The 140,942-nt window shown below is 47.0% G+C and overlaps 1 protein-coding gene across 2 annotated transcripts; it reads right to left on the reverse strand.

Moving 5' to 3' along the window:
• Positions 1–439: 439 nt before the first annotated feature.
• Positions 440–77,699, reverse strand: CCL1 (C-C motif chemokine ligand 1). Of its 2 annotated transcripts, XR_012426403.1 has the most exons (4): positions 77,508–77,699; positions 20,629–20,749; positions 1,905–2,016; positions 749–773 (listed from the first exon to the last, which is right to left on the reverse strand). XR_012426403.1 is itself a non-coding variant. In XM_005583426.4 (3 exons), exons 1-3 carry the CDS (start codon positions 3,275–3,277, stop codon positions 671–673), a joined length of 291 nt encoding a protein of 96 aa, XP_005583483.2. In that variant the 5' UTR covers positions 3,278–3,349; the 3' UTR covers positions 440–670. The 2 variants fall into 2 exon arrangements, 1 of the variants encoding a protein (XP_005583483.2); XM_005583426.4 differs by lacking the exons at positions 20,629–20,749; positions 77,508–77,699 and adding an exon at positions 3,202–3,349 and having other exon boundaries at positions 440–773.
• Between the last annotated feature and the right edge of the window lie 63,243 nt (positions 77,700–140,942).

Below are 140,942 nucleotides of genomic sequence, written 5' to 3' on the forward strand. Positions count from 1 at the left end.
TCTATGTCTATCTGGGACCTTACCTGTTGTGTTGGACTCGTGTGTTGGTGCGTGTGTGTGTATGTGTGCGCCTGTGTGTGTGTGTGTGTGTGTATTTTTCTCTTCATAGGGAGAAGTGCCTTACTTGTTGTGTTGGACTCGTGTGTTGGTACATGTGTGTGTGTGCCTGTGTGTGTGTGTATGTGTATGTGTGTATTTTTCTCTTCTTACGGAGAAAGGTCTTGCACCCAGCTGTGAACCCCAACTTTCTGTTCCACTGTACCCCTCTTGGCAGCCAAATCTAGAGGCAGAGAATCTGCACCACCACCCCGAGTCAAAGCTTACCCCCCAGGACAAAGGCAGTCACTGAGAGGTACTGAGTCACTTATTAGCTCAGTTCCTCTGGCACCAGGTACAACATGTCTCCCTCCTCCTGCCCCATCCTTCTGCCCCTGGCTTCTACCTCTCAACGCCAACCAAGTTTTCACTCTGAAATCCAAGAGACACAGAGGGCTGGGGGTTGATCATTCTATAATTTAAATGTAGAAAGTGCAACAACATAGCTTATCAAGACCAAGCAGATCCTCTGTGACCCAGCAAAAGCGGGGCAGAAGGAATGGTATAGGACTGGGGATTTCCAGGACAGGTGAAGCTACGTGGTTTCCAGAGCCCATAATGGAAAGAAATCTGCTCATTTTCTTTTTGGCAGGCAGTGGCTCAGCTTTTTAATGTGATTCTGAACCCATCTAGCCTGGTTCAAGGCGCAGGCCTCGTTGCCTCTCTTCAGCTTGAATCTGTGAACAGAGAATAAGAGAGAAGGCTGAACCACCCAAGCCACCACTGGGTGAGCACCACACAAGCCCCATCTCTTCCGGCTGCCAGGTCCCCTAAGCTGCTCTTGCTGGGCCTTGGGCTCCCCTCTGTAAATGAAGTTGCTGTACAGGATGTGTGGTTTGCACGGTGGGGAACAGCCAAAGCACCAGGAGCTTATGAATTGAGCTTCCTGGACCCCTCTCCTGGTTTCAATTTGGTGTATCAGGGTGGGGCTGAAGAGCCTGAAAACATTCTGATGATTAGGTGGGATGAGAAATTCCCATCCTAGAATAGCTCTCTGCTCCAACTTTAATGTTTTTGTGTCCATCTGGGGCCTTACTTGTTGCGTTGGACTCGTGTGTTGGTGCGTGTGTGTGTGTGCCTGTGTGTGTGTGTGTGTGTGTGTGTATTTTTCTCTTCTGATCTGTCTACTTCCTAAACTGGACTATTGTCCAATCTATAGACCAATTCTGTCTCTTACTATCTGGTTGATCTTAGACAAATATCTCTACCTTCCTGAACCTCACTTTTCATGATAACAAAAATATGTACCCCAAGAGGATCGACAGAGAGAATATACACAAAAAAGACTTAAAATACTGACTGGTATGTGAAAGCTACCCCAGTTATGTTTGTAAAGACCCTGTGATGCAGCTATGTTTATGCCCCTTCACGGATAAGAAATACAGAAGGATACGCAGATAATTAGGTACAAAGGAGTTACCTCTCCATGGTCATCCAAGACTATGGGTTCCAAATCTAGAGGCAGGAACTAATCCTGGTTCCCTTGCTCTTCCTAGTGCACAATAACCCCTTGTGCTTTTGTTAAACAATTCCTTCCTCTTAGCGCATAATGCTGGGATGTAATACTTGGCACCTTGGAGTTTCAGGAAACACAAGTCACTGCAGGAGCACAGATGCGTCCTTCCTCACACCTGCTAGGAAGCTCCGTGCTCCCTCTAGCGCCCAAGCGCGGTTTGCACCCAGATGCTGGCAACTCTGGGTTTAGAAACCTTATTCTGGTAAAATACTGTCATCTAGTGTCTACTCTTCTAATTCCAGGCTGGCGGGGTTCTGTTCTCTAGGGAGAGATTGAGCAGGTGATCACTTACATTAAGCCCTCATTGGAGCAGCTGGAGCTGGTATTTCTGTAACACTGGATTGCCCGCAGGGAAATCTCTTTCTCCACAAATAAGAAGCAACATCTGGAGAAGGGTACCTGCACTGGAAGAGGAACACAAATGATGGTTTGTATCCATTTCTCAAACTCTCACCTGTAGCACACTTTTTAAAAAACAAGCAAAAAAACACCTCCCGGGACAAGCCCTGGTTTGGGGACCACATCCGGAGGGTGCCGGCATGGCTCTGTCTCATCAGCCACCTCGTTCTGGGGCTAGGTAAAGAGTCAGAAGATTGGGGTTCAGATCAGAGCTCCCCGCACCCCAGCTGAATGGCCTTGAGGAAGATGTGCCTTCACCGCAGCCCTAGACTTCCCATCTGTAAAATAAGACTTTTTGGAGCCTGGTTTCTAAAGGCTCATCCGGTTTTGGTATTTCACCACATATGCATGGTTCTACCCCAGTACTCATGTCCAAGGGTCCTGGGCCCCACACCCTGGGGACCTGGTCAGTCTGATGCAGGACACGGTGGTCCACAGTTCACAGACCTGATCTGGGGAAGATTAGGAATCGTTTGAGGACTCCAAGCTGATGAGATGACAAGGGAAGAGCTCCCAGGAACTAGCTAGCTGCCCTACTCAATCTCTTGAATCCCCTCCTGCCCTGGTCCTCGGCTCTTTCCCAGCCCCCAACCCCCACTCTGTTCATTTGTGCATTCTCCTCCCACACCACACCCCGCAAGAGACCTGCATTCCAACCCCAGCTTCTTCCTCCTAGTTTTTCTGTTTGCAACCCCTTTCATGCCTCTTACTAGGTTGCTACTCTCCAAACAGCCTTGGAGAGCGGACATAATCAACTCCATTTCACTGACAGAGAAAGCAGAGTTTGAGAGCTAAAGTGACTTGCCCAAGAGTAGCCAACTGTTAGAGCCCAGTCTTGCCTTCAGACTCTGCTTTGTGTCTGTCACGCTGTGGAAGCTACACCCAGGCCCTCCCCTGGACCTCGGGCCTCCCCGCTTTAACCAAGTAACCTCACAGGCTCCCTCCCTTGGGTCTGGATGAAGCAGAGCCTCCTTGTACTGAAGCTGGCAGTTCAGTTCTCTGTGTTTGCCCCAACTCATGGTTCTACTGGCTCTCACCCCCAGCCCGTCCAAGTTCACCATTCCTCCTCTTTAGATAGGAAGAGGGGAGACTGAGTTGATGAGTTCAAGGAGGCCTGCTCCAACCCCAGAGTGGCTGACCATGTTTCTGCCCTCCCTAGAGAGACACAAAGTGATGCCTGCCACACTCACTGCTCTTGCTGTCCACGTCTTGCGGCCACATCCCAGCTAGCAGCAAGCACACCAGGGCCGTGGTGATGATCTGCATGTCTTCTGGTCTGGCTCTGGCCTTCCTGGAGCAGCTTTGATGAGCCTGGTGAAGCTAAGAGCTCACCACTGTGCCATCCTGAGATGCCGAGGGCTTTTATTGTTTGAAAAAACTCCACCCAAAACTCCAGGCCATGGTGGGAGCCACAAGTGGGAAGCCATAGGGACAGGGAACAGTTGCTCACACCCAGTGACCATGTGGTAAACTCCTTTCCCCACCTCTCCTGGGTGTTATTTGTGGTGATGGATTGATAGGTTGCATTGGGAACTTCCCCAAGTGTGGGAGCAGATAAGAATCTTGAAAAAGTGCGTGGGAACTGCCCTGGTTGAGTGGGAAGCAAAGAAAAGTAAGTGAGAGGAAGTGGCCTGTGTGTGGCTTATCCAACCCTACGTCATTCCATCCAGGCATGTACTGCTGCTTCAGGGTAGAAGAGTTGGGACCTGAGCAGAGATACACCTGCATTTGAATCCCAGTTCTGCAGAGGAGGGATTACATAAACTTACCAAAATGCATATTCACACAAAATGCAAATAGCAATGCATGTCTCAAGGATGTGCGATAAGAATTAAATAACATTCTCTATGTCAAGTGACTGGCCTAGATATTGGCCATTTCTCTTTTTTTCTGTTTTTTTTTTTTTTTTCCAATCCTCAACACTTTTCAACAGCTTATTCTGTTCTAAGTCCTTGGTTAGCCCCAGGGAAGGCAGTTATCAATGAGGAGCACTGCCTGACCTCGAGCCACTTCTCTTCAACTCACAGATAAACAAGTGAAAGGCACCCAGTGTAAGCACAGAGATAGATGCGTTATATCGGGGTTACAGAGAGGACTGAGAGCTGCTCACTGGCATCTGAGAGTCCTGCCAGGGAAATTTTCCCTTTTTGTTTTTTTTCTAGAGTCCCACTCTGTCGCCCAGGCTGGAGTGCAGTGGTTCAAACACACTGCAGCCTCAAACTCCTGGGCTCAAGCGATCCTCCCGCCTCAGCCAAGGAATTTTCCCTTTTTTTTTTTTTTTCTAGAGTCTCATTCTGTTGCCCAGGCTGGAGTGCAGTGGCGCAAACTCACTGCAGCCTCAAACTCCTGGGCTCAAGCGATCCTCCTGCCTCAGCCTCACAAGTAGGTGGAACTATAGGTGTGCACTACCTCGCCCAGATAATTCTTTTCTTAATTTTGTATTTGCATAGAGATGGAGTCTCATTGTGTTCCCCAGGCTGGTCTTGAACTCCTAGGTTCAAGCAATCCTTCTGCTTCAGCCTCCCAAAGCACTGGGATTACAGGTGTGAGCCACCACCCCAGCCAGGAGAATGTTCTTTAAGCAACATCTCCTGTGTACTGATGTGGAGAGGGGAATGCCAAGTAGAGGCAGGGTTTTGTATGAGGACAACAAGGCATAAGGGAGCACACTTCATTTCAAATCATCAGGAAAAGCAGAAGTGTAGGGTCCAAGGAGAGTGACAGGAGTGAGAGAGTGGTTGCAGAGAGATGTGGATGTACATTACAGAGAAGACTGGGTCATGAAGATGTATGCAGTGCTTGGAATAAAGAACACATAGTAGGTGCTCAAGAAAAAGTAGCTGAGCCAAATCTAGGCATTGAAATCATGAGGCCTGTGTGCATCATATAGAGTGACAGCTAGACTGATCTACTCTGATTGTGCACTCTTCAGCTCAAAAACCCGCAGTGGCTCCACACTGTCTGTATGCCTCAGTGGATGCCAGCACATTCGGTTAACTGCAATTCCTGACTGCAAATAACTGCCACTTGCTGTACTATCTCTGGGATTTTGCTCCTGCTGTAACCTCCACCTGCAGAGCCCACCTCTCTATCTCCCTCTGTGAACATCCTACCCATTGCAAATGTCATTGTCTCCACAAAGGCACTTCTGTCATATCTAGCAGATAGGATCTCAGCCTCTTGTGAGAACCCTCATGGCTGGATCGCCATATAATTCCTGCAACACTTTCCTTTAGTCCACCCTCCAAACATGGGAATGTCCAAGTTGAAAGGGCTCTTTCAGACTATCTACAACAATGGCTCTTAAAGTTTTCTGGGAGAGCTTTTGCACAAATCTGAATATTTTAGTCCCATTTCAGAATCAGAATCAGAACACATGTGTCTGTACATGTTGGAAACAAAAAATTTCCAGGTAATTTTCTCAGACACCAGAAGATAAGAATCACATATCTCGTATGATCACTTCATATTATGATGAAACGAGAGGAAAGTAACTTGTCCAAGGTCATGCTGACCTCAGGGACAATGGAACTTGAGCCCTGGTCTTTTCATCTTCATGTGCAACTGCCTCTGAGAATACACTTTTTGCACAGTCCACAACTAACTTCCTCTGCTCAGACCGACCAAGTACCATTTATCCTTTCCACTGCTTCCTGCCACCTGAAAAGCGGTTGAAACCACAAACTACTGTTGTCTCTATCCTATTCTCTTTGTCGTTAGAGATGAATAAATACCATGTGCTATTCATCCTACTATGCACTATGCATCCATCTTTTTCTTTCCACTTTTAATTTAAGTTCCGGGGCACATGTGCAGGGTGTACCATTTTCTTTATCCAGTCTATCATTGATGGACATTCGGGTTAATTCCATGTCTTTGCTATTGTGAAGGTGCATGTGCCTGTATCTTTATAATAGAATGATTTATATTCCTTTGAGTATATACCCAGGAGTGGGATTGCTGGGTCGAATGGTCTTTCTACAAGAGATGAGTACTTTTTTCTGCCTTTACCATAGGGTGTCAGGAGAGAGAGAAGACACAAGCGGGTGGTCAATCAGCCTAATGTAACTGCAGGTCCTTTAGATGCAGGAAACAGACAGGGGAAAATGTGGCCACCTTGGAAATTCTTTGCTCTTCCCCTCCTCCTGGGGTTGCCGGCCAGCCCAATCAAGAAGGGAAACAGGGCTGCCCTCTCCACCACTCGCTTCCCCTCCCCCCGCCTCACTGTGGCCACAGTCAGACCTGCACAGGCAAAAAGAGAACAGCAAGATTTAGTCATGCTTTTCCTTTCCAGGCTCCCTCAGCACATGGAAGGAACTGGCTGGAGGCTCTTATCACACAGGAGCGTAATGTTTCTCATGGGTGTCTCTTCCACCCCAACGTGACTGCCAAGGGCACAGACTTCTCTAGGCTCTAGCACAAAGACTAGGACCAAGTAATAACTCAATTAAATAGTTGTGTAACTGAGCAAGCTGGGACAGATGGCATAGGATGGACTGATGTATAAGAGATGCTCTCAGAATAAACACTGAACAAGTTATTCATATGAACACATTTCTTCGTTAGAAATTTGAAAATCAGAACTGCCTGGAGATAGGTTTTCTTAGTCATCTTTTACGAAATAAGTACCAAATAAAAGAGGATAGGTAGAGACCAGATAGAGTTCGGCCCACGCAGCTGCCTCTTAAGACATCTCTTCCAGCAGCGCCCAGTGGAGTCCAAAGGTGTCCAGGAGTGTTCCAGCCCCCTTTCCTCCTCCTGGATGGCCCGAGTGGCCTGGGGCTTGGCCCTGCCTGCTCGCCTTGCAGTTACAGTTCAGCCTGATCCTTGCAGATCAGGGCACAGAAACCAACAAGGGAGAAGTCATTTACCCAGCCCACTCCTCACAGCAGGTACCTCATGCTAGTGTAATTTCCTGGTAGTTCACACTCCTTCCTCTCTAGAAGTTTCCAGAGAGCAGGAGTCTCTCTGCCACCGTCAGCATTTCATGCTGCAGCATTTAACACCGCACTCTGTGCATCACACAAGCACAGAAATACTGGTCTTGCTTTGTCCAGCTCTGGGGTCAAGTCTTCTGGGTTCCCTCACTTAGGGAGGAAGCAAGCTATAGAGGAAATGCAGGATAGTCAGACACAACTGGGTCAGATCTCGGCTCCACCACTTGACCCTAGGCAAGTAATTTACACTTTCTGAGCCTTTGCTCTCTCATTGTAAGCTCCACAGCTAACCGGACTTGGCACAGCTCTCCTCATTGTTTTTAAGATAAACTCTCCAGGCTGAGGCAGGAGAATCGCTTGACCCCTGGAGGCCGAGGTTGCAGTGAGCCAAGATCACACCACTGCACTCCAGCTTGGGCAACAGAATAACAGTCCAGTCTCAATAAAATAAAATAATGAAAATAAATAAACAAACTTCCCAAACCTCAAACACATTTATTTGAGGTTATCCGAAGGATCGAGTGAGATTTAAGAGGAGGGAAGGGAGAGGAAAATAAAAAGTTGGATCATTCAAAATCATCATGGAGCACCTAATATGTACCAGACACGGGGGATACCACAGCGGGACAAGACAAACAATACAGGCCCTGGTATTGGGAATTGTGCTAAGTCGAGGTTAGTGCTTCAAGGAGACAGACAATGTCCTGTGAGCTGCAGAGTGTGCAGAAATGCTCACCACAGGGCCAGACACATAGTAGATGCTCAATGAAACTGTGTCCTTTTCCCCTCCATCCTGGACCACTCTCAGCATCAGCGCATGAATCCAGGCAGTGCCACCCTCTCTCCCACTGGGGCCCATTTCCTGGTCTCTTTCCCTTCTCATCTGGTGCTGCTTGACACTCACACCAAGGCTTGTGTCATTGCCCACCTAAGCAGGGTGTCCTCTTGGGTCTTCAAGTCTGCACCAGACCCCCTACCTCCTGCAAGCACAAGTTCAAATCCACAGCAAGGACCTGAGCACCCAAACACCTCGGGATTCAAAGCCCTTTCTCATGTTTTCCAGCACCTCATTACACTCTGCCCACATTCCCTTTCCCCCTATTTTTCCCCTGACATTTAGCACTTTTTTTTTAAAGGAGCCCTCTGCTATTTACATCTCAGAAACAACATGAAGGAGGCATGGAGAACCCCTCATAGCAACAGAAAAACCAAGGGATGCCCCAAAGGATGTCACAGGCACCCAGCTTTTCAATGTGCTGCTGACTCCGACACCAACATGGTCCACCATGCTCAGGGTGACATGCAACTGTCTTGGTTGGTCTCAGAGGGCCCTGCACAGCACAGTCAGCAGACTTGCAGCAACAGAGTCCCACTTGCTGTCTGCACATACACTGGGATTTACTGCCCCTTCTGCCTGGAGTACTCTTTCCTGCTTTATGTGCCTAACTTCTTGCAGGCTGTCCAACGCGGAGCTCCCCGAGTGAACCCAGCCCACTCCTCACAGCAGGTACCTCACGCTAGTGTAATTTCCTGGTGGTTCACACTCCTTCCTCTCTAGAAGTTTCCAGAGAGCAGGAGTCTCTCTGCCACCGTCAGCATTTCATGCTGCAGCATTTAACACCGCACTCTGTGCAGTAACTATTAGCAGGAGAAGACAGAAGGAGAGATTTTAACATCACTATGGCTGAGCTCATGTCACAGAGGAGAAATGAAGACCCTGGAGGTTAGTAGACAGACAGGAGTTCACACAGGTTGCCTGGATTGGAATCAGGATAACAAGCTCTGGCCCAAATCCTATGCTTGGTTATACCACACTGTGTAGTAGAAGACTGCAATTGCCATTTGTGCTAATGGGCACCATTTGACACAGTGACAGGTTGCAGTTCAACAGTGTATTCATTCATTCATTCATTCATTCATTCATTCAGCAAGCAAGCAAGCAAGCAAGCAAGCAAGCAAGCATCTTTCAGCTGGGCCTACAAGGATAAAGGCAGGATTTGTCGGGCGGGGAGAAGAAACAGGGGCCAGCATGGTGAGTAGGGGTTACGAGGGTGGGGTCTGAAGCCAGAATGCCCTGTTGCCTAGTCCCAGCTTCCCTGAACACTATTTGCATAACTTCTTTGAGTTACTTAACCACTGAACCTCATCTATAAACAGAGATAATAATAGCATCTGCTTATAGGCTTGTTGTGAAAATTAAATATAAAGTACTTAGAATAGTGCCTGACATATTTCTCTGGGAAAATGGGAACAGTGACATCACTATATGAAAATGTGTAGGCTGCTGTCTTCAGAGCTTGGGGGTGTGTGAGGCTGCATGGCAAGGGGTGGCTAGAAATGAAGGGTGAGGAGGGCTGGGCCCAGTTGTGCAAGATCCTGTTTACTGAGCTTTGTCTTGATCCTGTTGGCAATAGAGGGCCTGAGCTAATCTTTTGCTCAGGACAGGGTGGCCCAATTTGTGGTGAGGGCTGAGGGCTGGTGCCAAAGGCTAGAACATATTGAAAGGAGGCAACCAGGTTGGGGAGGCTGGGAAAGAGCTCTGGTGAGAGATGAGGAGGGTCGAGGTTGCGTATGGGAGCATGTGAAAATCAGGGTATGAGCTGGCTCTGCCACCTGCTCTCTGTTGGATTTGGGCAAGTTCCTCTGTCTGAGCCTCAATTTCCTCACCCCAAAAGTGGGAAGGTTGGCCTAATTCAGCAACTCTTGTCCTTGAAATGGGATTCTTATATGGATCATTCGGGAAGCTTTGGTCAAAAAGACACATGCTTGTCTGCTCTAGATCCCCATATTCTAAATGCAGGGCAGACTTTTCCAAATGAAAACGCTTCTCATGTAATCCAATCCTACCATTTCTCTACCTCGTCAAAAGCCCCTAACCTGGATGGCCACTGGGACTCTCTCTAGCCTGGCATTTACTGACTCTCAGGATCTCCAAGCAAGGGCAGACTCCTGCCCACCAGTCATGCTCAAAGCGTCACCCTTGCCCATCCCTGCTGGGACCGGCAGTCGGATCTGGCCTGTTAACAGCAAACAGTCACGCAGAGGGGGCCTGCTCGGGAGGTTACCAGAAATGCCCCTTCCCCTTCTGACGAGGCTCAAAGGCAGTGAAACCTAATGGGACTGAACCTGGCCTTTGAGGTATTTAGGTCCCTCACCCACTCTAAGAACCACACTTGCAATCCTTCCATCTGACACTTAGCAAGCACTTTAAACTTAGAATGTGTTGTGAACTCCGCATCGTGGTTCTTGAGATATTTGATGCTGTATCAAAAATATTCACCTTGCAATGTCTCTGTGAGTATCCAAGGGGTCCCCGGGGTCAGGCATAAGCCATGCACAGCTTGGTGCTCCGGGGTACACTAGATGAACGTGCCCTTCCATCTTCTCCCTCCTGGTCCCCACTCCCATAGAGCAGGAACAGCCCTTAGGAAGACCTGGGGTAGACCAGGTCATATTACTGATAAGTAGCTTGAGGCTGAGAAAGAAAAAGCAAATCGTCATGTCGGGACTTGGTAACAGGGCCCTGGAGACAGTCCTGCCTCTTAATTCCCAGGCCAGGCTCTTTCTCTTGTGATTTGCTGGCCATGTGCTGCTATCTGGAGGGCTCGCTGTGGACAGAGAGAAGGTGAGGATGCTGAAGTTCTACAGGATTCCCCCAGCCCACCTGGAGGCCAGAACACAGTGCCTTTGCAGGGAGGAGGGGGGGGAAGCCCCTGCATTTTCACCCCACAGAGCAAGGATGCAGTGGCAGGAAGTGGCAGCAATGACTTCAAAATATGCCCACTAAAACCAACAAGGCCACCCATCATTGAGGTGACACACCCACAAACTACTGGGAAAGTCCCCCAAGGAGTCCTTCCCTTTCTGGGGTGGCAGGTGGAACCGCCTGGGACATCCCATGGCCCACAGCCCATTTCCCAATGCATCGTAAGCCCACATCCCTGGGATTCCAGCTGTCCATGTCTCTCAGGCCTGGCCCACTTCATAAGAAACCCCCGTCACCTGGTCTGGCCTCCTGGGCTCTGGAGTGAACTCAACTGACCACAGATCCCGCAGTAAGCTCAAACTGCTCACCCTCAGCAACCAAAGCTGAGCCTCAGGCACGCTGTCCAGCACCTGCCCTCCTGGCCTTCTCCTCCATCCTCTGAGGGCGTGCTATCCAGACATCTACATTTTAATCCAGGTTGCCACTCACTGGTACCTGGTCAATTCTGCTCATCATCCTAAACTTCTGAGTCATCATCTGTTAAACTGGGTTAACAATGCCTCTGTCTCAGGAATGTCATAAGGACTAAATATGGAACTACCTGCAAAGGCTTCTAACACAGAGCCTGGCTCAGAGGTCGTGATTTCTCTGTGTTCTGTGTTTCCTCCCTCCCTGCTTGGTTTGCCTGAGGCATCTTTATAGCTGCTCTCAAGAGCTGATTCTAAGTCAGTCAGGTCCTGTTTCTCAGCTGTGACTGGCTAGCATTGCTTCCTTGGAAGAGCGTGAGTTTCAGGAGCCAAGTTTACAAGGGAGCACCTGAAGTCAGGACTGCTGCCTGCCAGATGCAACTAGACTCTGCAGTCTGTGTCCCACTCACCCTATGACCCTAGCCAAGACAGGTGACATAGTTTACATGGTTCAGTGCAAAATGAAAATGATGACTCTCTTCTTCAAATCTAAGAATTTCAAGACAGCACAAGTAAGATGCCATGAAACCAGGCAGGTGTCTATTGCGTTACTCTCTGGAGTCCCCTCTGCCCTGGCTTGCAGAACTTTCCAGAATCCTACTGTTATGGTTTTACTGGCCTGTTAAAGTCCTTGACATAAAGATACATCCTAAACGAGGCAGAAAGATGCATTTCACTTCCCCCTAAAATAGCTCCAAGTGGCACATCAACCCTCAAGTCATACAGCACCCCCAGCTACTCTCCCCTGCTCCCCAGCACAATCAAAGGCCAGAGTTGCTGTCAGATCTAAGGTGGTGCACAAGGGATTGTGGAGAAGGGGCAGATATGAAGAACATGAAGGCATTCATTCTGCTGATCTGGATTCCTTCTCGGCCACTGTTTCCAGCCAGAACTAATCTCAACTAAAGACTCCTCATACCACCCAGATATGGCGTGATTCAGTAATGGGGTGTGTTGGGTGCCCAGCACAGTGTCTTGCATAATAAGTAAGAGCCTCAATTAAAGGAATCTGTCACCAGTGTCCTCTGAAACCTCTTCTAGCCACTTTCAATGAATGGGTCCTCTGATATCCAACTGTGACAAAGCAGGCAGATGGCTCTGAACACCCCACACCTCATCTCCTAGGCCCTCTTGTACATGGCCATAAATAGCACTGGAGAAAGAAAAAGGAAATAGGGACCTGACTTTTGTCCTGGCTCTCCCACCCTTGGCCTCTTTCTACATCAGTGTCTTCATCCACAAGAGGTGGATTTTAGTCTTTTTCTAGCTTAGGTGACCAGAGGTTGTGAGCCTCACAGAAGACAATGAGTGGATGGAAGGGGTGTTTGGCTGAGCAGAAGGTTATCAACACTACCATCCTTCTACCACGACTGCCTCTCACTCACCTTCCTTCCCAGCCAAGCGATTGAAATAATTCATGTCACTCTCTCTCCAGTTTCTCACCTCTCACTTTTTCAACATGTTGCAAACTGGCCTCTGCCCCCTGCTACATCACCAAAACTGCAATGACCCGAGTCACCAGTCAACCGCCTGTTGCAAATCCAAGGCCCCCCTGGCTGTCATCTCGCCTGACCTCTCAGCACCCTTGATCTGTTCACTGTTCCTTCCCGAAACATCCCTCGCCGTGGCTTTCATGACCCTCCTGGTTTTCCTTCAACCTGTACAGCTGTTACTCTGAGACTGGTGAGGGGCTTCTCATCCTCTGTCCACTTCTTAATCTTGACGTTCCCCTACACCTCTGTAGCATTAAGATAGTTAATAGCTAATATTTACTAACTGCTTCCTATGTGCTAGGTAGTTCTCTAAGCACTTCACATGTGTTAACGTGTCAAATCTTCTAAAGCCCTGGAAGTAGATGTTATCATTATCCCCCACTTTGCAGATGAGAAAACTGAGGCCCAGAGTTGTCTGAGATTACTTAACTGGTCATCAGGGAGGTGATATTTAAACACAAGCTGTCTGCCTCCAGACCCCGTGTTCTGAACCTGTCCTCCACACTGCCTCTCAGCAGACTTGTCCCTGAATGCTGTCCAAACATTTTAGCTTAGCCTGCAAGGTTCCTCCTAATCTGGTCACAACCTGTACCACCTATAACGTCATATACAGAGGATGTCCCCTAGGCTGAATTTCACAGCCTTCCACCTGACACACCCTGCTCTTTGCCTATGCTTCTCCTCTCTCTCTGGGGGAATAAACTTCTCTTTATCAGCTAATGAGCTTCCACTCTTCTGAGAACACCTCGTTCACAATTGCCTCCTCTGTCAGAGGCCTTCTCCACCTCCTCCCAACTCTCCCTCTTCTCTGAGTCACTTTGCTCCTCTCTCTGTGGTTATACATATTGCTTTATATGTAATTCATTCATTCCCATGCCTGCCGTCTTGGCCAGGCTCTGAGCTCCCTGCCTAACACAATGCATGGATGTAATAAGCATTGGCGAATGCTGAATGAACATGTAAATGAACGAATGAGCTGGCCCACATCTACACAGCACCTGAGACTTTCACCTGGCCTACTCCATGTTTCAACAAACTGAGCCAAAAACAAAACGCAAAAACCCTAAGTCTTTACACCCACATCTATTCAGGCTATTACATGCACGCGGCGACACATGCGTGCACACATTCCCCCCTGAGCCTTCATTCACTTCCTGGCTTAGCTCTTCCTTAGGCTGCTGTCTCAGCCTTCCAGCCATTCTCCACATCTGCACAGGCTTCCAGGCATCTGAAAATCCTGCCTTTTCTACAATATGTCATCTCAATTCTGCAAGGACTGAGTTTTCCATTCTTCCATAGTATCCAGGGCATTTCACGGGGCCTAACAGTTACAATCTTACCACAAAGTCGTGTACCATGTCAGACAAGACAGTCTCCAAGCAGAAATCAGTGGCTACCAGTCATAATAATAGTCCTTTGTATGTTCACAGTGACTTGTGGCTTCCTTAGCTCCTTAGATCCGTTTGTAACTTTGAGCCTTACAACCAGGTATGGAATAGTAATATAAATCTACCTTATAAATAAGGAAATCAAGGCTCATACAAATTAATCACACACACACACGCACACACACACCCTTCTATCCAAATGCCCTGGGCAAAGTATTGGGCTGAGTGTTTAATAGGTAGTTAGTGATGGTTCACTGTGTCTTCTCTTTCCCCAATAGGTTTGCAGTCTCCTATTGGAGAACACATCAGACTCCTCATGATTCTGTTAATATATAGTTTTATCTCCCCAACTACAGCCCTTCAAGCCCAAAGACTGCTTGGCCCACACTGAAGCAGGTCCATACCAGATGAACATGGGATGGGTCAAAGCCATGCAATAAGATAGGTGTCTTTCAAAGGCCTGCAAAGGAGCATTTCTTTTTAGCATCCACATAAGTATTTCCCAGGGCAACCCTCTGCCAACATCTCCCCTGTGTAAACAAGTAAGCAGGTGAATGCATTCTGGCTTTACTAATTCAGGTACATAAACAGAAAGGCAAGATGAATTTAAGACTATTATTAAGTAAATGTGGTTCCCTTACTTTCAACCGTATATAATTCTTTCTAACAGTATTATTGGGTTGAAGGTACTTAGAAGATATGCTTTAATGGAGGTTTTTATCAGGATTTGTAATTAGCCGAGCAATTGTGAGCACTTTAAAGTACTTGGAAGCAGATTAAACCCATTAAAGAGAACAACCACTCAAAAACACAAAAGCAGTATCCGTTTACAAGCCGGCAATTGCTATGCCAATTAGAAATGCATATACTCAAGCAGCTACTGTAAATCTTACTCCTGATGCGGTATTTGACATCCCTCCCAGCAAGAAACACTCATTCATTAAGTAAACAAATATTTAAAGGATGCCTACTCCGTACTGGGCACTGTTCTATGTCCCAGTAACTGAGACACACAAAACACTTGTTTTTGTAGAGCTGACACCTTGCGAGAAAGGCATCATTTTCATGCAAGCTAATATGTGAACAAGATAATTTCAAATAGGATAAGTTGATGAAGGAAACATAACAAAAGGATATAACTAGAGGAGGGATTATAGAGTTTGCATTTGAACTGAGACCTGAATGACAAGAAGATGTGAAAAATGAAGAGGTGAATATTCCAAGCAGAGAGAATTGCAAACATGAGGCCTCATACATCTTTGCTTATGCTACCCTCTGAATAAGACAAAGATTTAGGTAAAGGCAGTTGACTGGGGAGGTGCAGGGAAAATTAGTAAGGGGGTAGGGGAGCAAAACAGGGAAGGGACGCACTTAGTAAAGACTGTGTTATCAAGCCAGCCCCTTTGAGGTTGAAGTCTGAGAGGAAGGCCAGGGACCAACTCATGTAAAGCCTGGTAGACCATGGTGTATTAGAAAGTCCATCTTGGCAGGGCATAGTGGCTCATGCCTGTAATTCCAGGCTTTACATGAGAGGCCAAGGCAGGCGGATGGCTTGAGGTCAGGAGTTCAAGACCAGCCTGGCCAACATGGCAAAACCCTGCCTCTACTAAAAATATAAAAATTAGCCAGACATGGTGGCATACGCCTGTAGTCCCAGCTAGTCTGGAGACTGGGGCAGGAGAATCACTTGAACCCAGGAGGCAAAGGTTTCAGTGAGCAGAGATGGCACCGCTACACTCCAACCTGGGCGACAGAGCAAGACTCTGTCTCAAAAAAAAAAAAAAAAGAAAAGAAAGTGTTTGTGTATTAGAAAGCCAATTATGAAATGTAGTCAGGGATAGGGATAGGAACTGACTTCTTTTTTTAGTAAGACTTCTCTCTCAGCTGTGAGGAGAACAGATTTTCTGAGGACAATAAGAACCAGTCAGGAGGCAATAGCAGAGAGCCAGGCAAGGGAGGGCAAGGGCTCCGGCTAGCCCGGGGTCAGTGCAAAGTGGATGGATCCAAGTATGACATAAAGGTAGAGCAGGACTGACTGGTGGGTTAGATGTGAGGGACCAAGGGAAAGAAGGATGCAGCCTTGGCTCGGGTGTGCCAGTACAGAGATAAGAGGATGACAAGAGAAACCAGTTTCATCTCGCCGGTCTCCAGGATGGGCTCTGCCACTCTCTGACTGCGTACTCAGGCCAGCTACTCTCCCAGACTGGGCTTCAATGTTCTCATTTGGAAAATAAGAGAGTAGAACTAATCAACTTCTTAGGATCCTTTCAATGCTAATATGCTATAATTCTAAAAAAAAAAAAATCAGTTTTTGAAGTTTTAGTTATTTTTAATATATCCATAAACCCGTGTAAACCACCGTTCAAAATAAAAGCAAGGATCTTAACAATAAGCTACATCCACCATATTTTCCCTCTATACTGCTTTCCCTGACTCCCCCAACCTAAGGAAACCAAGACCCCAAACCCCCTTTACTTTCTCTCTTCCATAAATTTGACCAATGTGTGCCGTGTGTTTCTAAAATGTATACCTATATATTTTACCTTAGTTATTTTTACTTTATAAAAAGGGTATCACACTGTTTGTTTATCACACTGTTTATAGGGACTTATTTGTTGAATAGTATTTTGTTAATATCTAGGACATCTGTATCATTACTCTGCAGTTCATTTGTTTTAAATACCATATTATATTCCATTGGATAAGCATTCTATTGTTTATCTATTCACTCTCTTTTGATGGGCATTTGAGTCTTTTCCAGAATTTTGTCATTGTAAATAGTTCTGAATATTCTTATACGTGACCATTTTTATATATGCGAGACTTCCATTAGGTATATATGAAAAGTGGAATTTCTTGGTCGGAATATTCACTGTCATCAGAAAGTTATATCTGTCAGCCATAAGTGTTCCCTCTTCTGTGAAATGTCTATTCCTAGTTTTTGCCCTTTTTCTTTTGGGTATTCGTATTTTTCTTATCAATCGCATTGGCCTGCTTCCTGCCTGTAGAATATTATCGCTCAAGATCATTTTATGTCCTCAAAAATCCGTCTTTTTTAATCTAGGCTGGCAGCACTTTCAGCAATGTAACTCTCTCAAAAACCCTTTTTGAAATGTCAGTAGCCAAATCCACAACTCATTTTGAGACATGTCTTGCTCTCCCTCTAGATGTAGTTTCAAGTACTTTGACATCATCAGGCTTTAGGAGACCTTTCCATGAGCCATTTGGTCTAACAGAGAGGTTATACATATTGCTTTATATGCCTGCCGTGTTGGCCAGATGTATTCCTATCAGAGGTCTTAACAAAGGCAGTGACAGTTGTGCCCTGGATTTGGTCTTGGTCTTGGTCTCCAGGCTGAGTGTTCAAAGCCAAACCTTTGTTTTGTTTTGTGCCTTAAAGCTATGTCCTATTTTGAGAATATTTTTAAACCACAGAGGTTGGAAGTGAGAGGTTATTGCATCTTTCAACACTGTTAGCCCTAGAATTTCTAGACTTTCTATGTTCTCTTTCAATTCCGCTTGCAAATGAGCCTGCCCTTTGCTGACGTCATTTCTTTCTTGTAGTACCTCGTGAAATGCAGCTAGTAAAAACTAACTCACACTAGCCAATTCTGTCTCAAAACCTCTTCTTCCAAAGCTGCAAATTCAGTAGGTTTATTTTCTGCCTTCCAAGTTATCATATGTGACAGTTTTACCAAATGTCTCACTACAGCATTCCATAGGTTGCCATTTCTCTAGCCCCTATAATAATTTCTCTGTTGTCTGCCACCCAGCTCCAAAGTCAAAACTGTACATCTTATCCTTTGGTTAGAGCAATTTTCCTCTTCTGGGTATTAATTTCTGTATTGGCCAGCTTTTGCTGCAGCAACAAGCAACCCCAAAATATTTGTGGCTGATAACAAATATCAGCCACAAAATATTTGTGGCTGTTTCTCTTTTTGGCTCTCAAGTCTGCAGGCCAACTGCAGCCCTTCTTCAAGCTATGGGTCAGGTCAGTCTTTGTCACATGTCTTCCCAATTCCAGGGTCCAGGCTAAAGGAACAGCTCTTGCTCAGGACAGGGCATTCTACTGGCAGAGGGTCCAAGAAAAAGAGGATTCAAAGCTTCTGCTGGGATCTGGCATGTCATATCTGCTAACATTCTATTTGGTCAAGGGAGGTACATGGCCAACCTCAAAGTCAATGGTGTGAATAAATACATTCTAAACCCTTTTAAACGAGAATGTAGCCTCCTGCAGATTTGAAGGAGCTCTTGATGTGTTCTTATATTAATCCTGTTGGTATGTGTATTGCAACATAATCTCCCATTTGTAATTTGCTTTTAAGTTGTCTCCTTAAAAAGTATGTTAATACTTTTATTGAAAAGATATATAAGTTTAACAAATTGTAGTAGCTCCACTATCCTGACAACCATTTTCATTTTTATTGACCTTCTAGTCCCTGTACACATTAAACAAACTCCACCAATACTATCATGAGTAACTCAATGCAATTATCAGTTTCTACACCATGCAATGCTACCCTAAGAACTGCCACAAATTTTAAGTCCAGAACACAAAGAAACAGAAACTTAGCAAGATAATTATTTACAAGTACAGTGTAGAAAACTGAAAAATGTTTCAACAGTTTTAAAAAATGCTTTCTTTCAGGCAGAATCCAGAGACTACAGTAAGCGGGGAACAGCAGACAGTCTCCAGATCTCAGAAAGAGGAACTTAAGCAAAAACGAAACAGAAAAAAAGAAAAAAGAAAAAAGAAAAACTGTTCTTTCGAAACCTTCCAGCCACCTCAAAGTGAGACCCGTAAGCAAACAGGTATACTTGAGAAGTCTCTAATTCTCATTAGTTGACTTTCAGTAATCGATGTTGGCCCCATGCAGCTGTTTTAAATCACTAACACAAACATTACTGTCTTTGGTATTCTTGCAGTGTTTTCATTTATGAGAAAACCTGCAGAAGAAACTGCTTGAACCAGAGCAAAGTACAAGGAAACAGGTTACTACATAATCAGAAGGCTCTAAGAAAGGTGGCAGCAGGTCATATAATTACCTCCTTGTGGATAAAATCCCTGTCCTCAAACTAGGCAACCTACTACCTGTACTTCTTCCTTAGGAACCAATTTTTTCTTGCTGGTCTACTTCGTAAATGCCCCTTTAAAATAACCTGTTAAATTAAGCCATCTTTTTTGAGTTTTTTTTTTTTTTAATTCAAACCAATTAGAATTGTCTCACAGATGCTTTTAAAAAGTTATTGGCCATATGATGTTTATCAAAACCACAATGCATTTGCTTAAAATCAAACTTCAAATAAGTTAGGAAGGGGCAAAAGTAATTCAATTACATTAGAAGATGCAAAGCAGTAGTCTAGACCTCAGCCCACCATATATTGTTGGAGCATATATTTCATTTATAGCATTTAATCGTCAAAAGTCAAACATCAAATCTCATAAAATCTCCAGCCTTTCTTGATCAATTAGAAAAGGAGGTGACACAATGTAAATCCTGCTTGCTACTTATCGACTGCAGTGAATTAACACCCTGCCTGTCCCCTTTAGATGCCATGTGTTTTCTAGTCATAGTCAGCTCCTCCTGGGTCGCTGATGGTATTTCAGCTTTTCAGTTTTTGACCACTGAATTATAGTAAATGGAAGCAAATTCTGATCATGATTTTTGTCAACATTATAAACAAGCTTTTAGAAACCATCACGCTCTCTGCAATGGTACTTTTATGTATTTTTACAAAATGTACCCATTCTCCTTAATTTGATCCACTTACTCTGCCTGACTATTAAGGATGTAGAATGAACACTTATGTAATTAATGAAACATGTAAATTCACTTTTCTCCAGGCCTTAGTTAATTAGTTAGAAAAAGATAAGTTTCCAACTGCAGAGTAGTAGTAATACCTACAGTGGAGACACATGTCAGAAAATCACTGTGCATGAATGACTGTACTCGCTTCACGTTCTGCAGGCGAGTTATGCATGTTGTCAGTTTAACTAAGATTATGCCAAAGAGAATTTCTTGAACATTCTCACTTTTCTTTGGCATATACCGAAAGGCAACAAATGTAGAGGTTTTTTTCCCAATGTTTACCCAATTTGGAACAAAGACCAATTATCAATGTATGTGCCCTACCATACGTCTGGGAATAAATAAAAAAGCACAAATATGGTCCAGGATACATCACGTTGGTTGGGCCCACCCAAGGGAGAGTTTGATGTTTCCTCTAATGTAAAGTTCCTGTTGTCAATGGCACTGCACTAGATATTAACATTCAAGATACATGAAAATATTTGTGAGGTAGTAACCTTTTCCACACCTCCACACTTTGTCCCTTTTCCCTCTTCTCCCACAATAAAATAAATAGCAGACACTTTAAACAGGGAGCTTTTAGCCTCGCTTGGCTGCAAGGCCCAAGATAGAATATGGTTTGGCTATTGGAAGAAAGCTGAAACATGGACCTTCACAGGTATTAAAACTCAAGGTAACCTTTCTAGCATTTTGCTTCTATTTTATTTAAAGCAACAAACTGTAGATTTCCCATCTGACAGTTTCAAGTAATTCCCCCTTTGTGAATAAAGGACCACTTCAAGTTTGGGTAGCAAAGTTGAGAGCTTAGTGACTTACCAGGGAGCAAGGGTAGAGTGCGGAGCCCATGTCTCCTTTTCCAGGCTGGTGGCGAAACTGCCCAAATCAACAAGCAATGAGGCAGTGCTCACAGCATTCTCCAAGGCCATCCAAAACCAAACTGGGAATGAATGATAACAAACATGACTTTCTTTCAGCTTAGAAAGTGCTCTTCAATTTGCATTTACCTTTACCCGTCAGAACCTCACCTTGGACATGGATATCAGGATGTAAGTCAGTGAACCCACTGACAATTCCAAAGGGACCTAGTCCCCGATTAAGATTTCCTGAGGAGTCTTACTTTCTCCACTCTTTGAGATTTTTGCTTAATTTCAAATTTCTGAAATATACCATATGTGAAAATGTTAAATGTTAAATCACTGCATCTATTGTACTACACTTGAACAAAGAACATTAACAACTGATAAACTGTAAATACAAAAGAATGTCAAAATTAATTATTGTGATCTAGTTAAAAACAAACAAAAAAAATCATCTAGTTAAAAACAAACAAAATAATGTAGCAAGCCTACTCCTCAGTCAAGTTGTCATTTTAGGAAAGAAAACTCAATTTTAATACACAAGTATCAGTCTTTTCTTTTATAGTCAAAACTCTTCTGTCTTAAGACACAAGATTAAATCATCATCCTCAGCAAACTAACACAGGAACAGAAAACCAAACACCGCATGTTCTCACTCATAAGTGGGAGCTGAATAATGAGGACACATGGACACACAGAGGGGAACATCACACACCTGTGTGGGGAGAAAGGGGAGGGAGAGCATTAGGACAAGTATCTAATGCATGCGGGGCTTAAAACCTAGATGACGGGTTGCTAGGTGCAGCAAACCACCATGACACATGTATACCTATGTAACAAACCTGAACGTTCAGCACATGTACACCAGAACTTAAAGTATAAATAAATAAATAAATAATTTAAAAAGTTTTAAAACTAAAAAAAACCCTATTCTCTAAGATTTAAAAAATATTTCTATTAATATTTTCTATTAAAAATATTAAAGACTTGTTAAACATTTAACCATGTGGGATTGATTTTTATATATCATACAATGTAAGGATCCAATTTAATTTATTTGATAGGGATTGCCATTTTTCCAGGCCTAATTTTTGAATAGTCTTTCCTTCCCCATTAATCTGACACACAAATCATATCATATAACATAGCTTTATACATATGTGCTTTTGTTCCTGGACTTTTGTATATCATTTTATTGGTCAGCGTGTGTATTGCTGCACTGATGTATGACTCATAACAAGTTGTGGTATCTGGTAATGTGAATCCCCTTTGGGATTTTTTTGTTTTAACTGAAAGTGTCTGTCTTTTATTTTATTTATTTATTTATTTATTTATTTATTCTTTTTGAGATGGAGTTTTGCTCTTTTTCCCCAGGCTGGCATGCAGAGGCGCAATCTCGGCTCACTGCAACCTCTGCCTTCCAGGTTCAAGCGATTCTCCTGCCTCAGCCTCCCAAGTAGCCAGGGTTACAAGCATCTGACACCATGCCAGTCTAATTTTTGTATTTTTAGTAGCGGTTTCACCATGTTGACCAGGCTGGTCTCAAACTCCTGACCTCGTGATCTGCCCCCCTTGACCTCCCAAAGTGCTGGGATTACAGGCGTGAGCCACCACACCTGGCCCCTTTTATTCTTCTTTAAAATTTTTTAGCCATTTCATCAAGTTCCAGGAAACACTCCGTTGGGCACCAAGCTATGCTATTACTATATACTGGCTTATTAAACCCCAACAGTTACCCAGTGAAGGTCAGTATTGTTCTCCCCATACTATAGATGAGGTGCACAGAATGGACTGGCTCCGCAGCTTCAAAGTAGTAGCTCCAAGATTCAAACCCAGGCATGTCTGACTTGAGAGCCCCTGTCATGCCCACATCACACAGTTTGGGTTGGCAGGTACCCAGCTAGGAGATGCTGAATCAATCCTGCCCTCTGGGCCCCACAGAGAGGGGAGGTTGTCGAAGGTCTCATGGAACAGCTGGTGTTTCCTGTCATCGTTCTGCATGCCTCCCTGTCCCCAGTTCAGCGATGCAGCACCGGGGGTGGGAGGGGGACACCTGAGCCCACAGAACCTGGTAGGTCTGCAGAGTCACTAGCAGTGCATGTCTGTCACTTTGCTGAGGATTCCTAGTGACAGCAGAAACAATGCAGGCTACGTTTGAGTCAGCTCACTTTCGCTAATTAAAGAAAACAACAGCAAGCAGAGGCCTGACATCTGGAGACAGTTCATAGTCCAAGAAAAGGCAGTTACTTGGTCTCCACAGTAGAGGAGTCTCTCTCTCTCTCTTTCTCTCTCTCTCTTTACTCCTCACCTCCTGCACCTTAGGATTGGAGAGGTGAGTAGACGTGACAGCGAACGTTACCAGCATCTGGATTGTCCCTTTCATGGTCATTATATCCTTCAGTTCTTGAAAGAGAAGAATATCATCTTATTACTCCCCTTACACATAATGAAACAAAGATGGTTAAATGACTGGCCAAGTGATTCCATTTCTCTATCCCCTTAGTAGAGGGCATCGTATTAAGGCAGCTGATTTGCAAAGTTAACATGAGCAATGAGAGCTTGTAGTTAGAGCAGTGGCTCTCAGTACTGTGCCAGCAGCTTCTGCATTAGCTGGGAACTTGTTAGAAAGGCCAATTCTTGGGCCCTACTGAGTCTTAAAGTTTTGGGATGAGGCCCAGTGATCTCTTTAACAAGTCCTCCACCCTGAGTGATTCTGATGCTTCTCACATTTGACAGCCACTGATAGAGGGGATATTCCCCAGCACCTGACAGAGCAAATTCTCGATCAATCGTAACTATTTGGGCCAGAGCTCAAAGTGCTCATTCATGAAAACCCAGTCTCAGCCTCCGGCTCTACTGACTCCAGAAAACTGTTTCCATCAAGTGTCATCTTAATTCCTAGGAGTAAGACGGCTTTCTGGGAAGATTTGCCCAAGGTCAGACGTTGGTGTATTCGTAGAGATTACCTGGAGATATTCCACTTTAGGGCGTGAAAGAATAACAGGGCTGAGGTTCAGGCGTGTGAAACAGTGTGGTTCCTGTGTAATCTTATTTAAGACCCTTGGAGGTTGAGTCTGAGAGTCTCGCCAATTCAAACGTGCATGTGACATTATTATATATGCACACGTCTATACATACAGCCTCTCATTCATACATAGGGATTAAGGCTCCATTATCCACAAGTGGGTTAGATCTCTACTGAAGTTAATAGGTTGGTTTAGGTTTGATTTAACTTTTATTTGACAGAGAGCCTTTGGAATTGAAAATCATCACGATAAAACATTAGAGTAATTGGAAAAAAAATTAATAATGGTCCTATCAATTTCAAAGAACTACTTGTTTCTCACTTTCCATTATTTAGCTTTTTCTACACAAATCTTCATATCATCTCAATCATCATGAATGCCAAATTTTGTGTCTTCTTTTTTCACTGAATATCATAAACATTTCTTGTGATGCCCCTTAGTTTTCATAACTGCCATTGTGATGACAGAAAAATATTTCATCAAGCTGAAGTTATATGTCTCCATATATAGATATTTAACTGGTTATTTAGGTGTTTGATATGTAGATATTTATTATAGATATTTAGCTTGTTATTTATAAACAACACTTTGTGACTACTTTTCTGCAAGTCCTATTTTCTGCTTATGATGGTTTCCTTTAGATTAGCTTCCTAGAAGTGGAATTACAGGAAGAGAGGGCATGACACACCTCCGACTACAGGAACATACAGAAAAAAAAAAAAAAAAAAACATTAGTTAACTCCGTTGGTAGCAGTAGGAATATACCTGATTTACAAAATGTAGTCTTTAGCCCCGAGTGTTGTTCTCCCGCTTTTTGACAATTAAATGAGAATGCAATTGTCTTCCAAGTTATTGGTTTAATTTTTCTTTCTGTAAATCCCAGCTCTCTTCTTTTTCCTAAAGACACAGCTGATCAAACTGGGCTTCGAAGAGAATTTATTTCAATTAGTTTGTACCTATCTTCACATGCGTTTCTGGATACATATGTGTATCTGGGTTTATGACCATCTCTCTCCATGTGTACCTATAAACATGTGTATGGAAGAACACGTATGTTGTAGAGTGTATTTACCTGAGGTTCCACTGCAGATGCTGTTTCTGAGCATGCATTGGTTGGAATATGTTTATGTGTATGTGCAAATATCTACAGCTAAGTGAGACTGTGGATACAATACAACTAATGAAGTCAAACACAGACTACTTGTGACTTAACACAATTCTTCCAACTGCACTTTCTTGTTGACTGTCACCTTCTTGCATAGCTCCATTAACATAGGGAAAAAACTAATGAATTGCAAGTAACAGTGAAGCATCCAGCGGAATTGAGGTCATTTGATCAGAAAAGCGGAAGGAGGAAACTGGCTTCCTTCCTTCCTTCCTTCCTTCCTACCTTCCTTCCTTCCTACCTTCCTTCCTTCCTTCCTTCCTTCCTTCCTACCTTCCTTCCTTCCTTTTTTCTTCCTTTTTTCCTTCTTTCTTTCTTTTGTAAGACAGGGTCTCTCTCTGCCCAGGCTGGAGTGCATTGGCACAATCACAGCTCACTGCAGCCTTGACCTCCTGGACTCAAGCAATCCTCCCACCTCAGCTTGTTGAGTAGCTGAGACTACAGGTGTGCCACCATGACCAGGTAATTTAAAAAATTTTTTGTAAAGATGGGGTCTCTCTATATTGCTAGACTTGTCTCAAATTCCTGGGCTTAAGCGATCCTCCTGCCTCGGTCTCTTAAAGTGTTGAGATTACGGGCATAAGCCACTACACCCAGTCCTGGTTCTTCTTTTCATGCAGAGAATAGATATGTCCTCAGTGGACTTGACATCCAAAAAACCACTTGTCAGGTTAATGACACTGGGCAAGCCACATTACATCTCCCCCAACCCCAGTCCTGACCCTGTGTTCTCTGAGTCTAAACTGGTGGTCAGAAGGAAGGATGCTCATGAAAGCTAAATAAGATAGTGCCCATGGCCACAGCTCCTGGCCCGCAAAAGGTGCTCAGAAGCCATGGCCTCCCACAGGAAAGGGAGCCTTTTGTAAGACCCTGAAAGAGACAATGAAGGCTCCTAAGCTTAAGGGTTGCAAAAGTCTTTGCAAAATTCTGCCCTGCCCAGCGCTAAAGCCTCATACACTGTTGCTGGGTATGTGCTGTGTGAGGGTAGACCAAACTCTCTGTGCCATGGGGATCTTGGGGAGCTAGTTAAAAAATCCACATGGGAGGTGGGAGGGAGTTAGAAATCACTGGGACAAATCTGCACACTTCAAGCTTTTAAAAATCCAACAGAACTGCTCTCCTCCTTATACCTTTATCCAAGCAACTCTTGGAGGGAACCACAAACTATGACCCAGGCAAGGGGCAGAGACTGAGGATGGGTGGGCCGCCTACTCACGCCCTCCCTGTACTCTGACAGGGGCTCCTAGGGCAGTGTCACACTCTGAAAGCCCCCTAGCTGAAAGTCACGCAACTAGATGGCCCCTGAGTCTCTTTCAGCATTGCCTGCCATTTGAAGGAAGGCATTCTAAGTCATGGTCTCCAAGCAGTATAGCAACAGGGCCAACTAATATTTATTCAGAGCTTTCTACATCCCAGGTTCCATGCTTCGCTTTTTAGATCCTTTCTTTCACTTTATCCTCGCGTATTCTCCGGGAGGAAGATCGTGATAGTATTTTGACAGCACCTTGGCTGCTATCTTATTTCCATCATGGCCTTTGTTACCCAGCCCTGCCAATACCTGTCTCAGGGCTACCTCCCGTACTAACCAGGAGCTCTTGGAAACAGAGCGCTGGCTCACTGATAAGCTTCTGTGCAGCTTTGCCTGTGGAATGAACAGCCCAACCTAGACCTCCAAGGAGCTGAACAGCCCTCCCTAGCACTGCTGGGCTCCAGGCATTTGTAAAGGGCCCTCAGTTCTGAGAACCTCTCAGGCCTCTGAAGACTCATTCTTCCTCCCTCCCACATATGGTAGCTCTCTTCCATCTCTGGGAAATCCCAGGGCAGCACCTATTGGGCTCAAAGTGGGTGTTCAGTGGACAAATTTCTTCCCCCGCCAAAACTGCATGGGAGGGAAGGGACATTTAAACTCTCTTAACTGTAAGGACCCCCTATCTGTCCCTCCCTCTGCTTTAGGACTTAATATCACATAGGAGGGTTTGGTTAAGAGCCTGGGCACTGGAGTCAGCTTGACATAAATTCAAACTTGCTGATGACGTGATTTGGAGCAAATTTCTTAACCTCTCTGAACCTCTAAGAGAAAACAATTACTAACTCATCATGACCACATCGTGACGTGAGAGTCAAATAAGATAATGCATGGAAAGGGCTTTGAACAGTGTCTGGCTCACAGTAAATGCTCAGAGAGAGCTTGGAAAGAAACCCCATCCTGCCTCAGAGGCTCAGAGCAGCAAGTAAGAAACAGCCAGGTGGCCAGAGTGGAACAGGGAGCAGCTAAACTTGGTGAGAGATAGGAGCAGAAGACTGCCCAATTCATGAGAAGCCCAATGCCCAGTCAGTGGGAGCAGGGGAGGGGACAGTGACTCACACAGTGACTCACTCAAAGAATCTGCCCCACCGCCACCACCTGCAGACAAAAAAAGAAAATCTACACAAATATTATTAGCCACAGGAAGCAGCAGAGTTTAGGCAGAAAGGCCTTTTGGTGGTAGAAACACATGGACAATGTGCTAGCAAAGCGGAAAAGGAGTGCCAGGCAGGCAGGAAGGAGAAAGGAGATTAAAAGTCAGGCTGGCTGCAGAACAGAGAGGAAGTCATTGGTAACAGCTTCTCCAGGCCCCACAGCTCCAGCAAGCGAGGTCGAGGAGGCTAAAAAGATAAACTCCCAGGGACCTAGGAAGGTGCCTGCTTCACTCCAGCAAAATGTCCCCTTTGCTTTAATCCAAGATCTTTTTGCCATGCTCTGAGGCCTGCCAAGAGAAGAGGGACATTTAGCTGGACTGAGCCCCTACTCTGTGCCCAGGACCAGGCTACAATAAGCTTTACCTCCTATCTCTCTTGCCTCCAAGAACCCAATAGTGCAGTGGGTAGCACCCCCCAGGCACAGCTGAGAAGCCTGTCACTAGATACAGGCCAGAGTGGGGATTTAAACCCAGACTAATGGCAGGCACGCTTAGCTCCGTGCTTCTCCTTTCAGGCAGGTAAAGCACCATGCTGAGGCACTGGGGTTGCCAGCAGCGACTTCCACCAATTATGTGTGACCTTGGCAACTCACTTGTCTCTTTGGGCCTCAGTTTCCATGGCTATAAACCATCACCTACTGCATATGGTGTTGAGAGGATTGAAGGAGCTAGAGCTGAGCCTGGCGCAGAGCTGACACTCAATTTGTGCCACCTGTGGAGCTTGTATTCGTCTCAAGAAAAGCCACGTCTCAGGAGAACAGAAGAAAACATGCCGTCCCCAGCCCACATTGGTGGTAGTGGAGAGAGCACTGGGCTTGGAGTTCAGAGACCTGAATGGGAGCCCAGTTCAACACCTTCCCAGGGCTGTGATCTTGGATAAGTCACTGGACTCCTCCAAACCTTGGTGTGCTCATCTCTACAGTGAGGATAATGGCTGGGAATCATAACTGTGATCCTAGCACTTTGGAAGGCTGAGGTGGTAGGATTGCTTGAGGCCAGGAGTTTGAGATCAGCCTGGGCAACAAGCAAGAGTCTATCTCTACAAAAAAAAAAAATTAAAAATTAGCTGAGTGTAGTGGCACATGCCTGTAGTCCTAGCTACTCAGGAGGCTGAGGCAGGAGAATCACTTGAGCCTGAGAGTTCAAGGCTGGAGTGAGCTAGGATCACACCATTGCACTGGAGCCTGGTATCACAGCAAGATCCTGTCTCAAAATAATAAAATAAAAAAATAAAATAAAATAAAATAAAATAAAATAAAATAAAATAAAGACGGGCTAGGCTCATGCCTGTAATCCCGGCAATTTGGGAGGCCAAAGCAGAAGGATCAGTTGAGGCCAGGAATTTGAGACCAGCCTGGCCAACATGGAGAAACCCCATCTCTACAAAAAAACACAAAAATTAACTGGGCGTGGTGGTGCACACCTGTGATCCCAGCTACTCAGGAGGCTGAGGCACGAGAATCGCTTGAACCCAAGAGGCAGAGGTTGCAGTGAGCCAAAATTGCACCATTACGCTCCAGCCTGGGCAAGAGAGAGACTCCATCTCACAAATAAATACATAAATAAAATAAAACAAAATAAGGATAATGACCCTCCTAACGGCACAGGATCATGGTGGAGGGACATCATGGAGATGACAGCACCTAGCAGGGATCAGCGGGGAGCAGAGACCAGGAGGCAAGGACTGGCCTTTCCCTGTGGTGGCAGGGACTGATCCACTGGTGGCCAGTGACAGGGAGAGGGGAAGGAGCATGGGAGAAGCTGCAGATGTCCAGAAAGATCCAAACCTCTACTGCAAAGTCAAGGCAGACATTTTCCCAGCCCCGGGGAGGGAACCTGATATGCATGAAGCAAAGGTGAACGGGCAGGCTATCAGGCTGGGGTCTCTGTCCTTTTCTTTGTCACCCTCTGTTCAAGGCAGCCACTAGGGAGCTGACTGGCCACAGGGACTTTCTTGCCATGTAACCCTGGGGCAAGCCGCTCACCCACTTTGTTCCTTCTCTTTTTGGTGTCCACGCTTGGAGACAGTGATGCTCACCAAGCTCCTGTGTGGGCAGGATGACAACGAGGAGGAATAAACCACTCAGAAGGAAAGAGATGGAAGATCGCATCGAGAGGTGCCCAGTGGGGCATTCTACAATATCTCCCTGCTGAGGGGTGGAGGTAAGGGCACATCACAGGAAGGTGTGACTGAGGAGGACCAAACCACAGAGATGAAAATTAGCAACAAGGCTGGGAAGGGAAACCCTTGTGGGTAAAGCTTTGCCTTCACCTCAGCAGCATACAAGGGGAGGCAGAGCTGCTATAGGGCAAAGTGGGTGTGGGTGGTGGCTCCTCGGCCCCCTGCCCTCTCCCAGCTTCCATTCATTCTGCGTGAAACTGGAATGGAATTGGAGAGCATGAAAGATTTGGGATAATAGACCATTTGTGTCTTTCCTAGCTGTATGGCTATAAGCAATACATCACCTTCTTGAGTTTTCATTTTCTCATCTCTGAGATGGAAAGGTGATATCTACCTTACTGGGTAGGTGGGAGGAGAAAATACAACTGTAAGAATAGTAACTACTGTTACATGCTGGACTGCATGCAATGCCATTAAACTTTCATGACAGCTCTGTCCAATGAACGTTTTCATATCCATTTACAGAGAAGGAGACAGACTCAGAGAAGTTAAGCGATTTGCCTACGACAAACAGCTGATAAACAGCAGGATTGTCAGGCCCAAGTTTTATCAGACTCCATCCACATGTTAGAGCCTGGCGTAAAGTAATTGATAAATAATGATTCATTTGCCCCTCCAAAATCCTTTCCCTGGTTCCTACTCCATTCCCAGAGGCTGCCTGTGACTGGGCTCACTCCTTGCTCTTGGTCCAGGACTGTGGTTTCTGGTGCAGGCTGCCAGTGAAGAAGTCTAGGCCTGTGATCCACTTACTCCTGATATCACCTCTCCCTGGACAATGGCTCCTCAATCTGACCCCACATGCTGATGACAGATACTTAGGGAGATGATCTAGCAGGAGGAGGTCTAGTGATACAGGATGCGTTCATATCTGTGATCTTGAACCCAGGCTGCCTTCATGTAGCTTCCTCTGTCTGCTGCTGTACAGAGGTGAGAGATCATGAACCCAAAAAAGAGACAGTTGAAGGTGTGGAACCCAATGGCGCATCAAGAGTTCACTGCAAGGATCACTCGTGACCTAATCCTCCCCTGAAGAAAGCAAGCAGCTACTGGTCTTTACCCTTGAAGTCTCTCTGCTTTCCCTGACAGGATATTGCAAGAACGCTTTGGGATGGAGGGACAAAGGGTGATGGGATTTCACCAAGCCCCTACTATCTGCCAGGGGTTACAATAGGAGCTTGACATGAATCTTTTCATTGAGGTGCTCGGCAGTCCTGAAGGACAGGCATGGTATATTCTTAAAAGAAAGCACCCAGGCTCAAAGAATTTTGTCAAAGTGCCAAAAGCCACCTAGCTGGTGAGGGTCGTCAAGGCCCATCTGACTTCATGTCCACACTTTTTCCTTTCCACAGTGGCTCCAGGGGATCTGCCTGGTTACCATGGGAGGCCAGGGTGTCAGAGCAGCCATGCCAGGATAGGTGAACCTCGTTTGGCGATGTTCTTCATTGTAGACCTTCCTGCCATCTTGAGCCCCAACATGACTGTATCCACAGATCACCTATCTGACATGTTTGCTGAGCACTCGCTCATTACGCCCAAGGTCCTGTTCTAGAAGCTGGGCAAGGTTGTAACATGAAGACTGAGAGTCTGTCTTCAGAGAATTTAGCAGAGAAGAAAGATCCAAGGAAAACGGGACCATAGTGCCAGGGTGGTACAACTGAAATGCCTTGGGCAGTTGAGGGGACAGACAGATCGCCACCTGTCTGGTGGGAAGGGAATAGCCAAAGAGGTACAGGTCAAGCCAAGCATCTGATTGAGAGCTTAGTGTTCAGAGTTGGAAGGGATCTCAAAGGTTTTCTGACCCAACTTCTCATTTTCTAGATGAGAAAATGGAGGCCCAGAGGGAGGGGTCATTTACATAAAACCACGTGACATATGGTCAGCCTGAAAGCCAGGTGAGGACCAGGTTCCCTGACTCAGCACTACCTTAGTTCCTCATATGCCCCCAAGCAAGGCTGACAGGTGATCTAGCAAGTGGACCCCAGTGCAAATCTGCTGCCATAACCGTAAGAACTAAGCATGCTAAACATGTGAGACTTCTATATCAGCTAAAATTGGATTCAGCTGCACAAAGAAACCCAAAACAATCCTAGCTTAAGCATCAGAGGAGTTTTTTAATCTCTCAGGTAAAAGTCCAGAGGCCTGAGGTCCAGGCTGGTTCCGCAAAGTTGTTAAGGACCCAGGCTCCTCCTAGCAGCTTCTCTCTGCCCCCAGTGTATGGCCCCCACCCAACAACCCAAGCTGAGGGCACCTGCACTCCAGGCAGCAGGGCAAGATGAGGAGGAGAAGCAATGGCTTTCAACTAGGGTTGCTGAAGGCCATCACAGGACACATCGCTTTCCAGCCTGGAAGTTAGAGCCTTGTCGAATGGGAAGCTGGGAAATGTGGCTTTTATTCTGGATGGCCATGAGCCCAGTCAAATTTATGTTACAATCGAAGAAAGGAAGAATGGCTATTTGCCTTTGGTTTTCACTTCTAAGTTTGCTTTCTGTATCCTGCCTCTTTCAACCTCTCCTTCCCCAGGTCTAGATACCCTGTGTAGTCCCTTCCTTGGTACTCATTGCCTTATCAACAGTTTGAGGTGTGGGCACCTCCCTCCCCCACTCCAGCACCTTCTCCAGCCCAGAAACAATTGCATTCTCTGGTCTGCCACAGAGGCCACTTGGAATGGGCAGGGCCACTGCAGGGCTTGGGGACCAGGAGTCTGAGTTCTAATTGACATAGCTTGTCAGTCACTCTGTGCCCTTCACCTAATTACACCCTCTCTCTGAGCCAGGAGAGACAGAGTGTGTGCATTTCATATCCACAGAAAGACAAAATGAAATGAAAGGGAAAGCATCCCAAAATACACCCTACAGATAGGCTGGTAAGTAAGATATACTGTAACATCTTTGAACACTCAAGAAACCTTTTATAATGACAAAATATTGGAAGCAAACTAAATAGCCATTAACTGAAAACTGGTTACTTATATGTTAGCTCTATATAATAGAATATTTTGCAACTATTTAGAAAAATAAAGCCACTTTATGTGTGGTGTACTTATATAGAACAATATCCAAAATACATAAAGCACTAATGGAAAAGGATGGAACCACATGCATGGTATATAACCTTTGAGTGAAATCATATTCACTCAAATGTACATATTCCCATGTGTGTGTAAACTTCCTCTGGAAAGATACATGAGAAAGTGTCTCTAAGAAGAGGAACTGGTGTCAGGGGGACAAAGAGAGACTTGCTTTTCAGTATATGAAATTTTTGAACTGTACACCAGGAAGCATCTACAGTAAAAGATAAGAAAGGAAAGGGAAACATCGAGTAGTAAGTATTTAATCTTTGACCCAGAGACAATTTTCTTCTAGACCTTACATGTCCCTTTAGAAAAAGCAAGACACTGGGTAAACCAGCTGAACCCCCACCTGGTTCAGTTCTATCCAACGTCATTGTCACCACTGCCTTGAGTCACAGGCCCAGCCCTCCCTGGAGTCTATGACCCTTCCCCTTCTGACGTGGCCCTTGGAGGAAGAGATTTCAGTGCTAAGAAAGAGAAAAGAACCTGACAAGGAGGTTTGGGGTTTTGCTATGTTGAGTTTCTCTCAGGGAACCCCTGCCTGCCCAGCCCACTGTTCCTCTTATGGGGTGAAGGGGATTGAGCAGGGTGCTTGTATTGCAAGGGACAGAAAATTCCTAAGTTGAACTAGCCTAAACCACTGACCTAGTTGATTGGCCCATATAGCCCAATTTATCGGCTCATTGCAATAGAAAGCTCAAGAAAGGGGTAGAACTGAATCTGGGGGGCACTGGAACATGGACCTCACAGCCTGTCAGAGCCGCCCTGCCCCCAAATGTCTAATGTCCTCTTCATGTGGCCTTGATTCTTTCCTCCAATGGGAGCCTTCACACCAGCAGCTCTGGGCTCATGGCCAAAAGCTCAGGCACTAGAGAAAAAAAGAGTCACTTTCTCCCATCTCCAGTTAGAAAACCCTCAGGGAATGACAGTCACTGTCCTGGCAGGAGTCAGATACCCACTTCTGCACCAATCAGCGTGACTAGAGGAGCAGGCTTCCATTTCAGGTCCAGCAAGAGCACATCTCCACATCCTTCCCAGCTTAGAGGAAGTGTCACTTCCTCCAGGAAGCCTTCCCAAATGCTCCCGATTAAACCTTCATTGCACTGTTTTCTCCCTCACTGAACTTGTCTGAGCTCTGGTTTCACTCATGTGTGTGTGATTATTTATTTGATTAGTATCTGTCTCCTCCACTAAATGCAAGCTCCTTGAGAGCAAGAATCAGTCTGGATTTGCCCTCCTTGAATCCACAGCCCTTCGCATGGGTCTGGCACACAGTGGCAGACAGTGGAAATAGAGGGTTTGAAAAACATAATGATGAATATGCTGTGGCTGCTTTAGACCTGACTGCATTTCCATGTTGATTGTGGCAGCCCTTATTTTCTCCTTAGAAAACAAGCCCCCTGAAGCTCTTCTGGCAAAATCCATCCTCCCACAAACAGGCTTGGGCCTGGTACCTAGTTATTTGTTCAACAGGTATGGATTGAACACCACTATGTGCCATATGTTTTTCTGGGGTGGGATACATCAATGAGGGACATAGAGAGAAATTCCTTCCTGGTTTGGGGAGACTGAAAGGGGACAAACGAATTCAGGAAGGTTGGAGAGAGGGATGTAATTTGGAAGTGGATAGTCAGGGAAGGCCTCACCAGAAAGTGACATGTAAGCAATTTCTTTGTTTTGTTTTAAGACAGAGTCTCACTCTGTTGCCCAGGCTGAATGGAGTGCAGTGGCACCATCTCGGCTCACTGCAACTTCTGCCTCCTGGGTTCAAGCAATTCTCCTGCCTCAGCCTCCCAAGTAGCTGGGATTACAGGCATGCACGACCGTGCTCGGCTGATTTTTGTATTTTTAGGAGAAATGGGGTTTCTCCATGTTGGCCAGGCTGGTCTCGAGCTCCTGACCTCAAGTGATCTACTTGCCTCAGTCTCCCAAAGTGCTGGGATTACAGGCTTGAGTCACCACACCCAGCCAACATGTAAGCAGTTTTGAAGACAATTAAGGGAGTTAACCAAGCAGCCATCCAGGGTAGAAGAGGTCCAGGAGAAAAAACAGCCAATGCAAAGCCCCTGGGGCAGATGTACTCCTGAAAGAACAAGAAGGAGGCCAGCATGCCTGGAGGGAATGAGAGGAAGAGTCCAGGGTTAACATCAAGGACCAGTTATCTGTAGAGGCTAAGATGCCATTGTAAGGACTCTGGCTTTGACTCTAAGTCAGTTAACCCCTGGAGAAGTTTTCAACAAAGGACTGACATGATCTAAATCGTGTCTTACCAGGAGTCCTCTGGCTGTTGAGGGGTAAAGGACAGAAGCAAGGAGACCAGTTAGGAGATGGCATAAGCCAAATGAGAGATGATAATGCCTTGAGCCAACATGTGAGAGGGTTGGATATATTGTGATATCAGAGTCCAAAGGATTTGTAGGTGCACTGGAGTTGTCAATACAGAAATAGAAGATTCAAGGGTAACTCCAAGGATGTTTTTTAGCTAAACAACTCAAAAAATGAACTTACCATGAACTGAAATAAGTAAGAATACAGGAGGAACAGATTTGATGAAGGGTGAGGAGAATGGCAAGGGGTTATCAGTTTGGTTTTGGCCATGCTATGCTCATAATTCCTCTTAGATATCCAAGGGAAAATACTAAGCTTGATATACAGGTAGATGAGGGTAACTGGAGTTTGTGAGCAATAATGTTTGAGAGCCATTAGGTTTAACCACATGAAAATATCAACATTCAACCATTTTGACCTACAAAATGGTAACCTCTTATAGTTTAACCTATAGATGGTTATTAAAGCCATAGCATTGGGCCTGATCAACAAGGATTGGACATAGGTGAAGAAGACATAAGGTCTATTGACTGAGACCTGGCGTACTCCATTGTTAAAATGTCAGGAAGATGAGGAGAATCCAAGAAAAGACACTGAGAAGGAACCACGGCAGGGTGACAGAAAAACCAGGAGGATTTGGTGACCTGGAAGTCAAGGGGAGAAAATATTTCAGAAAGGAAAGAGTGATCAACACAGTCAAATGCTTTGCATAACTCAAGGAGAATGAAAATTGAGAATTGACCACTGGTTTTAGCATTGGTCACTGGGGGACTGGATAAAAATTATCTAAGTGGATTCAAGAAAAAATGGAAGAAAAAAATTGGAGGCAGCAAATATAGACAACCACTTACAGCTTACTTTTTTTATATATACCTGAAAGGACTGTTCTATTTGACTCTTTGAAGATAGGTAAAGGACTGAGAATAGAATATTTGCAATTACACAATGTAGAGTAAAATTCTAATAATTAACTCCCAATTCCTCCTTCCCAGCAACTAGTGAATCTCTTAACTAAGGAAATTATTTCTATGTGTTGAGCCCATTCAGGACCTGCTGAAACTTGACTCAAGCTATTCTGATCCCATACTACTCTGGGATGTGAAGATCCACTTCCACATATCAATATGTTTAATATTAATTACAAAGAACTATCAGACTCTCAGTGTGCATTTGTTCAGTTTTAATTTTAAGCAGAGTCTTACTACCTGTATTTTTCAAGAGGGTTGCTGTCTCCAGGATGCCTGCAAAACACCTGCCTCTGGTTGCTATTATCTAGAAAGGCTTCACTCTCTGGCCCTATGGCTTCCTCTGGGAGCCTATTAATGACACCAAGATATGAACTCAGGTCTTCAGACTTCAAGCACCATGGCCTTTCCACTGTACAACACTGGCTTTTGATGCTTTATCTGAGATCTTTGGGGAGATAGCACCTGCAATTTAATTGATTTTTTTATACAGTTCTCTGTGCACCAACCCTGACTCCCCTCGAGAGTCTACAGATAAATCATAGCAGATAGAAGGTCAAAATGAAATTTTTACAACCATAAAAATTGGGAATTATTTAAACCATCTTATCTCAGAAGAACCCAGGACTGAATCACCCCAAACACACGTGGTCCACAAGAATCTGTTCAATCCCAAGATCTAGTAAGGGCTGACAATTTGGGCAAATAAATTTATACTGTCAGCGGTAGAATGTCCAGGCTGATAAAGTACACATGTCTTCAGTATCAGAGCTATTTGTTGGCTTGAGTTTTTTTAAAGGTCATTGTTGAAAGGGTAGCCCCCTGTGGGAAAGAATGCATGAGAATTGTGTTGAATTTTTAAAGCCTGTGACATTTAGGCATTAAATGATATTTGAAACCACTCTCTGTCTGTCTTTATATTTGTCCCTTTCTCTCTTCTCTCTCTCTTCCCCCCACCCCCAGGTAATTTGTAGGAAAAAAAGAGAGTATTTAAATAATATATGTTTTCTTATTATGCAAGATATTAAACTTTAAAAATTACACATAATCTTGAGATGTAAAAAATTCACTTTGTAGCTGTCCTTGAAGGGTTTGTTGCTTTGTGATCCAGGCTGAGAGACAGTTCTAACTCAACCCATTTACAGAGATTAAACAATTTGCCTCCCTTGAGACCTGCCATGGATTTCCCTCTGTGCTTTAGCTCTCCTCCATTCCTTGGATGCAGGCTCCTCTCCTGCACTCCCACCTCCAATGATATTAACCATATGGAGGCTAAAGTGCATCTGCCAACGTGAACAACTTTGAATTGGTCTTCATTAGCATGATTATCAGCATCCCCTTAACACAGTAATCACTGAACACTAATTGCTTTCCAGGTGTGTAAAGTTCAGTGCTTACATGCATTGTCTCATTAAATCTTATGACAAACACAAGTTGTAGTTATAATTATAATTCTCCCCATTTTACAGAGAAGGGCACTGTGGCTCAGAAAGTAAGTTAATTAAGATCATCTACCCAGGAAATGGCAAGGTGAAAATTTCAGCTTAGATTTGTTGGCCCTCCAGAGTCGATTTTTGTAATTACTATGCAGCACAGCTTTAAAAGTTAAGATTATCACCAAATTACTCAATCTTATCCAAGACATTTTTAAATTCTCTCCCATGGGATAGCACACTATGAGCATTTACTTTCTGATCTCAGTAGAATGCAGAGAAGGTTAAACTATTCCCTCCCTGAGACAGCATAATGCAGTGGAAAGAGCTCAGACAAGGATGTATTTCCCAGGTCCACCCTGACTTGTTAAGGGCTCTGAGTTTGGGCTTCCATGTAGCCTCTTGGTACCCACATTCATATCTGTAAACTAAACATAATAACACCTGGTGTCTTAGCTAAGCTACTTTGGGTTATGAGTAGCAGAAATAGAAGTCGATTCAAGTTTTCACTTAGCATAGTGTTTAGCAAATAGTTGATGCACCATAAATAAGTGGTAAATGAATGAACGAGTATCTTAAGAAAGTAGGAAGGGTATCAGAAGAATCCTGGGGCATCACATGGTATCTAAATAAACCTGGAAATCAAAGCTTCAGAAAGATCAGAAACCACAGGCATCTCTGGCGATCCCAAGAGAAGTTTGTGACCAATGAGTACAGAGACCAGGTCCACCAGTTCCTCCTGCCACACCTCTGCCCCAGCCCTGGCAATGCTGGAGAAGTAGCCTGATGTTCACGTGTGTGCATATGAATGGGTGTCTTTGACAGGTTGAGTCCCCATAGAATGTGTTACATGAGATACTAAAGAGACGGAAAATAGAGGTGGCTTTTCAGGTTCCATTTCCAGTCAAGATTCATAACAAGCACGGATGCTTAACCTGCCCCCCAAGATCAACTCCAGAGGAACACAAAGGAGTTAGCAAGGGAAAACTGAAAACCAGTAGGAACTCTAGGGGTATGGTGCTATTTTGAATTGGAGGGTAGGTGATGGTTTGGCCTGGGCGGGACGTATCCCAGCACAGCAGCGGAAGTATAAAACAGAGGGGGAAACATTAGGAATTCTATTCTTTCTTACCCCCAGTCACAGCCTTGGGAAAAATCTGTGGAGACTAAATCTTATGCCCTCATTATCGTCAGAAGTAGAATCAGAGCTGTGTAGAAGTCCTGTGCTAAAGGGAGGCTGAGGAAAGCAGGCGGAGTGACTGACTTGGGCTGTTACTTCCTCTCCCGTCCTATCTGATCTTCTGGGGCTGTGAAATTACAGTCTAAAGAGTGGAGCCTCTCTATGGGTGACAAAGGGTGAAGACTGACCTGAGAGGTGTCTTGGTAAGTGTTTTCTCATGCCTGGGGTTCCCCACCTTAAGGCTCACCTCACCCTACTTCCCGAGTTCACTGGAAGTGAGGTAGATAGGATCTGGCATCTCACCACCAACACTGCCAAAAGGAGTAACCAATACTCTCAGGGAAAATGAGCTCACAAGTCAAAACAACAGGGCAGTTGAGGAGAACAAACATTTCAATAGGAAATAGTCATGTTTCTGGGTCCAGAGGCCAGGCTGGGTGGGGGACCAGGATCCCAACTCTGTGACAGTGGGAGAAAAGGGGACTGGAACTGTTCCTGAGCAAATACCTCATGACAGGTACCATGTGGGCTTCTCTGTACACCATCTTGCTTAATCTCACCTCTGTCCTTCGAGATAGGACTTGTCACTACCATGTCACAAGTGAGAAGCTGAGGCTCGGAGCAGTCAAATGGCTTCTTAAAGGACACCCCATTTGCAAATAGCATGACGGATTTTCACCTAGACCTAAGCTCTGGAGTCAGACCATCTAGATTTAAGTCACTTCCTAATTGCATGAACTTGACCAGATCATTTAACTTCTCTGACCTCAACTTCCTCTTCTGCAAAACAGGGCTAAAAATTGTACCTAACTCATCAGATTGTCGTGAGGATGCAATGAATTTAGAATAGCTCCTGACAGTTATATGATACTCAGTAAATATTGGTTGTTATTTTAATTATTTCCAGGTGTGTACCTGTACCTTTTAACATTCAGTCCTTTTGGTAAAATGTAATCATCTTCTCTCTTCTTGTTTAAGTAGCAACCAATTGAGATTGTTACACATTTGCTTCTTAAATAAAGTCCACCTACATGGTCTAGAAGGGAAGAAATGGGGTGAGTTCTGAGATCAAGCCCTACTTTTTAACAGAGAGCTCAAAATGAGGGAGTATGTCCTGCTTTGGAAAAGAGATTTCTCTGAGCACCCAGAAAGGACACAGGTATTACCATAGAAAGGATTCTATCCCAAAATCTAAACTTATCCAGAAGGAATCAAAAGCAAAGGCTAAAATATTAAACATTAGGGAATGCTTTCTTAACTAATTAAACACCAATACAGTGGAATATTATGAAACTCTCAAAACTTACCTGTACACATAAGCCATTAAACACACACACACCCATACTTGTGAAATGGTTAAATGCAAAAAATACAGCACAAAACAGTGGGTAGACTATGATTCAATTCTGGAAAAATATGACTATCTGTGTAGATACAGAGAGAAAATTACAAGGGAAGTGTGCTAACATGCAGGGAATGGAGATCACTTTTTTGAGACTTTCCTTGAAGTTATAGTCCTTTCAAAAGAAATGCAGAATATTGAGGAATACAACTATGTTGTACATTTATGTTTAAAAATACTCACACCAGTCCGAATCTAATTTATTTTTCTTTTGCAGGAAGTTAATATAAAACATATATGGTCTTATCTTAATGTATCCTAACTATATAAAAGCACACAAAGTCACCTCCACACAAATCCACACCCATAGAAACTTACAGAAGGACAAGCGATTCGTAAGCATCACCACGGGAAGCTGTTTCCAATCAAAGACCCAGAAAGGATTGATAGGAGAGAGGACCTACTATGTGCCTAGCACTTTACAACAAATTTCCTGTAGGAATTTCCATATTAACCCTTCAAAGTACTTAGCATTATCCCCACTTGCAGATGACGAAGTGAGGCTCAGAGATATGAAGTGACTTGCCAGGCATCACACAGCTCTTGGGTGTGGCTTCCACCTCGCCACACTCTGATAGGCACCAGTGTTGGGCACAGTCAGATACAAAGTCAGTGATTTTGGAGCTTTTCTCAACTGGCCTCAACACCCCCTAACTGCCTCTCTGCAAAGCAGCCCACTCTTACCAGAAGAGTGGCTTCTTCCTCTGCCCTCCCGCTGCGGAACCCTGCCCTTTCTCATCTTTGTATCCCAGGGGCTGGCCCCGGCCTTGTCATGGGGGGACACCTAGGGAAAGATGGGCAAAGAGACAAGAACTTCCAGGTCTCCTCTGACAGTTCCCCTGCAACACGGAGAGCGTGAGCTAGCACAAAGGTCCCCTTCCAAATGCTGGCCATCACACATCTGTGGGGGAGATGTCGTTGTGGCCACAAACTCCGTCATCTGTGATCAGTGACGGATGACTGATATGAGTGGAAATTTTGAATAAAGGAACATGATCGTGCCAGAGAAGATATGAGAAATAAACCTGGCAAAAGTGGGGCCTCTTCTGCAGAGCAGGCTCTTGCTTGTGCCAGGACCTGGCACATAACATGGTCACATGAAGCATTGAATAAACATTTGTTAAATGGATGGATGGATTATGATTATCCTGTGAATCCACACAAATTTGGTAGTACCACAGGTATTTCAAAATCGATGTGCCCCAATCTGAATTCATCATCTCGGCAACATCCCCTTTTCTCTCACGGTCCATTGGTTATCCGAGCAGGACATAGCTGCCAGCCTTGACTCCTCCCTGTCCCCCACTCTGCCCCAAACCCCTGTCACCAAGGCCTGGCAAGTCTGTACACATAAGCCTCAAATATCGTTAAACCCCTGTCTTTCCCCCACCCCGGAGGCCACCCTCTTGGTCAGGAGTGATTGAGATCACAGACTCAGGAGTAGGCATGCCTGAACAAGCACAAATAAATGCATAAATAAATATATATATATATATATATATATATGTATACACACACACAAGAGCATATACACACATATACATGTTTATGTGTATATATATGCACATATTTATTTTGTATATATGAATATGTATGTGAATGTACATAAGAATTATATTCATATATGTATTCATAGACATATGCAGGTGTCTATCTACGTGCATATATGTGTGTGTATATAGGATACACTGTATATATCCTCACAATAGCCCTCATTATCAGTCTTATTTTAGAGTTAAGAAAACTGAGGTGTAGAGAATTTAAGTAACTTTCCAATGTCACAAAGCTGAGTTTGACTCCAAATGCTTATGAAACCAGTGTCCTTGCTACACTGCTTCCTCTCCTAAAAATAAAACATAAATAGACACGCAGCAGGTCTAGCTCTCTGGAATATGTCTTGTAAATCCTGGGTACAATGACTATGAGAATCTCCAAAATGTGCCTTACTATATCTAGGGGTAGGGGAGACAAGCTCTGGGCATAGCCAGGTAGCCCAGGTGTGCCAGGCCAAAAGATCAAAGACCCAGTTCCCAAATAAGCAAACTGATGAGCTCACTCTTTGTCCTTCCCAACCCTTCTCTGCCTGCCCTATGTTATAGGAACCGCACAATCTATAATAGACCTTTTAGACTCCCGTGCATGCGTGGGCTTAGGAAGAGGTGTTTGGATTTAAGAGTCTGGAGCAATAATTTCCTTTTAGTTTCCATTGTAACTTTCAATGGTTACAAATTGCCTCCTTGTAAACTTTAAATAAATAATGCATGTCTCTCCAATAATTATTTAAGAGAAGATTGGTTTCTTCGCTACCCTGTGGTCTATTACTTGTCTCTGGTATTTTAATAATCTTAATCACCATCTGTTTAGCATCTCCGGGCTGCTGTGCACACTGCAAGGTGGTTTATATGTTAACCCTGACACGCACAATAACCTGGCCAGGCAAGTCGTTTGTCCCACTTTCTTGTCTGTGTGTCCCACAAGATTGTAAGTTCCATGCAGATAGAGTTGGCATAGAAATGGCTCAGAAGCATGGGGCTCCAGGACCTAGCACAGTGCTTGGCACACAGTAAGCATTCCACATTTACTGAAGGAAAGGATGGGTGAATGGATGGATGAGCATGGGAGGCTGTATTGTAAATATCAAAAGTGGGATCTGAAGGCAGGAATGGGACTCTGAAGTCTGTGTTCCTTTTACCTTTTGCTATATTTTTCTGCCTCCCTATTATATTTTGTTTTCTCTGAGCCTTTTTCTTCAGTCACACTTTTCCAAGTTCATGTGTTCTATTTCTTGGACTCGTTCTATTTATTTAGCTGGAGGCAGATTTGCATTTTTAAAGTTCATGTGTTTGTTTTCGAGCCAAGGTCGTTTCTATGTGTGTCATTTCTCTGAGCCTTCACTTTTCACGTTTTATGACCATATTCAGAATTTCACACTTCTCCAGGAAGTAACTGGGTGGTTGGGGGTGGGAACACTCAAGGGTATTGGTCCAGTGGGCAATGAGATGTGGGTAAGGTTGGGGCCAGTCCCTGGGCAGCCCACCTGAGGCCCCCACACCTCCAGGCCTCCATGGCCTCCATGGGCACGGATGGCAGACCCAGCGCATAGGCCTTTCTGCCATCATCCCACCCCAATCCCCACTTGGAGAATAGATGTCAGGTCTGCTGTATCGACTGTATTATCTTGAACGCTGGTAGTTGTGATAGAGGGAATGAGAGCTCTAGAGGGTCTTATGCCAGCAGTAGATGCTTGGCCCAGAAATAACACATCACTTCCACGCATGTTTCACTGTCCAGATCCATCCATGGGATCCTGTCCAACCACAGGGAGCAGGAAGTGTAGTCCCACCAAGAGCCCAGAAAAAAAGAGAGACAGAAGTAATTAATGAATAGCAATAATAACTGCACACCCTCCAAGACCACTCCCATCTTAAAACCCTCCTGCTTTTCTCTCACCACCAAGAGTCCCAGATCAGAGCCCATGAGGTCATGAGAATGCAGCCTCTGCCACCCTGCCAGCCTCGTTTCTAGGCCTCTATCTCCAGTAGCTCAGCTGATTCAGTTCCCTCAGCAGGCCATGCATGGGCTCTTCCACATGGTTTGTCCACTGCCCGATCTGCCCAGGAACTCATTCAGGGTGACTCGGGGCGAATGGCTTCTCCTCCAAGCTAGCCCCCACCAACATCTCCAGTTAGAGCTCAGTCCCCGTCCCTGCAATCCTTAGTGCCTTGTTCACTGTCCTTGGCATTTTACCCTCTCTGTTTATTCAAGCGCATGTCTCTTCCGCCAACCTGACCCAAGGGACAGTGACTAAGTTCTACTTGTCTCAGAATGCTCAGGCCTCACACCACCCCCAGTGTGAGATGTTCAGCCTACACCTCTCGAGTATTTAGTGCTGACTACTTTGACAACACTTATTATTTAGGCGTGGCTTATCAATTTTTTAAAATGTTATTAATATATGTTTTATAGTTTATTATTTATTCCATAATTTTTCAAAGGCTGGGCCATCTTGGTCTTGCTGCTACATTTTATGCCTATTCTCATGGCTACCGGGCTACAGAGTCAAATTTGACTTTAAGATTCAGGAGGGTGGCTGGGCCTAACTCACGCCTGTAATCCTAGCATTTTAGGAGGCCGAGGCAGGCAGATCACCTGAGGTCAGGAGTTTGAAACCGGCCTGGCCAATGTGGCAAAACCTCTTCTCTACTAAAAATATAAAAATTAGCAGGGTGTGGTGGCTCATGCCTGTAATCGCAGCTACTCGGGAGGCTGAGGCGGGAGGATCACTTGAACCCAGGAGGCAGAGGTTGCAGTGAGCTGAGATCAGGCCACTGAACTCCAGCCTGGACGACAGAGCAAGATTCCCTCTCAAAAAAAAAAAAAAAAAAAAATTCCAGGAAGGTATGTTGCCAAAAAGAAAGTAGAGTGTCTTATGACAGACCTTTATCGCGCCCAGACCGGAAGCATCAATGTCATCAAGGCATGGATGGCATGACTGCTCTCACTATCTCCTTCCTAGGCTCCTGGAAGGATGAATGTGTGGGTGATAATCCTGGGAGCCTGTGCCTAGACAGGAGAGAGCCGAGTAAGGTTGTGAATTAGCTAGGACTCCTTTGGTACCTGGAGCAGGAACCCTGCTCAAGCCAGCTTACACATGCAGGGAAAATGATACCTGAGAACATCTCTTAGAAACCAAGCACATGGGCCTGGCAGTGGCTAACACCTGTAATCCCAGCATTTTGGGAGGCCGAAGTGGGTGGATCAGCGGAGGTCAGGAGTTCAAGACCAGCCTGGCCAACATGGTGAAACCCCATCTCTACTAAAAAGACAAAAATGGGGCATGCTTGTAATCCTAGCTACTCAGGAGGCTGAGGCAGGAGAATTACTTGAATCCGGGAGGTGGAGGTTGCAGGGAGCTGAGATCACACCACTGCACTCCAGCCTGGGTGACAGACTGGGACTCTGTCTTAAAACAAAAGAAACCAAGGATATAAAAACATTTGAGTCATAAGAGCAAAAGGAAGCAGGGACTTGCATGATGCTGGGATTCTTCTCCCTGCCTCGCCACTTCTCTCTATATGATGCCTTCAACCTTCTCTCTCTGACGATCAGCTTCCACCTCTTTTCCACTCCATAGGCTGGGAAATACAGTGTTAGGGAGCCCACTGCTTCACATATAACAATCCAGGTTATGAAAGGAAGGCTACATAGCTCTCTTGGTTCCAAATCTAAAAGTCCCAGGAAAGAGGCACTTGGGCCCAGTTAGAGTCAAGTGTCCACTCTTGGACTAATCAACTGGGTTCAAAGACCAGAGTGCCATTGTGACCTACCTGGTCCCACTATATCGATGGATAAGAGAATAAAGGCCACCAACAGTGACAGTGGTCAAAAACCCTTAAAGCTTCACAGGAGAGAATCAATGTAGGCCTGGCTCCCAATGCCAGAGGACAGAAAGGTGGCTGAGCTAGCTGCATAACAACCGTGAGGGGAACTCGTCAGAAATACAGATCCCAGGTTCCAGGTCCCAGGTCCCAGGTCCCAGTGGGTCTCACTCAGTAGGTCTGGGGTCCTGCCTGGAAATCTGTGGTTCAAGCAAGCATCCCAGGTAATTATAATATATTGTCCAATTTGGGAGGCATTGGTTTAGTTTGTGCTCCAAATTCAATTTTATGTCTGTTTTATTCCTTTCTGCTTTGGGGTTTATTATTCTTCTCACTTTCCTTTCACTCAATAATTTGTACCCCTTCTAGGGTATTTAAGTACAGACCTAATTCCCAGTTTTTCTTCTTTCTTACTAATAGATACCATCATGAGCAACAGTTTTTTCTTTAAGTACCAGCGTGACAGCATCCTATAAATTTATATGATATGCTGTGTTTACATCCTTGTTCTTTAAATACTCTGTTCTGAATATCTTCCCTTTCCATGGCATTATTTAGGAGTGTTTTTAACTTCTAAGTGACTGTATAACCCCTTCTTGTTTATTTCTAACTTTATTGAACTGTAGTGTTAGAATATGTAAAGCAGAATGTTTCTGTCTTTTCTTATTGAATAAATGTCTTTGTATTATAGTAAGTAAAAAATCTATCCATAAAGACTCACTGGTCAAGTACAAGATTTGGGTGTTGGGTGTTGCTGCTCTACCCCAGCCCTCATCAAAAACAAGCAAACAAACAGACAAACAAATCATCTTTAACATGTGGAAGGCCATAAAGAGCAGGTCTTTGGAGTTGAACCTGGCTGTGCTTCTAACTTGCTCTGTGCAGCCTTGGACAAACACTTCACCTCCTGGGAGTCCATTCTTTTGCCTGGGGAAATCATGAGTGAAGACAGGCAGGTACTGGACACGTGATCTTAGTAGCATTCTCTAGGCAGGGTTTGCCCTGAAGGACCAGCTGGGTTATTTGGAGGAGCAAAGACATCAGAGAGGTTTAGAAGGAGGCACAGTCCTCAGTATCCCAGGTGTGCATCACCCAGCTAGGTGTGCATCACAATCTTTCAATCAAATGGAGCTGATCCTGGCTATGAAAATTGTTGGTGGAAACAGACATAAGGGTTGTGCCTACTCAGCTGCTATTTGGCACATAGAAAAGTCGGAGCATCTTTCCTCTCCTTCTTTCCCTATCCAGCTCTTCTTTATTATTTTGAAAATTCAGCTCAGGGTCAATTCCTCCAGAAAGCATCTGCTCATTCCCTCCCCAGCCCCCATTCCGCAGCATTGACTCCTGTACACAGAGATCAGCTTGTGTTATTCCCATCGTCATTACCTGCTGCCCCATCCATCTTCACAGCTATACTCTCAGCTTCTAAATGGCCAGTACTGAGAGTTATTTAGAGGATAGAGAACGAGAGAGAAGGATACCCAATATCCAGCACCAGTTGTTGAGTAGAGCAATGAATTGAAGAACATGGAGATGGCATGCATATTGTCAAAAATATGTGAAATGAGATACTTTTCCAGCAAATATTTATAGTGTATCTGCTACGTGCCAAGCAGTGGACATACAGGAGTGAACACCAGGGTCATGATTCCTCTGCGGGAAATATGGACTTCCCAACAAGGTGAGGGAGGCCCAGTGATGGGTGAAATACAGGGTGCTGGAGAGCACTTAGGACTAAGCACCTCTTCCCCCATTGAAAGGGTGGACCAGCTGTCCAGGAAAAGGCTTTTAGCATGAGACTGCAAAAATAAGGAGTTAGCAATGCCAGGAAAGGGACAGGAAAAAGACTGTTCCAAACAGGGAGAACAGCAGGTGGAACACCAGAGAACGTGTAAGTGCCAGGAAAGGAGTGACGTGGCTGGATGTTAGGGGTGAAAGAGCACAAAGAGAAACAAGCAGCACCAGACCAGACAGAAATTTTGTTTTGTTTTGTTTTGTTTGTTTTGAGACAGGATCTTGCTCTATTGCCCAGGCTGGAATGCAGTGGCACCATCAGGGCTCACTGCAGCTTCAAACTGGGCTCAAGCGATCCTTCTGCCTCAGCCTCCCGAGTGGCTAAGACTACAGGTGCATGCCACCACACCTGGCTAATTTTTGTATTTTGTTGTAGAGACAGAGTCTCACTATGTTGCCCAGCCTGGTCTCAAACTCCTGAGCTCAAGCGATCCTCCCACCTCAGCCTCACAAAGTGTTGGGACTACAGATATCAGCCACCATACCAGGCAAATAGGAACTTGTGAATCATGCCAAGGGACTTGGAGTTTAAGAACAAGAGGGTTCTGCCAAAGAGTTCATGCAGTAAACCTAGATGAGAATTGATGGTGGCCAGAGCAAGGGTAGGGGCAGGGGTGTGGGTAGGAGGGGGTGAAGAGAGATGTCGAGGAGGTAGATACATGGACTTGGTGGTTGATTGGTCAGGGGTGAAGAGAGAAGGGCAGTCCAGGTTGTCCGGGACTTCAGTGGCATCATTCACCAAAGGGAAAGGAAGACATTCCTTTGACAAAGTTGTAGGGATGGGTGGAGATGGAGGCGAATTAGATTTGGGCTAGTCACATTCCATATGTCTTTGGGACATGTGAAGGAGACAACATTCAACAGGCAGTTGACTGTGTAACAGTAATAACAAACTCAACTAAGCCCTCACAATAACCTCAGGAGAAACGAAACTGAGGTACAGAGAAGTTGAGTAACTTGCTCAAGGTCACACAGCACATAGTGGCAGAGGCAGTTCCATACACAGACATTCAGGTTCCAGAGCTCAATTAGGGCTCTGAAACTCAGGAGAGAGCCAGCCTGGTCCACATGTGGCTAACTCACCGCTGAAGCCACGAGAACAGGAGTGATGAGCGAGGGGAACCAAGGGCCTAGGCGGGACCTGAGAAACACCAACGCTGGAGGCCTGGGCTGGGACAGAATGCCAAAAAAAGAGCTACAATCATCAGATCTTCAACAACGCTGACAAAAACAAGCAATGGGGAAAGGATTCCCTAGCCAATAAATGGTGCTGGGGTAACTGACTAGCCACATGTAGAAGACTGACACTGGACCGCTTCCTTACACCATACACGAAAATCAATTAAAGACGGATTAAAGACTCAAACGTCAAACCCCAAACTATAAAAACTCTGGAAGACAACCTATGCAATACCATTCTGGACATATGAACTGCAAAGATTTCATGACAAAAATGCCAAAAACAATTGCAACAAAAGCAAAAATTGACAAGTGGGATCTAATGAAAACTAAAGAGCTTCTGCACAGCAAAAGAAACTATCAACAGAGTAAACAACCTACAGAATGAGAGAAAAATTTTGCAAACTATGCTTCTAAGAAAGGTCTAATATCCAGCATCTGTAAGGTACTTAAACAAATTTACAAGAAAATAAACCAAACAACCCCTTTAAGTAGTGGGCAAAGGACATTAACAGACCCTTTTCAAAAGAAGACATACATGTGGCTAACAAGCATATGAAAAAAAAATCTCAACATTACTGATCATTAGAGAAATGCAAATCAAGACCACAGTGAGATACCATCTCAAATCAGTCAGAATGGCTGTTTTTTAAAAATCAATAAAATAAGATGCTGGCAAGGTTGTGGAGAAAAGGGGATGATTACACGCTGTTGGTGTGAGTGTAAATAAGTTCAACCATTGTGGAAAGCAGTGTGGCGATTCCTCAAAGAGCTGAAAGCAGAACTACCATTCAACTCAGCAATCCCATTACTGAGTATATGTTCAAAGGAATGTAAATTGTTTTACCATAAAGATACCTGCATGTGTATGTTCATTGCAGCACTATTCACAATAGCAAAGACATAGAATTAACCTAAATGCCCATCGGTGGCAGACTGGATAAAGAAAATGTGGTACATATACACCATGAAATACTATGCAGCCATAAAAAAAGAACAAGATCATGTCCTTTGCAGGAACATGGATGGAGCTAGAGGTCATTACCCTTGGCAAACAAACACAGGAATGGAAAACCAAACACCGCACCTTCTCGCTTATAAGTGGGAGCTAAATGATGAGAACACGTGGATGTAAAGAGGGGAACGACAGACATGAGAACCTACTTGAGGGTGGAGATTGGGAGGGAGGAGGAAGAGGACCAGAAAAAATAACTATTGGGTACTAGGCTTAGTACCTGGGTGATGAAATAATCTGTACAACAAACCCCTGTGACGTACATCCGGTTTGCCTATATAACAAACTTGCACATGTTCCCCTAAAGCTAAAATAAAAGTTTATTTTTTAAAAATCGAAAATAAGTATGTAGTCAGAGAAAAGGGTTTCTATTAAATAGGAAAAAAGTTTAATTAATTAGAAATTTAAAAACAATCTCTGTGGAGTGATGGGGTGAAATCCTTAAGGCAAGGAGTTGAGAAGTCAGTTGAGATTGAAGGAATGGGACAGCAAGGGTAGTCCAGCGTTAGTGAAGGGGAGATGAAAGAAGGTGGCAGCTAGAAGTAGCTGTAGGGTTAAAAGAGAGTTTCATAATAATGAAGACAGTAGATTATATTAAGCGTTGACGGGAGGGAGCCAGTAGAGATGAATTTGAGGCTCCAGGACAGAGCCCGTATAATCGGGAGAGTGAGGTTCCTTCCTGACCAGGCTCCGGGAGGAATAGATCCACGCATGTGCAAGGATCCCAGTGCGACCGGGAGGAGAAAGGAAGGACAGGGTCGGGGAGAGAACCGGGACAGTGGAAGCACCGCAGGACCCCCGGCCTCACTGAGCTTGGACGCGACGCACCCTTTCTGCAGCAGCAATTCACAGGGCAGTGTGGTCTTCCTTTCCAAGTGCTGAGCAGCCCAGGTGTGACTGAGGCGGTCCTGGACAGTTGGATAGATTCCGACCTGGGGCTTTGCCAGGAGAGCGAAACCAAAGGACAGTGGGACAGGGACATTGAAAATCGTGGCACTGAAGTGGTGGAAGGCATGTTCTGTGGGATCCAGGCTGACTTCGAATCCTCTATTGTCATCCTTGGCCCAACCCATCACCCTCCCACCGACACATTTACCACGGGACTTTTAGAGTACAGTCAAGATTCCCTTTTGGTTTTCTCTCTGGATATCGAAACCAATTTCCTGGGATGGGGGTGTGGGAAGGCTAGAGAAAAATGACATTACAGAGAAGGATCACCCTTGGGACATTCCCCAAGCCAGACCCATTTGAAGGAAACTTGAGTCTTTTCCCTTGTCTAAAGCTCTGAGATCTTTGGGGAGCTTTCCAGCTCTGGTCTAATTGTAATCCCTAAGTACATATGCTATGTTCCAAAGTCAATATATAGAGTTAGTACAATACCAATGTAAATCCTTCCAAGTCCTTTAATAGAATTTGACAGCTCTGAGTGTAGGATGCTTATTCTTCCAGGTAAAGAACCATCAAAGGATTTGTCTTTTAATGGCAGTGATAGCTGATCCCTCCCGAGCGATTAAGATGTGAACTGTCAATCACCGAAACCAGCCTGTACTGAGTTAAAAACCGCAAAGGTCACCAGAAGAGATATTCTTGAGATGGATTTGAATTCTGGCAAAACCAACGTTAGGCCAGCCAAGGAGCACATTGGAGAAAGAGATTGGTATTTAATAAGCATCGCAGGGCCAGTTGGCTAACAGGCCAGGGGAGAGTTAATTTAAATTCATACAGCATACCTGTCAAGTTCAGCCATATCGTATTGCTGATCTGTGACAAACCTGGAGACAAGGAACTGGCATTGTTACCCCTGCTGCTGATAAGGAGATAAATTCCTGGCTATTGAAGAAACAGATACCATCAGGGCTCTGATGGATGGGTTCAAATATGTAAGAATGAAAATGTTTGCATCGCACTGTAATAAAAATAAATATCAAAAAGAAAGCCATGGCATCCGTTACGTCTGTCTCATTCTCCCTCTCAGGCCTGCTTACTGCCTAAAACAGATAATGGATAGGCCGTTATGTGATTCCTCCTGATAAGCGGTCAAAGGAGATGAACAAAAGTACACCAGGAAATGGAGATAGTAAATCACCACATGGAAATAGGTGCGGTCTTGCCAGCTATAAAATAAAATTTAGATCCAGGCAACTTTCAGGTCCTGTTACATGCCTACTAAAGTCACAAAAATAAGTATGATAAAACCCAGGACTGGCAGCCAGCGGAAACACATCCTTCAGCATTGCCTTTTAGAAAGACTGGACAAATTTCCATAAGCAATCAGGCAACATGAATGAGAGCCACACTGCTGTTGATACGCTCTGACCCAGTAATTCCTTCTTTGGTTAAAAATAAAACCCTATGGTGTTAGCCCCAAAGAAAGAAAAACATGTCAATAGCAGCATTCTTTCTATAATAACTATAAATTTCCAACAACTCAAAGGCCAAACAAGAAGGGGCTGACCAGGCAAAGGGAAATGTGTTAACACAATAGAATAACACGGTGCTACTATAAATGACTAATACAGGGGGCATGGTAGGTTCTGGAAACAGTTTTATGAAATATGCATGGTCATCATTAGTGTGCATATCCAAGGCCTTCCTGGATATTGATAAAGAAGAGACTTTGGATGGGGTTTAATTCACTTAGAGTTTAATGTTCATTAAGGTTTCACCATAGGCTGGATGCTAATTTTAGTCATTCATTCAACATTCATTGAGTATTGACCACACACCACATGCTAGGGATATTAAGATGAGCAAGAAATGCTTCCTACTGAGGAGGGCTGTGTTGTCAAATGAGAAGATAGACAGACAGACAGACACACACACACATATATGCAAAATGATCAAGTGTGGGAAGAGGTATAGACAGGGTATCATGTAGAAAGGGGAGGGGGCCTGGACAGCACTACAGATCTTCATATGCAGGATTAGGATAAGTCACAGGTGGGGCAAACGTGGAGAAGAACATTGTTCTAGGGAGAGGGAATGGCATTGCACAGGCTGTGGCCATATAGATCTGGTGTGTGTGTTTGTGTGTTTGTGTGTGTGTGTGTGTGTGTGTGTGTGTGTGTGTGTGTGTGTTCTCCATACCAATAGATCTGCAGAGTCTAGAGCCTCGGACACTTCTTTCAAGGGACCCAGAACCCAGCGGCTGCCTTCCCAGAACCAACTCACCCCTGACATTTCCCGTCACTACCACCCTCCCACAAACCGCCCCCTCCCCCGTTCCTCTGCCTCACGCAGCCTCACTTCCTCGCTGAAATCATGCAGGGCCGTTGCCCTGGGTAAAAATGCTCATGTTGTGCTGTATGCTGTGTGAACAGAACTATTCTGAAGGCTGGTTTAAACTGGAAAGGATTCTTGTTATTTTATATAGTTCATATCTTATTCATTGCAGAGTGTTCTTTCTTGAAAGGATGCTTGGATAAGATCCAACCATATCAGAAAGGAGACATAGAGCCTTAGGTGAAATTTCCCTGTTACTGGTTTCCTGAAAGTGCTGGATATGGAAACTGTTGTTAATAAATTGAGTAAAGTGGGGAAAGTAAATGCAGGAATGCAAGCCCCCAGCTCAAGTTCATATTAACCGATAGGTGGTGTGGGGAGTGTCGTGAGTAGGAAATCGCGGCAGCAGGTAGCCACAAGTTCCCATTTGAATGTTGATGTTTTGAAAGCTATGGGTGCTATTATAGCTCAACATATAGTTTGACTTGACGATGTGTAGCTTAGCATTTAGAACGCAGCGTATACGAGAGAGGAAAAGCTGGAAGCTTCGGAAAGGGAACCAGGACGTGAATCAAGAGGTTCTTAGGTGAGAATAATAAAAGAAGAGGCTTAGTGGAATGGTGTGATTACTGGCACATCAGCATGAACTCATGACTTTGAAAACAAATCCCTCTGTCTGCTGAAATGACCTAAGCTGCCGATAGCATTGACTAGCACATAACCAGGAAGCAAGCAAAGCAATCCAAACGAAAGCAGCCCTCCCTCACTGCCATTCTCTGAAGACCAGGAATAGATTCAGGGGAGAAATCGGAGGCAGGAGCATTTTGCGGTTGGAGAGATATAATGTTTTCTGAGAGCAGTAATGTTTTGGGGGGCCATGTTGCACAGAAGTGGGGGCGAGAGGTGCCCACCTAAGAAGCTAGCCCCCACTTGTGGAAGTTATCACACAGCAACAAGTAGAACTTCACCTTGAGCAACAAGGCAATAATTATTGCCAGCTGAATGGGCTGAGAGTCTGTGAAAGATACTTGAGTCTGAGATGATCCTTTGGAAATGAACGTTAATGTGAAGTGGGCTGCCAAGATTGAGTAACAACAGCTGAAGTGTTGTTCACCGAAGTCAAAATGCTGTACATTGATCACACCATATTATCAGAAATCCATCCTCCAGATTCAGTCTGCCTCTGAGTGACAAATCACACTTTCTCTCGTCCTACAAGCCTCAGACCTCCTGAGCAGTTGGGTTGAAATTTCACGACTTATCCAAATGATTCTATCATGATGTCTGTAGGTTATGTGTAATATTTGTGTGTGAAGAGCAAAAAGTGGGATGTACAGATCCAAAAATTCTTCTCCAGGGCTTATGCACACATAAGGCCACTTGCCTTTGCCTTGGGGATGATTCTTGGTAACCAGGGAAGGGCCCTGGTACCCAGACTTGAGGGACGGCTGGAGAGGAGTCTCAATGGGAGGCCCACCCAGCCAACCATGAGAGACTCTGGTACACATGTTATCAGTATTCTCTCTAATATGCCAGCCCAGTCACAATGGGAGATGATCAATGGATTGGTTGGCTACCTGGCCACCTTCTAGCCCACACCTTTCTTCTCTGGACATGGACTCATACTTCCTCTTCTCCCCTTGGAATGGTCTCTTTTCATTCAGGCTTGGAATTTGGATTGAGATTGTGTGACAAAGACTGCTCTCTGCTTATTAAAATCTATGCTCCCTACTTCTTCCCAGCTGCATAGCTAGACTGTATTCCCAGTCTCTCTCTTTTTCTTTTCTTTTCTTTTTTTTGAGATAAAGTCTTGCTCTGTTGCCCAGGCTGGAGTGCAGTGGCGTGATCTGGGCTCACTGCAACTTTTGCCTCCTGGGTTCAAGTGATTCTCCTGCCTCAACTTCCCTAGTAGCTGGGATTACAGGTGCATGCCACCATGCCCGACTAATTTTTGTAGTTTTAGTAGACATGGGGTTTCGCCATGTTGGCCAGGCTGATCTCGAACTCCTGACCTTAACGGATCCTCCTGCCTCAGCCTCCCAAAGTGCTGGGATTACAGGTGTGAGCCACTGCACCAGGCCTGTATTCCCAGTCTCTCTTGCAGTCACATGTAGCCTTGTGATTAAGTTCTGCCCTGGCCCATGGGAGAGGAGCAGAAATCAGCACCACTTCCAGGACTGCCCTATGCACAACTCCCACTTGACTCCTCTTTGTTTGTACTCTTCTCTGGGTTGCCTGAAATAAAGACAACCTTGGGGTCACTTTGGAAGCCCTTAGCTAAAGGTGGCAAAGCAGCCAGCAGCCTGGGACCCAGAGACAACTTGAAGGACAGTGCCCTGCTGACCTAAGGCAAGAAACAAGCATCTGTAACAGAAGAAATCCTGTCACATAGGCAAGAAACACGCATCTGAGCCTCTACATTGGGTTCTATTTGTTACAGCAGCAAGAATTATCCTAACTCACTCAGATGGCAAACAGTTTAAACTGTGGCCATCAGCTTTGACTCTGACTGAATCCTTCTTTGCTGTGGCTATTAGAGACAGGATGCTATTGTACACTTAGGTCTGGCCAGCCAGGAAGAATTGGTGGCTATTTGAATGGCAGCCTCCTCGGGCTATAGGAAGGAAAACATAGTGTCACACAGACAGAATGCTGTAGGGACTACAAGACAAGAAGATCCATCCATATTCTGCCTGGGCTATGATCTGCTGGGCCTGTATGAGCTGCATGCTGTCCAAGGGTCAAGGCCAGCTCTGAGTGACTGGGCAGCAGAGACAGAGAAGGCAGCTTGCTGGGAGGCCCACCCAGCAAACTCAACAGCAGGTGCCATTTTGCTTATGGCTGGCATGTAGAGTTCTCTTCTTAGAAAGGGACCATTTCTGTTAAATGTAATAAATATCTTCTTAAGTAACACATAGTTGAAATTGTCACTCTTGCTTTCAGGGCCTCAAATTGGTTAAAAGGACAATTCACATGAGTCACAAAGTAGGGGATAACTCAGATACCTGGACTGGAGTCAAACTCCTCTGGAGCATGCAGTGTTTCAGAGAGGAGACCTGGGTAGCCTTTACGGGGACTTCTCCTTGTCTGAGATACGAGAGGGATGTGTTTGCAGGACTCTTCAGGTCCAAAATGCTGTGCTTCTGAGACAAGAGTCTTTCCCCAAATAGAGCGGCATCTGTTGTTTTGTGTTTCCTTCTGCCTCCAGGATCCATTCCCTTTTCTTGTAACAAATGCCCCACACATGCTTTGCAGGAATCACCTCTCCTAACCTATGGGCTCTGGGACAAATGCACCAACCCCAGCTGTATGCACAAAGTATTTTATCCAAACTCTCTAAGCTTAAGGTGAGGCCATGTCTCTGGTGACTGATTATTTCAGGGGAGAGTGAGCAATCTAAGTTAGTCCAATCAGAGTGAATTCTGGGGCTTATGTAGGAGGTACCAGAGAGAAAACCTTGCTCTTTCTGCAGGCCTGGAAACAGGCATGCTGAAACTGATCTACACCCATTTTGCCAGTACTTAGGGCTTGAGGATGAAGCCAACAACTGGGCTGAGAGGCAGTATAAATCCAGGCCCTGATCACATTACTTAAGCACCTGGATCCAGTTATACCTGAAGCCAGAGACTTCAGGTTATTGAACCAATACATTTCATTTTTAATCAATATAATGTTGGAGGTGATTTTTTTTCACTCACTTTCAATGCAAAGAGTGTCCTGGCTAATGGGACAAATTTTTATGGAATTGTCTTGGGAAAGAACTCATGGGTTCTGAGGGAGTAAGAGAGAAAATAAATCAACATAGACTTCAGGAAAGGTTGCAGAAAGAGGAAAGGGGATCTGATAGCCCTTTGCCTAGGACCCCCCGCAAGCCTGAGTCAACCATGGCAGAGCCAACCATGAGAGACCCTGGTACACATGTTATCCGTATTCTCTCTAATATGCCAGCCTGTAGACATGTTAAAAGTATTCTTTCTAATATGCCAGTGAAGGAAAATTATCCTAAACTTTCAAAACCATCTTACACATGCTGTTCTTTGAATCATTGTGTGTAACAGTGAAAAACTGAAAAGTCTAAATGTCTATCAAGGGTTGGATCAGTGAGCTTGTTGCCTTCAGAACAGCATTTATGCAGTGTGTGTAATAACATGGAAAATACTTACGATAGTGTGAGTGAAATTAGGGTATGGAGAATTTGTCAGTATGAATTCAACTACGTGAAAAAGGGGGAAAAAATAATTACAAGCAGGCAAAATAAAGAAAAGTAAATGTACCCAAAAGTTAATGCTTGGCAAGTGGGATAATTTTTTCTTTCTACTTTCCTTTATTTTCTAAACTTTTTTTAAGTGTTATTTTTACAATGGAACAAAATTCTGCGTAATGTTAGCTGTTGGCGATGTTGTACACAGACAGTGTAATGTACGAGCATGGATAGTTTTTGAAACAAAGGAGCAATAAAGGCGTATGACTGCTCCTCTGCCAAGCTAAAGGCAGGAGAGCCTGCGCAGGCATCCAGTCCGGTTCCAGGTGTTTCACTGTAGATAGATGACCTGTGGCAAATCCATTTGTCTCTCCAGACCTCAGCACCCTCCTCTATCAACGAAAAGACTTCAGAATAGATGTCGCAGAAACAGATCCAGATAAAATCAGAATGTCCAGGTTCTGCCCCCACATACTCAGCCTTGTACTCGCCCAGAGAATTCACCTCTCTGAACCTCAGTCCCACCTCACTCCCATCCGTGGGGACAGTCTCCCCACTTTGCCCGGCCTGTGGGGACACACTCTTTAAGCTGCAAATCGCTATACATAGCTGGGAGTTTGTCTGTTAGCCACGCCCCTCCCATTCAGGCCTGCCTCGGCCCATCTGCTGTCACTTCTGCCCACTCGAGTTAAGCCATCTGTAAATAGCAAGACAGCGTTCTCTCTGATGGCTCTTGGGGCTGCGCCCTTTCTGCTTTTTCTGTGGCAAAGCCTGCTTGCCCTGTCTCCAGAAACACGACTGGGAAGACAGGAACCTCAAACAGCTCCCTCAGACATGTACCAGGCTCTCTCACGCTTGGCTCTGTCATGGTTGACCCAGCCTTGGGGGTTCCCAGGCAGAGGGCTAACAGCTCTTTGGGAGTCCACAGCTGTAGGGTTCAATACAGTCCATAGATTTCAGCAGTGGTCTTGATGACCCATGCCTCAAAGCGCTGCCTTCTCCAAGTGAATAGACTTGTTCTCATTTTATTAAGGACCCAGGTCCTGGGAAGAGAAAGTGGCCCCTACCAGCTGATCACTGAGGCACTGAGTCATGACTATCTGGCTGCAGAATCCAATCCTCAAGGGGGTTCAGGATTAGAATGTGCAAGAACATAGGAGGTGAGAGCCTGAGAGGCCCTTGGAGACAATCTGGTCCACGTGCTCCTGGACAGATGGAGAAACCAAAGCCAGAAAGAGCTGTGATGTGCCCTAGGTCACATAGCTGTTGGCAGCAGAGTTCAGACAGAAGCCCATCCTCCTGCCTGCCCCCCTACCCCTAGCTTGTGCACACAACCTCTGTCTGGGAGGGTAGGCGGAGGAAGAACCAGCAGAGGCCCAGAAAGGCCAGATCATCTCTCCAGGCCTCCATGCCTTGGAAAGGAGAGTTCTTGTGTCTCCTTATTCCTGACAACAGCCCTTGGCCCTAATGTCTCCAGTGCTTCCCAAAGACTGGGATTATGGGAGGCAAAGCACTGGGCGGATTGCTCTCGACATCTGCCCCTGGGTCTTTATGGCAGCCTCTCCTCTGGCCTCTCTGAGGGAAGACTCCTGCTAGCAACCCCCAGCGGGCTAGCAACCCCACAGCTCTCGTGCTAAAGCCAGTCCCTCTGCCTTACAAGACCCTGCTGACCCAGCTCCCCTCTCCCTACTCTTCCTCATCCTGGTTGCAGAGAGCCTGCCAAACACAAGGTGGCCACAGATTCTATCTTCCAAACTGGGACACATTGAAGACCAGAGGGGACACAATAGTAGTTATGTGGGAACACCTTGTGTAAACTGAGGCTGCCCCAGACACACCTGGACCTCTGCTCTTCCTGGCCAAGCCAGGTTCTTTTGTGACATGATTTGAGTAATGTTTCCATCATCTATTTTTTTCATCCCTCTTCTTTCTACCTGGCAAATCCCTATTCGTCCTTCAAGAAAAGTTGAAACCTCACAGTTTCTAAGAAGTAAAGCCTTCCTTACCTCTCAAAGACAAGTTTAATTACTTTTGCCTCTACACCCAAATGGTTTGGCTAATACCTTTATTATAGCACCTGACACTTTTCTTGGCTCACAGCTTCCCAACTTTGGCACTGATTGATATTTGGGGCCAGATAATTCTTTGTTGCAGGAAGATGTCCTGTGCATCACAGAATATTTTGTAACATTCCTGGCCTCTACCCACCAGATGCCAGTAACAACCCACGCTACCCCCATCTGATTGTAGCAACTGGAAAAAAATGTCTCCAGATACTAACCAAATCATCCCCAGCTGAGAACCACTGTCTTAATGTGTTTGTGCATCTTTTTTTACACTATGTGGTGATTTCTGAGAGAATATTTTATTATCTTCTGTGCTTGTCAGTTCCCAGCACAGAGTAGGTGCTTAGTAGAAACTGTCTGCTGAATGAATGAGTGACTTGAACAAGAAGAAACGCAGAAAGGTGGCTGGGGTGCCAGCTCGGTTGGATGCATTCTCAGTCATGACCACTAGAGGGCAGAAAAGGCCTGCCAAAAGCGTAGAACTGTGTCCAGGAAAAAGGAGATCCCAATGCCAGAGCCAGGGGTCCTTGCCTGGCTCTGGGGACTGTGGTGACAGGGCCACAGTCTCTCCTGATGGTTCCTCATCATCTCCCTGACCTATAAATTTTGCTGTTCCCAGGACTCAGTGCTCAGACCTATTCTCTATTTCCTATCTATTCTCCTCCTTGTGTGTTCTCATCTAGGATCATGATTTTAAAAATCATCTACAGGCTGATAACTCCCAACTTTACATTTCTAACCCAGACATCTCCTCAAATGCCATACATGTATTTCAATCACCTACCTGAATCTCCATGTGGAGATCTAATTAAAAGGCCTCTGAACCTTAACACAACCAAACCTGAACTCCTGGCGTCCTTCCCTTCCCTCCTCCCCAAACTCACTCCATCCCAGTCCTCACCATCTCAGCAAATGGTGACTCCATCCTCCCAATGGTCCAGGCCTAAAACCTTGGCCTCACTTTTCCTCTCACTAACCTACATTCAGTCTGTCAGCAGATACTCCAGGATCTACCTCTAACTCACATGAACATCTTATCTGTGCTAAGACCTTGGCGCAGGCCACCATCATCTGTCACCTGGGCTATCTATGGCAGCAGCCTCCAGACTGGTCCCCTGATTTCACCTCTTGCCCTTTGTCTATTCTCATGGCAGCTGAAGAAATCCTAAGCCATGAGGACTTTGGTCCTATCACTTCTCTAGTGAAGAGTCTGCCAATGGCTTCCATCTCTCTCAGACAATGACCAAAGATCTTACAAGGCCAACAGGGCCCACCGTGCTCCACTCCCTCCATCATCGCCTCTCTGACATCTCCAACCACCCCCGGCCCGCACCCCAGCACTCTGGTTCCCTCAGCCTCCAGACATGCCCAGCAGAAGCCTGCTTCATGTTTATTCCTGATGTTCCATGAACCTTCCCCAGCTTCCCCTCCCAGCCCTGCTTCTTGGCTTATTTTCTTCCACAGCAGTTATGCCAAACTGATCTACTAGATGTTTTAGTTTCTTATCTGTTGCCTTTCTTTGTCCAATTGTGGTCTCACTAGGGAAAGGAATTTTTTTTTAGTCTAATTTGTCCACTGCCGTCTCCCCAGGGCATGGCACGCAGTAAGTGATCAATACGTAGTTGTGGAGTGATGAATGGGTGAATGAAGAGAGTGAGTGGTGACAAGTCCTGGGTTCACCAGGGAGAAATCCATTCTCAGCCCAGTTGGCTTTCCTATGAAGAGGATCTTCCAGGAAAGAGTTGACTTTGTCCAAAACAGAACACAGAATTTCTCTGGAGATTGAGAAAAGTGGAGGGAGGGAGACTGACAGTTATTGGACACCTATTAGGGTTAAGAGGATGGACTCTGGAGCCCAACACATTGGGCTTAAATCCCGGTTTCACCACTTACTTCTTGTGGGACTGCAGGCAAGTCCGTTAATATCTTCATGCCTCAGTTTCACAACTGGAAGTTGAGGATAGTAATAATACCAGCCTAGTAGGGCTGTTATGAGGATTAAGTGAGTTGATATATGCAAAGCACCCAGAATAATGATTGACACACAGCAAGAGCTCTCTAAAGATCAGTTACCACTGTTGTGTACTTTACATATCCCATCTGATGCTTATAATGACACTGTTGATTAAATAATGTTACTAGCCCATTTTGCAGGTGAGAATGTTGACACTCAAAGGCAAATAGTTGCTTATCCGAGATCTCACGGATAGTGAGAGATGACCGCAATGCAGCTCTTTCTGACTTCATTCCCATCAAAATGGGTGTGGGTGTCCCCTGAGCTTCTCCCTCCTCTCATCCCTCATTCTGGTTTCTGCTGCTGCCACCACCATCAAAGTAGCCTGTGCTTAACAGCCCCTGCTTTTTAACTCCAGCCCAAGGGAGAACAAAAACTCTTTCTGTCTCTACCAGCACCAGCAAATCAGGCTGCATCTTAAAGAGAACTGTGATAAACATCAAAGCAGCCAGGTTCCTCAGGTGGCGGATTCTGATCCTAAGCTGACACTCCTCCCTACCAGCCCCCGTCCCCAGGAAGAAGACGCCACCAGCCCACAGGCAGACAGTACCTGTCCCTGCTGCACTTGGTACCCATCCCCTTCCCAGGCACTCCCCGGCCAACTGAGAATCAGTGGGTCCAAGATGGAGCTGGAGTCAGTATTTTAGCAGACTCCCAAGGCAATTTTTGTCTTGGGGAAGTTCGAAAACGACTGGCATAGACCTTAAGGGCATGGACTCTGGAATCAAACTGCCTAGGGTTCAGACTCTAGCTCCATCCTTTGCTGTGTGACCCTGGACAGGTTTCTAGACCTCTCTGAACTTCTATTTTCTTCTATGTGAGTTGTGGGTAATAAAACTGTCTAGCTTATAGAGTTCAGTGAGGATTAAATGAAATCATGCATGTAAAGTGCTTAACACAAGAGCCAGCACTCAACACACATTATTATGGTCAATATTGTTGTTTTTAGTATTATCCAAAGTGAAGCAGCCCAGATTTTCAGATTCCCTTTGGCCCAAAGCTCAGTGCAGATGCCTTCACACGTTGAGGGAGAGCTGACACACATAGTTACTCCGGTCATGTCTCCCCGGAACTCACAGACCCCACATAACTAGAACTGCACATGCAGTAAGGTGGGGGACAGCTTCGACACTCCAGCCCCTGCACTGAGGTGGAAAGTTACACAGTGGAGTGAGGCCAGCACTGGGCCCAGAGCCTGGCACAAAGGCCAGGTTCCTGGGAGGGCCTGAATAGCACCTCTTGGCCTTGGGGAGCCGGGGCTAGATGCTGCTGACCAACTGCAAATGCAACCTCTTTACCTGGAGTCACACAGCCCTTCAGGAAATCAGAGGTGCTGGGCCTCAGAAGATGCTGGCCCTCGCTTTGGGACTAGATGACACTCGGGAAGAAAACAGAGAGAAACTGACTTCCTGACGGGCATGGAGGCCGCCTCCTGCCACCTCCTGTCCACCCCCAGGGTGGCCTGCTCTGACTCCGCCCCTCCTTCAGGAAGAGCAGAGGTGACCACTTATTGGGGTGAGAAGGTGCAGGGCGGGCAGCCAGGTAGAGCAAAAAGAGCCTCAGACAGCGAGTAAGAGCCGAGACAGAAGGATGGCGGGTCAGAGAGTGTGAGAGGGAGAGGAGGAGAGGAGGAGGAAGCAGCCCACGCCCAGCCCCAGCCTAGCATGCAACACCGCTCCTGCAGCCTGCCCACTTCTCTCCTCTGCTCCTGAGAACGCCTGCCATTCGCTACTGGGCCCTCCTCTCCCTCTAGTCCAGGTGGTTCCCTCATGCTGTTCCCTTGACAGGAACCCCTTTCCTCAAAAATCCTCTTTTACTGACTTGTCTAATTCCCGCTTGTCTCTTGGATTTGGCCTGACATCACGCTCTGCAGAGCCTCCCTGGGTGCTGCCTTCCCCGGTCTGGTTGGGGGTCTTGTGGGTGACGCCAGCAAGCCGTACACCAGACAACCCCTGCCCTGCCCCCATAACAGTGTTTCCTGAGGACCAGAACCACCTCTTTGCGGGGCACCTCCTCACTCTAGACCGCGGAGAAGAGATGTGCTCTCTCCCCGCCTCATCCCAGCACCTCCCAGAGCCCGGCGCTCCCAGCTACTAATAGAAGTTCCCAGAAGGGAACCCTCGCCGGATGCCACTCATCTGGCTTCTCCGTAGCACCTGAGCCTAAGCCCTTCCTACACCACAGGCCACATTCCCTCTGTTCACTCTGCTGCTCGTCCCACCAAGCCCCCAAACCCAAAGCTGCAACCCCTCAAACTCTACACAAGTGAACTAATGGAGGGGGGGTCCCAAGGTTGGGGAAGAAGTGACCTGAGATGCAAGGAGAGGGGCCTGAGACCCAGGGAGGCCCCAGGGAGCAGCTGGGAACATCTGGGTGAGAGAAAGAGGTGGGGGAGGAGGAGAGGGGCAGGAGCACAGAGGGACCGCCAGCTGAAAGAGCCGATCCGCAGAGCTGCAGCCAGCAGGGCCTGGAGACATCAGACCTGGCAGCTAAAATGCCCCATGAATATTTAACAGCCGTCAATATTTAATTAGTGCAGACAGATTAACTCTGAAATCACACACACTTGGGCTGGGCTCCCCCACTCCTGGAGGGGGAGTCAGAAAGAGAGGGGTGGGCGGAGGGAGAGGCTCTGCTCATCACCGTACGGCCCCTAGCCTGCTCACCTTCCCCTCCCTACAACCCCAGCCACCTCCCCCTGCAAAGAGCGGGCGACACTCACAAGTCAGAGGGGCAGCGACACCCTGAGAAGCCAAGGGGAAGGTCTGCATCTCCAGAGGTTTTGGGTACAGTGGGGTGAGGACAGTGCCAGGCAGAGGGGCCAGGTCAGCAGCTGGGGCAGGAGAAGGCCCTTTCCACCGCAGCTCCACCAGCTCTGCCGAGGGTGCGCTCCACGTCAGCAGCACCGCACAGAGCCTGCCAGACCCCAGCCTGACTTGCAGGAGCAGGTGTCTTGGTGTAATTACTTCTGTGCCTGTGCCATGCCTGGATTATGCTGTTGATCGCATCAGCAGTGGGACCAAGAGTCTTTTTATTCTCTTCTTGTTTCTTTGAGTTTTATCACATCTTCTGCCGCTTTTTTATTTAATGGAGTATCCCTGGACTTCATCATCTGGTCATAAATTGCCACGGTTGATGCCTTTTCTAAAAAAAATAAAAAACATTTGGCCCAGGACTTGTAAAATGTCCGAGCCAGGCCTGGACTCTGCCCGCCTCTCCATGCTGGAGTTTACATTCCAACACAAAGAGGGTCTTAGGTTCCAGAAACAACCCAGCTTGCTTTATGACCTTGTGCCCTTGCACATCCTGTGCATTCTGCCTTGAGCACCCTGCCCCTTCCTCCTCCTTCAAGACTTGACTCAGAGTCCTTTTTCCTCCAGGATACTTTCACTGACGTCCTATCTCATAACAATTTGTTTGCTTTCCTGACCCCCCCAGGATGAGTACCTCAAAGAGAGAAATCAAAACCTGTAAATACATCCTGCTTAACCTTGGAATGGGCATCTAGAGGGTGCTCAGTGATCTTCTTTTAACTTTAATGAATTAAAGTAAAAAGAGATTTCACATAGGGACTGGAGAACTGTCAAAGCACGTTGTGTAGATGGCTTATGTATCCGTTAGCTATGGCTGTGTAACAGTCACAAAAGTCTCAGTGGTGTAGGTAAATTAGCCTTCATTCTCAAATGTATTCAAGTCTGTTATGGCTTGGGTGATCTCAGTTCAGCCAGGCAATTCTGCTTCAAGCCACGGCCCTGCTTCTCACTGCAAGATGGAGGGTTGACTGGAAGAGCTTGCTCCAAGCATCTGTCACCCACCCTGGGCTGGCGGGCTAGCTGGGGTATGCTCATTTTATGGCAGTGGGAGAGGTACAATAGGAGATGCCCAAACACATAAAAACTTCTGTCATATTACTAACATCTCCTTTACCAAAGCAACTCACATGGTCAAGCACAAAGTCAGGAAGCAAGGAAGTAAACTGGACATGAGAAGACATCATGAAAAGGGTTAGGGGAGGGGGTATAAAGAAATGGGCCAGTATTTTAATGGATCACAGGTAGGTTCCTGTCACCCCACGCACAAGATCCCAGAATGACAGGACCCCAGCGGGACAGGAAAGAGAGGAATGAATGGGCTCACACCTGTAGTCTCACGAGCTTCTCCTTCCCATCTCCTCCCCACCCTTTTTTCCCAGGGCATCTGGGTGAACAAAACAGCAACAGAGACAAAATAAGAGTTTATAGAAGACACTGATGTGAGCCACAGGTTATGGTACCAAAAGCAGAGAGAAGGGGACAGAGCCGATGCTAAGAATCCAAGCCAAAGACAGACATTGTCTTTGTTGGAAGATAGAAGCCAGGGACAAGGACAAATGACGAGCTTTGGCCATGCAGTGCGGGGAACGAAGCCTTAGCCCTCAAGTCAGCAGGCCTGGCTATGGCTGTTTCCCACCGGTATGATAAAGACTTTGGACTATAAGAAACTGAGAACCCCAATGACCCTGATGTCATCATTCCTCAACCTCTGCCTTGTTTCCTTCTCCTCAACAGGCACATTCTGAAATCTTCTCTAAACCCCTCACAGTCAAAATGAGACCGCCTTTGGTCTGTGTCATTAGACTCCCAAGGCTTCAAGGCAAAGAAGGATCGTCGGAAGTAGGTCATTGGCTGATAGGTGGTTGTCTTTCCTTATGAGATGTGGAATTCAATATTTAGGGTTAGAATAAGCAGCTGGTAGATGGAAAAGAATCCTCTTGGGAATCAGAAAAATATGGGTTCAAGTTCTAGCACCACCATCTGCTAGTTGAGTCATCTTGGAGAATCACATAAACTCTGAGCCTCAGCTTCCCTGCCTGTCAAATGGGTTGACCGTAGGAACCACTCGGAGCTGCAGAGGTGGGGATTAAATGACTGAAGGTGTGTAACACGCTCAGCCTGGTGCCTGGCCCAACAAAGGAGCTCAAACTGTACCACTTCCTCTCCCTTTTTTATCCCAAGCTCCTGAATCTTCATTGATTCTGCCTCCCCCACCCCCAAAACCTATGAAATTAAAATTCCTGCCAACAGTTTAATAATTTCCTCAGCTAATTCCCTTCAGACCCCAAGGCCTATATCCGGACATGGTGATTTGGTCCAGGTAGGCATCATCCAAATGTTCTAAGTACTCTCTCTCCTACCTTTAATCAACTGTGTTGACAAGCCTTCTGTCCCTTTCTAATTGCCCATCCTAGGATTTTTTTCTTTTCCTTGTTAAAGACCAATATTACAAAGCACTTCAGCAGCTCAGCCATTTTTATCATCATCATTAATTTTATTTCCCTTCTCATTTATTAATGGGCCAGGCGGCTTTCAAGTATCTCTTTTCCCCTGATGTATTTGTAAAACGCCCTTCTTATTCCCTTTGGCGGCCCCAAGGCTCTCTGCAGCTTTTATTTCTTCCCTTGGCTGCCCTTCTGTTTCTCTGAAGCCTTTGCTGACTCCAGATCTTCCCTTTGTGCCCCCCACCCATCTTCCTCGGCCCTCCACCTCCGCTCCTTCCCTCCCTCCCTCCTCAGACTTGGTTGCAGGCCTGGTCTCTAAGCCTGTCTCCCTGTTGAGGCCCACAGGGCTCCAAGAGCAGCAAGGGTTTGCCAGGCTCCTACCCCATCCCTATTCTGCTCACACTCTGTGAGTAGAGAGAAGCTTTTATCCATGTAGGGGATCAGGAGGAAGGGACCAGAAAAGCCTAGGTCCCGCTTTTATTCTCCCCCACCCCACCATCCCCTTACCTCTGAGAACTCCAGATTAAGGGCTCCATACACAAGGGGCATCCATTCATTCATTTATTTAAAACAACATCATTGAGGTATAATTTACATACAATACAATTCATCCATTTTTGTTTGTTTGTTTGTTTTGAGATGGAGTCTCACTCTGTCTCCCAGGCTGGAGTACAGTGGAGGATCTCCGCTCACTGCAAGCTCCGCCTCCTGGGTTCACGCCATCCTCCTGCCTCAGACTCCAAAGTAGCTGGGACTACAGGTGCCCTCCACCACGCCCAGCTAGTTTTTTGTATTTTTAGTAGAGACGGGGTTTCACCGTGTTAGCCAGGATGGTCTCGATCTCCTGATCTTGTGTTCTGCCCACCTCGGCCTCCCAAAGTGCTGGGATTACAGGCCAGAGCCACCGCGCCGGGCCATAATTCACCCATTTTTAAGCATTTAATTATTAAATCCAATGATTTTTTAGGAAATCTGCCAAGTTGTGCAACCATCACCAACCATCTAGCTTTAGAACATTTTTATCACCTTCATTTACAGTTAATTCAACCTCCCACCTCCATCCCTAGACGACCCCTAATCTGCTTTCTCTCTCTCTAGATTTGCCTTTTCTAGGACATTTTATATGAGTGGAATCATACAATATACTTTTTGTGTGTGTGTCTGCCTACTTTCATGTAGCACATGTTTGAGGTTCATCCACGTTGTAGCATGCGTCAGTATTTCATTCTTTTTGATTGCTGAACAAGATCCCATTATATGGATATACCACATTTTTTTAACCATTCTCCTGTTGATGGACATTTGAATAGTTTCCATTTTGGGGGATTATGAATAAAACTGGTGTGAGTATTTGCATACAAGTCTTTGTGTGGATAAAAGGCTTCATTTCTCTTAGGTGTATACCTAGGAGTGGAATTGCTGGGTTGTATAGTAAATTTATGTTTAATTTTTTAAGAAACTGCCAAACTGTTTTTGGAAATTGGCTGCACCATTTTACAATCCAGCCAGCAATGCATGAGGGTCCCATTTCATCCCATCCTTTCTAGCACTTGTCACTGTATGTCTTTTTGATAATGACCACTCGAGTACTATGAAGTGGTATCTCGCTGTGGTTTCGATTTGCATTTCTTAATAACTAACAGTGTCGAGCAGCTTTTGGTGTGCTTAATTCATTCATTGTCTCAACGAATATTTATGGGGTACCTCGTATGTGCCAGAACTGTTCTAGGGACCAGTGAGCACATAGATAAAATTTTGTAGGGCACTCATATTCCTGTTGGAGAGACAGACGATACACAAGACAATATATACATACAATATCAGATAAGGACAACTGCCAGGCCAGGGAGAAAAAAGATAAAGCAGAGGAGGGGTGTATGAAATGTCAAAGGGTTGAGATTTCAGGAAAGGGAGTCACAAAGACCTCACTGCATCAAGACCTGAAGAAACCGAGGGAGGTCATCATGGGAGCATCTGGGAGAGGAGTGATTCAGGGAAAGAGAACACATTCCAAAGGCCCCGAAGGCAGAAGCAGGACCTTCAAGGACTAGCCAGGAGACCATGCGTGAGAAGAAAAGGAAGAAAGTACCAGACGATAAAGTCAGAGAGGAAAGAGGGAGCCAGACCTTGTGGAGTCCTATCAGTCTTGGTAAGGTGTGCATGCGTGCATGCATTTGCACGTGTGTAACAGAGAGAAGGGAAGTCATTGAAAGGTCTGGAGTTGATTAGCAACACAATCTGGCCTGTGTGTTAACAGAGTTGCTCTGATGGAGAATGGACCATGATGCCGGGTGCAGAGACAGAGTAGAAACTAGGACAGCGGGGAGCTCAGTTAGGAGGCTCTTCGGTGACCCACCACACAGAGATGATGGTGGCTCAGACCAGAGTGGGGTAGCAGGAATGGTGGGAGGTGCTTGGATTCTGGAAATATTTTAGATGCAGAGCTGGCAGAATTTGCTGGCTGATTATAGTCTGGGAGGAAAAGAGAAGTCATGAATGACCCCAAAGTGTTCAGCCTGAGCTCCCCCACCGCCCCCGCCGACAAAATGGACTAGCCATTCACTGAGACAGGGACAACTGCAGGAAAAGCAGGTCTGGAAAGGCAGGGTCAGCAGCTAAGCTTAGAGCACGTGGCACGAGACACCCAGGAGGCGGCCTAAAGAGACGCTGAGTCGACTGATGGATATACAGATCCCGAGGTCAGGCGCACATCCCAGAATCATCAGCGTATAGCTGGCATTTTAAGCCATGAAACACAGCAGGCTGGGAATCAAAGGATTACTTCATTAGCATCTGAGGCAGTGCTCAATAACCCCCATGAAGGTGTTTCTTGGATAACTGAGCTGGAGAACATGGCTGAGCCTGGAGGTCTAACCAGACTTCGATTTCCTCCCCTGATTCTGAAAGCAGGCCTGACTTATCCACCTGACATGGGGTCTAGAGGAGGAGGCCAGGCCTTCCTCTTTGGGACCTGCCTTGTCTTCTTGCCAACTTTATGTGGAACTCAGAAATAGGGCCTGCCTTGGGATGTGTCCATGAGGATTGCTAGGGGCTGAACTGAGTCCTCAGTCCAAATTCATATGCTGAAGCCCTAATCACCAATGGAACTGTATAGTGAGATAGGGCCTATAGGGAGGCAATTAAGGTTAAATGAGAGGATTAGGATGGGGCCTGATAATACAGGATTCTTATTTTTATAAGAAGAGACACCAGAGCTCTTTTGCTCTCTCTCTCTCCCACCCTTCCCATGCCCCCCACCCCCCACCCCTCACCATGTGAGCTCACAGGTAGAAGACTGCCATTTGCAAGCCAGGAACCAGATCAGCCAGGAACTTGACCTTGGCCTCCCAGCCTCCAGACTCTGAGACACAAATTTCTAAGGTTTAAACCACTCAGTCTTTGGCATTTTGTGACAGCAGTCTGAGCAGTTTAAGACAAAGACACACACAGACCCAGAGGGAATGTTACACCTCGGCACAGGATATCTGCCTACTTTCTAATGTTCCCAGGAGAGTCCAGAATTTGACCTGTCACTTTACAACTCCTCTTCCTTTGTGGTGGAAGGAGGGAAAGGAAAAGTGGAGAGTGAGAAACAAGGTTGCAGTTCCTTCCCCAGCAAAACTGTCTCAACAGAAAGAAGGAAATAGGGGGCCGGACGAGGCGGCTCACGCCTGTAATCCCAGCACTTTGGGAGGCCGAGGCAGGCAGATCATGAGGTCAGGAGATGGAGACCATCCTGGCTAACACGGTGAAACCCTGTCTCTACTAAAAATACAAAAAATTAGCCAGGCATGGTGGCGGGCACCTGTAGTCCCAGCTACTCAGGAGGCTGAGGCAGGAGAATGGCGTGAACCCAGGAAGCGGAGCTGGCAGTGAGCCGAGATCGCGCCACTGCACTCCAGCCTGGGTGACAGAGCAAGACTCTGCCTCAAAAAAAAAAAGAAGGAAATAGTCTCTTTATAGAACCAATAGTGGTTTTGGCAAAGCAAGAATGACTAATTTTGTCCTGTCTCCCATCATATCTACCATAGCAGTGTTACTAATGTTACTAGGTCATATCCCTAACTACTATTGTTACTAGTGTTACTACCTCATAGCCCCTACCCTGCCCAGGAGCACATGCAGCCTCTGCACCCAGGCTTCTGACCTTGCAGCATCCACCAGTAATGCAGGAAGCTCCAGCCCTGACTCTTGGCCATAGCAGATGGAAGCCCCTGCACTCCTCAGTCTCCATTACGCTCTCATGGATCCCCTTAGCATCCACTGTGACTGATCTCTCTGACACATCCTCCTTACCTTGCTTTTTGAACTTGGCTCTCATCATTGACTTTCCCAGCCCTAGACATTTGGCAGGCTTTTTCCCATGATTTGAGCTTTTCCCGTATCTGAACTGTCTCAGGACACTCTGGGGATTCATCATCTTTCTCTTCCATCCTTCTACCCTTCAACTCTTTCACCAGCCATGGACTGCATGTTTGTGCCCACCCCCCAACTCACCCCCTTCAACTTCTGTTGAAGCCCTAATCCCTGTGTGATGGTATTTGGAGGTGGGGCCTTTGGGAGGTAATTAGGTCATGAGGGTGGAGCCCTCATAAATGGGATTAGTGCCTTGATAGGAACAGGCCAAAGAGCTCACTCTCCTTCCACCATGTGAGGGCACAGCAAGAAGATGGCTGCCTATAAGCAAGGAGGAAGGCGCTCATCAAGAACCCAGCCCTGCTGGGACCCTAGCTAGGACTTCCAACCTCCAAACTGTGAAAAATAAATGTTTGGTGTTTGTTTGTTTGTTTGTTTGTTTTTGAGACAGAGTCTCACTCTTTTTGCCCAGGCTGGAGTGCAGTGGCATGTTCTTGGCCCACTGCAACCTCTGCCTCCTGGGTTCAAGCAATTCTCCTGCCTCAGCCTCCTGAGTAGAGTAGCTGGGATTACAGGCACCCACCACCACACCCAGCTAATTTTAGTATTTTTTTAGTAGAGACAGGGTTTTGCCATGTTGGTCAGACTGGTCTCGAACTCCTGACCTCAGGTGATCTGGCCCGCCTTGGCACCCCAAAGTGCTGGGATTACAGGCGTGAGCCACCACACCCAGCCAAATGTTTGGTGTTTAAGCCACCCAGGATACAGAAGTTTGTTGTAGCAGCCTAAGCTAAGACACCCCCTCCTCTTCACACCCACCTCCCCTTCACACCCACCACCTAATTTGAGCCTATGAGATTGTATATGGAGTCTTTATAGGACTGAACATGCTTCAAACCAAGTCATCATACAGACACAGAAAAGCAAAAAGATATGATCTTGTAAAAGAAATGTCTCCTTCTCCCAAATTACCAGGTATGTGGAATATAATATATGTTATCTTATGAACACTTTTAAAAATATTATTAAATTTTAACACAGATTGAGGTATTTGAATTTCAAAGACTATCCGTGCAAAGCAGAAAAAAAAGTCCCAAGATTGGGAAAGGAGTTGATACAAATGATAACTGACAAAGTATAGCCCAGTGGTTCTCAGACTTGAGGATTTTGTCGTTCAGCAATTTTATTTTTTGTAGTAGCAAAAAAGGAGGTTGACACATACATCATTGGTATGAATGGAGAAGGAAGAAAATAAAAGCCATAAGTGTGAGTGAGATGACAGGGAACAAGCTAAGGAGTTTGTTGTGGTTTATATATATACTTTTAAGTTCTGGGATACATGTGCAGAACGTGCAGGTTTGTTAGTATACATTGATGGGTGCAGCAAAATCTTTAAAGAGAAAATTGGAGGATTCACATAGCATTGCCAGCTTTATATAGTGCCAAGTGTAGATACCCGAGAAATCAACTCGAGTCTACAATCACTATCTTTTCATAGGTTACAGGATATTTTCAAATCAACAAGGCAGGAAAGATATAACTCCAGGAAAAAAGGACAATCCTGTTGAAAATGAATAAATTTAACTTTATGAAAGACTCACTCATGTTTTTCTCATTTCTCCACAAGCTGATGAAAACTTTGGCACGAAGCTCTGGAATGCCGAAGTTAAACACATATTAATTCCCACAAAATATGCAGTCTCATAAGTCTTCGAGCCTCACCCAGATGCTGTGTTGCCTTTTAGAATCTGCATGCACATTGGAAAGGTCCCTTGATGACAGGGTGAGGGAAGGGAGCCTTATCTCACCCTGGGAGTCTTCTTTCCTTTAAGAACTGATTCCCTTTGGTTTTTTTAATGGGTTATTCTTGGTCTTCCCAAGACCAATTATTCTTGGTCTTCCCAAGTTACAAACAAGTTATTTTCCCATGACAATTTTCTTTTCTTTCGCAGGTTTCTGATAAGACCCAACATTCTAAGTCACTGGTTGCTAGGTTTCCAAAAATAGCTACTTCTTGGTTAACATTAGTTAAGTTTTGGATCAAGGTGAAGCTGCTTTCTGTTGGGTTCTGCTTGTGTTGTCTTAGCTTTAGACAGGCAAACACCTAGTTCTCTATTCCCACGATTCTTATTGATCTATTCTATGTTTCACCATGATCCAGGTTGCTGTTCATAAGCGTGGTCAGCATACCTTCCTGGAGAAAAGCACACAGTGGGAACCAAAGGTACAAGGAAGGAAGTTGCTTTAGAATTTACAAAAGTCCAGCTGTCACAGAATGATCTGATTGCTGAGTCAGAAGGGACGTGAAACTCTCCAGGTCTTTCTGGGCCCGTGAAAAAGAAGCTTCTGAACTGAGAAAGAGGACCTGGCGTGCTCTAGAAGAGGTCAGGCTTCTGTGTGCTCTAGCCCTTGCTCCACTGGCCACAGGAGTCCAGCAAGTGACTTAACTTGAGTAACCTTGGTGTTAGCACCTCTAACAAAATACAATACCACCCGCCTCATGGGCCGTGTGAGCATGCAAGGGAGTCACACACGGCTCACTGACACTGGCCTGGTCCCAGCATGGGCTCCTTTCTTTCCTTCCCTGTTCCCTTGATTCCAGGGGAGCAAACTTGGAGAAGAGAGACTTGTTAAAGGCTCAAGGCCAACATCTAGACAAAGATGGGAAAGAGTCAAGAGTATCACAAATGGTTTGCCCCTGGGTCTGGCTGGCTTAAGTCACCAGGCTCTGTAGCACTGAGTTGGTTGCACATACCTGCCTCCTACATTGAGGTTCTCCTGTGATGCAGGGAGGTCCCTGCACTAACTGCAGGAACCTGGGTCAGGATGGTGCTCTCCTGCTTACACGCAGGGACTCCTGCAGGGCAGACGTTACCATCATCCACACTGCATACGGAGAGAAACAGAGAGGTCTGAAATTGGCCCAAAGTCACCAGCCGACACCTGAGAGACCACATTCAAAACGAGGGTTGTCCTTATTCCATGGACTTCCTAGGAATAAGGAGAATTCCTTATTCCTACGCCACTGCCTAGGAAAGGAGAATCTACGAGAGAGAAATGACCTACCAAGGACAGCCCTGTCCTCAAGGTTGCAGGCCAAGGAGAGAAACCTCTGAAGTGTTCAATGTGTTCCCAGGTTGAATGTGGGGACAGGGTGGGGGAGGCGTTCCTTGGGGAGGGTCCTAAATAGGTGTAGAATCAGATATGAGGAAGTTGAGATGTCATGGAAATGATGAGAGCCACTACTTTCTCTCCTCCCTCTCTTCTCTTCCTCTCCCTGTTTCTGTGTCTCCCCCCTTCCACCCTCCATCTCCTACCTCCTTTCCCTCTTCTCCCCTAGCCCTCCCTGTTCCCTCTCTTCCCACTCCCTGACCTCCGCAGAAGCACCAAGCAACCCACACACACTCCTCCACAGCTCCTCCTCTGCCCTCCTCTGCACGGCCTCCTCCTCCTGCTCACCGCGTGGCCCCAGAGAGCATTCTGCCACCTTCCATTCCTTCTGTCATCTTATCTCTTCTAATAATTGCACATTTCCCTGAGACAAATTCGAAGGCCAAGGAGAGATAAAATGAACTCTCAGTCAATAACCCCCTGAGCAAGTGTCTGTAAAGGATGCTTTCTTGACAAACTAGCAGGTCTTGTGTTCTTTGTGATTTCAAAAGAAAGTCATGCCACCTGTCCTCGATGGTTACAGAATTAATCCATTAGTCATCACTGAGTCCCAATTATATGCTTGACACTGAGCAGGGCACTTTACCTCTATAGTGGCATTTCATCCTTCCAATAATCCAGGAAGCCTCCCTCCCCACATTATACAGGAGAAGAAGTGAGGTGCAGAGAAGTTAAGTGATGTTCCCAAGGTCACAAAACAGCAAATAATGGAGACAAACATAGAAGTAGTTAATTAAAAAGAAGTTTCTACATGCTATCATTGAACTGCCTATAAGGCATTGAGGTATATCAGCCAGAACCTTGGATATAAGCAACAGAAGCATTCTAGCTCACTTAAGCAAAAGGAAACTTCTTGTTAAGCTATCTACACCTCAAAAGAATCTGCAGGAAGGCTGGAGAGTCAGACCTGGGCATGGGTGGGAACCAGGGCCACTTGGAAGGCCAGGTATGAAAACAGAGAAATCAAGACCTCTTTGTCCTGGGCCCTGTGCTATAGGGACATGAGCTCCCTGTATTTCAGAGGCTTGATGCCTCCTTCTTAACTCCAGAAGGCAGCTATGCTTGTTCACTTGCTGTCCTTTTGGTGATAGAATCACAGGCTCCAGGTTAGCATCCTATCAGATTGTAGCTGATGGGGAAGAAGTAATCCCCCAACACATTTCTACCAGGAGGGTGATACAGAGAAGAGAGCGTCAAGGAGGTTGGGGCAGGGGGACACAGATGACAGCAGGCTTTACAGAACAGCAAGTCTTAAACCAAGGCTGCAAAGGGGAGCCACGGAATCCTAATGACAGCTCACTGGGAGGACACGCACATTCTAAAAAAGCTGAGCTGAGCCTGCCTCACGCTTTAACACATTCCCTCCTCCGAGCAACCTGTTGAGGCAGGGACTGTTAGCACCCCATTGTAGAGGGAAGGAAACTGAGGTACAGAAAGCTGAAGTTTCTTACCCAAGACCACACAGGTGTAAGTGGCTGAGCTGGAATTCAGTCCAGGCCTGGCTGACTCCAGAATCTAAGCACTTAACTGCTCTGCTAGCAAATAATGCCTCACTATAATAGAGCATTACACATGTCAGAGTGCTCTCAGATCCATTATCTCAGTTCACACAGCAACTCTGCAAAGTAGATAGGGCAGGTGTGATGATGCACATTTCCCAGCTGAGCAAATGGGGCCCAGAGATGCTAAGTGACCTACAGAAGGTCACACAGCTGGTGAATGAGAGAGCCCGCCCTGCCACCTCCCGGCTCAGCACCCTCCTTGCTGCTAATATACTCCAGAGGACTCTGAGTGTTCAGTTGAAGAGAGGATCAGAGTTAGGGCAAGAAAGACATGCATTTCTAGATTCTGGTATTTAATTCCCAGGCAGGCCACCTCACCCTTCACCCCAAGAAGGCACCCAAGTGCCTTCAAGTGCCTGGTGCCCTGCCACCGCAAAATCTGGGCACAATTAAACACAAACAAGGGATTGTTGCCTAACAAATTAGCAACAGGTAAAAGCAATCAAGCCATCTGTTGCCTCCCACCACTGCTGCCTAATCCCCTTTCTCGGTGGTGTCCCCCGCTCTGCGCTCAAACACAAATTAATAAGCTGGCCTTTGCATATGTATTTGTGGCTTCAGGTGGGGAGAGAGACACATGAGCAGGTGGCGGGAATGCAGTCGCTGGAGATGCTCTGCTCATGCAAATGTCCTTAGGTAGGGAAGGAAGTCTGCTGAAGGGCAATGGGAGAGGGTCAGCTGACAGAGAGGATGAGCCCTGAGTGGCCCATGAAGGTGGGGCTTCCGGGTTAGCTCTCTGTTCCACGTGGAAGTGTCTCTACGCCTTGCTCATCCCTCTGAGGTCTTGCAGTCTCTCTGAGGTCTTGCGTCGCTGGTCCCATTCTCCATATTAAAAACACTGAGGCCAAGAGAGGCTATATGATCATCCCAGGGACAACAGAAGGCATGGACAAAGGCAGAAGTGAGCCCCAGACCCCCTGATGGTCAGCTTTCCTAGGAGCCGATCTTAGGCCACCTCTCAGAGTCTCAGTTTCCTCATTGCAAGTTTTTAAGATATGTAAGTGCACCAGCAATGCTTAGTTGGACTTGACCAGAATTAATATTAATTGTCACTATTACTTATTTCAACTTCTCACCATCCTTAGAAAGTAGACGTTACTATGCTCACTTCACAAAGGAAGAAACTGAGATTCCAGTGCAGTTAATTACAATTATTTGTTAATTGGTACTTACTGTGGTCTAGGCTGGGCTCAGGCTAACGGTAGGCACTTGGATGCAAAGATGTAAAGGGAAGGCCTTATTCCTGTCCTCACAGCACTGGCGAAGTCAGTTACAAGTGCTGCGGATTAAATAGTGGGTGGGAGCGGAGCACAGATAGGTGGATCAGGACTATGCAGCCTCTCTGAGGCCCAAAGGATGAAAAGGAACCAAGCAGACAAGAAGAAGGCAAGAGCGTTCCAGGAAGAGGAAACAGCATGTCAGAGGACCTGAGAAGGGAAAGGATTTGGTGTCTGGGCTCAGTGTTGCTGGCACCCAGAGCAAGAAAAGGGTTGAGCTGGTGGTTAGAGCCAGATCAGAAAGGGCCTGGCCAGCCTTAGTGGAAGCTTTGGATTTTCTCCTGTGTGTAGCAGGAGGAGGGCCACCCGATCAGTTAGACACCAAAGACAGGCTCCCTCCACTGCACCACACTGTCCCCTCACAGGGCTGCTCCTGCAGGAGTAAAGGAAGCTAGTGGTCGCCTCCTCGGAAAGCCTTCTCATAGCCCCAGATTGGGCCAGAGTGAGGACCCTGGAAGTTCCTAGACTAGGGTTTTCTTCTCCTGGTCACACAAGAGCCACCCAGAGCTAGGTCATTGTCTTTCCCATTTTAAAATCCCACGTTACTCAGGATAAGGACAGCAAAGGAGGAAAGGAGCCGCTTCTGGGCCACCAGAAGGGTGAGCTTGGGTTTGGGAGACACATCTCTAAGCATCCAGAAATGTGTCTGGGAGTGGGGACGGCAGAGCTCCCATGCTGTGATCTCACAGGGGGACAGGGCTGGGAAGTCCCTTGTAACTTCTGACATCCCAGCCCAGGTAGCGGCAATGATCTGGGCTCTGGAGTGCGCCCCATTCCTTGCTGTGTGACCTGGGGCCTTTCTAAACCTCCATGTGCCTTTGTTTCCCTGCTTGTAAAATGAACAGTCTCCCTCAAAGAGCGTTGGGGAATAGAAAACAGCTGCAGGCACCAAGCCAGATGTCTGCATTCAGTAGGTGGTCAGTCAATGCTGAGCGACATTAGCATTAATCTCCATCTGCTTCCAGGCCGCACCTCCTCCAGCCAGTCAGCATCAAACCCACATCTCCTGTTGTCCCAGAGCCTTGCTGCATCTGAAGTTTCCAATCCCTTGTTAAAAATAAGCTTCAAAACAAGCCAGAAGAGGAGGCGGGAAAGGAAAAAAAGAGAAGGAGAGAGGTGGAAGGAGCTTTGCTCACCTGAAGTCAGACCTCTAATTCTGCTGGTGGTCGGGGACAGCCCTGCCGCCAGTTTCTCTCACAAATCAAAGGGCTGTGGAGTAATCAACTGCAAAGTGCTGAGTTCTTTGAGGGTAGAAGCCAGAAAGGAAGCTCTTGTCCTTTGCAGCTCACAGGAGTGCCTTGAGGAGATGGGCTGGGCGGGCCTGTAACTGGAGCTGGGGGGAGAGGAAGGTGGTCAAGCTGGAGAAAGGGAGGAGAGTTGAGACCAATACCGGCTGTGCAGTCAGACCTGATCCTCCTGTGATTCCAGCCAGTTCCTCACTTCCTTAAGCCTCCGTCGTCTCATCTGTGAAATGGATCGACAGCAGCTGCCTGGCAGGCTTGTTGGGAGGAGGGTATTGAATACCAGATTCAGAGCCCTGTGCCCTGGGTGTGGCACACAGTGGGTGTGGCACACAGTAGGTGCAGCACACAGGAAGTGCTCCGTGAGTGTTGTTTCTCATTCATTCACCTCTCTCTTCAGGGAAAGAGGAGGACTGGAGTGGGCTCAAGTGTCCAAATGCCAGGCTTGCCATCTTCCCACCCCACTGAGCTGTCTTCCCTCATGTGCTCCTTAGAAGCATCCTCCTAGTCTTAGGGTGTAAAGTCTCACGTCTGGGCTCTTTCACCATTATTCCCCTCCTTTGTCTTTTTGTTCTGTCCCCATGGTCCTCCCCACCGCCTTTCTCCTGAGCTGACCCAGCCCCCTCCTAACAGGCTTCACTACCCCCAGCCTCCCCCAGGCCCACTGAGCACACGGCTGCAGATCCACCGCCCCGAAGCCCAGGTCTGCTTTCCCCTGGCCTCAGCACCAGGCTCAGGCACACTCCCCATCACAATGGCTCCACTTGGCAGCCAAAGCCAGCCACTGTCTGGGTGCTGCTGGCCTTATGGAATGACTGTCACAGCACCTGGCACCAGCTGGCACCCAGTCGATGGTCAACAACCCTCACTGCACAACCCCCACCACCTGCACTCAGCACTGCCATTCCCAACACTCACCATACCCAGTCCTGCCTCTTTATTTTTGCTCATGAAAAAACCGAACATCCTTCAGCAATCAGCTAAAATGCTGTCTCCCTCCAGAATTTCCCCCGAATATTCTCTCCCTCACACTGTGCAGAATTTGGGCTCCTTATCCTAGCACTCATCAAAGTCTACTTAGAATAGGGCCATTTGCATAGATGGGAAATTTGCTAAGTCTGCATTTAAGTTTGTACTACATGGAACAGGATGTTAGTTCTGAGGTGCCAATGAGACAGATACCTGGAAACAAAGCGAGTGTGAGTTGGGGCTACTCCAGGGCAGTCATGGGATGGGGTAACATGAATTGTCAAGGTTGTGTTGATGCCACGGGACAGAAGGAAGTGTGTGGGTATGTGCACACCAGTCTGCATGTGTGCATGGGGGATATCACACACACAGGGCTACTTGCAGGCCAAAGTGAGCATGCAGGCCTCTCGCTCTCTCTTTTCTCTCTCTCTGTCTCTCTCTCTCGCACACACACACGCACACTGCACATATAATGCAAAGACATCTTGTACATCTTCACATTCTTAAACCTCGTGATTGGTACAAATTAAACAAATATTGAAAGAAACTCCAGCAGAGCTCTCCAAGCCTCAGTCCTGCTGGGTATACCAAAACATGTCCAGCAGTTGAACAGCACAACGATAAGGAATGACAATGTGTTTTTCCCTTTATGGAGTGCTATTCACAATCAGCTCTTACAGCATCCTCGCGATCTGCTCCCATCTTTAGGGAAGAGGCCTGAGGGCACAGTTTGTTTGAGACAGAGCCGGTGTTCAAAGTCCCTCTTGGGATTCTGACTCCCAACCTCTATGGGCAGAATCTGTGGAAGGCTCTATATCATCAGGTACTGCATCTCCCTGGGACTGTCCCCAGAAGCAGAGTTCCTCCAAGCCTCACAGATCTGCATCTCCTTCTTCTATGAGACAAGAAACTGGAATTTTCCATGTAAGCTAAGTAATGGGGGCATGAGCGTGCACATTCTCCCTTGAGGTTCAGCTTAGACACAACTTCCCCCAGGAAATCTCTCCTGAAACTCTCCCCTCATCCCCAGGCTCCAGTATGTTCCCATAGCGCCAAATCTTGGCAGGTAGTATAGTGGCCTGTTTGCAGGTCCAAAATCTGGATCCTGCAGCAGCATTTGAGCCCTAACCACAGGGACAGGGTCTCATTCACCTCTGGGTCCAGGTCCTGGCACATCTTAGACTTTAACAAAGCATTACTGAACATATGGATGGACAGATGAATAGATGGATGGATGGATGGATGGATGGATGGATGGATGGATGGATGGGTGGGTGAGTGGATGGATGGATGGATGGATGGATGGATGGATGGGTGGATGGATGGACGGACAGGTGGATGGACGGATGGCTGGCTGGCTGGCTGGCTGGCTGGATAGATGGGTGGGTGGATGGATGGATGGATGGATGGACGGACGGATGGACAGATGGACGGATGGACGGACGGGTGGACGGATGGATGGACTGACGGATGGATAGATGGATGGACGGGTGGATGGATGGATGGATGGATGGATGGATGGATGGATGGATGGACGGATGGATGGACGGATGGATGGATGGACGGATGGACGGATGGATGGATGGATGGATGGATGGATGGATGGATGGATGGACAGACGGATGGATGGATGGATGGGTGGATGGATGGACGGGTGGATGGATGGACGGATGGATGGATGGATGGATGGATGGATGGATGGATGGATGGATCGATGGGCGGAAGGATGGATGGATGGATGGATGGACAGGTGGATGGATGGACGGATGGACAGACGGATGGACGGGTGGACGGACAGATGGACGGGTGGACGGACGGATGGATGGATGGACTGATGGACGGATGGACGGATGGACGGATGGACGGATGGATGGATGGACAGACGGATGGATAGATGGATGGATGGATGGATGGATGGATGGATGGATCGATGGGTGGATGGATGGACGGATGGATGGATGGACAGGTGGATGGATGGACGGATGGACGGATGGATGGACGGGTGGACGGATGGACGGACGGGTGGACGGACGGACGGACGGACGGATGGACGGATGGACGGACGGACGGACGGATGGACGTACGGATGGCTGGATGGATGGATGGACGGATGGATGGACAGACGGATGGGTAGATGGATGGATGGATGGATGGATGGATGGATGGATGGATCGATGGGCAGACGGATGGATGGATGGACAGGTGGGTGGGTGGATGGATGGATGGATGGATGGATGGATGGATGGATGGATGGATGGAATGGATGGATGGATGACCCAGGATGCAAATGAACTCTATGCACAGCTACAGCTATAGAAGCAAGGCTCAATCACTTGTGGGTGTATAGGGAGAGGAAGAGGAGGCAGAGGGAATAGGAGCCAGCCTTTGTCCTCATCTCTTCCACCCGGCAATTTTTCCAAGGAAGGATGAGTTAGTCTTCTAAGGAAAGTAGAGGCGATCTGAATAGAGAAGGAAGCCTCACTGCCTTCAGTGGGATCCACAGAAGGCAGCCCAGCCTGCTGTCCTAGATGCCTCCTGAGCCCAGAGGTCAGTGTTTAGATGAGACAGTGAGTATTCTCTGTCACTGCCCCTGCCAGGGGGAGAGAGGGCCCTCCTACACCTGCTCCTAGTACACTCTGCACCCATTACCAGTTCCCCTGGCTGAAAATATCAAGGGATTTTTCCTCAAGTACTTGTATCTACAGGAATTTAAGAAATGATCATGCAGAGAACTGCCATCCCCAACTCCTCTGCAAACCCTACAGAGGCCTGGAAAAGTTCATCTTCCCCAGACTCCCAACGTTCTCTTTTCTGTGGCCAGTAGCCAACCATGAGCGAGTTCATTAATATTAATGTTAATAATCTCTTACATTTGCTTCACGCTTTCCCGCTTACAAAGCACTTTCAGATCCATCATCTCAGCCAATCCTCAACACCAGCCTGAGAGGTCAGCGGGGCAGTGATTACCATCCCCATTTCACTGAGGAGGGAACAAAGGTCCGGGAAGAGAAGGGATCAGCCCAAGGTCACAGAGCAGCCAGGTCTGGAGAGAGCTCAGGGCAGAGTCCAGGTGTCCTGACCCCCAGGCCAGCACTGGGCCACTCTACCTCCATGCTGCCAATCCTTTTCCTCCTCTGCCTCGTCAATGTCACCATTGGCGTCATCTCCTGGTTCTCAGTCATTAAAAAGATAGGCTTAAAATAAATACGAGAGGCGGGCTTTAGCCATCTGCTAAAATGGGTAAAACGACCTGCCAGCAATTTGCTGGATGACCTTGGGCTAGACAGTTTCCTGTCTGGGCCTGCGATTCCTTGTGTTTCAAGTGACAGTGCTGGCCTCTTCTCCTCTGGCCCTACCCACTGTGACGGGAGGCTGCTGGAACCTAACGGTGCCACCCTTGGTGCCAGACTGGGACTGGCAGCAATCATGCCTCTGCGATCCCCTCCTCAGCACTCTGGAGTGGGAGGGATAGACACCTGTCATGAGCCTGTGACAACCAAAGGATGGAGCTATGAAGCAACAGAAGACTGGCAAGAACCCTCCTGAGCGTGGGGGTGGAGCTAATCACAATTGCTACAGTGTAGCTACTCTGTGACAAGTGCTTTATGCATGTTATTGACATGCCTCAAAATAGTTCTACCAGACAGCAATTAGCAATTATTTTCATTCTAAAGACGAGACACTCTGAGCTCAGAGAGGTTTCTTGACATGCCCAAACTCACACAGCAAACAGCAGTGGCAAGTTCCAAACCTAGATCTGCTGATTTCTCAGTCCCAAATGCTAGAAGGTAGAATGGGAGGGGTGCACATGGAACCTCCTAAGTTCACCCTTCCTCCATTTCCTTTCTCCCATCCTCTCTCCCCTCCCTTCTCCTCTCTTCCTCCCTCCCTTTCCCTGGAGTCTCAGCCCCAGGCTGGGTCTCCTCTGCTGCACCAGCTCCCCCTGTCATCTCAGCACAGGCGGAGATTTATAGATCTCACTTCAAGGATTTTTCTTTAATGATAACATTTATAATCATTTTAGAAATTAAGAACTGAGGATGCAAAGCATTTTAATTAAAATAATCCGCAGTTGATAATTATAGGACTCTCTTAGCTGGAACCATCTTCTTTCAATCTGTCACACTCCCTAAGGAAGGCAGGAGATAATCGTGAGGCAGTGAGCTGGTGAGCCTGTCCTGGTACCTGTGTGTGATACCATGTGGCCCAGGGGTCATTCTCAGAGGCTGCCTGCTAGGGAGGTCGGCTTCAGGGTGAGCTGTGCTGGCATCATCTTTAGAGTTGGTCCTCTATGAGCCATGCAAGGCTGGCTTTTCACAGGAGGATAAGCCCTTCCAGAGCCTCCTCCCCACCCCTAGGACACATTTCTGCTGGTTACCCCTGTGGGCTCAGAGGGTCTGAGACCCAAGACACAGAGGGACGTGTAAAGCTTCTGTATGAGAAGCAGAACGCTCGCTTGGCCAATGCCCTCCTGCTAATGCCCCCAAGTTCCCTGCCTTTCTACCCCAGCCCCAACCTCACCCTCACCCTCACCCCTGTCACAGTTCTGCTGTCTGCGGTCAGGAGAGGGCAGCCAAGGCCACCAAATGCAGACACAGTCCCTGAAGAATGGGCCTGCTGATGGGACTTAGAGAAGGACAAGAGAGGAGCCCCGACTTGGGGAGGTGGGGCATGAACAAGTCAAGGTGACCCCACTTGGCGCCTACCACTGAGACACCTCTGCTCGGCTCTGGCCCCACCACCATAGAACAACACAGATACCTCTTCCCATGGAAATTCACATTCCAGCAGAGACAATAAACATGTAAATTAGTGATAATAGAAAGTGATTCATGCCCAAAACGAAGCTGCAGCAGTGAGGGTCCCAAGAGTCTTCAGGTCTGTGTGTGGAGTTATCAGGGAAGGCTTCACTGAGGAGGCAATGCCTTGGCAGGGTTGTGAAGGATGAATAGGAGCCCACCCCAGCTCAGTGACAATCATGACCACTAGGATTTCTTGACTGTTTAACCATGTGCTGGGCACTGTGTTGGTCTGTTGTCACATCTCGTTCAAGCTTCACAACATACCTGAAAGATAGACTTTATTATCAGCACCTTTGTTTTTCTCTAGATAAAGAAATAGACTTGGAGACGTTGAATCATGCGCTCCAGGTCACGTAGTAAATAAAAGGCAGATGTAGGTGCTAAACCCCAGCCCATCAATGCCAATCCCTGTGCTTATCCTGTGTGATGTGGGACCCTCTAGGATAACAGACTTGTCTGGGAAGGCTTATCCCCCACGGAGGAAATGTGTACAAGGCTGCAGGGCCCAAAGCGGGTGACAGCAGCTGGTAAGACAGGAGGCAGGGGTGACAGGTAGGTGTGTCCTGCCAGAAGACCAGTTTTGGGAAAGCTTAGCTGAGTGACTGTCCCTTTCTGGGCCTTAGTTTCCCCATCAGTAAGTGTAGGGTGGGGCTGTCTCCAGAGACTCTTCCAGCTCAGAGGGTCTTCAGCTTTCTGGGCCCACTGTGGCATCCCAAGCTCTGGGCAGAGTGCCTTGATCCTGGGAGAGATGGGGTGCCCAGGGAAGGTGCTCCTCACCAGCTTTCCACCCCAAATCCATTTAGGGCAAAAATGTAATGGGGAAGGAGATTCTGATAGTGGCCTGAAGATGGCCTCACTAGGGCTTACGAATGCCTCCGTTTCCTCGCAGAAAACATGCGGGACATGAGCTGGCCAGCCAGAGGAGGATTGGACACCTCCAGTAGGAAGTGGCAGCTGTCCCGCCACGGAGGCCAGATCTGTCCCTCCACCCTCTGCAGTTCAAGCAGCTTCCCTCCCCACCCCCACTGGAGCCTTCCCAAGCAGTGGACAAGACCGGAAAAGGATTATACAGGCTCACTCATGGATAAAATTGGTTCTTGGTCTGAGAAGCCACAAGGGGGAGATCCAAGATGGGCACCATGGGGGGCCTGGGGCTGGCACGCTGGCAGCAAGGCAGCGGGAGTGGAAGTCTGTGCCGCGCTGGCCCAGAACACACCATCAGGGCAACCCTTCTATTCCAGTAATCACATCTTAGGCAGCAGTCCCAGTGCCCTGATCAGCACCTTCTCTGCACCCTCCAGAGGGCAGAAATTGGATGGGAACACTGAGAACAAATTTGGGCCTCCCAGACCCAGGGTTTCCTGGGAACAGCTCTGCCAGGGTTGAGCAGTCTAGGGAGGATATGCTAGTTTTGTGAGGCTCCAGGCTGCAGACAAGGCTGGATTAAGTGAGGGCTTGGAAGGAGGGGCTTACTCAATGGGCCTACCTTCTAAACACTGCCCAGCAAAGCACAACCTTCACACTGCATCCTAAATAGTGGCTTCTCTGGATACCAGCTGGCCTCTCCAGATGAGGAATTTCCCTTCCCTTCTGGACCCTCCCCTTCAGAGAACACTGGAGCCCAAGGTGCTTTCAGTAACAAGTTTTATTGCAGCTAAAAATAATGGAGCAACCCATATCTCATTTCCTGCATTCTGTAATGACAAGTATCCCAAAAGGGGCAGTGACTGGGGATTAGCAAAAATTCAAGGCAACTGGAAAACATTTAGATACAATAAAATATGTGCATTAAAAAGAAAGCAAAGAAAAGGCAGAATTCAGAATGGCGGTTACCTTGGGTAGGGAAAGGCAGGGAGACGGGACAGGCAGGAGGAAGCCACACAACGAAGTGTCAATCATTGTCAAAGACTTTCCTTTTATGTTAGGAGGTGAGTTGGAGGGCACTTACTGTATTGTTATCATGTGCAAATGAACGAATGAAAGAAAAATAGGACCAAACAGAGCCCAATGAGGAGAGTGTAACAAAGATGATAATTACTCAAATTTGGTGCATCTGCGCTTCCAAAAATTGGGGAAAATATCAAAGAAAAGTGTAAATTCTATGTGGACTACACATCCCTTCCCTGCCCGGCTTGGCTTCCATTACTGAGCCTTTCTGGCTTTCCAAGAAGAGTCTTAGGGCCCAGATTATGCAGAAAACTGCCTCTTAAAGCAGAACCCAACCTGCTAGTTTGGTGTCCTGGACATTAAAAGGGAAAGAAATAATTTTAAATTTAAAAAATTATCCTAAGATGTGCAGGCCAAATGGTGTGTGCTCCCCCTGGGACCCAAGGGGTTTCACTCCGGGGGAGGTTGGTATGCCAAAGACCTTGACTGTGATTTGGGAAGGGTGAGAGGCAAGAGAGCCAGAGGGTCTGCTTCTCTCTCCTCCCGGCTGTGAGTATTCCTGCCCTGAGAATCTTGTCCTGACTTGGGCCTCAGGTGGCTGGGTTTCCTGACCACGGCTATCCGACTCCAGGCCCAGGACAAGGGGACTTGTCCCCCTCTGCCAAACTCTGTCTCTGTCTCCCACTCCCATTCCCCTCCCTCGCCCCCCCCACTCTATGGCATTTCCCTAAGGAAGGGATCTTATGGGACCTCCCACTTTCTCCTGTCATAGGGTGCTCAGCTTTTCCTGAGCAGATGGGATGGATGCTCTTGAGGGGCTCCTCTACTTCCCAAAGGTGTAAGAGGGCAGGATCCCCACCATTCCAGCCAGACAGAAGCCCCGGCCCCTTGCCTCCAAGTTCCCAGGAAAACAGGATATGGAAGAGACCTTTATCTCCCTGTCCTTGTTCAAGCTGATCCATCATTATGTCTCATTTCATGAGCTCTTGAATCCAAATAAACTGCCATGGAGCATGTCAGCAAGGCTTCCCATGCTGTGGATGGTCTGCTATGGTTAGTGTCCCATGGGGAAGGCCAAAAGGAACAGCTGTTTTTATAGAAATGGAGAGATTTGGGGAAGCAAGCTCAGGCTAAAGCCCAGGAAGAGATGAGGTGAATGTCTGGACCAAGCCTCTCCTCCAAGCTTTATGATCCTCATGCATAGCCCTTTGGGGTCTGCACAGTCCTTTATCGTATGTCATCTCACCTGACAGCACTTTGAGAGTTGTCAGCACCATTTTCTGGATGGGGCCAGTGGCTCAGGAGTTTGCAGTTCCTGCTTTGCAGGTGTGGCCCTAGGAAGACAGGTGACAGGTGCAAGTTCATAGGACTCATAAGTGACAGACACTGGCCTGGAGCCCATTTCTGCTGGTTTCTGGCCCGGCACTCTCGAGCCACTGCTTCCATGCCAGCCTCTCCAACTGCTTCCCTCAGCTGGTGGCGTAGGGAGGCCACCCCCTTCCACTGTGGCTGACAAGGTTGCACCGGGGAAAGGGAACAGACAGGGAAAAAAGTGAGGGCCAATGACTGCAGGACCAGTGGCCTCAGAGGAGGCTTTGATTCAGTCTAAGGAAGTGCTTGGTAACAAGACTTAAGGAAAGAAATTGTGGAGAGACAACAGGATGGACTCTTGGCTCTGTCCATTCTTGCTGTGATACTCAGGCATGATCACTTACCTTCTCTGGGTTTCAGGGTCCCCCTTTACAAAAGGACATTTTATTACTCATCTTCCTGCCTCACAGACCAGCTGAGAGTTAAATGTGATATGACGTGTTATGGAAGAGTTTCCTCAATGACCTAAGCTATTCGCTGAGAGCCAACCCTTGGCTCTTTGTACTGTCCAACAGAGGAACATTCTAGCTGGTGAGGGTGCTCAGCCTAGACCTCATGTTCTCTCCAGGACAGTACAATTCCACAAACATTCACTGGGCACCTACTATGTGCAGGGCACTGAGTTAGGTGCCAGGGACAGAGAGGCTAAGTGATCAACCTGGTCCCTGACTCGTTGGTGCTCAGGCTCCAGTCCAGTGATTCTCAGCTATGATTGCACCTTAGGATCCCTGGAGGGAAGTGGCAAAAGCATCACTACCCAAGCCCTATCCCAGGCCAACGAACCTGAATCTACATATTTTTCAAAGCTCCAAGGCGATTCGAGTATGCAGGATGAGACAAGAAAGTAAGCAATTACAGTATTTTCTTATCCTTGGTCTGCTCAAGAAAGTATAGAGAGACCTTGGAAAGGTGCCTGAGTCAGATTTGAGTGCTAGTGGTGGAAGGAGGGTTAGGGAAGGCTACTGGAAGAAATGACAAATGACTCCAAGAAATGTGATGGCAAAGTTGGAGGCCCTGAAGGCAATTCTGCTGGACTGACTCAGACGGTGAGGAGAAGGCAACATGTTTGAGGCTGGAAGAGGCAGTCAGGGGCCAGATTGCAGAGGGCAGGTTTGCCCTATTAGGGAGTTTGCACAGACCCCAGAGGCAATGGGGTACATGGAGAGGAGTTAAGCAAAGAAATGCCATGAGCAGATGTCTGCTGGTTGCTTAGGGAACTTACATTGTTCATCTGGGCAGCAAAAGGCTCCAGCAGGTTAGGGTCAAGACCTCTTCCACTACCCCCAAGCATCTGGAGAGGGCAGAATCTCTCCTCGGGGCTGCTGGGCACTACCAGTTTAATCTGAGTTTCATGGTGCATTAGCAACGGGCTCTCAGGGTCAGCCAAGTCCCTGGTACTAATCAGCCGCTGAGGCAGGATCAATGGCAACTGAATTGATCTTGCGTCTCTTTGGCTGCATATAGAGCTTATTGACTGGACAGTCTAAGGGCGGGGGGATGTGCACCCAAGTCTCATCCAACTGTGGGAGAAAAGCAAGGACAGGAGTCCCTCCCAGGTCCTGCACCTCACTCTAGTCTCACACTCATCCTGAATGTGGCCCCCAAGTCCTACACCCTACACCAAATCATGATGTTCAAGGCTTCAGCCTCAGCTGTTGCCACTCACTCTCCATGTTCAGGTTTGAGCCCACAGAAATGCCTTTCCAACTCCTCTGCCTCTGGATATGTTCTTCTCTCTAGCAAGGATGTGACTGACCCCCACCTCAATTTACCCAGTCTGATCTCCTCCTTCCTCCACATTCAGCTCAAATATCACCTCCTCTAGGAAGCCTTCTGTGGCCTAACCTCACCCCCAAAGCACCAATAAAGTCTTCTCTGTGTCCACAGCATTTGATATGTATCTATATATATGACACTGATATTCTTTTACAACCATTTACTGTGTCTCCCTCCCCAGAATGTAAGTTCTTTAGGGACCTAGCACAGAGCAGATGCTCAATGAAGGGTTCTGGAGTGAATGAATGAACAAATGAATGAAGAAATGTTTTAAAATGCCATACAGATTTCTTTCTTCAACCCAGACCCTGCACCGCCCCCTAAGGGTACAGAATAGCAGAGACCCTACCTAATATAATATGGATGACACCAGTTCAGATTTATACCTGGAAATATTAGAACTGGAACTTATGCTTTATTGTTATTGAGTTCAATCCCTAATTTTATAGTTGTGGCCACAGGTCCAGGGAAAAGAACTGACTCACCCAAATCTCACAAAAGCAGATGGCAGGCTGAGACCTCTCCAGGCGCTATTTTATATGGACCTGACCATGAAAGCGGGGGATGGCAAAGCCCGCTGAACACCTCCAGGCATTCCCACCCATCACTCTGACTTCCTGTAACAACCTTTGTCTCTTAAGGTGCAGCTGGCTGAACAGGTACCTATCATCTGGGTCACAGGATGGAGGCTCCCAGAAGACCAAAGTTCTTTCTTACACTGACTCACTATATGACAAAAGGGCATTATGTCATATCTACAAGCCTCAGTTTCTAAATCATTAAAATGAGAGAAAAGATTATCTGCCTTTTCTGGTCTTAGGAGAGGCTACTCCTTGAGCAAAGCCTGCCATTCCTTGAAAAATATCTTTCCAGGTCATGCCATCTGGTATTGATGAGAGAGGGCAAGAAAACATGGGGTCTAGGAAGTCACACTGAGAACATAGCCTGTTTTTGTTTGTTGGTTTACTTTTTATTGAAATACAACATACAGAAAAATGAACTTATTATAAGTGCACAGCCCAATAAATTTTTCAAAAACTGAACCATATGTGTACCCAATATCCAGATCAAGAAATACGGCCTTCCTGAAGCTGCCCTTGGACTCCCTTCCCATCACTACTGCCTAAATCCACCATGCTGATCTCAAACACCATAGATTAGCTTTGTCTCTTTTTGCACTTAATAGAAACAAAATCTTATAACTGTTCCTCCTTTGTGTATACCTTCTTTTGTACAACATCATGCTTCCATAAGGTTGTGTGTCATTGTACAGTGGCCATTCTCATTGTTAGGTATTATTCTATTGTATAATTATATCATGATTTATTTATCCATTCTACTACTGATGGACATTTGGATAGTTTCCAGTTTGGGGCTATTATAGATAGTGTTAAAATAGTGTGTTTTTAATATTTTAAACAATCACTTAAAAAGACAGATACTTTAAAATATCCAGGAAGAAAATAATTGTATATTCCTGCTTTCATTTAATAAATATCTATTAAGCACCAACTGTGTCCTGGAATGGTCTTCTTCCTTCCTCTCCTAAGCTTAGCCTTTACAGACCAAGTGACATCCCACCTCTTCTACAAAGTATTTTTGCTTGCCCCCAACCTATAGTGATATTCCCCCATCCCTGAAGCCCCAAGGCAGGTCTTGCCAAGGACACACAGTAGACCATGAGCCCACTCCGCTAGCCTTGTTCCTGCTCCTTCTCTGTGCTTATTTTCAGGTGGGCACTTCTGAAAAGCAGGCTCTGGGTATCATCTTTCCCTGCCTTCCACAATACCGTGCACAGCACTGGTTGCATTATCAAACTCACAAAATAGACATTCAATTTAACTAGATCTCAGCCATAAGAAGGTGACTTAAATGCATGAAGACCCTCACTCTCTGTCTCTACCCCCAGGATAATATTTTTGCAAAACATAGAAAAGACCTATGCCAAACATGGGCAAAACCCACGGACGGCGATGGATGGAGAAATGCATTGCAGTAGCCTTGATAGCCAAAATGAATTGGTTCCAGAGCATGAGCTCTGTATTATGGTTTATAATCACTTCCCTCTCCACTCCTTGGTGCAAACAATCAGTAGACACTGAAGTTTTGGATAGAGGACAAATTTCAGCACCATGGGTAGATCATCCTGTTGGCTGTTCTCAAGGAGCCACAGCAGACTCTTACAGCAAGGTATTTTAGTGAGACAACCCCATCTTACTGGAATTTCAAAAATGCTCATATCCTATTTTCACTTTCCCACAGACTTCTGCTAAGCTCCAAATTCCATATAATGAGGTTGAAAAAGTATAGGTTTTAAAGCTAGATTGACTTGAAATTCAAATTCCAGCCCTATTGCTTGTCAGCTTGACTTTGGGAAAATTATTCAATCTTTATGAACCTGAATTTATTTTATTGGTAAATGGTGCTTATAATATTTATTTATTTCAGATACTATATTTCCAAGTCTAAAATTTGCATTTGGTTCTCTTTTGTGGTTTCTTTTCATGTCTTCTTCTTCTTCTTCTTCTTCTTCTCCTTTTTTTTTTTTTTTTTTTTTGCTAACATTGGTAGTTCAGTGTTTACATTCATTGTAGACATACTTTTCTTTATATCCTTGAGCATAGTTATAAGAGCAGCTTTAAAATATTTGTCTGCTAATTCCAAAATCTGGGTCATTTTAGGGCCAGTCTCAATTAACTGTTTTCTATGGGTAAAGTTTTCCTAATTCTTCCTATGTCTAGTAAGTTTGAATTACATACTGGATATAGTAAATAGTATAAAGTGTTTAGATTCTGTATGTTGCTATAAAAAGTATTAGTTTTTTTGTTTGTTTAATTAAGCAGTTAATTTGATTAAATTCTCGCTGCAAAACTGTCACCCCTTTAGTGGATGTCACCTGAAATTTCGGTTCCATTAGCCTTAGGTGGGCACCTTGGTGTCTGTCCTGCACTTGCACTGGTTCAGGGGTAAGCCAGATATTTGATAGAGGTTGTACATGGAGTCTGAGGTTTCCCACCCTAGTTTGCTTCTTTCAGGGTTTCCTCCTTTACTTTTCAGCTGCCATAGTTCCCTTGAAATCTATTCCCTGGCTCTTCAAATCAGTATGATTAGGTTTCTACCAATCTAAGACACCTAGCATGAAGAGTACTGGGGTTTGCCCTCAGGCTAAGCTTATTAAAAATGGGAAATTTACTCAGTGCCCTTCCCTTCTCCCAAGTGCCAATAAACACCCACTCAAACCCTTCTGGAATCTGCCCACTTTAAGTTACTCTCCTTCTGAGAACGATTTTTTAAATATTTTGTTCAGAGTTCACAGCTATTATCTGTGGCAAGGGTGTTCTGGTAAGAGCTTCTCAGCTGGAATCGGAAGCAAAAACTCCCATAATACCTCTCTGAAGAGCTGTGTGGAGGGGGGTATGAGATAAGTCTATAAAGTACTCATCGTAGATGCTCAATAAATGCTGTCTTCCCATACTGCCATCCCCAGGCCTCCGTTTTTTATGCCTGAAATAATCCTTCCATAAATAGTGCTTTGTTCTTCTTGAAGCCCTTTCAGCTATATTGCATCATCCAACCCTCACAAAATTTCTGAAGAATCTGCAGGGTAAACATCAGTCCCCATCTTGACAAGTGAGAAAACTAAGGTTCCAAGGAATTATGAGACTTGCCCAAAGCCACAAAGTTAACCAATAGCAATGGCAGCCCCCTATTTGCTGACATCTCCCTCCACAGACATCTGTTGGCCATGAGGATGAGCAAATAGAATGCTCTAGCAAATCCAGGCAGGTGGGGGCAGGGCTTTACCCTCACACTTCCAGACTCTTTTCTATAGAGGAATTCTGAGAGTACATATAGAATACGCCTTCCTGTGTCTAGCCTCACCCCAGCTGTGAAAGTCCTGCAAACTGTGGGGTCTAGCATTGATGGGTCTGAACACACCAATGAGTTTATGTTAAGTGCCTCAAGGGCATGCATCACAAAACTGGGCAGTTAGCAGTGTGTTCTCACGACACTGGCACTGCCACCCAGGTCCAGTAAGTTGTGCGCTTTGCAGTAGTAAACCCAATTTTCCAACCTGTTAAATGGCAAAAATATCTACATGGCCAGCTTTACATGTTTCCTGTAGGCACTGAGATAATGTGAAGACCATAGGAGTACTTTGTAAATAAAACAGTAAGTGCCTGCAAAACAGTGCTGCTCTCATATCCAGCCTCTCAGAGAGACACAAGACCCCTCTCTTGCTGTACTACAGTGATCTGTGTCCCTGGGTCTGAGTGAGCCCAAGCAAGAGGAGGCTTAGCAGAAGAAGGCTAGGTGACTGACAATACTGGCTTTAAATCTCTGCTGCTCTGCTTCCTAACTGTGCACCTTGGAGCAAGTCACTTCACTTCACTGAACCTTGGTTTCCTTATCTGAAAAATGAGAATAATAACAATAATGATAGAAATAGTAAATAAAGCATAAGGTTATTATGAAGAATAAATGTGATTATGTATGTTAAGTGCATTGCACAGTGTCTAGCATGCAGCAAGTATTCAATAAATAATAGCTAGTAATAAAAATGGTGTTACCTGTGAGTGCACAGAGGCTCTGAGCAGGCTGCCCACTGCCACGGAGGCACACACAGCAGCCAGGACCCTTTTGCCTGGTGTTGCCCATGACCTGCCGTGCAACCTCTGACTCTGGGGAACTTGTCCTCCACCTCTGAACCTTCATTCCTGGTCTCAAAAATGAGGGGGCTGGATTAGAGCCTGTCTTCCAGGTTCCACATTCTGCTGAGCTGATTCTAGACCCCTGTAGACAAGGCAAGAGATGTGGGGAAGAAGGAGCAATTGTTATAGTTAGCTCCAGGCAGATGTCTGTAGGGGCGGGAAGGTTTCCAGACTGTGCTGAGCCCAGGAAATGTGGCCCGGCGGGTGTGGGCTGCAGAAAAGCCCAGTGGGGGGATAGATTTCCCACACAGAGGGAGAGAGGGCACACCCAAGGAACATGAAGCAAACCCCAGCCAGGCTGAGGGACCTGAGGCCCCCAGAGTGGAAGCTGGGATTTCAGCCACAAATTAAACCTGCTCCGGCCTCCACCCAAAGTCCCCCCTGCCACCTCCTCTGATGGGAGTAGGTTTCAATTCCATCCTGAAGTGAGCTCATTCCTGGGCCGGGCCCAGCAAGGCCTGCCTAGCACACCCCATTCCCATCCCCTCCCTCTCTCTCCACACTTCTTCAGTTAGATAGAGGTGGTCAGAGGAAGTTGAGACCCTGGCTTTGCTACTTTCTATTCTTGAGGAAATTACCTCTAAACCTCAGCTTCCAAATACATGAACGAGGTCTAATGATCCTACCCTCATAAGGTTTCACTGAACAATGTATGGAGGAGTGCATGAGCTGGACGATGGTCCCTGGGCTCTGGCGCTGATGTCCCCTCCCTGCTACTCAGGGTGCAGACATTGTTGCAGGCTGTCTGAGAACATCCTCTCACTCACTGCAATCTTTTTGCCTTCCTTCATTTGCTCAAAAAACAGTGAATGGGCATCTACTTTGCCCATGGCTAGATCAGAGCTTTTCAAAGTTTAATGTGATTCAACCTGAGAAAGCTTATTGAAATTAAAAAAAAAAAAAAAGTCTAACGTGCACACAGATTACCTGGGATCTTGTTTAAATGCAGATGTTGATTCAGTAGGTCTGGAGAGGCACCTGAGACTCTGCATTTCTAATAACATCTCAAGTGATCCACATCACTTGAGGTGCCACATCACTTCGAAGCTGCCAGGCAGCGTGGACCACACTTTGAGTAGCAAGAGGCTGGACTCTAGTACTACCATTCTGAGCAAGGTGTACCCCTGCCTGCTTGGAGTTCAGAGTCTAGTGGGAGATAAGAAAGGAATCGTACACTCAGGGGGTGATAGTGTCACTCATAGTGGCAGGGAGGCACAGGGTGTTATGGAAGTGAGTCTGAAATTCAGAAATCTTGGACGGCTTCCTGGAAAAGAAGGCATGTGGAGGAAGTAGTCAGGTCAAGATGAGATGCATGAGGTGAGACAGAAGATGGCACTGCAGAGAGCACAAACTGTGGGGAGGCCTTCAGGCCAGTGGATGGGCTGACTGAGTTCATCAAGCCAGAATGACAAGCTGCAAAGTGACGAGTTGGGGAGGAGGCTGCAGAGGCGGGCAGGGACCGTGTCAGGAAGGACCTTGAAGGCACACATCTGAGCTGGATTCAGTGGGTGACAGGGAGACTTTGAAGGATTTTAAGCAGAGAAGTGACGTGGTCAGATTGAGGGCTTGGAAAGCTGCCTCCGCCTGCTGTGAAGAGAAGGGCGCTCCAGGCTCACCCCAGGCTGAACCACTGCAAGCAGAGAAGGCCAAGTCCTGCTGCACGTTCCCCTCCTTCCCAGCCTCCTTATTCTCCCCTGCCCCCACCACCACCCAGAACACTCCTTCCAGCCCAGGAGCTCATTAAACTGCTAACCAAACACAACACAAGAGCCTCAAATGTCACTTCCCACCCCCACCAAACATTCAGGGTGTCAGAAGCCCAGCCGGGTCTTAGGAAGGAACAGATAGAGAAGTATGAGTCTTTTCAATAACAAGCTCCTGCCCTGGACATCCCAAATTCAGAAGCACAAAAGTCAAAAGGGAGACCCTGGGTCTCAAAGGGCCTTCCGTTCACTGCATGGAGGTACCTGAGATTTGCTGCTGGGATTGAAGAAGAGGCAGAATTTAGGGCAAGGAAGTGAAGGTACTACCATCCTTGTGAAACATCCAGAACTTGGACAACCAACGAGATCTGAGATCCTTCTGAAGGCCTAAGCTGCTACAGAGGACACTTATCCTGGGTACCTGGAACATCTCAGCTGGGAGAGGAGAAGCAGCTGCCTCTTGGGGTTAGAGTTTACCTCTGGAGTGTCCCACTTCCTGGAGTTGCTCTTAACATAAGAGATTATCAGACAAGGGAGAGCTGGGTTTGAGTCGTGCATCTGCTTGAGATTTGTCGTGTCACCTACATGGGCTAGCAGTTTGAGCCACATGATCCTAACATGGATACACCCATCTCTGGGATTCTGTGAAACTTCTCAGCTCCTTAGACCCTACATGCCTTGTCCCATGGTCCAAACACATCTCTTGCCCTTTTGCACTAACTGTCCTGGTTGTGACCTCTGGCCTGAGTCTGTGAGTCTCAAGCCCTACTTATAGGTCTATGGTCTCTTACTTGGCACTAGAAGTGGTCCAGGCAGTGACAGGTAGTGGCAAGAACACTGGGTTTGAAGTCAGGTGGCTGCTTGATTCCTACATCAGCCATTTGCCTCTGTCACCATGTTGAATAAGTTCTCAAATTATTTGATCCTCAGTTTCCATATCTGTGAAATGGAGATGAGACTTCTATATTCTCCAGTGGTGGTTGTGGGCATTCATTAAGAACATAAGAAACTTTAGACAGAATGGCAAGATGATCAAATCATTTCCCAGGAGCCTCTGGTCAGGAAGCTCCTGACCTCTCCCTGGAAGCTCCACAGGTGGGCAAGATAGTGCATTTGGCTTAAGGCAGCCTCATCCCAACCCCTACATTTCCAGTTTGTTTCCCGTATCCTTTATCAAACGAAAGAAAGGATATTAGCTTTGGAGTCCGAGACCCTTCTGTTTAAAGCCCAGCTCTTGTGCTAACTAGGCGACATTAGACGAGTCGCCTTTTCTTTCCAAGTCTTGGCTTCTCATTTGTAAACTTGAAATACCCACTTATGGAACAATTGTGAGAATTACACGAGACAATGTCTGCAAAACACCTGGCACACAGTAGACACGCAGCAACCCTCTACTCTTTTCCAAGGACAACATAGTTAAAAATACATAAACCTTCATTTCCTTTGGAAAGAGCACCCCTGGCAGGAATTAAACCCAACAGAAGTCAAACACAGATTCTCCTACTCCAATCTCTCTCACCCCTTGTTAAGGAACGTTCTGCCTCATGTCTGCCTGTGTCCCTCTTCCCGCCCGAGCTCATAGATTCTGTCATCAATCAGCATGTGGTCGGTGGCTCCCATAGTGTGAGCAAGGCAGGGGATGTGGGCAGACTGTGTGATCAAGGAGCTAAAAATCTGTATGGGCTGTGATCCAAACACATGAAAACTAAACTAACCCAATGAGCATTGCCCCAGGTCCCTGGCACCTCCATTGCAACCAGGTATGTCACAGAGGTGGGGGATGCTCGAGTACCAGAGCAGAGAAGTTTCCTGGAGGCTGGAGAACATCACCAAATGTGAAGAATGGACACCTTGGAATACCAGCCCAGGGGCTGGAAGGTGCCTCACAGGGTGAGCATAGATGAGGCTTGCTGGGGGAGCCTCCATGGAAGGCAGAAGGACAGGACTTCAAGCTGAGCTGCTCTTGTGTGTGAAGGCCACCGGTCAGCCCTCTTCATCTGCACCCCCAGGTCTGAAGGACAAATTAGTATCAAGCTATGGAGAGAAGTTTTCGCAGAAGCAGGCAGATCTAGGTTCAAGTGCCACCTCCAGGCATGTCACCTGTGAGTCCCTGGGCACACTTAGTCACCTCTCTGAGCTCCCCTTTCCTCCTGGGCCTAAGGGTGGGAAAATGCCTTGTCTGCCCACCCCTTGGACTGCTGGGAGTATCACAGCAGGGAAGACTGGGAACTCACATTATAATTGTGAACCTTTGTGTCTGGAGTGGAGATGCTGGTGGTGATTGTTCTGAAGAGGCTGCGTGGAATCCCTCCTACCCCAGGGTAGGTGGGGACCTGGTGTTGGAGAGAAGGTGGCAGTGGAGGTGGCAACAGGGTCCAATGTCTTTCTCAGCCTGAGACAAGTACAACTACATATCAGTGCTAGAGCCATGGTTCCCAGCAGACAAATGCCACAGGCCCAACCCCTTGCTCTGGGAGCACCAGTCCTGATGGAGAAAAGATGAGATGACATTCAGAAATCTCCTGCCTGGAATGAATAAGCTCAGTATCCACCCAGCTGCCCGTCCCCAAATACCTCGCCCCTTCCACCTTGAAGCCAGAGTCCTTTCTATCCTGCCAAGACTCTGAGCTCCATTTCTGGCCCCTGGGGTGTCCAGGACTTGGTGGCCTGGTCCAGCCCCTCAGAAACCCCAGCAGTGGTCCTGGAGCAGCCAGACCCTGAAGCCTCTACCTCCTCTCATCCTCCCCTCACCCGCCTTCCCTGAGACCTGTCAGGGGACGCCCAGTGTTTCCTCCTCTCCTCCGCTCGATAATTAAGCATCCTTGTCCTCAGTCCCCTTCCTAATCTATTCATTGTGAGTCATTAGTGGATAATTAGACAGAACTGAAGAACCTTGACAGCTCCAAGCTGGACTTGGAGGCCCCTCCCCACGGGCCAAACAGCCTCCTTCCCTGTGGCTCCAAGCAGAGGTATCAGTCCAGGTCGTTTTCTCTCTGCCATATTTCCTCAGTCTCTCTGTCACTGTTTACGGCTGTGTCTCCCCTTCCCTTCTTCCCGGTCCGTAGCAAGGCTGTGAGCAGAGATCTGATGTGATCCAGCACTGTGCCCCAATTCCTGGCCCTTTCCCTGGCTAATGCTAGGTGCTCAATAAATATTTGCTCTCTGAATGAATGAATAATGGCATTTCCCAAGTAAGTCCATCCTATTTCATGGGACAGTTTTCAATTAAAGTGTTTTCTGGCATCTTTGAACAGGAGTGGTAGTAAAATATTTAATGACCAGTCCTGGAGCAGGAGCCCAGAGGTTCCATTGAAGGAGAGTCCTTGGCAGCAGGCGGTGCTCACAGAGCTCTGGGAAGTAACTACTTAGCAGCCGAGGTGGGAGGATTTCAGTATTTTAAGAGGATACTGGTGCATCCTGGCTGAAAGTCAGACCCAAGTGAATGAATGAATGCAGGCATCACTCTTTCTCTTGGTCACCCTGGTTTTTACCTCTGTCTGCCTTGCCCACTCCTTACTCTGCCTCTCTGCCCTTCTGTAATTGGGGTTCAGAGGTTATTTCCCTGAGAAAAACACTGAGGGGCAGCCCCTGGAGATGGTAGGAAAAGGGTGGTCCTACTCAGGCAAGCTGCAGCCAGGGCTCAGACAGCCACCCAAGAAGAAAGGGCAGAGTGTCCCAAAGCAGCCCCGCCCACCAGGCCATCCCAGATGGAGCCCAGGCAGCCTCAATCACCAAACACCCTGTGCCCTTCATCAGAACACGGAGGGGTGGACTGGCTGGAGGCAGCCTGCACAACTTCCTAGCCCTAACCGTGAAAATCAGAACTCTGAAAGCCTGATCCCATGTTGACCCTGACTTGCTGTGTGGTCTTGAATAAGCTGGGATTAGTTTGGCCAAATGGAAAAATGAGTTCTCTGCTCTATCTCTGAACAATTTCTGTCAAGATCAAAAAGCCAGAAGCCAAAAGACCAATCTTAGACTTGGTTGCCCAGGACAAACAGGGAGGTAACCCCATCAGGAGGAACAGCTAGTTCTCACCATCATGGTCCAGGCCTGCCCTACCCCCAACCACCACCCTTGGACCAGTCTGTTACAGCAAATCTCTCATTTTTCAATATGGCTTATTGGATAAGAACAGGTCATATATGGGAAAAAAGTGTTTACAGACATTTTGTTATTGACATTAGCCTCAGCGTCATCATTCCAACTTTACAGGGGGAGAAACAAAGGCTCAGGAGGGCTATGAGGGTGCCCCAAGATTTCACACTAATCATGGACCCAGGTCTGCCTGACTCCTTCTAAAATGCAGAAACCAGTGCAAAGGAGAAAGGAGTTTGCTGTCTATTCAAACTTTCCCATCTTTTCTCCCTCAACCCCCATACACAAGGGGCTTTAATGGGTGCGTTTGCCAGGCTCCAGGCACAACTAAAGGCATTGGCTTTCTGGCAGCAGAAGTGATGCTGAAGCAGCCCCCTTAGGCTGGGGGATCCAGCTGGGATCAATCCAGCTGAGTTAAGAGGTGAATGAATTGGTGGAGTTTGGGCCCAGTGGCCTGAAGCCCTGGAAAGCTAGCAGTGGCAACAGCAAGGCAGGGTCAGGTCCTTAGAACTAGGAATGAATCCACACACTGATCCCTTTCCCAATCTCTCTTAGGTTCCATAGGCCAGGATTTGGGGGCATGTGGTACCAAGCGATAGGTACTTGGAGACATCTGGGTTGACAGCACGGAGCTGGACCCAGCCATAGGTAACACTTTCATCCCTGAAAGACAAACAGAGCCCATCCAGGAGTGCAGGTGCGGGAGAACCCAAACTGTTGCTGACACTATGGGCCACTGGGCAAGAGCCAGGGCACAAGGAGTCCGAATGGAGCAGGGATCAGTGTGTGCACTCATTCCAGTTCTGAGGACCTGGCCCTGCCGTTGCTCTTGCCACTGCTAGCTTCTCAGGGCCTCAGGCCACTGGCCCCAAAGCTCCACCAATTGGTTCACCTTCTAACTCAGCCAGATTTGCCGCAGCTGGATCTCCCAGGCCAACAACTCCTTTCTTGACCTTCCACTTCCTTTGGGTGCCCCTGGCTTGAGATATGATTGCTCTGGAGACTGAGGTTGAGTTGAACCCCAGGAAGCTGGGTATGTCATTGTAAGGGTACGAAGAGGGCTGGATCACACATTAGAAAGAACAAACACACCCTCACTGGGGGCCAGTCACAGGAATTGTGATTTGAAGAATGCCAGGGGGGTTCTCCAGCTCAGACTGTTACCCTGCTGCTGTGTCACACTCCTGGGAATCTCACCTTCATCCACGCATTCCTTTGAAGCACTTTGAAGATGTCCCTCTTTGTGGGGGTCCGTGTCTTAAACCCTAATCATGATCAGATGAGCTGAACTGCCAACTTGTGGATGAAGCCCAAGGAACGCTGAGTGGGAGAAGGAGGTCACGGCAGGAAGAGGAGAGAGGAATCAACAGTAAGAAAGCAAAAGATAGAAATGGGACTGCACGTGGCTTCACTGTTCCTCATGGCAACTCTGTGAGGTAGGAATTATTTCACTTATTTTAAAGTCAAGAAACAAGAAGTTCAGAAAGGTGAACAGGCTTCCCGAGTTCACCGTCATAAAGATCGTGCTGTCTTTCTCACATGAACTATCGCCGGAGAGATTTCTGGTTTTGATTCCTTGCAAGGCGATCGATGTACACAAATCTCTGTGTATGGGTTTATTTTTCTTCTGATCTTTTATAGTCTTGCCCACCCCTAACTCAACAGCAATTTCTTAGCAGCCTTCCCAATGCATTACATTAATTACCATAGAAACATGACTTTTCTGCACTGGTATTTAATTGGCTTATGTTACAGTTGGTTAAATTACCTGTTTACAGTGACAAGTGCAACTGACATACACAGGTTTGGGGGCACGCACACTGGGAACACACATGACATGAGCAAACTGGGAAAGGGTTGTCTAATAGCCAGACATTCCAAGTGCCCCAGGCTATAGCTGTGTTTGGGTGTTTTACAAAGGGAGTAGAGAAGTCAGGTCACCTAGTTGATCAGTTAAATAAGGTTAGTTCAGAAAGTCTCTCTGTGGCAGGATTTGAATCCTGGTGTGACTCCAAAATTCAGGTTATTTCTACTACACACACACCCATATTGGCAGCCTAAACCTTTGCCAAGGGCCAGCCCTATGTGGGTCTGAACTCTTAGGGGCTGCTTTTTCAGGCATGTGTAGGTGGTTTACCCCAGCTTTTGGCTTCCCTTGGCTTCACCCCATAAGCTCTCCAATGGTCTCTCCCAAGAAAAGAGTGATCCCAAATGGGGCTCATGGAGTCTAGAGAGAGTCTGAGATTGCCCAGAAAGGAGCTGCACCTTCCAAGGTGGGCCTCCTGAGCAGGGTTTCACTTTCCTGCCAGAGCAAGAGGGAAGCAAACCACCCCCTCCACTGAGCCAGTCCGTGACTCACTGTCCTCATCTGCTAGTGGGAGAGTTAATACCTACCCACATGTCACCTCAAGGATCAAAGATAGAGAACAGGGCTGGGCACACAGAAGGAACTTCAGAAGGACACATCCCTTCTCCTCACCACATCCTCCCCCAATTTTCTTTAGATAAACAGACATCTGGATTCTCAGAACCAGAGGGAATCTTGGAGAGGAGAATTTACTCCAATATTTTCCAAACTATGGCACAGTCATTTCTTCCTTGGGATGAAAATGAGTGGTTTGAGAAAACAAGGCCATCAACGGAGTCTGGGAAACACCTGGTCAGGCTAAGTTCAACAGGTGTCTGTGCTATGGAGATTTCAGAGCCTGTAATGTATGTGGGAGCATGAAAAGTTTGTTCTCCCAAACTTCTTTCCCCAGGACGTGTTACACGAACAGCCTTCTAAGGAACCCTCTTTGTAAACCCCTGATCTGGCCTATTCCTCTCATCTTACTGAAGAGTTGAATGAGGCCCTGAATGTGGAAGGAATTTGCCCAAGGGTACGCAGCAGCAGAACTGGAACTACATTCTCAGTGTCCTCATTCCACGATGGCTCCCCTCCTCCCTCAGCCCACCTGTGTCTCCCAACTCCCAGCCTCATCAGTCCTTGAGGATGTGCAAAGAGGAGGACTAGGAGAGCAAACAGGATGATGGGGGCCCCTGCCCAAGCAGCCTCCACAACAGCTGGGGAGTCTCCAGAAACCAAGAGATTGGGGCAGTGCTTGAGAGACACCTGCTTATACTGGTTCAGCATAATCCCATGGGAAAAAAGGCCCAGACCCGTAAGCAGACTCCCCTTGGGCCTCTGAGCATTTGCTCATCTTGCTTAGAGCTGTCTATCCTCGGGGCTCTTCTGTCTGCCTGGCCAAAGGTTTTGGAAAGAGAGCTTGTGTCCCTCTCTGTCTCAGGGAGATTCTGCCCTAGCACGCCTAGTCTTGGTGGTGATATGGAGGGGAGTTGGAGTTGTGTCTGTGTCTATCAGCATTCTTGGCCTTCTGGTTGAGGAGAGGAGAAAAGGAGGAAGAGAGCTAAGGTCCTGCTCATGGGGTTTTCCTGGCAACATTGCCGCAGGCCCTGTCCGTCCAACTCCCCACTGATGGAGGCAAGAGGTGACCCCCAGCTGGTGCTGGGCAGGATGTCAAGTCAGCAAGCCTAGTGTCAGCTTACCCCTTCACCTGTTCATCTCTGCACATCGAGGATGCTACTGCCTCAGCCCTGTCCTCTCCATTCCTGTCTCTGAGCCAAAGTATTTCAGATGGTGCCCCTAGGCCTCCTGGCCCCCGACGCCTCACTCCATTCCCCCCAGGGCCTCTCCCTCTGTGTCAGCATCAAGCCCAAATCAGTGCTCATGGATGGGCTACAGAGGCTGGTACCCAAGCCTCATGCATTCACCCCATGCCCACCCTCCAGGACTTTAGGCCCCATCTCCCTCAGACATTGTCTACCTGGTCCCTGGTACAACACTTCTCACTCCTCCACGACAAGCCTTCCCTTTACAAAGGATCTGGTTGCTATGGGGTCAGTAGTTGTTATGGCTTAAGTAAAAAGGGTGCCTCCTATGGTGACAGTCCAGCTACGGCTGTCCCATAGGGAACGTTGTTGGTGGCCTGCCATCCATGTATTCTTGGGAAAGCCCTTCCATTCTTCCTCTTTGAGGAAGCTGCTTCTGCTCCACCTGGCTCATGCACACTTTCTGTGCTCCCAGAGCCCCCGCCATTTCCATCACAGCACCAGCCACACTGCTGGAGTTGTTGAGTCTCATCTGCCTTCCTCACTTGGCTGGGATCTCACAGGAGGGGGATAAGCCTTCTTCATCCTCCCATCCCCAGCCCTTCATGTGGGGAGCCACAGAGCAGGTTCCTGGTATCCCACGTGCTGTTGTTGTTTAAACATCTTCATCAAGGAAGGAGCGTGCCATTTTTCAAACAACCTCACAGACAGCTGGGGAGGGTAAAAATAAGTCTCCCCAAAGGGCACAGAGGATGAGGGATATGCATCAGGCAGTCCCTGGCAGGCCTGTGAGGGGCACAACACTGGCTAAACAAGCTGGTCCAAGACTTTGAAACTCAATGTTCTGATTCACTTTGGCAACCCCTGGCTGTTTGTCGTGCCAGGGAAGTTATTGACATTGAAATTGAAATTGAAATTGAGTTAGGAGAGGGGAGGGAGGTCTGCGGGAGCCATGCAAATCAGGGTGAGAGAGATGGAGACGTTCCTATTCTGGGAAGCCCTTTATTATCCCACGTTCCCAGCTTCTGTTTATTCATAACCTGTTGCCATTAATTGGCCTTTCTTCTTTCTCCAGCTCCAAGGCTGTGGGACAGGGCCTTAAGGTCACTTCGTCCAACCTTCCTCCTAATGACAGTTCTGTTTTTGAACATCTACTATGTGCCAAGCCCTGTGCAAAGTGCTTTACAAGGATTATCTACAGAAATCATCACCTTAAATGTCAGCCCATCTCAACCTTTCCAGTCTTACTCTCTCAGGGCAGGAAACACCCTGCCAAAGCAGCCCTGACAAGTGGGTGGCCAGCCTATATTTGAACAAGTTCCGTAACAGGGAGATCACTACCTCACCAGCACCCCACTTTGTTTGTTGGACAACCCCATGGTTACAGAGGTTCTTCCTGAACTGAAATGTGCCTCTTCATCTGTTGCCATGGGTACTGTCCCTTTTCCTGCTGTTCCTCCCAGAGCCTCCATGGGGGACACCACTGTCAGCGGCCATGGATGCAGACAGACGGTGCTTTGCGGTGGGATGAGCGGTGCTCCAGGGATCCCCCCAGGGTTGGGAAGAACTTGAGTGACCCTGTCTCAAGAGGACAACCCAAGTGTCAGCCTTATGCATGTGCACATGTTCCATCCCCCATATGTGTGCTCCCATCTGTCATTCTCCTTCACTCTCACTTGTCACCTCTCTGTCACTCGCACATCATAAAATGGAGCCCAGGTGCAAGAGAGTCAGCTGCAATCAAAGCGATAGGAAGGCAGATTGCTGTAGACTGACTGACGGACAGAAAGTCAGGCGGGCCTCTGCCAAAACACAGGCAACAGGCAGGTAACAAACCTGACAGTCTTTTCCCTGGGACAGATGGACAGACAGTTGAGGCAGACAGACAGAGCCAGGCTTCGAGCAGGAAGAAAGTCAAGCAGACGTGCAGATGGGCAGCAGACGGGCAGGCCCCTCTGCTTGGGAAATGGGCCCTCGCTTTGTGTGCTGAGGTCCCGGGCTGTTCTCTTGGGCTCTGAGCCCCACCTTGGCCAATAAGTTCTAAGTCTGAGAATAACTTCTGTCACATCACAGAGGGGTCAGATTCCATACTGAGGAGAGCACCCTCAGTCCTTCCTCCTCCCAGGCTCTCCACCCTCTTTGGAGGCAGCCCTCATGCCCATCGCTGTGGATCCCTCATCACAAAGCCAGGGAAGGGGCCAGAAAGAGAGTCTGTTTCTCCTTCTGGAAGCTTCCACAGATTGTTCACTGGAAGCATATTCTTTAAAAGACAGGAATAAAAGGAAATGAGAGATTATTAAGTATGGATAGCCCATTTGAAGGAAGAGAATGTCAGAGAATTAACATGATTTACCCAAAGCCCTTCAGCCAATCAAGGGCAGAGTTGAGATTTGAACACTGGTGCATACCTCAGGAGTTACAGTCTTCTCTCTGCTCCCAAAGCCATCTCCAGAGGACACCCGAACTTCTTCTGGCTCCACGTACTGGGTTCTCTCTGTTTTCTTGGGAGGATGAGGTAGTCATGAGAGATGGGATGATTTATGTTCTGAAGGAAGTTCCCACTAAAGGAGGCTATGAATTGGTCCAGAAATAGCAGATGATGTCAGCCAGGGCATCCCGCCCTCCCCAGGCCCTTGGCATCATCCTCATGGGACCATCACAAGAATTGATGCACCAACAATTACAGAGATTGGATTTGCCCTTTCCTGGCTTGGCCTGCTCAGACGTCATCCCTGGTGTTCAGGGAACACCTGTCTATTTGCCCAGCTCCCTCATCATCATGTACGCCCTTGTCCCTTCCCCGGGCCTGGGAATGGAACATCAGGAAGCAATATTGTATTCCAGCAGCATCACCCAGCACAGCGCTGTTTCCATCCTGAGCCACTCACCCTAGCCCTCTTTGCACTCCACACTTCCAAACGTGTTGCTAATCTTCTTAGTGCATAACGTCCTGACTCTTTTTTATTCACCTATAGCCTCACCTCTGGCTCAAACCCAGTGCTAGCCCTTTTGCTTTCTGCATGACCTTGGCTTGAATTCTTCCACTGGCTGGGCTGTCATTGCATTTAGGATAGAGGCAGTGATGTGCTGGAGCCGACCCCTACCAGCTCACAAGGGCCGAGTGTGAACATCTCTTTTATCTCCATGCTCAGTGGTTTCATGCTAGTGGACTGCAATTTGTTGTGGTGGGAGCATTTACACCAGAGAAACTGGCAAACCCTACAAATCAAGGCTTTCTGTTTGCAGGCAGCCAGCTGTTAAACATTTACCAGCATAAAGTACTCGATAAAGGACTTGCCCAGCCAAGTCCAGTCACAGGACTCCACACTTCAGCACAACGGATGACAGTCCCAATACCTTCCTCCAATCCCAGGCTCCAGACAAAACAGCTTGGCCACATACCACACATAAAAACAACAACAACAACAACAACAAAACTAAAGCTAAAATAGGATCTAACACAGGTCACCTAGTGGGTCAAAGGGAGGGCCAGGCTGTGGTCTGGGACCCTCACTCTGTTGACAAAGGCTTCTCACCCCTTCTCCTCCAGGCTGCCTTCCAAGCAAGTAGGGGTAAGCCTTGTGTTTCCAGTCAAAAATGGCAGGATCATTCTGGCTTTGATCCTGGTCCAAGCATTTCGGGGGTCCTGGCTGAAATAGTGTAGGGTAAGCCTTGAGATGGTGAGGAGAGGGAGAGAGGTCCTCTTCTGTCCTGCAGCCAGTACCAGGGGCCTATCACAGCACCCTCACATCTCTCTGCTGAAGGAACAACTAGAAAGGGTTGGCATTGCACCTCCCAGTCAAGGCAGTTATTGTGTAATCCAAGAGCACAAAGTGGGGGTGGTGGAAAATGGTTGTGAGGACAGTGTGGGAATGGGGAGGCCCCCATGAGATGCAGGCAGCCCATCCGACAGTGTCCTGTGTGGAGAATCCCACCCATTATAAGGGGTGGTGGCACAAGACACACAGATGGAATTAAGGTGATGGGAGCTGTGGCAAGATTTGTCTGCCTGACTTGTCACCACAGCCTGAGAGCAGGATTTGGGCTCCCTGGAGAGCCAGGGATGGCACACTCCCACACTCACATGTGCAGAACTCGTCTCACAATTCCTGGGGCAGGTATCCGTGCCACTTCACAGCAAGCTGGACATCACACACCCTGAAGCACAGTCACAAGCAGACATATACAAACCATGTTTACATCCAAAAGTGTACACTTGGAGAAATGCACATTCACTTGGAGGTGTGCACACACATACACAGATAGAGAATGCTGCTAATCAGCTTCTTTAAGCTATCAAACAGAGGCTGCCAATATCCCTGCCTTTCTGCAAGGAACCCCTCCCTGGCCTCCTGGCTCCAGTCTCATGCACTCCATTCCAACCTCCACATGGGAGTCACATTTATGCTCCTGAAACATGATCCTGATCTTGCTCTTCTCTGGCATGGAACCCTTGCTTTCCTATATGGAAAGAGGCCATTCAAGGGCACCTACTGGCTCCAGCGTCGGAACCCAGCCTGGCTTGCAGAGCCCTGTGAAATGTGGCCCCTCCACCTTCCTGTACATCCCCACTACTCCCCACCACTCATCTCTTACCATGCCTCTGGTGCTCCTCCTCCAGCTCCCTATGGCCAAATCTGCTGCAGGATTATGAAGACCACTGCTTCAGGGACACACTCAGACATGCCCTAGATAGAGGTGATCTCTCACGGCTCTGAGCAAGCCCATGACCTCATCTGTCCTCTTTTGGGACCTGTGGCTATGTCCAGCCTGTCTGAGAAAGTGGTGACCATGCTTCACCTTGTCTGCTGCACTACAGGCTTCCCGTAGCTCGTTTCCTGTCTGTTTTAGATTCTGGCACACAGTAAAACCTCAGAAAAGGTTCATAGGCAGCTGGATTGGACCATTGTCCTTTTCAGTCACCTCCCCTTTGCCTTCTCTCTTTTCTCCTGTTTATGGTGGGTCTGGATCTCACTGCTAGAGAATGTTCCCTGGAAGTGAAGCTCCCAAACTTCCCACATCATGCTAGGAGAATTCAGGAAAGCCTGTCAATCACCCACGCATGCAAGCAATCCTCAGGCTAGGGGAGTCTCTAGCGGCCATTGAGTCCATCCCTTTTGTGTGCAAGCACATAGTCGGTCACTAAATCTCAGAGATAAATACAGATTCTCCTGCTCTACTCCCAAACACCTGCAGGCTGCTCTGGAAAGCTTTGCTATTGGGACATTCTTTCTCATGCCTGACTTCAGAAGGTAAAAAATTGTAGTATAGAGAGAGGCTTTAGGGTCAGGCTCTCCTCCCATTCCATGCCTGCTCCAGGAATGTCTTCAAGGAAGGGTAGCTCACTCCCTACAATGCTGAACACCTCCCAGCAAAGTTCTCTCAGCCTCTTTGTGAGGCATTGGATGACCCACTCAATCCTCTTAAGGAACAGCAGTCTCCAGCACCCTCCAGGACATAACTCTAAATATTTTGGCAAGAGACAGTCCTGTTTGTTCACACAACCATTCCCCATAGGATGTGGATTCCATTCACTTCCCCTTTTCTGAGCACCTGCCCATTGGCTGCACCTTCCTGAAATGCAGAATTTAGAATCAGCCCTGCCCCTGGAGACCCAGCTCCCTTCCTATGCCTTCACTAAGCCCTACCTGAAGTTCTCAGCCCACTCTGCCTGACCCCAGCTCTTACCTCACCTATCTCTCTTGTCCCAGTCTCGAGTGTTGCTCCATTTCTAAGTAGTTCCCATGAGATCCCAGCAGGGAGGCATTTCTTCCCCTTGGGGAAAGAGCACTGGTTTGGACTAAGGCAGACCTGACTCCAACCATGAGCTCAGTTGCTGACCCCGTGCGACCTGAGATGAGGTACTTTACCTCTCTAAGTGCAACTTCTCTTCTGAAATGGGAACAATAACCTCTTCCTTGCCAAGTGTTGTGGTATTGAATAAAGCCCCCAGACAATGCCTGGCCCAGATATACACTTAACATCACCCCCTTGTCCCTTCCAGGGGGGATCCCAGTGATGCCAACTTCCCTCCAACCCGAATGGAATGAATTTAGCAAGCATCTGCACAACCCTCTATCAAGGGCTCTGCTAAAAGCAAGATTCATAATGTCTAATGTGTTCCCTTCATCTGCTAATTTAATAATTCTGCTAAAATATGAGCTCGTTTGGTCCACAATTTGCTTCCCAGAGGCCTAACGCCTCCTATTGCTCATGACTTCATTAGCTCTCCAGTGTACACATTCTCTACCCGCTCTTGTTTTTAAGAAAGGAAAGCTGGATATGATCAACTGTAATGGTCCCAAGCTCCCTTCTTTTCCCCCTCCCCTTCATGCCTCTCCTTCGGAAGATGAGAGTAAACATGTTCTCTCCTGCCTTCTGGTTTTTCCTTGCCTCTCCACTTTGGCTGTGGAGATGGGGTTGTGCCCATTGGGCCACAGTATGAACATCCAGGAGGACTAAGGGTTCAAATTGTAAGGATACAGAATTCAGGTGAGTGTGGGGGAGGCTTTCCCTGCAAATTGCGCATTCCTCAAACAAGCAACATGATGCATAGTTGTGAGTTCCTTGGGACTGAGACACCACATGAAAGGTGTCAGGAATCCTTTAGGGCAATGCCTTATTTTTAAATTTTTTAAGAGATACGACTTTTACCCCTCTTCACTTCCCCAGCTACCTCTGGACCACACTTCCATCACTTTCTCAGCTCTTGCCTCACTAGCCTTGGGCAACAGAATTTTTAACCTGGTGTCTGTGAATCCCTAGGGGATTGATGAATGGACTTCAAGGAGTCATTTATCCTCATGAAATTGGATGCAACATATTCTATGTATGTTCATACATTTAATCTCAAAGCCTTTATCAAAGTCTCAAAGGGGTCTCTGGTCCAAAAAAGATTAAAAGCCAATGCTATAAAACAGTGGTAGGTAAAAGGCCAGATCAGAAATGGCTTTGAGGGCCATAGGATCCCAGCTACTCAACTCTGTTGCTGTAGTGCAAAAGCAGCTGTAAGCAATAGACACATGGATGTGGCTGTGTTCCCATAAAACTTTCTTCCTATAAGCAGGCATCTGGTCAGATTTGGCCCACAAGCCATAATTCGTTGACCCCTGCTACAGGTAAAAATTATTGTTTTGAGAGGGAGTTTACACTAGGTAACCCTTTAGATTCCTCCCAACTCATTCATTTATTCACTTATTTTATTACATATACTGAACCCTTGCTGTATGCTAAGCCTTATAATAAGTACAACAGAAAAAAAAGAGTAAGAAACAATCACTGTCCTCAAGAATTCTACAGCTTAACTGGAGAGACATGCATGGAAACAATTGTCAGTCAGTGTGATAAGAACTGTAATAGAAGCTTGTACAAGAGAGTAGTGGCTTAAAGAAGACCAAAGATGCTTGATCCACAGACACAAGGATGAGGAGAATTTTCCAAATAGGTGACTGGGAGGGCACTCCAGGTAGAGGAAGCAGTGAATTCCAAGGCACTGAGACATGAACTATGTTTGGGTAAGTGTAAGGTATGCAGCCTAGAACTAGATTGTGGAGTGTAGGTAGATGTCAAAGGTGAGGGGAAGCTAGAGGAAAAGACAGGGTGATATCATAAAGGTCTTTTAATCCAAGCTCAGAAATTTAGATTTTATTCTGAGGGCAAAAAGGAGCCACAAAAGGATCCAATGACTGACAGCTACAGTTCTTTAGTGAAGTTGTAGCTCCTAAGTGAGCATATATATGTAATTTCTCCTCTTCTCTTCTTCTGACTTTGTTAGATTTGGTATTTACTCAAGTATTACTACTACAGGTCCTTTGATTTCCCTAATCCAAGCCAAATTGCACAAAGCCAAAATTTGGTAAAGGTATTAGTCTTCTCATCCTGCTATGAAGAAATACCTGAAACTGGGTAATTCATAAAGAAGAGAGTTTTAATTGACTCACAGTTCTGCCTGGCTTGGGAGGCCTCAGGAAACTTACAATCATGACAGAAGGAACCTCTTCACAGGTCAGCAGGAGACAGAATGGGCGCCAGCAGGGGAAATGCCAGATGCTTTTAAGGCCATCAAATCTCATGAGAACTCACTCACTATCACGAGAACAGCATGGGAGAAACCGCCCCCATAATTCAATTACTCCCCACCAGATCCCTCCCATGATATGTGGGGATTATAGGGATTACAATTCAAGATGAGATTTGGGTGAGGATACAGCCAAACCTTATCAGTGAGGGAGGAATTTTCCTCCAAATGATTGTAAAGGAAACACATCTTGCTGCAATGAAAGCCCAATCTTCCTTCCTTCCCTCCCTCCTCCCCACCCATCCTCCCTTTCTTCTTTCCTCTCTCGCTGTCTCTTTCCCTCTCTGTCTTTCATTTTGGCCTTTTACCAATTGAATTGGGGAGCTCAGAACAAGGCTAGCACAAAGTCACCAGGAAAATGTCCATAAAAATGTAATCAGAAGGAAGCAGTCCCATTAATAAGAGCACATAACTTACTGGGACAACATTAATGTGCTTTTAAGACTTTGATGTGAGTCTTTGCTTCTCTTTCAGGAGTATCTTCATTTTAAAAGGCTCCTAATCTTGGAGAGGTGTGGACAGAGGTAGAGGCAGGAACCTGAAGCTGTGTAATTGTACTGACCTGTGACTACTTATGGGCAGTCTAAATCTTGAGATACGATAGGAAAAAATATAGCAACCACTAAGTGTAGCTACAAGCCATACTGTCTCCTCTTTCCTCAGCTGGTCCATTTCCAACAGGAATCTAGGATATCAGATCCTCATGCTATTTCATACTTTAATGTATTTCTTATCTAATTGTTGGCTCCATCCGGGTATGGGCTGTGTCTATCTTACATTTCCAGTGCTCATCATAGCCTTGCACATAGTTGGTACTCAATTCATGTGCAGCCTGCCTAACCCCACTAACTTCTAGGGCCAGTTTATGACTTTAAGATCTTAACGAAGCACAACCCACAGGCTTGAAACTCTAGCATGTTGCGGGGGTGAAGATCTGGAATGCCCGCTGCACCCCTCCCCTTCCAGCTCTCCATGGCTAATTCTTCAATTACTCATTAAGGCTATTTATCAAGAGTTTCCATTTCTATTTTCTAGGCATATGGTAGGATTGCTTTTCCTCGTCTTCTTGTTATTGGAGGTATCATGTGACTAGTTCTGGCAAAATGATTGTAAGTAAGAGTAATCATGTGACTAGTTGTAGCCAATAGATTGTGAGCAAAAGTAACTATGTGACTAGTTCTGGCCAATGAATTGTGAATAAAAGTATCCATGTGACTAGTTCTGGCCAATGCAGTACGAATGAAAGTGTTACTTCTGGGCTAATGGCTAGAGTGAGACCCTCTTCTCTCTAACGTAGTGACTGGCCATGTTCAATGCTCCATCAACTTACATGCTTGAGTGACTAAAATGAACAGTTTCCCTGCCAACCCACGTAGACATGTAGCATGAATGAGAAATAAACCTTTGCTGTTTTCAGCTACTGAGATCTGGGACTTGTTTGTCACCATAGCACAACACAGCCTTAATCTATCTTGTCATCCCCTTCTAATTCCTCTTTTTTCTTCCACTTGGTCCAGCATTCCAAGATCTCTTCTTTCCTTAGTTTTTTATCTCACAAACTTGATCTTCTCTTCTCCATTCAATTATCCATTTCTTTAACAAACATTCCCTGAGCATCAGGTCCAAGGAGACAGAATATGAAGAACTGGAGAGATGAACCAGACATGCCCTCAGGAACTCACAGTCTGGTGGACCCTGCCCTGGCCTGGGCAGGTCTCCCCACTCCTGGTAAGTCCTGTCTGTTAATCCAATGCTCTAATCACTGGCCATCTGGCTTGTCCTTGAAGAGGAAAGTCAGAAAGCTACTTACTACCCCCACCGTGGTCTTCCATCACTACCAGGACCTCCCTTGGAAGAACTTCCTTGACTGTGTGGCTGGATGTCCCAGGGGCCTGGATCCACGCACAGAGCACTCTAAAATCCCACTGTGAGACCCTGTGGCAGAGTATGGAGCAGCCTGTAAAGTCTTTGATTCTTTTATTGGTAAAGAAACCAAAATACAGAGGGGCAGCAATGATGTACTCAGGTCACGCAGTATCAGGATCACAGCGTCTGGGACTAGAATTTAAGATTCTTCTGCCCTTGAAAGAAAGAATTCTGGTCTTCAGCCTCAGTCTACTCTCATAACAATGAAAAGATTTCCAGGAAGCTGTAAGAAGCCATCAGACCCATGACCTTAAGAAGAAAGCCACAGGGTTGTGTGGGTAGGGGAGTAGGAATTGGGAAAAAGAAGATAGTCTCACTCATGGGAGGGGCCAGAAGAGGGGCTAGTGTGATGTCACTAATGAGAGTAAAATGAGGAAGGAGCTTGGCCCACCTAGGCCATTCTCCTGTCTCCAAGCAGGTGAGTCTACACCCCTCTGGGCTACCACCCCTCACCTCATGCTGTCTCCTGAAAAGGACTCTTCCCCTGGACTGAAACAGGCTTGGCACATCACCTACAGGTCTCTGGGCAACCAGGTAAGTCATCTCCCTTCAAAGACCTCCAACCTGAAATGAGTGCATTTAGATTCGAGGAGGGAGGACAGAAGTGGGGCGAGAGGGCCAGATTGTGTATTTCAGCTCCTCATACTCAGTGTCTTCCTTGTGGTGGCCACAGCCCTGGCTTAGGTACCCTGTCAACCTGCTCCCCTGGCCCCTGGTTGCCTCTTATTACTATCATTCAAACAGGGGAAAAGTTATGTAGCAAGGTGACCCTGTCCCTCAGTTCTGAGGTGGATGGGGAGGCTGCAGACTAAGCAATTAACACACAGTTGGGAGTAAAGGTGCCCAGGGAAATTTCCTGCAGAAGCCAAGCCTGGCAGACGGGAAGGCTCAGCAGGAGCAAGGCAGTGAGGCGGGGCACGGGGCTGGGAAAGCCATGGGCAGCCTCTTTGCACTTTGCCTACTTTTTCCCTGTCAAGAAGCCATCATGGTGAGGGCAGTGGGGGCCAGGGAGAGGGAAGGTGCGGGGTCTGGACAGAGAGAGGAGCAGGACCCAGACCTGGAGAGAAAGGTCATTCTCCTCTGGGTTCTTTCCTGAACAGGGGCAGCCACTATAGCCCTTGGACTCCCAGCCAGACCATGGGCCTCCTGGCTGGAGGAGTAGGCTTCGAGGAGCTCAAGAGGCTTCTAAACTCACAGCACACACAACATGTACATGCAACATAGCAACAGCAGACGTGAATCACATAGATTGGCAAACAGCAACACACAGCACCATGGCAGGCACACATGCTCAGCCACACGCACCACACACAAGCAGCAAGAAGTTCACAAGCACGGTCACACACGCAGGGGCACACAATAGCACATGCACACACACACAGCAATTGCACCCAGGATTTCTTCCACATTTTTCCAAGAGGAACTGGAGTCTGGAAGCCAACTTCTCAGAGAGAGACTCCTCACTTCCCTGCATCCCTTCTGCATGACTTTACTCCTAGAAGCCAGCATGGGCAACTGTGAGCCTTACTCCAAAGAGACTGACCAAGCACGGGACCAGGTGTCCAGAGACACAGGTCCATGCCTGGCTCTGCAGCCCTCTGTCTGGGAGACCTTGGGCAACTCATAATGACTCTGGACACTTTCCTCATCTGTCCAAAGAGTAAGATAAGAATAGTGCCTATTCATGCGATCTCTATTAGGTCCGTAAAAGCACTTTGTAAGTTACAGGCTACATAGAGATATGACTCCCCAGACTGGGGTGCAGAGCCCCACTCTCAGGCACACACAGCCCTCCAATAACACCCTGCTAGGCTCCTAATAACATTCCAGCCAACGAGGTCTGATCCTCGCTACCCTCAATACAAAAATCCATACCACAAAGACCTTCTCATTCTAATTTTTGCGTTGTGTCTAACACTTGCTGGTGTATTCATTCATTCAGCAGTTACAGGATGCTTGATACAAGGTGCTATGTATGATACAAAAACGGGCAGTGCCTGACTTTGCTCTCAGGCAGCTCATGGTCCAGCTCAGCATTCTCCATCCTGGTTATTGGTTAGAATCCATGGCCTGGAAAGCTTTTAAAATGCCTGGGCCCTATCCCCTAAGATTCATAGTCATTTGATCTAGAGTGGGGCTCAGGCATCCATGTTCATTAAAATCCCCCTCCCCACCCCATCCGGTGATTCTAATGTGCAGTCACGACTAATATCCATCCAACTAGTGGATAAATTAGACATACACCAAAAGACAGAATGGGACATTTTACAATGGATGAACACACAATAATAATAGCTAACATTTACTGAGTCATTTTTTGCAGGTGCCTAGCACTGTGCCAACTCATACATTAGCATATTTAGTCTTCCCCAAAACCCAGTAAGGCAGGCCCCATTCTGCTCATTTTACAGATGAATAAATGATGCTCCAGAGATGAAGTAAAGTACTCAAGGCAAGACTTACTAAAGGTAGCATTTTTGCTGAAAAAAAGACAGAATATTGCCCTGGAGAGACAGAGAAATGGAAGAATGGGCGTGCTCTACACCCTGGCTGTCTGTTAGAATCCATGACCTGGAATGTGTGGGGGCACAGTCAGTGGCCCTGCTGAGTGGGGCACTAGAATCCTGAAGGGGACTAGTGGGAGGTTAGGTCACAGGGGCTGGTCAGGGTCAAAGGATGGGAAGAGAACATTTTATGGCAAATAAAAGGTAGAGCTACTTTACCCAACAGATAGCAATTATGTACCCCTTGTTATTATCCCTGGAAGTGGCAGGGATGAAAATACAATGTCAAGATAGAATCAGGGACAGTGGACCCAGAAGGAGTTTACTGAAGGGGAGGGGGGATTATCCTTAACTTTTTGAGCGCTGTAAAATAGAAATCAGCCACCATACATCCTCTATTCACAAGCAACCAAGTGTGAAAAAGAGAGCTTTGAACTGGGGGTCAAAGGCCAAATTCCATATTTTTTCCTCTCTTAGCCTGGGCTTCATCATTTGTAAAATGAGGGCAGGGATTGTTGTTTCTCAGTGGTTTTCACACTGAGTTCTGGCAGCCAGTGTCTCAGGGAGAAGCTGGTGAAGATTGAGGGGTAGCAAGTGGGGATCTCTAGGCCTCATCCCCTCCAGCCGGGTAGCTCTGCCTTGCTTGGCTTTACACGCTGGCTGTCACAGAAAGTTTCCTTTGACCTGGAGGTTCTGCAGCTAAAACAGTTTGAAAATGCAGCTTTGGCTTCTAGTTAAAGATGGTTTTATCTCCTTTCTCCTCTAGAAGCCCCTAAAATGGTAGCAAACCCTGCAGGGGCTCAGGCCTTGAAGACACCAGGTGCAGAGAGGTGAGAATGACACCTGGAGCTGCAAATGAGGATGAAGTGGAAGTCTGAACAGAAATCAGTGGGAGCCTCGGGACCTCCTAAGTCACAGAACTCTTCACTGCCATTTATCGTGGGGGAGAAATTGTGATAAGCAGGGGGTGGGGGTGAGATTAAAATGCCAGCATGCTCTTCAATGGCAGGCACGGGCTCCCCAGCCAGCACTCTGCCCTATCCTTTCCACAAATTTCACTGCTAAACACAAAATTTCCAATCAACTTTTCATAACCACTCATGTGTTTGAGAAGAGATATTTTAGATGTGCGCTGGGTATGCTTCCAGGCGTTTTCCATATAGTAACTTTTCTCATCCTCCCAATAAGTCTGTGAAGTAAGTTTCTATTTTGTTCCCATTTTACAGATGAGTACTTTAAAGAAGGAAGAAGCCAAGCCCAAGTACAGTTAGCCATAGAACTGAGCTCCATGCCTATGCACTCTGCCTCTAGACTGATGCAGGGCAGGTGAGCCCCCAAATTGGGGCTTAGACCGGAAGAGTTCTTGGCTTCACTCAGGAAATAATTCAAGGGTGAGTCAATGTCAGACGGCAACTTTTATTGAAGTGGCTGTGTACGGCAGCAGCAGAGGTATTGCTCCTTGCCGAGCAGGGCAACACCATAGGCAGCATGCCCAGAGTAGAAGCCCAGAGGCAGGGCTGCAGTCATAGTTACAGTCCACTTTTTATTATATGCAAATTATAAAGCAGATTATGCAGAAATTTCTAGAAAAAGGATGGTAACTTCCAGGTCATTAGGTCATTGCCATGGGCAGGGATGGTAACATCCAGGTATTGCCATGGCAATAGTAAACTGACATGTCCCACTGGTGGGTGTGTCTTATGGAAGGGTGTTTCCGTCCCATCCCTGTTTTAGCTAGTTCTCAATTTGGCTTGGTATCTGAGCCCTGCCTCCAGAGTCAAGTCCTGCCTCCTGCCTTAAGACCACCATACTATATGCTATACCACCAAGACAGAGAATAAGTACAACAAATGTGAGTGGAGGACCCAAGGAAAAAAAAGAGATAATACTAAAAAATAATAATAATAAGACTTACAGAAAAACTCTAATAAATAATCTAAAAGAGATAGAAAAGATATTGCATTCATAAACTTGGAGTAGAATGCTATGAAAAAGGAAAAATGAGAGAACCAGAAAGAGCTCTAGAAAATTGCAAGTAAAAATGTGAAATAAAATACACAACAAATATTGTAAAAGAGTGTCAAAAGAATCTACAAAGTAGATCAAAGTGGCAAAGACATGGAAAAAATAAGAAAATATGATGATTTAAAAGATTTGGGTAGCTTTAAAGGATTTGGTAGATTGCGTTGATTGCCTGATTCTTCACTCATCACAATATCCAAACCTTTTGCCAAGTGACCTTGCAGCTCCTCTCATTAAAGAGGCCATTGACTTTGGGTTTCCGTAGTCTGATTTACTTTGGGCCACTGGATGTTAGTGGATGGGATGTGACTAAAGGGTTGGAAAGCTTTTATATGGTTGGGCCTTCACTCTTTCTACTCTGTCATCTCCATGAGAAGAACATCCCTGGGCTAGCCCACTGGTCCCACCAGGAAGTTGTGAGACATTTGGAGCAGAGTCAAACTCCCCCTGCCAACACTACCCTACATCAGCCATCCCCTACTCTGCTCACAGAGGTGTGGGTAAGCCCATCAACTCTAGCAATGCCAATCAACCAAGTTCAGGATAAATTAGTGTCCCTCAGGCAACCACAGATCTGTGAGTATAAGTAACCACATCTTAAGCCACTGAGTTTGGGGATGGTTTGTTATATAGCATTATTGTAGCCATGGTTAACTCACACAAGTATCAATCCAGGAACAGGTCCCCAATTAACAGAGAAAATACAACAAAGGGAATTATCAAAGAAATAATTCAAGTTAGTTTCCTAGCACTAAAAACTATGAACCTTCAGATTAAAGGGCCTACCAAGTGGTCAAAACAAGATAAATCCACTCCAAAACAGATTATTGTAAATTTTCAGAATATATAGACACAGATATGATTCTAAAAGCTTCTATAAAGGAAAGTAACAGGTTTCATACAAAAAACTATGAATCAGATGGTTGTAGGACTTGTTGAGTGCAACGCTGGATACTGGGCAACAGTGAAACCCTGCCTTCTAAATTCTTGGGGGAAACTAATCTCAATAGGGAACTCTATAGCTAAACACATGATTAAAACATAAGTTGAGACTTTAAATATATTCTAAATGTGTAAGGATTCAGAGAATTTACTTTGCAGAGTACCAGAGGATATGCTTCAGCAAAAATGAGAAGTAAACCAAGAATATAGAATCCAGGGGATTCAACGCGGGAGAGTAGCCGAGGAAATTCCCAGGACGTGAGCTTTGCAGCAGGCATAGAGTAACAGGACAGATTGAAACAAGAAACCCAGAGCTCCAGGAGGGAAGACTCCAGGGAAAGAGGAGAGACTGATAGATGCTATGATGTAAGACAAAACTTACGAAAATAATCCTAATAATAATGGTATGGCACATATAACGCAACATTTGGAAACATTTAAGAAAAGTATGCAATTGAAAATATGGAGCAATTATTACCTCTGGGTATATTTATCAGGATAGTTGATGTTAGATGTCGCAATAGATATAAATGTTTATTTCCCTTTGTATCAGAATCTGATAAGGAGGCAGTCCTTCATTTTGTATTTGTACAGCATGGAGCCCACAGCCTGTACAAGCTCCTTGCTAGAGAAGAGAGAGGTGGAAGAGCCACATGGGCTCTTAACTGCCTCAACCCGAAAAGATCATTCCAGTCACATGGCCCTAACCTAACTAGAAGGGAAGCTGAGGAATGTAGGGGAACAGGTAGATATTCAATGGGCACTACCTGTGTTCACCACACTGAAGGGGGAAATGTATGGGAAAGAAAATGTAATCATAGCCCATTGCTTAACTCTAGAATGAGCCTAATTTATACATTTATAATAATGGTCTTGGTTTGACCAAAAGTTGCAATAGGACTACATAAGGAGGAAGGGGACAGAAAGGTGAGTAACAAAGCAAAATCTATGTCTACTGTAGCAGGAAGTCAATAGAGGATGTCTAAAACTGACAAAGCAGAAATAGCAGAATATGCATATTATTTAGAAATATGAACACACAGGGCAAAAGAAGCAGTTGAAAGGGTTAAAAATGTGTTGTCCCAGGACAGCAAGAGTAGCAGTAGGAAGGGTGGTGGGGAAAGATGGTGCTTTTTAAAGTCTTTTGGCATTAAAAACATTGTTAGTTTTTCACATATCTTATTTGGACAATTTTTAAGGCAAACAAAAATTTATGATAAAAACGCCCTGCATTCTCTGATCATTAAGACTTGTTCAGTTCTGACCTTCTAAGGTTTTTAAATTCTAAGCATCCATTGTGTAACAATGCAGATGCATCTGAACACAAACTGTCATAGGCCCTGGGTTGGAGAAGTCAAAACAAAGGTCACCATGTTGTTCTGAGCCTAAAGGATCTTTCTGAGATCTTGTACTATAAACTGCAGTCAAGGGGATCTCGAATGGGCAAGACCTGATCCTGGTACCGGCGAAACCTCCTGAGTCCCCAGGGACCGTGTCAGACTAGGCTCCAGCCTCCCTGGGGTCTTTGAGAGAGAACATGGCTAGTTCTGCCCCACGGCCCCCTGGCAGGTACTATGGGCATCAGCTGTAATGAGAAGTGACAGGCGCAATTGCTGGGGGAGCATCCCAGCTTAGAGCTCAAGCTTCCCAGAGTAGCTGGGGGGGGCTTTTCCAGCTGTCAAGAGGGTCCCCAAACACTTGGAGGCTGCAGTCAGTCTGGTTTCCAGCATTAACATCTCATTAGCATGGGCTGAGGCCAACCTGGGGCCTGGTCAACAGCCCAGCTTTGTGTGGAGGGAGGGGAAACCAAGAACCCAGGTGGACAGAGGGGAGGAGTTTAGCAGTCTCACCCTGCTCCATCGTCCAGTCCAGCATTCAGAAGCAGCCATACAGAACGCTACGTTCAGCCTGGGTGCAGACACTGCCTCCAACCTCCTCCTCAAGCACTCTCCTAGTATGGCAAGAGAATAAACTGAAGTCCCTAGAGGCCAAGGGGCTCACCTAAGTGGTCATATCCTACAGTTTTAAGTCTGGAGCATTTCTCCTTACAGTTTCTCGGTCTGGAATATTCTTCACCCATTTCTTCAGCTAAATCCTACTGCTCCTTTAACGTCTGGCCTTAGTTTTGCTGCCTTTCGAAGTCAGTTGACTCTAATTAGGTCACCCCATTTCTGGACAATAGGGGTACAAATGCCACTCACCTGACAGAGAGAACATGAGGCTGCGAAAACGTTTTGCATACATTCAGAAGGGATTTTCAGTCATTCCCACCCATTCTCTTTGGACTTATTGACTCTTCCCTGCCAGGAGGAAGGGCAGTTAGGGAGCTGTAGTCACCAAACATAGGAGGAGGGGATCTGAGTGCCCACCCCATCTCCATTCAAATGAACCTGGACCACTTCTCTCCAAGTGCCCAGAGAAGGAAGGTTGGTCAGCTGGTGCAGAGAGGTGTGTATTGGAGAACAGCAGGGCATAGCTGGAAGGAGGGGACCTGGATTCAAAACAGGTTTTGTGACTGCTGCCATAGAACCTCAGTTAGTCCCTTCCTGAGCTAGTCCCTCAACTTCTTTGACTGTGGAAGGAGGGGCCAGATGTGACATTCTCTTGGTGCTTTTCCTGCTATGACAGTCTGTGACATGGGGCTTTCTTTCTTTTCTTTTTTTTTTTTTTCTGAGGCAGGGTATCTCTCCATTACCCAGGCCGGGGTGCAGTGGTACAGATACAGCTCACTGCAGCCTTGACCTCCAGGGCTCAAGCAATCCTCCTACCTCAGCCTCCTGTGTAACTCAAAGTAGAGGCACACACCACCACGCCTGGCTAATTTTTGTATTTTTTGTAGAGACAGGGTCTCACCTCTTGCCGGGGCTGATCTCAAACTCCTGGGCTCAAGTGATCTACCTACCTCAGCCTCCCAAAGTGTTGGGATTACAGGCGCGAGCCACTGCACCTGGCTGAGACTTCTTGATACCCATTTCCGCTGATACTGAGATGCCTACAGCTGATAGGTCTCTGGCTCCATCCTCCTGTTTCCAGGCAAAACAGCCCTTGGGAGATTCCAGAAAGCCATCAACTTTGAAGACTACAGGAGCCCTCCCAAGGAAATGTGTTTAGGAGACCTTCTATAATCATGCCATTTCCTGGGTCCCTCTGCCAGTGGGGAAATTCTCCCAGTAGCAGATTCTGCAGACAGCAGAGACACACTCTATGCCAAACACTAGGCACCGGATGGATGAGATAATCATAAATCCACAAACTGCAACAAGATAACATTATCATTAGATGAAGTTAAATTATTAATTAGCACCTCCAAAAAAAGACCGGCACCACCTGGGCTTGAATCGTGGAAGCTGTCTTTCTGAAAGCGAGAGAAACATCAAAATAGCTTATCAATGCTCTGTGGTGTGGGCATGGCCTATGGTTCCCAGAAGCCTGATGGTCAGAGGTCCCACCAGGCAGGCCTGCCCCACCTGCCCTCTTTTTGCAGTGGTGCCAGAAATAGCCAGTTTGGATAATGTTACTAGGGAAAGGGAAGCAGCTGATGCGACCCATTTTTATGACTGGAGAGACTGAGGCAAAGGACAAGGCAGAAGGACCACAGAAGATGGCTCAGGGTGGGCTGAGGAATTTGTATACTGGGTTGGGAAGGGGTAGGTCCTCAGATCGCCTGCTTGTTTAAGGACTAAGGAACATTCATTGTTCAGTGCACTACTATTTCGTGCCTACTATGTGCCAGGCACCAGGAATACAGAGGAAAAAGCCATAATTCCTTATCCTTGAGCACAATGTCTGATGGGCTAGTCTGATGAATCAGCTGTTTCTCCTCTCCACCTCCCCAACCTCAAGTCCTAGGACTTAGCCTCTTTATCATCAGCCTTGTTTCCATCATTGTCATCATCATCCACTACCACCACCAACTCCTACAACCCATATTTATTCATTGAATCCTGGAACCACAGCAGCTTAATGATGGGGGAGGAGGCTTTAAAGACCATCTTTCTAGCCAGGGCATCCATCCTTGCTACGGAATTCCATGTGAATTGTGATCCAGCAGAACACTCCCAGCAATAAGCAGCTTACTCACTGCCTCATAAATCAGCCCATCACATCTCTGGAGAGCAATTCCTCACTCATTCATTTATTCATTCATTCAACAAGCATTTACCAAGCATCTACTAGGAGCCACCTCAGTACTAGTTCTTGGAGGTACCTAGAAAAATGTGACCCAGTACCTTCTTTAAAAAGCTCTCAGGACGATGAGAAAGGCAACCAACCAACCAAGCAATGACAATCCAGTGTGGTCTGGAGGTTGAGCGCTCATTCCACCCCAGCACTGTAGACGTCTGATCTCGATTGCTCTGTGTACAGCAGCCGTGTGAGGCGGAAGCCATCGCTCTCCCCATCTCACAGGTGAAGAACCTTCAGCACAGGAAGATTAAATAACTTGCCCAAGCTTAGTCAGCTGGAAAGTAGAAGGGTCAGGATTTACACCTAAGCTGTCTGACTCCAGAGTTGTGTCCTCCGCCCCTTATATGAAATGTGTCATCCTCTTGTTGATTGATGTAGGCCAGCCTGCCAATCAGCCCGCAGTCCTGAGCACCGATAGCGTGCTGTGTGCAGGTCTCTGTGCTTCAGGGTTGGGGAGCTCTCACCCTGAGGCATCCTGTGCTCCCCTGGGCTCACAATGGGCAGATCACTCTGGATCCAACAGGACGTGGGTGTCAGCTTGGATGGAGATGGAGACAGAGACAACTCTGTGTTCCACATGCTTCCTCCACGTGCCCTCCAAATGGCACAGACCACATGGCCCAAACTCTCCTCCAGCCCCAGTATCCACCCTGGCTCCAGTCAAATGAGGCCTGAATAATTCATGGCCAATGCGCATGGCCCGGTCCTGGAGCAGCTTTCTGGTGGCTAAATTGGAGAGCAGGGTGGAGGCCAGGGCAGCTGGACCTGGGAGGGGGCTGTGATAGGGTTTTGAGAGCCACTAACAGCCAGGAAGGGAAGAGTAAACAAGGCCTGATGAATTATTCAGCCAGGCAGCTGCTGATGCAGCCTGGGGGTGGCATGACAATGTGCTAAACGGGACGTCACCACTCACCAGGGGCCAGCCTGGTGCGTCCACTGTGGCCAGGCTCTGACCAGAGCCCAGAGGGCAAGAGGAAACTGGAGAAAGCACAGTCACAGCCCCTACCTGGGAGAGTGGCAGGGACCAGATGGCGGCCAGAGCCAGACCAAACCTGCATCCTGGTCATGGGTCTGCTGAAAGTACAGGTGGGGGTAACATGGGACTGGAAAAGGGTAGACTCTAGCTGAGTTCCAAGCATAATGAAAGCAGTGTGCTCTCGAGAACCATTTAACCTCAGTTTTCTCAACTTGCAAATGGAAAGCATGAGCTAGGTTGGGGTAAAACCTCAAATGCTACCAGATGGTTGAAATAATTGCTTCGACACAACCTGAACCCCACAATCCTGGCACAGCACTAAGTCCATTCCTGAGCACGTGGTGCTGAATAGTACTCCATTCACCCTACTCCCCATCCCTGGGGTTTGCCGTCTCTCTGGGCCTCCAGAAACATCTTTTGTCTCCCTCCCTGCTGTCTTCTCACCCACTTCACTTCATCAGATCTCCTGGGAGACAGAACTCTGCCAGTGACCCCTCATATAAGAGTTTGCTCAGGGAGAAAGCTGAAATGTCTGCAAGTTCACAGAGCTATGGCTCCATGCCCCCACTGCCAGCAGCACAGGCAAGAGGCGTAAAACTGGCCGGCAGAGACCTGCTCTCCCTGCAGTGATTGCTGTGTGACCCTGGACCAGCCCCTTTCTCTCTCTGGACCTGGGGGTGTGTGGCTACACAAGAAGATCCCCCAGGTTCCTCCGGCTCTGACCTCAATGGAAATAAGACAGATGGGAGAGAAGGGCTGGCTGACTTTTCCCCCAGGCAGGGCTCCAGGGGCAGGAGGTGGGAGGAGCCAGACTTTTCTGGAATCCACAGAGTAGGGGTCAGGCTTTCCTTCACAAGGTTTTGGCCCTTCAGTTTCTCTTTTCCACTGAAAGTCCCCATGCTCTAACGATAGCAGAAAAACAGTAACCACCAACAGTAAGGGCTCCTCAGGCCCACACTATCATGGCATGGGGCTCACAGTCTCACAAGGCAGGGTCGTGAGCGTGGTTATGATTCCCAGTATGAGGATGCAGCAGCAGCAGCAGTTCAGCTCAGAGAAGCTAAGAGCTTGGTCCAAGGCCACACAGCCAGCAATGAGCAGAGCTCGTTCCAGAATCCCAGATCAGACCTGCAGTCTCCATCATCCATGAGCGACGCTGGCTTCCAAAGCAGGACCACGCCGAATCCTCCAGCCTGCTCCCCAGCACAGCTCCCAGAGGCTGGGAGGCTGCATAGGGACTCAGCAGGTCATTTGTCATTTGGTAAACTTGACAAGGATCAAGTCCTGGCTCTGCCACTCACCAGCTGTGTGCTCTTGAGCAAGACCCTCACCCACTCTGAGAGGCTGTTTTCTTTCCTGGAATGCTGGGGTAATCATGCTAATCCCAGCCCTGTGCTGCAGTGGGGCTCTGACAGGCCTGCCCTCTGAGCTCACTCTCTAGGTGGCTTGGGCAGCTCAAGACCAGACTGGCTGAGGCAGGGAGGAGCAGCCTGAGTTAGGAGACAAGGGAAGAAGAAGGAGGGCATGCTCGGTGGGAGCCTGGAACAGCTCCCTAAGTGTTCAGTAATAAATAAGTGATATTGGCCACACCTAATGCTTCCACAGTGCCTGCCAGCCAGAGTGGGAGGGGTGGCTAATGGGGAGGTTTACTATAGGCCCAGCCGCCTTTGGGTCTTACTCACATGTCAACCCTCATGCATCCTTAATAGGTTCATGGGTGATAGGCTGACCCTAAGGGCACAGGGCCTCCCCCAGAGCTAGAGGGCCAGTACCCAGCAATGTTGACCCCCTGGGGGAGGTTCCTAGGAGCAAATGACACCAGATAGGCAGGGGCTAAGGCACATCGTCTCCTCCCAGTCATGGTGATGAGGGAGAGACAAGGGGAAGTCTGGATGCCTGGGTTCTCAGCCACCCTCTCAGCAGTGCTCCAGGGCCTTAGTTTACCTGCCTATAAATCAGAGAGAATCCTGGAGTTTGGGAAGACACAGTCCAAATGAAGGGCTGCTGGTTTCTCCACCAGAGGAGGCTGGTAACATGCCCCAGGAACTGAGACTTCCTCAGTTGAGGAAGAGCAAATCTGCAACAGCCCCTAGAGACCATGTGCCTCCTTCAGTTTTACAGGAGGACAAATTGAGGCCTATGGCATCCCCTGTCAGCCTGTTGGGGCTTTGCAGACCCAAACAGGGAGGCTCTGCCTTCTGAACTAAACTTAGCATGAGGGGTTTCTGGAGCCCTGGGGAGCTGGAGCACACTAGGCTGTGTGTGGCCTGCTGTATGACCTTCAGGAGGCTCTGCATTTCTGTGCTCCTGTGTCCCCGTCTACCCCATTTATCACAAGCAGAATCATCACACCTCAGTTTGGTGTTCCCATTGGCCATCTTCGAAGGTGTCAGAGGCATGCACTAAGAACCCTAAACAGAGTGACCTTGGCTGGGCCACCACCTCACGCGAGAGGCAGATGAAGAGCTCATCACCGGGCCCCCACTTCCCTGTCCATAAGCAAGGGTATGCGACTTTTGAAGCTCCTCCCTTGTCTAAGAGTCTATGGTGAAAAATAATCTGGTAGTTCCTCAAATAAATTAAAAACAGAATTACCATACAAGCCAGCAATTCCACTTCTGGGTATACACCTGGAAAAACTAAATGCAGGGACTTGAACAGGTATTTGTATACCCATGTTCATTGCAGCATGATTTGCAATAGCCAAAAGGTGGAAGCAACTCAAGTGTCCATCAACAGATGATGGGATAAACAAAAAGTGGTAGATACCTACAATGGAATATTATTCAGCTGCAAAAAGGAAATCAATTTTGACACATGGATGAAACTTGAAAATGATATACTAAGTGAATAAGCCAGTCACAAAAAAGGCAAATACCATACGATTCCACTTAGAAGAGGGCATCTAGAGTAGTTTAACTCATAGAGACAGAAAATAGAATGGCGGTTGCCAGGATCTGGAGGGAAAAGGAAGTGGGGAGCTGTTCAATGAGTAGAGTTTCAGTTGTGCAAGATGGAAAAGTTCTGGAGATTGATTGCACAACAACATGAATCTATTGAACACTACTGAACTGTGCACTTAGAAATGGTTAGGGCTTGGTGTCGTGGCTCATGCCTGTAATCCCAGCACTTTGGGAGACTGAGGTGGAAGGATTGCTTGAGTCTAGTAGTTCGAGACCAGTCTGGGCAACATGGCAAAATCCCATCTCTAGAAAAAACACAAAAGTTAGCCAGGTGTGGTGGTGCAGTGCCTGTAGTCCCAGCTACTCTGGGGGCTGAGGAAGGAGGATCCCTTTAGCCCAGGAGGCTGAGGCGGCAGTGAACTGTGACTGCCCCACTGCACTTTAACCTGGGCAACTGAGCGAGACCCTGTATCAAAAAGGTAAAAAAAAAAAAAAAAGTTAAGATGGTAAAATGTATTTATGTGTATTTTATCACAATTTAACTTATAAAACTAAAAAAAGAGAGCCTACGTCCGGGAGCTCAATGCAGAGGTCTGCGACAGCTTGCATACCAAGTGTATTTCCCCCCCTCCAAAAAAGAGAAAAAGACACCAAGGAGGCTTGCTCTTTGAATGAAATTGTTGTACGAAGAATTCTGTGAGTGAGAAAAGCATCCTCATCCAGCCAGTCTGTGTCAGTTAGAGACTAGCAGGTTTTGCAAAAACAGGCACATTTTCTCCTCACAATGCAGTAAGCATCGAGCTGGCACCCTACCTGCTAGTGTGAGGCCGGCGCATGAAGCACTCCTGCTGGGGGAGTAACAGCCTTGGTACTTAAGGCCCTCTGTGGCCTGCACCAGGAATTACTTGGCAGACATCACCCTCCACCCGCCCTAGGCCTGCACGTGTCACCCCTTGGAAGCCGCCCCAAGGCCCCCGCAGAGCCAGCTTCTGTTCCCTCTGCCACTTCACAGCCTCTGCTCCCTTTGTTTCTTGGTTAATCCTCAGGGTTCCCACCTCTGCCTCCCCAACCAGATTGCAAGCTCCTTCAGTGAGGGGCTATGCCCTATTCAGGTCATCATAGGCCCTGTCCTCACCATCATTTCAGCATATCACACAGTAGGGGCACGTGTGTAACTACCTCAAAACCTTTGTGAAAACAAGGAATAATCCTGCAACGAATGTCTTCATTATCTACCCAGATTGACAAATTAAGTCCAAATTAAGGCCCCAGCTGTACCACTATGGACAGGGGAATATTTACTATATCTCTTAATTAGAATTATAGGCCTAGGGAGTACTTGCTATGGCCCAAACATCGACTAGGTGCTTTCCAGTCTAATCTTTTAAAATCCTTCCAAGAGCCTTTGGAAGTTGTGCCTTTGGCACTGACTGTGCCCATTTTACAGATGAGGAAGTTGAGGTTCTGAGAGGTTAAAGACCTTGCCCAGGGTCTCCCAGCTAGTGAATGGCAAGCTGAACTTGAACCCAAGTGTGCCTATTTTCACGACAGGTGCTGTGTGAGCTGTTTGCCTCCTGAGCTGCTCCCTATAGCACTAAGGGGCTCAGCCACAGCCACCACCACCGCCCAGAGCTGAAGGCTGAGCAGGCTAAGCGGCTTCACTTGGCGCCGCCCTCCCCACAGCCTGGGAGATGAGTGGCCCTGTGCTGCCTCCCCTGGTTAGCGTCCTGATGGCTGACTGATTGGCTGCGCGCAGCTCACAGCTGCTGCTGCTGCCTCGGCAATTCTTTGAATTAACTCTGTGGCTCACTGACCTGTTGGAAAAGTAAATGCAAACTGCAGAAGAAGGGGAAGAAAACACTCTCCTACAACCGCCACTCCTCCCGCTACCCCAGCAAAGCGGCTATGCCAGCAAAGGTGTTCCCCAGAAAAGCCCCTAGGCAGAAGCAGGTAGGGCACAGAAGGTGCCCGGGTCTCAAGACGGGCTGGGTCCACGGAAGATCAGAGCTGGAGAGGTTTTGGGAGGTCTTCCATTTGCCTCCCTCCAGGCGGGTCAGGAGGGCTGCACTGCAGGCCTCCCCAGAGTTGCTGACTGGGCTTCTCCTGCAGGGGCTGACAGAGAGCCCCAAGTCAGTAGGGAGTGGGAAGCAGCGGCCAGAAGGGGAGTGTTCACCTCTCACTTCAGTTTTGAATGTGGTGACGGCTGGGTCTCTCAGGGAAACTGAGGCAGGGCTATCTTCCCAGGTCTGGCACCTGATTCAATTCCTACCCAGCACAGGGCTTAGGGCAAAGACTCTGGAGGGCCACAGACCATGGGGCTGGATGCCTGCCCCTTGAAGGGGATGAGGCTGGGTACCAATGACTGACATCCACGGAGGAAGGAGAATGGTCCATACCTTGTGTCTGCCCAGACCTTGGACATTTACGAAGTTTCCATTAATCCCTAAACAATCTTGAGCTACAGCAATCAATACTCACTGTGATGTAAGTGCAAGGCATTATTCTAAGAGTTCTACATGTATTATCACATTTAATCCTCACAACACTGTGGGTTAGGTATGATTGCCAGCCTCTCCATGTTACAGGTGGAAAAACTAAGGCACAGAAAGGTTAAGTAACTTTGCCAAGGTCAGAGTCAGATTGAGCCCAGGCAATCTAACTCTGAATCCAGGTGTACAATCACCCTGCTTCGCTCTCTGCAGCTTCTGAATGATCATGGTGCTGGACACTGGGCAAGCGTTTCTACTCATAACAGTGAGGAAACAGAGGCTCATTTAAAGAGATCCCCCAAGGCCACACAGATAGTAAAAGGTAAAGGCAGGATGACTCCAAGGTATGCCAACTTTTAAATGGCATGATTTTGCCCCTCTTTCAGAAGAGGAACCTGAGGCTCCAAGTGATAACATGATTTACCTACAGTCACACCCTCCAGTCAGGTAGAAGAGTTAAGATTTGAGCCCACATCCTTTTATTTCAAATCCATAAGACACACGAGTTTGGAGAGGAGAAATTCTATTCTATCGACAAATCAGGAGAGGCTCTCTAAAGGGGACAGCGTTAAAGGGTCTTAAAGTAGGGCCAGGCAGAGGGGACCAGGTGAGCTAAGACACAGGTGCTAGGAATAAGAGCTGCAAGCAGCCAAGTCTAGAGGAAGGGCAGGAACTATGCAGAGGGATGGCCAAGGTAGAAGGAGAGACTGGAGGATTTAAAGCCTTTGCCATTTGCCAGCCACGTGACCTTAGGCAGTTAATTTTACTACCCTATGCCTCAGTTTCCTTATCTTGAAAATGGGGATGACAATAATACATACTTCATTATGTATTATGTATGTATTAAGTATGTACTATGTAATACATACTTCAGGGGTCTAGGGAGGGTCATATTAAACATGAAGAAAGCATTTAAGCATCTACTGTGTGCTGGTCCCAGGTTAGAGGTTTAATGGAATATCACTGATGTCATACAAATTCCTAAAAGCAAGTGTTATTAATCACATTTTACAGATGAGGAAACCAAGGCTCTAAAAGATCAAGTTCTCAGATAAGGTCTCAGAACTCATAATAGTGGAGGTGGGATTTGAATTCAGGCTGAAATCAGGAAGAGGCTTGATTAATACATCAGGGAATGTGGGCCTTATTGACTGGAGCTGCTGGGCAGTGGGAATTTCTTGGAGTTTGGAAGTTTGGGGGAAGTAAGTGTCAGTGGCCAATGCTCTCCCTGGCTTAGCAGTGAGGCTTTTCAAGCACCTGCCCCCACCTCCTCACCTGCCACTCTCACTTGCTCATAAGGGTCACTTCTTCCTATCCTTGGATTTCAAATCTAAAAAACACACAAGTTCAGGAAAGAGAAATTCCATTCTGTTGACAAATCAGGAAAGGCTGATTCTCATGCTAAATAAACAAAAACAAAAATGTGGCTAAATTAAGACCATGGAAAGCAGGTGCTATCTCCTGTCAGTAGAGAGAGGATGGAGTAATCAGATCACGATGGAGGCAGATGTTCAGAACTGGGTACAGCTCACCACCTCATCCCCCATCCCCTGAAATCTGGCTCCTGGCTGTTGTCCCCCACCTGTCTGCCTGACAAACTAGGGGAGAGATGAGGGGGTGCAGCGGGAAGGAGAGTCCAACCTTGTGTGAAAACCCTTGCCTTGTTGCAGCTAACACCCTCAGGAGGCTGCATTCCACCTGACTTGGTGGCTCAGAGCACAGGCTCTGAAGCTAGACTACCTGGTTTTGAATTCTTGTTGCGTGCCAGCTGTGTCACCTTAGGCAAGTAACTTCTCCATGCCTCAGTTTCTTCATCTGCAAGATGAGTTGAACGAGGCTAACAGAAGTTGGCCTTATAGAGGTTCCTCAATGGAACACGTGTTGAATGCTTAGAACAGCCTGTGAAATAGAGCGAGCTACTGTGTATGTTAGCTATTATTATTACTATTATTATTAATGGAAAGATGGCCCACACAGAATGGATAGAAGTCCTCAGTCTTCCCTGATCAGGGCCAGGTTGTTTTGTCTGTGGCTCATTTATAGCCCTGATTTCCACTTCCCCATGCATGCCATAACCTACACTCCCGCCACCAAGACCCTCTTCCCCTAAACACTCCTCCTGTCCCTTAGGCCCTTGTGCCTGGGCACATGGCCATCCTCAGGCCCATGTGCTCTTTCTCTCCCATGTTAACCTGAAGTTTTCTTGCTCCTCCTTCAAGATCAAGTTCTGTTGCCTCTTCTGTGCAGATTCCCAATCTCCTCCCAGTCCTCTCTCTCTTCCTCCATGGCCTCTAGTACCTGGCATACACCTCACCACCCAAACCGTCCCATGACTGTGTGCACATGTACTGTCTCCACCAAAACAGGTGCCTCTGAAGGTGAGGAAGGTGTCCATATTTATATTCACACCCCAAGCCCCAGGGTTAGGGCTCAGTGCCATACAGAAGTAAACAATCAATCTGCGAGAATGGGAAGTAACGAAGGAGGGAAGGAAGTAGGGGAGGGAGAGAGAAAAGGCAGAGTAATGCCCTTTTTCCAGTGAGAGAATGACAACTCCTACTCCTACTCTCCAGACAAGGATCTGGGGTCTGGGAGGAGGAAGGGGTCTGAGGTCAGTGGAGAACCCTGGGCATCCCTACCACGGCTATAACTTGAGGCCTCTGAGTTCAGAGACAATGACAAATAGAGCTGAAAGTCATTAATGGCCATCAAGCCCTACTCACCCATTTTCTAGATGAGGAATCTGAGGCCCAGAGAGGGGCAGCAAATCATCATGTCAGAGCTGGAAGAAGAACTCAGGTCTCTGTTGAGCAATTTCCACTGTGCCATACAGCCAATCCTATTCTCCAGGTCCTGTGCCCTGCAGCCCCACCAAACATCTGCAGGCTTTGCTGGGTGTGCTCCATGAATGTAGGCTGGTGATAGAATATGCAGGGATTACTGAACTACAAGGCTGAGGCCCTTGGTTGGGGCCAGGCTTAGGATGAGGTAGGAAGAGAAAACACTGACAGTGTTGGGAAATCTCGGTCATCAGGCCACGGGACCCATGTTTGCTTCTGTTGATGGAGACCCCAGAGATCCTCCAGTCCCACCTGTTCATCTTTCAGAACAGGGACATAGGTAATCTTCTCAGCTTCAAGGTCTTGGGCCTCAGAGCTGCTGCGTGGCTGGCCAGCCCACCCCAGTCAGGTCCCCTTCTCCTGCACCAGCCCCTGCCCCAGGACCATTTCCTGGACTAGAGATAGTAGGGACTATACACTCATCTATACTGGTTTCTTCTTGGCCATCCCCATTCCACTTCCCAGAATCTCAGAGACAGACAGTCCATCCCTGACCCTGGAAGAGGGCTGGCTGAAACCATGCCAAAAACATTGGATTTTAAAATGGGTGAAAGAATACCGATGATTGGAAAGAGAGTGAGATGGTGCTGAAGCAGAGGGGCCTGCCTCTTCCAAGAGAACAGAGCAGGGTCTGGTGGCTCCCTAATCAGTCCTCTGCTGGAACTTGCTCTGTCAGGGATGCTGGGAGCAATGACTGGGGGAAAACCTTGTGCTGCTCCCTGATGAAGGTGATGATGTTGGTGAGGAGGAGGAGGAAGAAGATGGGGAGGAGGACCAGAAGGACTAAACATCAGCAGAGCGTCTTCCAAGCACTGGCCCTGCAGCAGGCGCTGCATTGAGTGCTTTACTTGATTATACACATGATCTCATTTAATCCTCACAACAACTAAAAGGTGAATACTAATTTGCAGATGAAGAAATTGAGGCTCGAGGAGGTTAATAACTTGCCAATGTCAAAGATGCAGAAAGTGGTGGAGCCATAGTCACAAGTCCTATGCAATTAACTGCCTCGGGTGAAGGGAGAGAGAGACGCACAGAACAAAACAGACATGCAGGGAAAGACCTGCAAAGCCACTGAGTCCTTTCCAACCCCCATCAATTTTCAGAATAAAAAACCAAGTTCCAGAGGGTGCCGTGGCTTGCTAAGATTACACAGCAATCCCGCAGGATGGCAGCCAGCTGGGACTTAAGCTCAGGTCCGCGTACCGGAGGAGTCCGTGGTCCCACCGTCCTGACAAGTCTCTGAAGCGCGTGGTGCAGGAACCGGAGGAAGATGACAGGAATTATCTGCCTGCACCTGCTGCTGGCCACTTTGCCTCCTCAGGGAATGGTTGTGGCGGCAAGAGAAACACCTCACAGCCTCACACAAGTGGAAGTTTGCAGTGAGGGTAAGCTGAAGACAGGGGTGGAGAAGGGACTCCATAGGAGTCCCCAGGAGAACTGGAAAAATGATAGGGACTCATGCCACTGCAGGTAGTGGGGGTTTCCCCCGGGGACATTCGGTGTTGCTCAGGCCCTGCTTTGACAAAAAGCCCAGACTAGCTGAAATAACATATACATGTTATATATATGACAACATAGAATATATATTATAGAATTTAGAATATATATTCAATATAGAATATAGAGAATGCCTAGCAGGGTGCCTGATATACAGCAGTGCTCAAAATCTCCTCTGGAGGGAGCTCATTTATTTTTGATCCAAGTATTTAATGAACACCTATTACATGCATGATGTAGCACCCATGAAGCTCCTTCAAGCATCCACCCTGAGCCCATGCCAAGGACCAGGCACTGCCAACCTGGCCTCCAAGCTCTCTGCAAGGTTGCACAGCCTTAGGCTCCTCTCACGCCCAGCTTCATCCTCTTGTGTGCTCCAACTGGCTCTGAAACTCCCAGCGTCCACCTCCAAGGACATTTACCCACCCACTAAACATGGGGCTTATCACTGGATTTTCCTAGAGGTGGATTTCTTGAGCTCAACATAGTGATCAACCCATCTAAGGGTAGATATAGACACACAGTTTGTATTGTATAACCATAAGGAAAAGGCAAAAGTAACTTGGAAGACAGTTCAAAAGTTGTGAGATGCATTCTTGACTTCCTGGATATGACCCAGGTGCCTCTTCAACCAAGATTCCAATAGGTTCTCTGGCTCTGGGGTCTCAACTGACCTTGGAAAATGCACCCCCTTGGAAAATACATCCTGCTTGTCTTCCTTACCTGCCCAAGGCAGAATCAGGTGTGAGGCACTGTGCTATGGGAATGACAGCACATCTATAGCCTCCTGGAATCTTCCTGCAGCACCAGGAAAGAGCTTGGGAGTCAAAGCAGCCCTAGTTCAGTTCCCAGCTCTGCCTTTTCTAGCTATGTGACTGTGAGCAAGTTACTTAACCTCTCTGAGCTTCATTCCCCACAAAGGAAGATGATAGTAATTCCTTACCTGCCTCCTGGGGTTGGTGAGAGGATTAAATGAGATAATACAACTAGAAAAACTTGCATGCTGCCTGAATTGCAGGAGGAGCTCAACAAATGAAAGCTGTGATTATTATGCTCAAGTCTCCACCTCCAAATCAATTGCTCTGTTTCTCAACTCTCCCTGCATGATGTCAGCACCATGCCCCGTGGGAAATAGAACTGAGCAAAGTCCTCTCCCATGGCCAATCTCCACCCCCAATCTCAGAAGGTCAGGGCAGCCACACATGGCTGGGGACAGCTGCTGGTTCCATTAGCAGCCAGAGAAAGGAGCAGAGATGTGCGTTCCCCTAATAGCCAGGTTATTTTCCACTTCACCCGCTGATAATGGAAGCAGAGTGAACATGGGGTCAGAAGGGGAGGGAGGCTGGGAAGAGGCAATGCTAACAGAGCCAGGAATGCCTATTCTCCACCCCAGGCCCCTTTGCTCATGGGCCCCAAACAAGCAGCTCAGAGACTCCCAGTGGAATTCCGGCCCCTTAGATGCTCTGCCAGTTTCCCTCCCAGAGAGAGATCAAGCCAGTGTGTGACCACCCACCAGAGTCACCTCAGTCTCAGGCCTCAGCTGGCAAGACAGGAAGGTACTTGTTGAAATTCCTTTTCTCCCTGCCTGTCCTCCTTGGAACTTAGAATTGCAGACAGGCCTGAAGATTCCTGGGGATTTGGCTTTTCCCTGCTGGCTGTGAGTCAGAGACTTGAAGTCCAGACCATGGATGGCTGTAACTGGGCAGCAAGCGACATTGCAGCCTCGATGGGAGGAGGTCCAGGTGACCAGAAGGAGCAGGGGCAGGTGAAATGTTGAAGTCTGGGCAGGTGGGGATAGGGCAATATGACTGCAAAAAGTAAGGAGACAGCTGCAGGGACAAGACCCCCTTCCTGGAAGAGCCCTTATCCCAGGGGACATAGCTTCCAAACAGAAGTACCAAGCAGGCCCTTGATGACAGAGTTGGCAAGAGCCAGGGCCAGTGGTCAGAGCTGGACCAGCAGCTCAGCTGGGTTCTTTCACATTCCTCCATCCCAAGGGGCAGAGTTGGTCCTCTTCTGAGCATGGCTGAGGCCACAGAAAGAAGTATAGGACCTTCGGGAGATCCAGGGACAGGGCAGACTACCAAGTCAGGGGCACACTACTGGCATCACTAGATGCCAGGGTGGGGAATTAACACATTTTTATTGTGCCCCTGGTATATGCTCAACACTGTCCAAAGGGTCTGAGCTCCACCTATGAAGCAGGGCCAGGCCGGGTAAGAAGTGCTGACCACAGGAGCTCAGGAATGGGTTTCCTGGGAGCTGAGAGAAGCAGGAACATTATCCAGAGGGCTGACAGGATCCTCAAAGAGCAAAGGCAGACAGGCAGAGCCACGGTGGGGAATCAGCAGCAGCCAGCGTGGAATCAGAACAAGACCGTAAACTCCTTTTCTGTGTGGCATATACAAGATGTTTCCTGTGTCCACCTCTCTGGCCACTGGCAACCTGCTATTATTGAGGGAGCACTGTTCTGGGTGTCCCCCACCCTGAGTGTGCCTCCTAACTGTTTCAGACTGATGTAGGGCCCTGGGCAAATCATCCCTGGGGCTTCAAGTTCTTCATTTGTAAGTGGTGGAGTCAGACAAGAGGATCCTCTAAGGATCATAACGGCATGAAATCCTGATTCTGTAAGACATAAGAAAAGCGCTGATCTGTGCTGAACTGTCCCTGGCATTCTCACTTTTGATTTCACCTCCTTCTCAATGCAGTCCTGTGAAGAGAGCTCCCAAAGGCAGTATCTATGCTTTAAGCACCCCTGAGTTCCCAGCAGTGCCCGGCACAGTGCCAAGCATACTGTGGGTGCATAGTAGCACATAGCCTCATAGTTCGCTGTAAGAACATATAATACATGGTCAGACTGGTAGCTTTCAGGGCTAGAACGGCATGTAGGTGATCTGTTCCAGCCCAGGGCCACCAACAGGTAATTTAGTTCAGAACCACAAACACTTATTAAGTGGCTATTGCATTCAAGTACCATGCCAGGCACAGTGGCACACAAAGGATCTGCAAAGAAAACATTGAATCCCTTTACTCCACTTCTGTTGTTCTGAGCTGAACTCTCTCCTACAGGAGAGCAAGGCTCCCCAGGCATGCGAAGAATGCATTCTGCCAGGATGGGTGCAGAGTCCTCTGTGGCCAAGGGGCCTGGGCATTCTCTGGACAAGCAGAAGCAGCTGACACCAACAGAGCTGCACTTCACTGGGCAGACAGGCTCAGAGGGGAAGACAACTACTTCCCAACAACAAGCATTAGGAGACAGGCTATTTGAGGCACAGGATTGGGGTCCCTCTCCCTGGATATTGCCAGGATACCCACCAGCCATCAGCATTCTTTCCCTGCAATCATATGTTCTCTTCCTCTCGGTCTGAAGCTGGTCCATGAGCACAGACAGCACTGGATTTGGGCAGCTGTGTGGGGCCAGTGACAACAGAGCAGAGGATGGCAAAGAAAAAAAAAAAAACCTTTTCCAGAAGGGAGAAAGGGGGAGTGGAAAGAAGTCCCTCTCCCTCCCCCAAGAAACACTCGCTCCCAACGCCAAATCCACTTTCAAAACAACAGGAAGAGAAGTGCAAGTGCTGGTTCCCGCTTTGAGATGAAATCCTCCTTCCTCTGTCTCTAGACTCCATTAAGCATTCTGGAAGAGATGGAAAGTGATTATGGGGAGAGAGAGATGGCTCATGGCAAGGGGAGAGAGGGAAAGAGAGAAGGGGGAGGAGAACTAAGTGAGCCCAGGCACGTGCACGCGCGTGCACACACACACACACACACACACACACACACATACACACAAAGATCCCCTTATCTGATTAAGAATCCAAAGGAAGTCGAAAAGCTTTGGGAAAATTAAAATGACCCACCAGGTTAACCAGTCAAGATCTGTAGGCAGATTATGAAAACCAAGTCGAGTGGGGATTTCCTTTGCTCTGGGTGAGTTCTCTAGGCTCTGGTTCTTAGGCCAAAGGACAGCAAGTCAGCCAGAGAGAAGGAGCTCAGGGTGGCTTTTGCCCCACTGGGGTTCCAAGCCTTATCACAGCAGGGCTGTGGCTGGTGCCTGCACCCAAGCCAATTTCTTTGCAAGGCTCAGAGGAAAATGGAGACAAGGAAGGGGCCTTCATCTGCCCAGAGGCTTGAAAATTGGAGGCCATCTCCTCCTTCCCTCCCTGATTTCTGGTTCTGGCCTCTATAAAAAATGCAGTGGTTTGGGGGTACCGATGCAACCTCTTCCCTAGATTCTGACCACCGAACAAAATGTCTAGGAATACTGTGGCTGGCCTGGGTCAAGTTGCACTCTGCCATCACCTTGCACCAGTGACTTTAGGCAAGTATATTTCCTTTCTGGACCTCAATTCTTCTGGCTATAAGTGGGCCATAGGACTCAGTGCTTTCCATAGGCCCCCGTAGCTCTGGATTTTAAGACAGCCTGAGGGTAACACTGCACCCCTCACAGGGAGTTTGTCACACTGAGCTGGTAGATTCTTGACTCTCTGTCCCTCTGTGATAGAAAAAACAGGATGATGGTGAGATGTGTTTCTCTCACAGCTACTGAGCCAGGCCTGTATTCACAGAGGGAGAAGAAAGTTTAAACGCCACAGAGAACATCAGCTTAAAATGGGAACAGCCTCTCCAGCCTGCCTGCAGAGTTGTTTACCGAGTTCTATAACATATTTGCAAACATTCCAGAATACACATATTAGGAAACTAACAAGTTGCCTGGCATTGAAAATATATTATACACAGTGTCAGATATACTTAATATGCATCTGTAACGATCCTTTTTTTCTCTGCTTGCAATGATATACTTTGCTTTTTTTTATTTTAAAGAGTTTATTTCCCATGATGTTACAACTAGCCAGTGGTATTAACTCAGCCACTTGGCCAGGCCCTGCACAACATGGTACACACTGTCAGCACTCAATAGATGTGGGAGTTTGGGGGGCGCACAAATTAAACCCCCTGGCAGGACTGACTTTGGGCTCTGTGATCACCTGGAGCCAAAGAGGACTGTGGCTGCGCTCTTAATTTCTCTCCCTTGGAGGATGCAGTAAGAACCTTGGCTTTATTAGCTCTGGAAACATTACTTCATCCTCTCGGGGAACTTCTTGTTTCTTGGCAAGTTGCTCGTGGAACTGTCTTAGCTCAACCCCGAGGCCTTAAGTGTTGGATTTCTCAAATCCAAAGAAACAACAAAGCTTCAATTCTGGGTTTTCTTCTTTTATTATTCTTTTGTACTTCCAAGTGTCACATTCTTGGGCTGTGAAAAGGAAAGTGCTAATGACCATTTTCAGGGTTGCTGTGAAAATTCCATGGGATCGGGGACAGGGTAGGCATTTGCCTTTCCTTCTTTATGTTCACGCACATTCACTCAACAAACGCTAGGTAGATTCTTGTTACATGCCAAGCACCATGCTAGACAGTAGGGATAGAGTTTTCTCGATGGCGCTCGCTCTTGAAGAACGTAGTCAGGGGAGGAAACATAAGAACAAATGATAACACTGCACTACCGAAGGAAAAGGGAAAAGCCACAGAGCAAAGAGACTCTAGATCCTGAAGACTTGGGTTCAATTTTACCCCCACCCCTTGGTGGGCGCTCTAAAATATTGGGTAAGTTACTTAACCCCTCTAAGCCTTTGTTGTTTCACCTGCAAGATGGGAAGAGGATTAGCTATTCTCTAGAGTTGTTTTCAGGACTGGAGTTATAAAAATTCATCACAGCACAGTGCCTGGCACAAATTGAGCTTTCATAAATAAACAAAGATAGGAACCAAGGGTTTCAGACCTATGGAAGGGGGAGCTAAGAATTGTACCTAGAAATTTGAGGGATACTTTTTAAAAGATGTGACCTTTGAGTGAGATCTTATAGGAAAACAAGATGTTTATCAGGCAGAGAAGGGGGAGGAGTCACAGTGTAAAGAAACCACGTAAACAATCCACAGAGGCACAGGAACGCTGAGGAACCTGGGGAACAATGAGAAGGTGGGAACTGCTGGATCCTAAAGTGCTTGGAAGAGGACTTGAGGGATGAAGCTCGAAATATGAGCTAATATCTGAAAGCAAATTGGAGGCTGGTGGGGAATTTAGACAGGAAACTCTCATAACAAGATGTGTTTCATAGATCAAGCCCGGAGAAGGGGAGTGGAGCAAAGTTGAGTTCACGAGGGGAGATTGCAGACTAGGAGGTGGCTTCATTGATCCACATAAGTAATGATACATGCTTGAAATGAAGTAGTGGTAGAAGTGGAGAGGGAGGAGTTGGCCTAGGAGATACTAGGTCTTAGGAAGAGGAGAAGCAGTGGGATATAGAAGATACAGACCAGGAGTCCAGCGTGTGTGACTGGGAAACGCAGGGGACTACACAGAGCCTGAGAATACAGGGAAAGGAGCAGAATTGGGGGATAAAAGAGAATATTCAGGTATGAATACATTGTGAGAAATGGGTGCTTGAGATGAGGAACCCATATGGAAAAATCAAGAAAACAGATGAATAAACACATCTAGAGTGCAGAAGCAATGCCTGGGCTGGGAATAGGGATTGCAGAGTCCTGTAGGTTCAGGCAGTTAAAGCCAGGGAGGGTATAAGCTGTTACTAGAGTAATTGAGGGACGTCAGGACCAAGGACAGAGCTGTGCGGCTGATAACATCCATTGATAGGAAAAGGGAAGGGCAGCGTACTAAGACTAAGAATTGGTCAGGGAGGCAGGTAACAGATGAGAGGCATAGAGCTTCTAGAAGGGGGAAATAGCCCCAAATGTCTCATGTTGCAGAGGGACCTGGTCACACCCCTGCCCCCTTTAGTTTATTCTCTACACAGCAGCCAGAAGGATGCTTTTAAATGTAAGTCAGACCACTCATTTCTCTGCTCCAGTCCTTTGATTTCTTCTCTTCTCACTCAAAGTCACAGATGAAGTTCTCACCCCAGCCTGAAAGGCTACATGGCATGTCCCTGTTAACTCTGACCCTATCTCATACAACTGTCCCCTGACGCACTTTCCTCCAGAAACACTGGCTTCCCTGCTGCTCCTTGAACTCACCATATGTGTTGCTACCTTTGCACTTGCTGCTCCAGCACCTGGAGCCCTCCACCCCAGCATCTACACAGTTACCCTCCTCCCTTGTTTTGTTTCAGTTCTCAGTTCAAATTTCATCTTTTCAGAGAGACTTTCCATGACCACCTAAACATCATGCTTCTTCCACTACTATCTCCCTCATCCTGCTCTGTTTTCTCCATAGCACTGACTGCCACTGCCTCATTGTTTCTGTGATGGTGTGTGGTCTGTCAACCTGGTCCACATATAGTAGTAACTCAACAATATTTGTCAAATAAATGAATGAATGAAACTGAAGAAGATGAGAACTACATAATTCCCACTGAAGTTGACAACCAGGAAGTCATAGGTTGGACAAGGGCTTGATGAGGACAGAAGCCTGGCTCCAATAGGTGAGGACAGTCTGGGAGATAAGGGAGTACAGTAGGGCAAGGAAGAGAAAAGGTGGTGACTGGGAGAAGCAGCAGGGTTGAGCAAGCACATATCTCAAGGACACAAGAGACTTAAGTACACTCTTATGTTGAGGTGAAGGAGCCAAGGAAGACAGTAAGGTTGAAAATGTGAGAGACTGGGAAAGTGAAATTGATGGGCCCAAGTCCCAGAAGCTGTAGGAAGAACTATAAATTGCTGAGCAAATAAAATAGACTTTCTTGCTGATTATCCTTGTATCATAGGAAGAGTGAAGTTTTTGCAAAGGAAACAGGGTTTGAGTTACGTCTTGCCTATCCAAAGCCTTACTGGCTATGGACTTTGCAGAAGCTGTCTAAGCTTTCTTTGCCTCAGTTTCCTTCCTGAACTATGGGGATGAAATTTCCCACCTCATATATTACTGAGAGATTAAATGAGAGAATTCATTTGTAAAGTGTCTGGTACTCAGAGATCATGCAACAAATACCAGCTCCCCCTCCCTTTACGTCCCCATCTGCTCAGCCAAGAGGGAAATTTGACAAGTACTTCCTTGACAACATCAGCCAACACCAGGGCATCCTTTCCTCA

This window comes from Macaca fascicularis, chromosome 16 (assembly GCF_037993035.2).
Source record: "Macaca fascicularis isolate 582-1 chromosome 16, T2T-MFA8v1.1".
In the NCBI taxonomy this organism is placed as follows: domain Eukaryota; kingdom Metazoa; phylum Chordata; class Mammalia; order Primates; family Cercopithecidae; genus Macaca; species Macaca fascicularis.

Coding starts and splice junctions, on each gene's coding strand:
- CCL1 (XM_005583426.4), bottom strand. CDS start 3,277: ATGCAGATCATCACCACGGCCCTGGTGTGCTTGCTGCTAGCTGGGATG. Junction 2,017..3,201: donor AGACGTGGACAGCAAGAGCA/GTGAGTGTGGCA, acceptor TTCCTCTTCCAG/TGCAGGTACCCTTCTCCAGA. Junction 774..1,904: donor TGCTCCAATGAGGGCTTAAT/GTAAGTGATCAC, acceptor CTCTGTTCACAG/ATTCAAGCTGAAGAGAGGCA.